Source organism: Globicephala melas, chromosome 4 (genome assembly GCF_963455315.2).
Source record: "Globicephala melas chromosome 4, mGloMel1.2, whole genome shotgun sequence".
Taxonomy (NCBI): Eukaryota; Metazoa; Chordata; class Mammalia; order Artiodactyla; family Delphinidae; genus Globicephala; species Globicephala melas.
In genome coordinates, this window is record NC_083317.1 from 99535524 (window position 1) to 99663891 (window position 128368).

Consider the following 128368-nt stretch of genomic DNA (forward strand, 5'->3'; position numbering starts at 1 on the left):
TGGACAGGACCTGTGACTTGCTTCTAATCAACAGAATTTGGCAAAAGTAGGTGATGGATGTCACTCCTGTGGTTATGCTACATTAAATAAATCTCCATCTTGCTGGATGACTTGCTCTAGAGACCCTTTGCAGGCTTTGTCACTATGAAGTACAGTGACATGTTGGGAAAGCTAACACGACTAGGAACTTTAACAGTCTCTAGGAACAGCGGCAGCCTCTAGCAGCTGAGAATGACCCCCACCTTCTAGCCAGCCAGAATCTGGGGCACTCAATCTTCCAGCTGCAAAGAAATGAATTCTGCCAAAAGCCTGAGTGAACTTGAAAACAGATTATTTCCCAGTCAAGCCTCCAGATAAGAACACAGCCCCCAGGTGACCTTTACTGTAGCTTTGTGGGACTGCTATATATATAAATATATGATATATATATATATAATTTTTAAATTTCTATTGGAGTGTAGTTGATTTCCAATGTTGTGTTACTTTCTGCTGTACAGCAAAGTGGATCAGTTATACATATACATATATCCACTATTTTAAAGATTCTTCTCCCATACAGGTCATTACAGAGTATTGAGTAGAGTTCCCTGTGCTATACAGTAGGTCCTTAATAGTCACCTACTTTATATATAGTAGTGTGTATATGTCAATCTCTATCTCCCAGTTTATCCCTCCCCTGCTTTCCCCACTGGTAACCATAAGATTGTTTTCTACATCTGTAACTCTATTTCTGTTTTGTAGATAAGTTCATTTGTACCATGTTTTTAGACTCCACATATAAGCGATATCATACAATATTTGTCCTTCTCTGTGTGACTTATTTCACTCAGTATGACAATCTCTAGATCCATCCAAGTTGCTGCAAATGGCATTGTTTTGTTCTTTTTTAACATTCCATTGTATATATGTACCACATCTTCTTTATCCAATCCTCTGTCAATGGACATTTAGGTTGCTTCCATGTCCTGGCTATTTAAATAGTGCTGTAGGGCTTCTCTGGTGGCGCAGTGGTTGAGAGTCCATCTGCCTATGCAGGGGACACGGGTTCGTGCCCCGGTCCGGGAAGATCCCACATGCCACAGAGCGGCTGGGCCCGTGAGCCATGGCCGCTGAGCCTGCGCGTCCGGAGCCTGTGCTCTGCAATGGGAGAGGCCACAACAGTGAGAGGTCCGCGTACCGCCAAAAAAATAAAAAATAAAAAAATAGTGCTGCAGTGAACCTTGGGGTGCATGTATCTTTTCAAATTATGTTTTTCTCCGGATATATGCCCAGGAGTGGGATTTTTGGATCATATGGTAGCTCTATTTTTAGAGTCTGCAATATTTAATTATTATACTATTATAAGCAAATATGGCAGCTAAACTGGGTCCAGACTCCTGACCTACAGAAACTTTGAGATAATAACTTTGTGTTATTTTAAGCCTCTAAGTTTGTAGTATTTTCCTATACAACAATAGATAACTAATAAATACACCGAATTTACAACCCTTGGTAGTTTCCCCATGCAGAAACACAAAGGATGCTGTCATGCCTACAGCCCCACCCATGATTTTTATCAAATGGAGGTATTTCCCCTACTTTCCCAGCCACATTTTCCTATGCCAGGATTGGGCAACTGCCAATTCCTAAACTAAGAGATGTTGTGACCTTGGTGATCCTGCTTGAAAATTGAATTGAGCCAATTAGATTTTGTTCATACAGTTAACACTAAGTAGTGCCCTAAATGTCTCACAAATTTGGGGAAAAGGATCAAGTTCGAGAGCATAAATGGATGTGTTTACTATAATATTCAACTCTATCAACATATACAGTATTAATATTTTATTAACATTATAATTTCAAAATAAATGGTACCTAAATGTCAAATGTAGCAGTTTACAATCAATATGAACTTACTACATTTACTCCTACCAAGTTTTGTTGATATTTCTTTTTTACGTATATTTTTTTAAAAAATCTTTGGTGATGTATCCATTTATGTTATATAACACTCTCTAATGAAAGATATTTAAATCAGAACTCTTTCTAATGGGAAGAAATAAAGACAGCATAAAGTCTCTGAATTTGGTGGAATATAAAAATGTGTTAGTAACAAATGGGTGTTTAAAAATGGTGTTAAGGGCATAGAAAAATAAATTTGCAATTTTATTATAATTATCCTTGGTAGAAATCCAAAATCAAGTTTCCTTAATACAAGTCACATAGTGTATATGATTTATTTAGTGTTTTTAAAATAACAAGTATTGGGTAATACCTGTGATAAGATATGACATGTACCCCTGATAAAGAGGTGAATAAGACACATTACCTTTCATCAAATATTTCATAACTAGAGGAATAAATATTATGTAGCCCAAATAAATTTTATTCATTCCTGATAAAAATTAACGTTGAAATCAGTAGCCACATGCTTCAACTATTAGTTAATGAGAAAACCTTAAAAGAAATTTTTATATTAAATTTTAAAATGTAACATTGGGTAGACATTACTTTTTTATTGAAGAAAGAAAAGGAACATTAACAAATATAATTGTCATAGTGAAATCTATACTTATTCTTATCAGAAAATTGAATTATATCTACTTTAGTTAATAAAATTTTCAAGGATCATCCTAAAATGTTGAAAGGTTTTCTTTCATATTTCCAGTTAGAATTCCAGTTAGAATATTTGTTGTAGAAAATAAATACTGATTCACTTAAACTTGCAAACTATGTCACAGGAGATTGGCAAGATTGAAATACACACAAGTTGCTCTGGGAATGGGGGAAGGAGCCACCAGAAAATAAGAAGAGCAGGAGATGGTTAATTTTGTTTTAGAGAATAAGCATTAGTTGAAAAGCAGAAAAGAGATGGCAGAAATAAAGACTCCTAAATACAAAAGAATAGCATATTAAGGGCTGACATGTACCTTTAATTAAAATATTTTATTGTCAAGTCTATTCAAGAAGTGTCCTTTCAACCCTTGTGATTTGTTGTGCAAATGTTTTAGTAATACTCTTACTCTAATAAGCTAAGTTTTTTTCTTTCAAAATAGATCTAGAGTTAAGATCACATATAAGTTTTATAAGCAGTGTAAAATTTCTAGACAAATGTATTATTTAGTATTTACATAACATTTTTTAACTGACTGTTTAGCTTAAATAGGCATCTTAGTTCAGTTGATAGTGACATCATATACTTATTATATATTTTAGAAACATACTTTGTAATGCAATTTCATACCAAATCCCTTAAAGAGAGGGTGATGTGTAACGAATACTTGTGAGAGGAAATACGTAAAAACCCAAACAGTTCTCCAAACATTGTTAATAGAACATTGAAGGTGCAGCATCTACAATAGTGTGATGGTTAGTTGTTATGTGTCAACTTGGTTTGGCCATGGTGCCCAGATATTTGGCCAAATATTATTCTAGAGGTTTCTGTGAAAACATTTTTTGGATTAGATTAACATATAAATCATTGGAATTGAGAAAAGCAGATTATTCTTATAATGTGAGTAAGCCTCATTCAATCAGCCGAAGACCTTAGAGGAACAAAGACTGACCTCTAAGCAAGAAGGAATTCTGTCAGCAGACAGCTTTTGAGGTCCGGTTTCAATTCTTCCCTGGGTCTCCAGCTTGCCCGCCTCTCCTGTGGATTTTAGATTTGCATTTCCACAATCATACGAACCCAGACTTTAAAATAAATTCTCTCTCTCTCTCTCTCCATATATGTGTATATCTCCTAATGGTTCTGTTTCTCTGGAAAACCTTGATAATAACAACACTCTGTCACAACGAATACTTAAACCACGCTGAATAGCAACTTTCCCAACCACAAAATGAAGGAACTGGATCACATGACTTCAAAATCCTTTGTAGCCAGGATTTCTATGAGCTACAATTTAAGGTCATTTTCTCAGAGGTATAAGAGCTTGAATGAGCTGCATTCTACTTCCATTGCTGATCACTTACAATATAATCTTTAGTAAGTACTAAGAGGAAATAGTTGTAATTATATACAAATTAATAACCATATATACACACTCTAATGAAATAAGTTTTAAGTCCATATGATACCAGCACAAATGGTGGAGAGAAAAAAAATCTAAAAACACAGATTTTTTCCCCCAAAATTACCACTTTGTCATTTTTTTCATGAACTGACCAGAACAACTAATACTTTATTATTATAGTTGAGAGGTATTGTTTGATTGAAATTATATTTATTTTCAATGGTTAGTCCATCTTTGCAATGTTATTTTGCCTTTAAAAGCTAATGATCTATGTAGAATTCACATGAATATATCATCAAAAGCATTTACATGAAGACACAAAATAATTTATTTTCTTGATCATCCATCCACATTGGCAACTATGTTTTTTAAACAGATGGCACTATGATAAATTATCTAATATGTAGGAATCATAGCATGAATCTGGAAACTTTGCACAGATGCTTATTATAAGATGTTCATCATCACATATTACTCGCACATTCAGAGAATGAGAGAGCCTTCTGTTGTAAAGACGTTTTCATGGTGAGGTTGCTTGTAGTAAAATTTAGTGATGCTGCTTTGCTTTAAGGGTGATGTATTTCCTATGAAATCAATTTATTTATTTATATTTACTAAAGGTAAAATATTTCTAAGAAAACTTTGGATGGGAAAGATTGATTTAGAGTTTATTCATTTTAATAAAAGGAGTTGAAAATACTCTGGGCTTAAATGTATTTACAGAACTAGATTTCCAGATCTAAATATCATTTTAATTTTCAACCACAGAGCTCTCCAGGCTGTCAGTAGAAAAACTTCATTTTGTTATACAGAGAAAATATTGTTTCAAGTGAAAAATTAAATGCTGATATAAAGATATATGAATTATGATGCTATATCAATTCTCCCTGAAATGCAGGTTACAGAATAGCAGGTAGGATGGACCATTTAGGAAAAAAATCTTTTATTCCAAAGGCACAAAGCTAATTAACTTGAGCTGTAAAGGACTTTAAGATGATATTAATAGGGAGCGAGTGACTTGAAATTTTGAGCGATGATTCCCAAGGAAGGTAGGTAAATCACTTGACATAATATTAATACAAATAACTGGCAGAAACATGGGTCATAACAATCTCTTTCTTGGTTCTTTAATACTGAAATATGTAAGTCTCTAAGAGTCGGATGTCTGAGTCTCAGCTCCAAACACAAATTCTGAGTTTCACTGATTTATACATGGAGAAAAACACAAGGTTCTAGCATATCCGAGGCCCTAATTCATCTATTTTTACTTTCTGTCCCATGTCTTTCTGGTTTTGTGTGTGCCTCTCTTACACACACCACCATGAACATATAAACACACTTTCTAAAAATTCAAGGAATATGCACATATAGTACTAATTATTTTAACTTCATTTTGGATTGCTTTTTCTAAATTATCCAAAAGAAATTCTCATCTATCCACATATTTATTAGATTGGCAGTCATTATTGAACTTTAAATCTATAAACCAATGATGACAAATTACAAGCCCGATTATGTGACACTTGTCTTTCACTTTTTGCCTAGGCACATTTGAGAGTTGCTTAAACAAGGTCTAAATTTGGTTGATGTACAATAAATTTTATGTTTCTATGATAAAAAATTTAAATATCATCAGGGACTTTCATTGAAACAAACTGATAGTATTAAAACTGGAACTTAGAAATTCCACAATATTTTGATTTTTCTTATGTGAACTATAGAAATTGTTATTTTCTGATTAAGAGCAATATAATAATCCCTTACTGAGTCAATAGAAAATGTGGAAGCTATTTTATTTTCTTCCTTGAGTTTATACAACAAGTTAAATACACTTTGGTTAAGAAATAAATTTTAAATATAAATAAAAATTTATGAGGGGATGAATTAAGTAGACATAAAGAGACAGATCAGTTTTTCCCTGTATTTTAAAACATTTTTCTCTCTTTACTCTTTAATTTTTCTTATGTTGAGGTGTTGTGTTTAATGGCTACAACAAAACAAGGAAACTATCAAGAAATACTCAAGCCAACAGTTTTCAAACTATGGATTAGGGATCCCTTCATTTCTATGAGTCCCTTTAGGGAGATCTGTAAAGTTAAAACTATTTTCATAACACTGAGACCTCATTTGTATTTTTCACACTCGTTATTTCACAAGCGTACAGTGGAGTTTTCCAGAGCTTACATGATATGTGATATCACAACAGATTGAATGTGGAAGCAGATATGAGAATCCAATTGTCTGCTTTTAAGAGAGACATTTAAAAGTTTTTTTTTTGTTAATGCTACTCTTCTGACTAAATTGTTTTGTGATTTTGAAAATCAAGTTATTTTGCTTAAAAATATATTTAAGTTAACATGTAGTGGGTTTATTACTATTTAAAATAAATAAATAAATAAATATTTTTTTAATTCTCTGTTTTAACTTCTAACACTGTAAATATTAATACATATAACTCATTAAAAAGCTATTTGGGGGGCTTCCCAGGTAGCGCAGTAGTTAAGAATCTGCCTGCCAATGCAGGAGACATGGGTTTGAGCCCTGGTCCAGGAAGATCCCACATGCCGTGGAGCAACTAAGCCTGTGTGCCACAACTACTGAGCCTGCACTCTAGAGCCCGGGAGCCACAACCACTGAAGACTGCATGCCTAGAGCCTGTGCTCTGCAACAAGAGAAGCCACCACAATGAGAAGCCCTCGCACCACAACGAAGAGTAGCCTGCACTCGCCACAAACTGAGAAAGCCTGCGCACAGCAACGAGGATCCAACACAGCCAATAAATAAATACATAAATACATACAATCTATTTAAAAGAAAGCTGTTTGGAATCTTCAGCAATTTTTAAGTGTGTAAAGAAACCAAAGTTTCAAAACTTTAAGATGATCTGACATAAATTAACCCACAACACCTGAGATTATGGCCAGTTTCCATATAAATGTAAAAACCTAAAGTGACCAGAATGCCCTAGTATATACACCTCCCTCTTCTGTTAACCTATTCAGCTAAAATAAACTAAGATATTTTATATTCAAATCATTGTGCTAAGCATTGTGACTAGAATGATCAATGAGCCCCTGCATCTATCACAGAAGGAGGCAGTGTTCTGGACTATCAAGTTCTTACAACTGTGAGGGTGGTATCTGCTTGGGAGATTGTACTCTGTATCTGATATGGAGCACTGTTTACCAAATACTGCTTTTTGCATTTTTATACTAATTATTATGCCTTAGCTATTCTTTATCTGCAATTATAGCAATGAATCAAGGTGCCTGTATCCTATACCTAAGGTCATGGTGCCTTTCTTACACAAGGTCCAAAGTACACCTGGGTTATGCACACTGCCACAAAACTTTTTAAGTTTATATGACGGGAATATAAAAAGAAAAAAAGAAAAATATCCTTATAATATAGGTTTTGAGAGTCTATTTTAAAGTCAAGTTTTTTGTTTTATTAAAGTTGAGCTTTGTTAAGAGACTAAAATATCCTTGAAGAGCAAAAGTTGAAGGCTCTTATAGCAGAATATAAGCTTATGTCACAACAAGAATTAGATAAATGATAGAGGAAAACATATGACTTGGCCCAAGGAAGATGCAGTTCATCTGGCATGGAATGCGGTTTAGAAGAAGATACTGAAAACTATAATCAGAGGTGAAATTTATGGAGGTGGTGTATGGAGAAGCAAACACAGCATCACAAGCCTGGCTAGCATGGGTCATACCATCACAGAGCTAAGTGGGATCCAGGCCAATGTTTGAGTCACATCAGTCCCCACATGAGCATGTGCCTCACATTGCTGGTCTGAGTAGTCATGTAGGTTATGCTTCTCATCATTTCTGGTAAAGGCCTTCCTCAACAATTTCCTATGGGTTGCTCATGAATCATCATAAAGAATGGATTCTCACCAATGTTGCAAGATTTTGCAGAGCTCCAGTCAAAATGACCAATGTGGGTGTTCCAATATTTACATCATGTCCTCTTGTAAGCCTTTTGAATAACACCAGAGAATTTACAAAATTAGAATGATACATAAGACATAGACCTTAGCTACTAGACTATAAAGGTATAAACCAGACCTGTTACTCATGGGGATTTATATCCATACCACAGAGTCATTACTAATCTTTAGAAAAATAAAATAAAATAAAATAAAGAGAAGTCTAGTCATTTGAACCAAAGGTCACAACCAACACTTTAGGGAAAAAATATCATACCAAGGAAGAAACATGTTTTTCAAAAAAAAAAAAGAAATAAAGAAAGAAGGAAGAACAGAGAAAATAACCTTTAAACTTCTTTATTGGGTTTTAAACTTTCAAAATATGGAATCTATTTTCAGGTACAGAATACAAATTTCCATAACAAAATCCCTAAATGTTGTGGCTGAGAGAATATTTGAAGATCTTGGACTTTGTAGAAAAAGACTGGTATCTATATCCAGGCCAGAAGGAAAATGTGCAGCTGGTAATGTGAACACTAAATCACTTAGGAGATGTCTTGAGCAGCCAGAAAAGGGGCTTACCATTATTGAGGGGGTGAGGACACCTGCATCTCTTTTGAATTAGATGCAGTTGTGACTTAGCTGGAGAGTGGTGCATGACTGCTCAAAGAACGATTTGCCTATGCTGGTGGCAAAGCTACTAGTGGAGGACATGAACATTCTTGGAACCACCGCAGACCTTCTGAATTGAAAACTCTGGGTGTAGTTCTTCAGCAAGCCCTTGTGGTGATTCTGATGCACAGTTATTTTGAGAATCACTATTCTAGGGTAAGACATAGTGTCCTCTAGTACTCAGATGTTGGAGAGGTGGCAAGTGACAGAAAAATCAAGTTTGAGACTATTTGGCTTTCAAATTCAAGGAAGAAATTGCATCCTTGCCTAAGAATAAGTTCTTTTTCAGGAATCAATGTTTTACTTAAGTAGGATGAAACTGAGATAATATTTTTGTGGATGAAAACAATGGACTTCTAGTTCTGATAATCTCGGCTATACGCTGGCTTCCATACCCATTGAAATAATGGTATACATTGTAACAGAGGAAGTCAAATACAGCTTAAATAAAGTATTTATTGATCAATTTTGGGTTTCAAATCAGACAATCTTTTAGTCTAATGGAAGGTAATAGACTTTTTAACATTTTTTTCTACATTTTAGAATTTTTTTTTTTTAAATATCAAGAAAAAATTTAGCAGTCTGAGCAGTTTTTTGCCAAAGCCAAGTCTAGACCAGGCATAGTATATAAATGATATGAGGACAGTTTATTGTGACTCAGAAATGAAACAAATGTGTGAGCAGTGACATGAACATAAATATAGAGAATAAAAGACTTGTTAAGATATTGAGAGAGGGCAGACAACAGAAGCAAGAAGAACTAAAATCTTGCAGCCTGTGGAATGAAAACTGCATTCACAGAAAGATAGACAAAACGAAAAGGCAGAGGACTTTGTACCAGATGAAGGAACAAGATAACTCCCCAGAGAAATGGTTAAATGAAGCAGAGATAAGCAAACTGTCAGAAAAAGAATTCAGAATAATGATAGTGAAGATGATACAGGACCATGGAAAAAGAACAGAGGCAAAGCTTGAGAAGATGCAAGAAATGTTTAACAAAGACCTGAAAAATCAAAGAACAAACACCTAGAAGAATTAAAGAATACATAAAAAGAGATGAACCATACAATAACTGAAATGAAAAATACACTAGAAGGGCAATAGCAGAATAACTGAGGCAGAAGAATGGATAAGTGCCCTAGAGGACAGAATGGTGGAATTCACTGCTGTAGAACAGAATAAAGAAAAATGAATGAAAAGAAATGAAGACAGCCTAAGAGACCTCTAGTACACTAAACACAACAACATTCGCAATATATGGGTCCCAGAAGGAGAAGAGAGAGGGAACGGACCTGAAAAAATATTTGAAGAGATTATAGACGAAAACTTCCCTAACGTGGGTGAGGAAATAGCCATCCAAGTCCAGGAAGCACAGAGAGTCTCAGGGAGGATAAACCCAAGGGGAAACAGGCCGAGACACAGAGTAATCAAACTGACAAAAATTAAAGACAAAGAAAAATTATTAAAAGCAACAAAGGAAAAATTACAAAGAACATACAAAGGAACTCCCATAAGGTTAACAGCTGATTGCTCAGCAGAAATTTTACAAGCCAGAAGAAGTGGTAGGATATATTTAAAGTGATGAAAAGGAAGAACCTACAACAAAGATGACTCTACCCAGCAAGGATCTCATGCAGATTCAACAGAGAAATCAAAAGCTTTACAGACAAGCAAAAGCTAAGAGAATTCAGCACCACCAAACCAGCTCTACAGTAAATGCTAAAGGAACTTATCTAGGTGGGAAACACAGGAGAAGAAAAGGACTTACAAAACAAACCCAAAACAATTAAGAAAATGGTAATAGGAACATATATATTGAAAATTACCTTAAACGTGAATGGAATAAATGCTCCAACCAAAAGATACAGGCTCACAGAATGGATACAAAAACAAGACATATATATATGCTGTCTACAAGATACCCACTTCAGACCTAAGGACACATACAGACTGAAAGTGAGAGGATGGAAAAAGATATTCCATGCAAATAGAAATCAAAAGAAAGCTGGAGTAGCAATACTCATGTCAGATTAAATAGACTTTAAGAAGAAGGATGTTACAAGAGACAAGGAAGGACACTACATAATGATCAAGGGATCAATCCAAGAAGAAGATATAACAATTATAAATATATATGCATCCAACATAGGAGCACCTCAATACATAAGGCAACAGCTAACAGCTATAAAAGAGGAAATTGACAGTAACACAATAATAGTGGGGGATTTTAACACCTCACTTACACCAATGGACAGATCATCCAAACAGAAAATTAATAAGGAAACACAAGCTTTAAATGACACAATAGACCATATAGATTTAATTGATATTTATATGAAATTCCATCCAAAAACAGCAGATTACACTTTCTTCTCAAATGCACATGGAACATTCTCCAGGATAGATCACATCTTGGATCACAGATCAAGCATTAGTAAATTTAAGAAAACTGAAATCACATCAATCATCTTTTCTGACCACAAAGCTATGAGATTAGAAATAAATTACGTGGAAAGAAATGTAAAAAACACAAACACATGGAGGCCAAACAATACATTACTAAATAACCAAGAGATCACTGAAGAAATCAAAGAGGAAATTAAAAAATCAAAGAGGAAATTAAAAAAGACAATGAAAACACAACCATCCAAAACTTATGGGATGCAGCAAAAGCAGTTCTAAGAGGGAAGTTTATAGCAATACAATCCTACCTCAAGAAACAAGAAAAATGTCAAATAAACAATCTAACCCTATACCTAAAGGAACTAGGGAAAGAAGAACAAACAAAACCCAAAGTTAGTAGAAGGAAAGAAATCATAAAGATCAGAGCAGAAATAAATGAAATAGAAACAAAGAAAACAATAGCAAAGATTAATAAAACTAAAAGCTGGTTCTTTGAGAAGATAAACAAAATTGATAAACCTTTAGCCAGACTCATCAAGAAAAAGTGGGAGAGGACTCAAATCAATAAAATTAGAAATGAAACAGGAGACGTTACAATGGACATCACAGAAATACAAAGCATCACAAGAGACTACTACAAGCAGATCTATGCCAATAAAATGGACAACCTGGAAGAAATGGACAAATTCTTAGAAAGGTATAACCTTCCAAGACTGAACCAGGAAGAAATAGAAAATATGAACAGACCAATCACAAGTACTGAAATTGAAACTGTGATTAAAAATGTTCCAACAAACAAAAGCCCAGGACCAGATGGCTTCACAGGTGAATTCTATCAAACCTTTAGAGAAGAGCTAACACCCATCCTTCTCAAACTCTTCCAAAACATTTCAGAAGAAGGAACACTCCTAAGCTCATTCTATGAGGCCACCATCACCCTGATAGCAAAAACAGACACAGATACTACAAAAAAAGAAAACTAAAGATATTGAGTAGCAATCTGATAAGGGACACGTTGGGGTGGGGAAAAATAAAATAATTGTAAGACAGGGGACAGAGCAAATTGAAAGAAAAGACCTGGTCTCTGAGGCACTTTATAACTACAGAAGAAGAGAAGTAGCAACTGGACATTCACAGGCAGAAGGAGAGCTGAAGATGGTGCACCGGGACCTACCTGAGAGCTTGCCTGAAGCAGACATGAGCTACAGAAGCTCTTCATCACTCTTAGAGCATGTGGCCATGCTGAGGACCTGTGACCTGCAAAGGACCGAAAGTTAGAATAAGGGAGCAACAGAATCTGGGAACCTGAGGCAGTGGGAGCAGCCAGTCATCACGAGTGAGTACCATCCTGATGGTCTAAAACCAGGCCGAACCAGGTGCTCCTGAGCCTACAACAGTTCAGGAATGACTGTCAGGGAAAAGTTCACTGAGGACAATGAACAGTGAGATGTCTATGGACAATGGCTTCCACTGAGATTAGAAAACTTCACTTTGAACCAAGGCATCAAACTGGAAAGTCATGGTAAGAACTTTTGAAGCAAATGTAGCCCTGATAATATGCTCAAACTTTATACTGACAGAGTAATTAAGTGAAAGGAGCTATTTTCAACCAGAAGATATCAAATTTAATAAACAAATGTAGAGTCCACTGTCATGTTACTACCATCAGCAGGAATATATGCTCCAAGAGACAATGAGATCAGCTATAGATAATCAAGTTATATTGTCAGAGTCAAAATATGTAACTAAACACAGAAGGAGTCAGAATCCATGGGATTCTCTTTTCCAAAACTCTTAGATCATCCAAGTAAAGCCCTCACTACAGCAAGTGAGGTGCTTTGGTAACATCTTAGATAAGTAGATCAATTTTGTGTCCAAAGAAATATTATATTGGCACTTAAGTAAATGCAAACTTTATCTGAAACAACAGTTACAGGCAATCCATGCATGTATAAAAGCAGCAATAAACTGCATTTGTTGAAGTAGGATTTTCACTATCATACAAGTATCACTTCAGATAAATTTGAGAGGAAGCTACTGCAGTCAAGAAATTTCCAGGAATATTTTTGAAAAATCAGTATGACTTATTTACCAAAAATAAGCTGAGTAAACTGGCATGTGTGTGTTTCAAATATTGGCATTCACTTCTAAGGCCAAAACAGCTTGTAGCCAAGGACTGAGTGCAAACGGTTCAAGATATGCTACATAAAATGATGCCAAATTAGATAATAAATGCCTTCTATAAAAACAAAATTACTAGGCATGAGTGGCAGCAGGTGTGAGGGCTGTACCGCTGAGATGCTGGAGCTCCTGGAAGAACCCTCGTCCTGAGGAAATGGAAGTTGGAGGCTGAGTTGGTCCCCACATTGTGACACTACTTGTGGGGGAGCAGGGCAGAGACGAGTGGCTGACAGGGTATTGGTGCTCCACCCAGGTGTTGAACCTGAGCCTCTGAGGTGGGAGAGCTGAGTCCAGGACATTGGACTGCCAGAGACCTCCCAACGCCATGTAATATCAAACAGTGAGAGCTCTCCCAGAGATCTCCACCTCAACCAAAATGCCCACCTCCACTCAATGGCCAGCAAGCTCCAGTGCTGGATGGCCATGGCAAACAGCTAGCAAGACAGGAACACAAACCAACTCATTAGCAGAGAAGCTGCCTAAAGTCATACCAAGTTCACAGACACTCCAAAATATACCACCAGATATGGCCCTGCCCACCAGAAAGACAAGATTTAGCCTCATCCACCAGAAAACAGGCACCAGTCCCCTCCACCAGGAAGCCTACACAAGCCACTGACCCAACCTCACCCACTGGGGGCAGACACCAAAAACAATGGAAACTATGAACCTGCAGCCTTCAAAAAGAAGACCCCAAACACAATAACTTAAACAAAATGAGAAGATAGAGAAAAATGCATCAGATGAAGGAGCAATGTAAAAACCCACCAGACCAAACAAATGAAGAGGAAATAGGCAGTCTAAGTGAAAACGAATTCAGGGTAATGATAGTAAAGATGATCCAAAATCTGGGAAATAGAATGGAGAAAATAGAAGAAAGGTTTAACAAGGACCTAAAAGAACTAAAGAGCAAAAAACAATGATGAACAACACAATAAATGAAATTAAAAATTCTTTTAAAGGAATCAATAGCAGAATAACTGAGGCAGAAGAATGGATAAGTGACCTGGAAGATAAAATAGTGGAAATAACTGCCACAGAGCAGAATAAAGATAAAAGAATGAAAAGAATTGAGGACAGTCTCAGAGACCCCTGGGACAACATTAAAAACACCAACATTTGAATTATAGGGGTCCCAGAATAAAAAGAGAAAAAGAAAGGTCTGAGAAAATATTTGCAGACATTGTAATTGAAAACTTCCTTAACATGGGAAAAGATATACTCAGTCAAGCCCAGGAAATGCAGAGAATCCCATACAGGATAAATCCAAGGAGAAACACACAAAGATACATATTAATCAAATTATCAAAAATTAATTACAAAGAAAAATAATAAAAGCAGCAAGGGAAAAACAACAAATTATATACAAGGGAATCCCCATAAGGTTAACAGCTCATCTTTCCGCAGATGATCTGCAAGCCAGAAGGGAGTGGTAGGACATATTTAAAGTGATGAAAGGGAGAAATCTACAACCAAGATTATTCTACCCAGCAAGTATGTCATTCAGATTACATGGAGAAATTAAAACCTTTACAGAAAAGCAAAAGTTAAGAGAATTCAGCACCACCAAACTACCTCTCTAACAAATGCTAAAGGAACTTCTCTAGGCAAGAAACACAAGAGAAGGAAAAAACCTGCAAAAACAAGCCCAGAACTATTAAGAAAATGGTAATAAAAACATACATAATGATAATTACCTTAAATGTAAATGGATTAAATGCTTCAGCCAAAAGACATAGACTGGCTGAATGGATACAAAAACAAGACCCATATATCTGCTGTTTACAAGAGACACACTTCAGACCTAGGGACACATACAGACTAATAGTGATGGGATGGAAAAAGATATTCCATGCAAACGGAAATTAAAAGAAATCTGGAGTAGCAATTCTCATATCAGACAAAATAGACATTAAACTAAAGACTGTTAAAGAGACAAAGAAGGACACTACATAATGATCAAGGGATCAATCCAAGAAGATGTAACATTGTAAATATTTATGCATACAACATAGGAGCACCTCAATACAAAAGCAAATGCTAACAGCCATACAAGGGGAAATCAACCATAACACAATAATAGTAGGGGACTTTTGAAACCCCACTTTCACCAATGGACACATCATCCAAAATGAAAATAAATAAGGAAACACAAGCTTTAAATGACACATTAGACAAGACGGACATAATTGATATTTATATGACATTCCATCCAAAAACAACACAATACACTTTCTTCTCAAGTTCTCATGGAACATTCTCTTGGATAGATCATATCTTGGGTCACAAATCAAGCCCTGTAAATTTGACAAAATTGAAATTGCATCAAGTATTTTTTCTGACCACCACACTATGAGACTAATCATCAGTTACATGAAAAGAATGTAAAAATACAATGTAAAAATACATGGAGGCTAAGCAATACACTACTAAATAACCAAGAGATCACTGAAGAAATCAAAGAGGAAATCAAAAAATACCTAGAAACAAATGACAATGAAAACATGATGACCCAAAACCTATGAAATGCAGCAAAAGCAGTCTAAACAAGGAAGCTTATAGCAATACAATCCTACCTCAAGAAACAAGAAAAGTCTCAAATAACAACCTAACCTTACACTTAAAGCAATTAGAGAAAGAACAACAACAACAACAAAACCACAATGTTAGCAGAAGGAAAGAAATCTTAAAGAACAGATCAGGAATAAATGAAAAAGAAATGAAGGAAATGATAGCAATGATCAATAAAACTAAAAGCTGGTTCTTTGAGGAAAAAAACAAAATTGATAAACCTTTAGCCAGACTCATCAAGAAAATAGTGAGAAGACTCAGATCAATAGAATTAGAAATGAAAAAGGAGAAGTAACAAATGACACTGCAGAAATACAAAGGATCATGAGAGATTACTACAAGCAGCTCTATGCCAATAAAATGGACAACTGGGAGAAATGGACAAATTCTTAGAAAAGCACAACCTTCCAAGACTGAACCAGGAAGAAAAATAAAATATGAACAGACAAATCACAAGCACTGGAATTGAAACTGTGATTAAAAATCTTCCAAAAAACAAAAGCCCAGGACCAGATGGCTTCACAGGTGAATTCTGTGAAACATTTAGAGAAGAGCTAACACCTGTCCTTCTCAAACTCTTCCAAAATATAGCAGAGGGAGGAACATTCTTAAACCCATTCTATGAGGTCACCATCACTCTGATACTAAAACCAAACAAAGATGTCACAAAAAAGGAAAACTACAGACCAATATCCCTGATGAACATAGATGCAAAAATCCTCAACAAAATAATAGCACACAGAACCAAAGAGCACATTAAAAGGATCATACACCATGATCAAGTAGGGTTTATCCCAGGAATGCAAGGATTCTTCAATATATGAAAATCAATCAATGTGATAGACCATATTGACAAACTGAAGGATGAAACCCATATGATAATCTCAATAGATGCAGAAAAATCTTTTGATAAAATTCAACTCCGATTTATGATAAAAACTCTCCAGAAAGTAGGCACAGAGGGAAACTACCTCAACATAATAAAGGCCATATATGACAAACCCACAGCCAACATCATTCTCAATGGTGAAAAACTGAAACCATTTCCTCTAAGATCAGGAGTAAGACAAGGTTGCCCACCCTCACCACTATTATTCAGCATAATTTTGGAAGTTTTAGCCATGGCAATCAGAGAAGAAAAAGAAATAAAAGGAATCCAAATTGGAAAAGAAGAAGTAAAACTGTCACTGTTTGCCAATGACGTGATACAATACATAGAGAATCCTAAATATGCTACGAGAAAACTACTAGAGCTAATCAATGAATTTGGTAAAGTAGCAGGATACAAAATTAATGCACAGAAATCTCTTGCATTTCTATACACTAATGACAAAAATTATTAAAGAGAAATTAAGGAAACACTCTCACTTACCATTGCAGCAAGAAGAATAAAATACTTAGGAATAAATCTGCCTAAGGAGACAAAAGACCTGTATGCAGAAAACTGTAAGACACTGATGAAGAAATTAAAGATGATACAAACAGATGGAGAGATTTACCATGTTCTGGACTGGAAGAATACACATTATGAAAATGATTATACTACCCAAAGCAATCTACAGATTCAATACAATCCCTATCAAACTACCATTGACATTTTTCACAGAGCTAGAACAAAAACTTCACAATTTGTATGGAAACACAAAAAACCCCGAATAGTCAAATCAATCTTGAGAAAGAACAACAGAGCTGGAGGAATGAGGCTCCCTGACCTCAGACTATACTACAAAGCTATAGTAATCAAGACACAATGGTACTGGCACAAAAACAGAAATATAGATCAATGAAACAGGATAGAAAGCCCAAGGATAAACCCACACACATATGGTAACACCTTAACTTTGATAAAGGAAGAAGAATATACAATGGAGAAAAGACAGCCTCTTCATTAAGTGATGCTGGGAGAACTGGACAGCTACATGTAAACAAATGAAATTAGAACAATTCCTAACACCATACACAAAAATCAACTCCGAATTGATTGAAGACCTAAATGTAAGGCCAGACACTTTAAAACTCTTAGAGGAAAATATAGGCAGAACACTCTATGACATAAATCACAGCAAGATCCTTTTTCGGCCCACCTCCTAGAGAAATGGAAATAAAAACAAAAATTAACATGTGGGACCTAACGAAACTTAAAAGCTTTTGCACAACAAAGGAAACCAGCAACAAGTAGAAAAGACAATCCTCAGAATGGGAGAAAATATTTGCAAACAAAGCAGCTGACAAAGGATTAATCTCAAAAATATACAAGCAGCTCATGCAGCTCAATATCAAATAAACAAACAACCTAATCCAAAAACGGGCAGAAGACCTAAATAGACATTTCTCCAAAGATTTACAGATTGCCAACAAACACATGAAAGGATGCTCAACATCACTAATCTTAGAGAAATGCACATCAAAACCACAATGATGTATCACTTCCCACCATTTAGAATGGCTATCATCAAAAAATCTACAAACAATAAATGCTGGAGAGGGTTTGGAGAAAAGGGAATCCTCTTGCACTGTTGGTGGGAATGTAAATTAATACAGCCACTATAGAGAACAGTATGGACGTTCCTTAAAAAATTAAAAATAGAAATATCATATGACCCAGCAATCTCACTGCTGGGCATATACCCTGAGAAAACCATAATTCAAAAAGAGATATGTATCACAATGTTTATTGCAGCACTATTTCAATAGCCAGGACATGGAAGCAACCTAGATGTCCATCGACAGGTGAATGGGTAAAGAAGATGTGGCACATATATACAATGGAATATTACTCAGCCATAAAGTGAAACGAAATTGAGTTATTTGTAGTGAGGTGGATGTACCTAGAGTCTCATACAAAGTGAAGCAAGTCAGAAAGAGAAAAATAAATACCATATGCTAACAAATATATGTGGAATCTAAAAATAAAAATTGTTCTGATGAACCTAGGGCAGGACACAAATAAAGACGCAGACGTAGAGAATGGACTTGAGAACATGGGGAGGGGGAAGGGTAAGCTGGGACGAAGTAAGAGAGTGGCATGGACTTATATACACTATGAAATGTAAAATAGATAGTTAGTGGGAAGCAGCTGCATAGCACAGAGAGATCAGCTTGGTGCTCTGTGACCACCTAGAGGTGTGGCATAGGGATGGTGCAAAGGAGGCACAAGAGGGAGGGGATATGTGGTTATATGTATACATATAGCTGATTCACTTTGTTATACAGCAGAAACTAACATTGTAAAGCAATTATATTCCAATGAAGATGTTAAAAAATAAAATTAAAAAAATAAAAATAATTTATTTAAAAAAACAAACAAAAAAAGTGCTCATAAAAGACATTCTTTGTGGACAGAGAACTCATGGTGACAGATTGTGAATTCCAGAATTCCTCAGGCAATTCTTCTTTGGCCATTCTCTCTGGCCTGAGTTTAAAATGTTAACTGATTATCACAAAAAGGGGACTAAGGATGCATTAAAAAAAGAGAGTTTGGTTTATTTGGATTTTCAATGGCAGACAACAAAGAGCTTTTATATGTTATATTATCTTTCTAGACAAGTTAAAAGGATGAAGAACTAAAGAACAGACTCCAGCGAAACATGCATAATTATATAATTAAGATTGTAGCCTTATCCTACAAACAAAAGCTTCCAAACAGCACACGTTTTTATTTTTATTTTATTTATTTATTTATTTATTTTTTTTTACCGTACGCGAGCCTCTCACTGTCGTGGCCTCTTCCGTTGCGGAGCACAGGCTCCGGACGCGCAGGCTCAGCGGCCATGGCTCACTGGCTCAGCCGCTCCGCGGCATGTGGGATTTTCCCGGACCGGGGCACGAACCCGTGTTCCCTGCATCGGCAGGCGGACTCTCAACCACTGCGCCACCAGGGAAGCCCCAGCACACGTTTTTAAAATGCAGCCATAAATCTATTCGAAGGGCTTCTTCATTTAGGCCTGCAAACACAGCATTGTCTTTGTCAATTTGTCTGTAGTCTGTTCTGGTAGGTGACATTGTTCTTGAGCACTAATCAATTGAAGTCTGTGTGCCATCTGGCATTCTGTTGCTAAGCACAGCAGCAACACCGTAAGGTAAAGTGTGAGTGGCAAGAAGCAGGGTTTGTGTTCATCAAGATGTCACAGTCTAGACTATACAGTCAATAAATCCTACGTATGCCAGGCTTATCCTAATGGTGAAGAAATGCCTTGGTAATGCATCGAAGGAAACAAGATGAACAGTAATTATTCCAATAAAACTTCAAAGATCTTGCTTTGTTTATAGAGGGACCTCATAAGAAAGGATACCATTCTTTAGTTGGATGGAATATATATATCATTACCAGCTATGCCAGTACATAAAATTATGTACTGAAAACTCTGAGTTAATATTTGTCCTTTATTACTTAGGTATATGTACAACGTTTCTCATGGACCCATTTTCATCTGTTAGTAGGGGCCTCTATAATTTGTCTTTAAATTTCTGAGCATAATGGCAGCACTATTAATAATCATGCAGAGAAAACAAGCATATGCCAGGAGTGTCCCAGACAAAGGAATTACAGGTCTGCAATTTGAGAAAGCTGAGTCCCATTAAATATTGTAAAATTCAAGTAAAAACTTAAGTTCCTATCAAAATGTTCTCAAAATACTGCTAATGGTTTGCTTTCAAAATATCCTAAATAATTGGCTGTCGTTAACCATGGGTGTGGTGAAATTTTACACAAATCTTCCTTGATGCAAGAATAGTAAGATGTTGATTTCAATTATAATCACTAATGCATATGAACTATAATCATGGTGTACCTATACATCCCAGGAAGTGTCTTTGTCACTGTATTTCATGACTACCACTAACATTGTAACCCACCTTAGGAATGTATGTGACTAGTTCAAGAACATCTTCCTGAATTTGATATTTCAGACCTTCTATTGTATTCCTTAGACAAAAGAGACATGTCTAACTTTCATATAAATTGCTTCATTGGGTGTATTCAGCTGGAATAGAACTGGTTCAGAAAATACCATGGGGAAAGATACTGGCAAATCCCTGTAGTAGGTAACCACCTATAATAGATGAATGGCTTCAAAAAATATCCCCAATGATAAGAAACATTTTTTCTTTTTTTAAAAAAAGTGTAGGGACTTCCCTGGTGATGCAGTGGTTAAGAATCTGCCTACCAGTGCAGGGGGCACAGGTTCGATCCCTGGTCCGGGAAGATCCCACATGCTGCGGAGCAACTAAGCCCATGCGCCGCAGCTACTGAGCCTGCGCTCTAGAGCCCGCGAACCACAACTACTGAGCCCATGCGCCGCAACTACCGAAGCCTGCATGCCTAGAGCCTGTGCTTCGCAAGGAGAGAAGCCACTGAAATGAGAAGCCCATGCACCACAATGAAGAGTAGCCCCCGCTCGCCGCAACTAGAGAAAGCCCGCACGTAGCAACAAAGACCCAACGCAGCCAAATATAAATACATTTTTTTAAAAAAAGTGTACTTCCTGTGTCTAACAATGAAACTCTTAGAGGAATAGGCACACTGTATTAATAAAATAGTACTTGAGAAAAACAATCTACATGTTTTATACATTTATTTATATATTCAAACAACTACCAAACTTATAATCTACTATGTGCCAAGCAATTTGCAAGGTGCTGTCAACACAAAGATATACAAATGATTGTCCATGTTATAAACAAATATAGGAGGGTGACACGAGAAAATTAGCCCTTAAAGAACTACAGTAAGGTATTTACTTGAAAAACACCCTCTCTCTTTTTTCTCGGTCCATTTACCCTGGCCTATTCAGTTGAATTTAACTGAAGTAATCAGAGTATAACATTCATTTAAAAATGACTATTTATTTGAGTGATGAGATCAAAAGTAGGAGAAATAGAAATAGGACTAAACATCCATCCTTTTATTTTTACATTTTTGCTTCAAAACTAATGTATTCTTGGGATATGGCCATCCTTCTTTAAGATTGTTGTGACTGCCCTTAAATGTACTTACGTTTGCTTTTATACTTTGACGTTGATGCTTTTGAAAATCCTCCACTGATAGGCTATGATAACAGACTTAGGGGCATTTCTCACTTCTCTAAGACCAAGTAAGAAAAGCTGGAGCCTGACCACTGTTGGTGATACAATTTTATTGTGCTTTGGGAAACAGAGAATGATTAGCAATAGAAATCAAAATATTTTCTGGTTATTTATATTTATAAACTATACAATAGAGCTATACAATAATATTATAATTTATTACATGCTTTTCCAGACATTATTTCATGTGATTTTCCCCCAAATTTAATGAAATATGCAAGACAAAAATACATATTCTCTCTTGAAGGCTCCTAATGTCTTTTCTGTGTCCACCTATATGGCTTACATAAGCTTATGCATCCATAATTTTAAGAATTACTGGATAAAAATAATTTAGATATGTATATCTATTTGTAGAAGAATACTTTGCAAGGTCTACAAATAGGTTGTGCTCTCAAGTCATGTTTCTTGGGATTTGTAGCACTTATCTACTTATGTCATGTTGATCTTTTAAACAGAGCCAGAAATCTGACATCAGAATGATTACACAGAGAACTAAAGTGCCATCTGATGGGTTTAAGGAGGAAATCAAAGGTAGACTCATACTTGGAGGCAGCAAATTATTTTGATATAAGTTTTCTCCTGGCCAGCAAAACAAACCTCTCCATACTTAGGAATATTCTCCGAATAAAATTCCTTTGTATGATAAAATCATTCTGTGAATATGATCACCAAATATGAACAGACTCAAAAACAATATTAAGATACAGATTATACTGACATAGCAAGATTAATTATTAGTGGCCTGATTATATTTAGTAACTGCAGTAATGCACTGGCAATCCAGTGCTTAGCTAATTAGTCAGAATATTTGGCATTACATTTCGTAATCCAGTTGCAAAACAGAGGTGAATGTCAGCAGTTCAGAGTTTCTGCCTTGTGGCTTTTGACACTATTTCTCCCTATTCTCCCTAAAAACAAGATTTGAATTTTGTCATTTGCAACATCATCCTAGAGAAATAAAGTTTCAAAGGAAAAGCAGAAAGAGAGGTATCTGGAAATATTGCAAAGGGGATAAAGGAAAAGAAGGCATAGAACAGAAGATTGTCAGGAAAAAAAAAAGATGAGATTACCTTGGGAATGAAGGCAAGACCATTCTGAGGAAGGTGCCACCTGTTGCTCTTTTTCAACTCTTGTCTCAGAGGTCGTGGATGACTCCAAAATGTGCTCTTAGAATGATCAAAATTGTTTAATAAAAAGCTTATTTTTTAACTTAAATATGTTACATGCAAATTAGGAAGGTTTTCAAATTATAGAAATAGAGGAAGAAAGCAAAATGTTACAATTTCCCACCTAACAAATATCGTAGCATAACTATTTTTTTCATATTCTATATATGTCTTCCTACTAAGTCCCAGCTAGCAAAATCTCTAGTTCTACACACACACACACACACACACACACACACACACACACACACACACACATTTGCTCTAGAACCATTAAAAAACAATGTTAGTCTCTACTAACAAATTTGAGGATTCTCAGGAGGGATTTACACCTCACCACAAATATCTACCTCCCTAAAAGTCTTTCCTATGCATGTAACTCCTCCACATTTCTACTCTTTAGGGTGGCTCCCCAACTCATTCTCTTTCCTTTATCTTGTGTCTGCCTCCCATCTTATTTACCTCATCTCAACCTAAAATCTCTTTGCTCCAGCTTCTTCAAACTGCAACTTGTCTTTTTTAATTGTCCTTAAGTTGTTTTGCCATGAAGTGTATATCATTTCAATATTATCAAATGGGGGGCTTTGACACTTCCCAATACTCTGAAACAATTAACAAAAGATAAAAATCTCATTAGATCACCTGGAAATGAAGTGCAGAGTGAACATTTTGACTGTTATTTATTTAAATTTGACTTTCTATTTTGATATATCTAAATTACGATGATAGGAACAGTACATTTGCATTACAGAAAATTGGAAAATAGAGATGAAACATTTAGAAATATTCTATACACTCACTATGCAGTAATAACCACCATTAATATTCTAATGCATACCCTTCCAAATCTTTCTCTGTGTGTGCGTGCACACACACACCACAATGGAATCGCGTTTTTCATAGTGTCCTGCTACGTACTTCTTTTAATCATGAGTTTTCACCACAGTTACTCTCATCTAATCTAATAGCCAGAAATTATTCAGATTTCCAAACTGACCCCCCAAATATCCTTTCTGATATACAAACCCATTCCTAATCTGCACCATGCACTGAATCTGATAATGTCCCTTACCTCTTGTCCAGTCTTGTATAGAAACTTTCTTCACTGTTTTGTTGAAATGACCAGGCCAGAGTGTCCCACTTTCAGGAGTTGTCTGATTACTTTTTTGTGATACAATTTATTTTGTTCATTTATTTTCTCTAGTTCACATAAAGTGTAAGTCAAATCTTAAAATTTGCTGATAAAAAATGTAATTCAATTTTAAAAATTTCAGATGGTATAGGTCCTGTTGTATGCCTAATATTCCATAGACCCCACCATACGTGATACAAATTTGACCCTCCGCTTAAGTTATGAAGTTTTGAATGTAATATGTGTGATTTCTGAGGAATATCAAATATCTAGTTCTCCATCGATCATACACTTAATGATTTTAATACCAGTTGTTCATTCTTGCCCAACCCAATTTTCATCACGGTTTGTTAAATTTTCATTTCTAAAATATTATTCCTTCTACATATATTTGTTGTCCTTCTTCTCTAAATTAGACTTATCCCTCAGTAACAGGGCTGTTAAGTTTTGTAGTCTATTTATTAGACTGCTGATTAAATTCACTTATATCTACAGCAGGTGGATTTCCATAGATCTTAAAGGAGTGGTTAGGGATACAGGAGTATGATGCCTGCAAATAACACTGAAATAACTCAGAAAAAATAATGGTCACATATATGTACATACATATATTATCATACACATTTTCATGAAGAAAGAGAACATGATATTAAAAATGGCTCAAAATATTAACATGTGGTGAATCTGGGTAAATGAGAGTTCTTTACAGTGTTTTGAAAGTTTTCCATAATTTGAAATTATATCTCAATTAAAATGTTATATTTCAGGAAAATAAACACATGAAACACATTGATCACAATAATAGCAAATGAATGAAACATAAAGTCATATTTTATCAAGCAAAATGGAAAAATAGGAAAATATATGATAGTCAACTCTCTTTTGAGTGTAAAGGAGACACATTAGATTGCCAGTGAGAATACAAATTGATAGTATTTTGTGGAAGTAGTTGGTGGTATGTGTCTTAGCTATAAAAGTGTACATAACTTTTGAACAATTCTGATTTAATTATTCCGTAAAAAAATCAGAAATGTGTAAAAATATCTACAATTGTTACACCCATTTTTGTATTGCTATTTCCATGATCAGTTTAAAGCAATCTACCTTTACAACAAAAAGAGTTAGATAAATTATAGTACATCCATAAAAACAATTAATATACAGGCAATGAAATTAAGTTGAAGAAAAGTATTTGATAGCATTAGTTATATGAAAGTAGACTACAAAATATTATATTTGATGCATTTCCAAATTAGCTAAAGTAGAGGGCATAATTGCACATGAGTAAATAGGAGAAAAAAGATAAATCATAAATATGACACGATAACAGTTTCCTGATGAGCCAGTCCCCAGGACTCTGCCTTTCAGTGTGGCCTGTTATCTTCCCAAATCAGTCTCACATAGGAGGCTAGTTTAAATATCCCACTCCAGGATTTTCTAAGAGCACCAAGATTGATTTGGTGGCATGCTAATGTAGAATTTTTTTCTGAGAGTAGAACTCCAAGATTAATCAAGTGCTTAAGAGTAAATTTAAGCTTATTCAATAAATTAGATTTTAAACAAAGAAGGACTCTTCTTCTCTGTCTCTTTTTTTTCATGTTTAAAAAATGAGTTTCTCCTTCTTTCTTTTCTCAAGCCCTGAGTTATTTAGTTTCAGAGTTTATTTCCTTACTTTGATTCTTTTGTCTTTGAAAATTGGGCTTGGTACCATATTTCCTCAGAAGCTGTAGCTTGTTATTGATTTTAATTATCTTCTTAGAGTCTAGTGATCTAGACTGTAACCAAATTGTTTGGGCTTATAAACCTCTTTCTAGAACTTTTTACACAAAATACCTATATCCTGGTCTAAATTACACAGGGCTACTTCAGACTCCCTGTCATTCACTCTCCCCTAACTCCAAGAGATCTTTGTTTTATCATTTACTGATGCTACTGCCTGCAGGCACCTCCAATATTAGGTGTTGCCATACTCTTAAAGAATTCTTTTTGCTAGCAGGGCTGGGCACTTTTAAAATTTGTCAAGAAATCTACCTTTAAATACCTCACCTGCCACATCCAGGTATGAATGTCTAGTCTCTTGGCTCCAGAGACTTGTTCAGATTTATTGCTATTAAGAACATTTTCCCTTTTGCCAGAACTGTTGGAAACCTCTTCTTATTCCACAGTCTATTGAGAACCTCATAAAATTGCAAAAACAAACAAACAAACAAATCCACATTCTACTAGTTAAGTTCAGTTATTCCACTTCTGGGAAAATAAATTAAGAAAACAAGCAAAAGTTGCAAAAATGCCAATTGCAAGTGTTTACATTTAAAAAAATAGAAAATACTTTTATTACCTGTATGATTTTTGGTAAGTTACTAAAACACTTTGTGGATACATTTCCTCAACCATAAAATAGGGATAATAATAGTACTTACTTATAAGATGGGTTTTGAGTTTTAAAAGAGCTAATGTATTCAAAGGCTTAGAACAGTGTTTACAAATAGTAGTGTATGCAAATTATTATTATCATCGTATAAGTAACAAACGATGCAACAAATTATTGTATAATTGCAGGATTTGAGAATAAGACCAACCATATGCTAGCACAGAGAACAGTGCAGTGGAGCTGTGTTGGAGAGAAGAATTTTGACATTTGGATTAAAAAAAATCACATATTAAACCAATGAACTCTCTTCCACATGGGCCACCAGAATGACTACATTTCAAACAGAAACACCATCACGTTACTATCCATTGCATGATTGTCAGTGTACCACCTTCAAAAAATCTTTTTCTCCTTTGAGATAGACCATATACTCTGTAACTTTTGTGTTGCTAGGTTGTCATTACATAAACAATATTCTAAATACAATATAAATCATTGTGATTGTGAAATTCGTTGTCTAATAAATACCTCCTAAGCAGAAATTTTCCCAGAAAAGATAATTTTAAAAGACCAAAGTGGTTATTATCTTGGAAACAGTTGACATGGAACTACATCAGACAAATCTAGGTTAAAATTCTGATTCCAACCCTACTAGTGGTAGGATATATATAGCTAAGTTTCTGATCTTCAAAAGCCTTAGTGTCCTCATCTGAAAATGTGATTAATAATATTTATTCATACACTGGAATTCATATTAATTCATATATTTTGTTGGAGTAAAATAAAATAATTTATGTAAACTGTCAATTATAATGACTGGCACAGAGTAGTGTTAATAACAAATGACAGTTCTTACATTTGCATGTTTGAAATTTTAAACATCATGTTTTAAAAATAAAAATTGGGCTTATCAACAATTACATGCCCACTGGTTAGTCCATAGTAAGCCCCAAAATGAGAGATTTAAAAGTGAAAATGATCATTTGAGGGAGATAAAGAATATAACTGCGTTGAGAAGTCAGGCATTAAGCAGTTTATAAGTTTTTTTTGTATTTTGTCTTTTCATTTTCCCAAATATCTAAGTCAAAGAAGATAAGGTTGAAAGACATAAGTACATCCTTTCCGCTGACAAATGTGTTTTTCTATAAAGTTTAGTGCTGATTGTTTATTGCATTTTATTTTCCTTGTCTCAACCAGAAAATCTGGGGCTTCTCGTTACACTTGACTGCTTGCAGGGTCCCCGATTAGGAAATTACGAACGCTGAGATCTGCATGACTTAAATGAGTGTTGGGGTGTGGGAGCTGGAAGGATGTACATATCAGAGACATTAATTCATTTATATAACTAGTCTTTTGATTTTCATAGCTTTATCTACAGAGTAATTAGTTTCCTATTTAATCTTTTACAGTCCTTTATAGCTTCATGATTGCCACGGATTGAAGGTACAAAGATTTCAATAACAGCATTTCTTTAAAGCAACATGTATATCTTTAAATCAAAACAAGCATAAGAAAAATGTATATTCCTTAAAGGAGAAAAAAAATCTTAAAAGTTCTGGTAGTGTTTAAGAAAACAAACAAAAATAACCTGTGTAGTTGCTGTTCAATTTCAGCGTCTGTTAATGAAGCTCTGTGTCTTTTTTTTCTTCACTGTTAGATGAGTGCCTGCAATCGTAAAGCATGACTCCGGTAATACCTCTGTAAATGAATCACTATTGCATTCATACAATTAGCCTCTGAACAGATGTCAGAAAGTAAAGATTGGCTGCCTCTAGATCAAGTTGCCGCTGCCAACTCTCGCGAGCTTTGTCAGTAACAGTTGATTGTAATGTCAGTGCAGTCCAATTTACAGGCTGGAGCAGAAGCTGCTTACTGCATTTCCCTGAAGTATTATATGATTTCCAATTCCTTGCAAACTTTATCATCTTCGTTGCAGTGAGTCGGGTAAGTTGCTCTGAATTTACATCTTCCTGTTAGAGATGCAAGTTACTGTGAAGCTTGTTCTGTGGGAGGAACGTGATCCCTTCACGTGTTTGCTGTGCCCCTTTGGTGCTCTGTGGGAGACAGTCATTGCAAATGGGACAGATAAAGTAAGGGAGCAGCCACATGCATCAAATCTTCCGATTGATTATTCAGGGAACGCAGACTGTGGCCATTTAACTGCTAAGGAAATAATGAATTTATTCAACTTTGTATAAAGGACCGTAGCACTTGTGGAATCACTGTAATATATGTTCCTAATGCACCCTCAAAGGGAAAACACTTTATGCTGTGTTTTACCCTTAAATGCACTGTTTAGTGAATTTTTCCTTAAAAGAGTAACAGAAGTGTTTTTTGACCAGTATTACTCTCTAGTTTTTTCTTTTTCTAAAGTGGTTTGAATTGTCTGGCTCTACAGGGTACTTAACATTTTGCCATCTGAAACTTTAACAATATCAATTGGCAAAGGAAAAGTCTAAGTTTCTTTTCTCTAAAAGGAAAAAGCTATTTCCCAGTTTGATTTACAAACTTTTGTCCCATTTGCCCTGTTTGTTCTCTTTCTTTTAATATGTGTGTTTATAGCAAAATATTTTACAATTGCTATTATTTTATTATTATGGAAATAATAAGCAAATATAGACTTTCTGCTCATCCTGTGATTTTGTAACTCTACCTTTATTTTGATATCAGTTCTTGTTTAACCAGAGGATTAAGCATTGAGTATAAAATATATGAATGATTAAAAGTAAACTGAAATGTGAGCAAAATTATTTCATTATTTATGATTTCTATTTGTAATTAAAAAAATTAAAGTTATCTCTTCCAAATTTTTATGAAGATATTGCATGATAATAAACTCAATTAGGAGTTACTGTCACTAGGCTGTGTAATGCTTCCATAATATAAGCTATCTCATATCTATGATAAATATTACATTTCACTTATATAAATAGTTACTTTGTTTAAGGATAAGCATGAGCTTTTAAAGAGTGACTTTTACTTTAAATGACATGTTTAGAATTCTCTGTGTATTTGAAATAACGTGACCTTTTGGAAGCAAATTAAATTTCTAATTGGATTTGCAAAGTTCTGTTTTATTCTCCTAGACCTGTTGTTGTTGTTCGTTTTTAATGCCCTGCTTCTTTAATTGTAAGAAAATATTTGGGATCTACTCCACATTTCAGTTTTTAGAATATAAGCTAATAATATAATATAATAATAATATATAAGCTAATAATGTCTTAGCAAATGATATCTTAGTTACAAATTTAGTTTGTGCTTTGATTTATTTCTTGGTAACAATTAATAATATATACTTAAATTGTATGCTGTCTTCATTTTAATGCTTTCATGCCAAAATCTGCTCATTCTTATCAAAACTAAACTGTTTCAAACATTGGAAAATTATAATTGGATAGATGTTAACCTAAGAACAGATTGAACTTTCAAAGAAGACCCAAGATATCTCTCTAATTTTAAATGTTCAAATTGTTCACACAATGAAAAGTTTGTGGATGTTCTTCCTGATTGAGGACAGTTACAGATCTGTTTCTCATACCTAATATAGTGTCTTCTATGTATACACATCCTTTTAGAGCCTACAGGGTATCTGAAGGATCCCTGAAAGACAGTGGTATAGTCTATTTATAAACAGACTTCCTCAGTTCCCCACTTCACTTAGCCTACAACAAAACAAGCTCTTTAGGTTTGGTATAAAGGCTCAGTTGTTTTAACTGAACTAAATACATTTTAGTGGCACTTGTTCTAGATCATATTTTCTAGATGGCTCTTTCCACACCATTTTAACAGTCTATTTTTATAGAGAAATATATATTCTAATGAAACTTTTTAAAAGACAGGAAAATTACATTCAGAGAAACTATTATCAATTTTTGCATGACCATCATTTAAAAAGTCCTTGACTGGCCAATTATTTTGAAAATTTGGTTGATATCCAATTATGGCAAATATATGGCAAATAAATAACTCTTCATATCAATAATTTGATTGCACCCATATTATATAGCATAACCTTATATATTTTAGAAATCAGTCAAGGAATTTTGATACTTTCAAAATTGAATTAAGAATGCAAAAAGAAGGAAATTATTTTTTACCTTTTTTTAATTAAAAAAATTTTTTTTAAGTTTAGAATATTTTCCCAAAATTGCCAGTAGATTTTGATATCCTGGAGCATTTGATAAACTTGGAACACTATAGTATCAATTGTCTTTCAGGTTTTTCTCTCTTCCCACTCCCATCCATTCTCTTTTGCAATTCCAAACAAAACGTCCTTCCTTTAATCAAATATTAAAGATTATTACAATAAGTTAATTGATCTAAATTCAGATATTTAGTTGTCCTTGGTATAAAACTTTACCCCGTTCTTTATGATAAACATGTTATGTGTTCTCAGAATTTAAATTATTTAATGTGCCAGTAGTCAATTTGCACCAGAAAGTATAGGAGGAAATAAATGAAATTTTATTGAATATTTTAATTATTAGTAAAGACTTAGAGATATAGAGTAATAACATTTCTTAGTCTCCTTTATTTGTCTCTCTTTTGATTGTTTAATCATGTGATAGCATATATTAAAAACATAAACATCTCTTAATGGTAAAACCACAGTGCAACATGTGAGACTAGAGAATAACAGGTTATGAAAAGAACAAAATAATGCTTACTTAAATAAAGTACTGCAGCTAAATATAAAAAAAAAACCTAGCCTATGCTAACAATGAGTATGTGAACATAAGCATATTTTCCTATTAAAACCTATATTTAATAATATGGTGTATAATACGCTACAACAGGTACCATGAAAGTGAATTGGAATTATATTGCCATTCTTGCAATAAACAAAGGCTTACAATGATTTTGTGAATGTTACTAATTACATTATTTACAATTACAAGGTGTAAGTACTTGTATTACTAATATCAAGATGATGACTCACAGATATCATTGTTGAAAAAGCAAGATTATTATTCATATAAATCATATTATATAACATTAAGTTCTACTCAGCACAAAATATAAATAAAAACATACAAGAAGTAGTAGTATAGGGCTTCCCTGGTGGCGCAGTGGTTGAGAGTCCGCCTGCCGATGCCGGGGACACAGGTTCGTGCCCCGGTCCGGGAGGATTACACATGCCAAGGAGCGGCTGGGCCTGTGAGCCATGGCTGCTGAGCCTGCGCGTCCGGAGCCTGTTGCTCCGCAACGGGAGAGGCCACAACAGTGAGAGGCCCGTGTACCGCATACACACACACACAAAAGTAGTAGTATAAATCAAACTAAATGACATGGGGATGATAGTACAACCTTTTAGATGTTATAGCAGCCTTTCATAACACATGCAATGAAAATTATTATATTTATTAATTACATACAAAACCAAAATTTTGGTAGTAATTTTATATTTGCTATGCAATAAAATTAATAAACAATAGAATGAAAGTTTGAAAATTGTCAGAAAGCAAAAATTATTAGGATTTGTTTTATGGTTTAAAAGACAAAAAAAGATTTATATAAAACCAAAAAAAAAAAATGATTGTCTTTATTAGACTCAGAAGACATTGATTGAGCTAGGCCAAAGGCAGGAATGAGTCCAACCAAAGATGCTGCAATTTATCTGTTGAAATGCAGCTTAGAATAAACCAGCTTTGTATCTTAATTCCTTTTCCTTTCTAAAGCAAGATTTTAAAAATGAAAAAAAAAAAAAATCTATCACAGCACTTTGCTTCTTCCAAATGCTCTCCTCCATTTATTTAAAAGAAATGTCTTAGGAATTAGCAGAAGGAAGAAAAAAAACCACACAACTGTGGTATGTGGTAGCAGTGTCTCTAAAACTCCTAACTCTCAGAAATATAAAATTTTATTAGTAAGTGTCAATTTTACAGGAAACTTTACATTATTATGACATTTTATTTACTTATTATTTTTAGAAGATAAATTGCATTTTGTTATGATGATAATAAAGCTAAATTTTTATAATAGTATATACATAGTGTTAAAATATTGTATACTTCAATAATATATATTTATTGGTATTAGCACAAATTCAGTTGTATCAACATTGAAAGCATAAAAATTGATCTCATGGCTTGATTTTTTTAAACCTTATAACAATCATTATGTATAAATATATATGTATATATGCATAAACATATGGACATCAGTAGAATTAGATATAAATATATAGATATAGACACAGCCATAAACAGAAAAAGATAGAGGCAGAAATAGAGGCAGAGATAGAGGTATAGATGGAGATATATCTATAAATACTAGACACTGAACAAAATAGTATACACAATGGACTAGTTTATTCAGATATTTTGGGGGATCAAAAAATACTTGTTGATCACTAGCTGTCCTATGAGCAGTGGTGAATGAGGCTGATTACAGTGAGGGTCATAGATCTGAGACACTTATTACCATAGATAGTGTCTTAATCTCTGCCTTCCAAGACAATGTAATTTAAAAAGTAGAATAAAAAGACTATTACAAATTCTCAGTGCTCACAGGATTAACTTCTTGGACATATAGGTTGGACTTATTATTACACTATCAAAACATAATAAAAATATTTTGTACATGTATGGGCCTTTGCTATTGTTATGTGGATGAGAATCAGTGTTTGTATTTGACAGTTTTAATCAGATTTTCTTTTTTCTTTCAGTTATATAAAGATGTTAGTTCTTTCAAATGATATCTGCATTACATTTTTCTGTCCCTCTTTGCCACTTGGAGTTTCAGAATCTGATTTAAATTTTTTTTTATTTAAAAGAAACTCAAGTATGCATTATGAATTTTTAATGAAAATTTGATTTCCCCAAATGTTCTCTTCATATCATTAATAAGTATTATTTAATAAAATGCCAAATAGTTATGATTTTATAGGTCTCAAAGATTACTTTTGCTTCTCCCACTTTTCCCAGTAATTTCTCAGTTTAATCCTCTTATTTCACTCATCGTGTCCACTATCAAAATACAAGTAAATCTAACCATGCTAACACATTTAACCTCCCTAGTTGCACATGCTTTAATCAATTAACAAACTAACAGGCATACGTTGAGTAATCCCTGAGTGTAAAATTTCTTCTAAGTCAGTTTCTTCTCCCACATCTAATGTTATCTCCATTGACAATATAATTCAGATAGAAAAGCCCTTCGTGGTTATTCAGTTTCAGAGGAATTGGTATATATCCAGTCTTCCCTTTCCAGTTTTTCCCGTAGGCCTTTATAGTGGTAGCAGATTTGTTAGTTTTCACAATTTGTAGGAAAAATGGCAACTACTGTATTTTTTTTGTTACTTCACATTCTGTGAATTGCTTGTCCAAATTCTCTTCTGACCACAGGGTACAATTATATAGAGGAAGAAAACACTAGGCAAAAAGGACCACAGACGGGACCATGCAAACAGAAAAAGGCAGTAATAGAAGTCTGAGGATCCTTAAAGGTTCTTAACCTACTGCCAAGAGCCAGCCAGCCATGATTAGAATTGTATATATTTCAGAGAATATATAAGCTTGTATTTCCTCTTCTAACTATGGTAGAAATTTAATCTATTATATCTATCATTAAGTAGACTACCATTTAATACCACCTTTGGTGGTGCTGTGTATGGTAAAGAAGTATATATATATATATATATATATATATATATATATATACACTAATGCCTTGGACAAATTTCCTCCTTAAAAAATGACATCTTTCTTACAGAGGTTTGAAAATGAATCTTTCCAAATTGAACTAATTTCTCCTTTTCCATTTCATTCATTTATTTCTCAATTGAAAACTGAAATATCTCCGTTTTCTATGTTTTTTTATGTGTCTTTATAGCAGTAATAGATTTATTAGTTTTCATAATTTATAGGATTGATAAGAATTACTAAATTTTAGTTAATTATCATCAATAAAATATAATACTAGATGCATGAGGCTGTTAAAACTTCCCACTTATCTCTCTTGCAGAAACCAATATGCAGAGCAAGGGTACCATCATATACATCAGATTTCTCTTGCGGTTTCTTCTGCTCTGGGTGCTCTTTGGGAAGTCACACACTGAAGAAGACGTCATAATTACCACCAAGAATGGAAAAGTCAGAGGGATGAACTTGCCAGTTCTTGGTGGCACAGTAACAGCCTTTCTTGGAATCCCCTATGCACAGCCACCTCTTGGTAGACTTCGATTCAAAAAGCCACAGTCCTTGACCAAGTGGCCCAATATTTGGAATGCCACAAAATATGCAAATTCTTGCTATCAGAACACAGATCAAAGTTTCCCAGGCTTCCTTGGATCAGAGATGTGGAACCCAAACACTGACCTCAGTGAAGACTGTTTATATCTGAATGTGTGGATTCCAGCACCTAAACCAAAAAATGCTACTGTAATGATATGGATCTATGGTGGTGGTTTTCAGACTGGGACATCATCTTTGCATGTTTATGATGGCAAGTTTCTGGCACGGACTGAAAGAGTTATTGTGGTTTCAATGAACTATAGGGTGGGTGCCCTAGGATTCTTAGCTTTACCGGGAAATCCTGAGGCGCCAGGAAACACGGGCTTATTTGATCAACAGATGGCCCTTCAGTGGGTCCAAAAAAATATAGCAGCCTTTGGTGGAAATCCTAAGAGTGTAACTCTCTTTGGAGAAAGTGCAGGAGCAGCTTCAGTTAGCCTTCATTTACTTTCTCCTAGAAGCCACCCATTGTTTACCAGAGCCATTCTGCAAAGTGGATCCTCTAATTCCCCTTGGGTAGTGACATCTCTTTATGAAGCTAGGAACAGAACATTAACTTTAGCTAAATTTATTGGTTGCTCTAGAGAAAATGAGACTGAGATCATCAAATGTCTTCGAAATAAAGATCCCCAGGAAATTCTTCTGAATGAAGTATTTGTTGTCCCTTATGGTACGCTCTTGTCAGTAAACTTTGGTCCAACTATGGATGGTGATTTTCTCACTGACATGCCAGACACACTACTCCAACTTGGACAGTTCAAAAAAACCCAGATCTTGGTGGGTGTTAACAAAGATGAAGGGACAGCATTTTTAGTATACGGTGCTCCTGGTTTCAGCAAAGATAACAATAGTATTATAACTAGAAAAGAATTTCAAGAAGGTTTAAAAATATTTTTTCCGGGATTGAGTGAATTTGGAAAGGAATCGATCCTTTTCCACTACATGGACTGGTTAGATGATCAGAGAGCCGAAAACTACCGTGAGGCCTTGGATGATGTTGTTGGGGATTATAACATCATATGCCCTGCCTTGGAGTTCACCAAAAAGTTCTCAGATATGGGAAACAATGCCTTTTTCTACTATTTTGAACACCGATCCTCCAAACTCCCTTGGCCAGAATGGATGGGAGTGATGCATGGTTATGAGATTGAATTTGTCTTCGGTTTACCTCTGGAAAGAAGAGTTAATTACACAAAAGCTGAGGAAATTTTGAGTAGATCCATTATGAAACGCTGGGCAAATTTTGCAAAATATGGGTAAGTGCCAATTTTTGTAGTTGTTCTTGTTTGGCTTTGTTTTGTTTTGCTTAACTTTTCTTGGTCTCCAGTGTAGACTTCATTAAAGGTACAGAAACATTTTGATTATTTATTCTCTTCATGCCTTAAGCTGGTTTTGTTTTTTATTATGTACTGCATTTCAGTTCCTTGCATCAGAGTGCTTAAGAGAAATAATCAAAGAACTTTTATGAAAAATATTTTCTGATTTCATTTCCAAAGTACTTCAAAGTACTTTAACAATGTTCACCAAAGTTTGTACGGAAATAGATGTTTACCTTGAGAACTAAAATTACTGTGACATGTTATTAAGCCTGAAAGTTTATAGTGTTCACAGGTTTAAGAAAGATTAGGAATCTCTCTCTTTTTCTCATGCTCTTAAGCACTAGTACATTGTTACCTGATACACAAAGAAATACATCCCTGCTCAGGAAAATCAAAGGGCAAGATGGTGATAGGGTTGTCCCTCAGATTATTCAAAATACAGAATTTGCCATTTTATCAACGTTTTTTATTCCCTAATATGTTTGTTCAGAGCTTTTAGGTAACCTGTGTTGAGCGAGAGCTACAACAAGCTACATCTTGTTCAGCTAAGCTGTTTTACACTTGAGTAGTCATATGGATGACATTACATAATCAGAGATGTTACAAAAGAACATATTTTCCCTCGTATTTTATAAATATTGTGATAGTATGTCTTCAATAATCAGAAGAAAATAATCTCTTTTAATATATATTCTATTTTTTTAATATTTTGTGTGTGTAAAAAATAAGTTGTTTTTTTTTTACTGTTTGTAACCCCAAATTGAATTTTATACATTGGAATAATTTGTATCAATGAGAATAATAAAAGAATAGAAATTTGCGCATCGCTTTTTTTGAAAAGTGCTTACAGAAACTCATAATCTGATTGATGCATTAATCCAATTTGTCATCCTGTGTTTTACAATTGAAAAGAATCTTGAGAATGATTTTGCTTTCTGCTTTTCTTCTCCATCCTCCATTTGGAATTCATTGTACTCCATGTTACTGTATGTATCTCTCTACAAAGTACTTGTATGATATAATTCATCTCAAAATTTTTGATACTTATTTACTGTGTATAAAACTAAAACTCTTCCATGTGGCATTAAGAGGCTTCTATAATCTTGTTGCAACCCGTACTCCCCAACACCTTGTTGCTTGGTAGATGAGTTATCTCATGAATACCAAAGATTTCAAGCTTAACTACACCTTAAAGCCTTGTTCTTGCTATGTGCCCTGCTTAGAACATTTACCTCTCTCCTTTTTAATGACACAAGTCCTACTATTTTGTTAAAGTTTTGACTGACTACATGTTTCATACAATGTATATTTAATTCCTAGAGTTGTAGTTCCTTCAGACTTCTTTTTCACTCTTACAGAAGCCACTGACTGTCACGTGTCTAAATCCTATCTTTCATTGTATTCTGAACCTCCTAAACTAGACTAAGAACTAACTTCTTGAAAGAGAACCTGTGGTTTTATTGGATACTCATTAAAGTACTGACATTATGGGTAAAAAATTTCTTTTTCAAGATATGTAGGCTATTATATTATCTGTTATTATATTATCTGTAGCTGTGCAATATCTTACACCTTCTCAACATCAGTCTAAATTTCTGCTTAAGAAGGATCATCTTATTTCTAGAGCTGCATTAGAATTATGTATATTTCATTCTGTTCTCTCCCTCAAGGTTCTATCCATATTAAATCATCTGAATATACTTTTAATTCTTTCTGGCAATTCTAGAGATTATAAATAATTTAAGGGGAATATTAAGGGAATTTAAGGGAAATATCAATATTTCTTCAAATTATTGATGCCTGTAAATTTTTAAAGGACTTCATACTTTGCATGTTTAAATCATCAAGAAATTTATATTTTCTTATTTCACAATTGGGAACACTGAGAACCAGATGTGGTAAAGGTCATATTTATGGTATACAGATAGCAACAGGTCAAAGAAGAGAATATTTGACAATTAATAGAATAATAGATTGTTTAATCCTAATCTCCTTCTATGATTAGCATATTTTAATGGGAAATAAATAAAGGTTGACACATTTTAATTATAATGATAAATTCATATAAACAAGATTATAAACCATAAAAATTAAACTTTTTTAAGAAGTTCAGCCATAACAAGATGTCATTTCAGTCGGTGAGTTTCTTTAGAGCCCATGTTTGCACAGTTGAACAGATAATAGCATGTGATTTGTGTTGAGATTTGACTTGATGGCAAACATAATTTTAATCTCCTGCTGTGCACTATCTGTTTTCAAAGTATACCTATGAATAAATACAGAAATTTAGAATGATTAAATAAACTCCATGGAAACAAAGTTGGTTTAAGCGTTAGGTTTGGAAATCCACCCATATTTATTTGACCACAAACATGATGTTTGATGTTCTCTTCCCAGAGAGATTCTCCCCCTTGGTTCCCCTCTACTCCCCATACCGGGGACATTTAACAATGTCTGGAGTTGGGATGCTACTAGCAAGGTAGAGGCTAGGGGTGCTGCTAAACATCTTAAAATGCACACGACAGCCCCCCACAACAGCGAATTATTCATTCCAAAGGTCAGTAATGCCAAGACTGGGAAACTGCAGGATTTTACTTCCATATAACCCCAAAATGACACATCAAGAAAGTAAAAAAGTAGAACTGAGCATTGTAATAATCATCCAGGAAAATGAGTTTTCCAGTTCGTGGTTCATAAAATGTTTCAATGAATTTTTCTCCTTAAATAGTAAGTTTAGTATATATTGTATTTCTCATTAGGATTAAGTTCAAAATAATTTTGAATTTTTCTTTGTGATATTTTATTTTGCCAGTGGGTTGTTTAGTAGTCTATTGTTTAACTTCCAGCTATTTGGGTAATTTCTAGATATCTTGTTGTGGATTTCTAATTGAATTCAGTTCTAGTAAGAGACTATACTCTATAAGATTTTTCCCTTTGAAATATATTGAGAATTATTTTATGACCCAGCGTATGATCTTTATGGGTGATTATTTTATGTGCTCTTGAAAAGAATGTGTGTTCTTCAATTATTTGGTATGGTGTGTTCTGTAAATTAATTAGTTCATGGTTGCTCAGGTCTTCTAATAGTCTTACTAATATTTTTTGCCTACTTGTTTTAAATACTGAGAGAAGGGTATTAACATCTTGGACTATAACTATGGTATTATTTATTTCTCCATTTAGTTCTGCTAATTTTCCTTATAATATTTTAAATCTATACTATTAATTCCATGTACTTTTAGGATTATGTAGTCCTGATTAATTGGCTGTTTTATCATTATGAAATGTCTCTGTCCTGTAGTTGACTTTGCCTAATATTAAGATAGATACATCAAGTTTCCCATGCTTACATTTGCATAATATATTTTGTTCCATCCTTTTACTCGAACCCAACTATTTAAAAACAAACAAAAAAAACCCCTTTCTTACAGTTGGTGTGATTAACCTATTTGATATTTAATGTAATTGTCAATATGTTTTTGTTTAAATCTACCACCTTGCTATTATTTTTTTCTTTTTTTTTGAATTTTATTTTATTTATTTTTTTATACAGCAGGTTCTTATTAGTCATCAATTTTATACTCATCAGTCTATACATGTCAATCCCAATCGCCTAATTCATCACACCACCATTCCAAACCCCCTTCTGCTTTCCCCCCTTGGTGTCCATACATTTGTTCTCAACATCTGTGTCTCAATTTCTGCCCTGCAAACTGGTTCATCTGTACCATTTTTCTAGGTTCCACATATATGCGTTAATATACGATATTGGTTTTTCTCTTTCTGACTTACTTCACTCTATATGACAGTCTCTAGATCCATCCACGTCTCAACAAATGACCCAATTTTGTTCCTTTTTATGGCCAAGTAATATTCCATTGTATATATGCACCACATCTTCTTTATCCATTCATCTGTTGATGGGCATTTAGGTTGCTTCCATGAGCTGGCTATTGTAAATAGTGCTGCAATGAACATTGGCGTGCATGTGTCTTTTTGAATTATGGTTTTCTCTGGGTATATGCCCAGTAGTGGGATTGCTGGATCATATGGTAATTCTATTAGATTTTTAAGGAAACTCCATACTGTTCTTCATAATGGCTGTATCAATTTACATTCCCACCAGCAGTGCAAGAGGGTTCCCTTTTCTCCACACCCTCTCCAGCATCTGTTGTCTGTAGATTTTCTGTTGATGCCCATTCTATCTGGTGTGAGGTGTTACCTCATTGTAGTTTTGATTTGCATTTCTCTAATAATTAGTGATGCTGAGAAGCTTTTCATGTGCTTCTTGGCAATCTGTATGTCTTCTTTGGAGAAATGTCTGTTTAGGTCTTCTGCCCATTTTTGGATTGGGTTGTTTGTTTTTTTTAAATATTGAGCTGCATGAGCTGTTTCTGTATTTTGGAGATTAATCCTTTGTCCATTGCTTCATTTGCAAATATTTTGTCCCATTCTGAGGGTTGTCTTTTCATCTTGTTTATGGTTTCCTTTGCTGTGCAAAAGCTTTGAAGTTTCATTAGGTCCCATTTGTTTATTTTGGTTTTTATTTCCATTACTCTAGGAGGTGGATCAAAAAAGTCATTGCTGTGATTTATGTCAAAGAGTGTTCTTCCTATGTTTTCCTCTAAGAGTTTGATAATGTCTGGCCTTATATTTAGGTCTCAAATCCATTTTGAGTTTATTTTTGTGTATGGTGTTAGGGAGTGTTCTAATTTCATTCTTTTATATGTAGCTGTCCAGTTTTCCCAGCACCACTTATTGAAGAGACTGTCTTTTTTCCATTGTATATCCTTGCCTCCTTTGTCATAGATTAGTTGACCATAGGTGCGTGGGTTTATCTCTGTGTTTTCTATCTTGTTGTATTGAGCTATGTTTCTGTTTTTGTGCCAGTACCATATTGTCTTGATTACTATAACTTTGTAGTATAGTCTGAAGTCAGGGAGTCTGATTCCTCCAGCTCCATTTTTCTTTCTCAAAACTGCTTTGGCTATTCCAGGTCTTTTGAGTCTCCATACAAATTTTAAGATATTTTGTTCTAGTTCCATAAAAATTGCCGTTGGTAATTTGATAGGGATTGCATTGAATCTGTAGATTGCTTTGGGTAGTATAGTCATTTTCACAATATTGATTCTTCCAATCCAAGAACATGGTATATCTCTCCATCTGTTGGTATCATCTTTAATTTCTTTCATCAGTGTCTTATAATTTTCTGCAAACAGGTCTTTTATCTCCCTAGGTAAGCTTATTCCTAGGTATTTTATTCTTTTTGTTGCAATGGTAAATGGGAATGTTTCCTTAATTTCTCTTTCAGATTTTTCATCATTAGTGTATAGGAATGTAAGAGATTTCTGTGCCTTAATTTTGTATCCTGCAACTTTACCAAATTCATTGATTAGCTCTAGTAGTTTTCTGGTACCACCTTACTATTTTTAATCCATCCTTCTTATTGCTCCTTTTCAGCTTTTTTCTGCATTATTTTAATGTTTTATTTGATTTTATTTTTAAACAGGTGTTTTAGTTTGCCTTTAATTTTTTCCCCAGTATTTGTCTTAATGCTAGCAATTGTTTCTGTAACTTATAACTATCTACTTAGAGTTAATACTGAATGACTTAACACTTTGCCATTGACATTTCCCACTTTCTAAACAATTCATGCTTCCTATTTTCCTTTTCACTCTTACTACTTCACAAATGTAAGAAACTAACAGTATAGTTTCATTTATTGTCCTCCATGTTTTTTATATTGTTGTCATATGTTTATACAATGTATAATATAAAATCCCTCATAAAATTTTATTTACCTTAAATGATCAGTTATATTAATATAAATTCATAAAAGAAAAGAAAAAAATATTCTTTTATGTTTACTCATGTATATACCTTTCCAGTGTTCTTCTCTTTCTTGTGGATTCGAGCTCTCATCTGACATCATTTCCCTTTGTGCTGAAGAACATCCTTTAGGATTTCTCATCGGCAGGTTGACTACTTACAAATTTCCTCAGCTTTTTTTAATCTGAAAATACCTTTATTTTGCTTCAATTGAAGCAAATATTTTTTAAGAAGATAGAATTCTGATTTGATCATTTATTCTTTTATCAGTTTAAAGCTGTGTTTCATTTTCTTGTTATCTCTTCAGTTCTGATGTAAAGGGAGCCTTTATTCATATGATTGTCCCCTGTATACAATTTAAAAAAATGTTTCCTTTGGTTGATTTCAAAATTTTCTTTTTATCTTTGGTTTCAATAGTTTGTTCATGATGTTTCCAAGTGTGATTTCTTTGGTGAGGAGTTTTGTTTTGTTTTGGCCTGGTGTTTACTAAGATTCTTCCTAGTGATTTTCAATGTCACATTTGAGAAATTTTGTGTCAGTATTCCATCAAATATTCTTTCTGCCCCATTCTCACTCTTATCTCCTTCAAGAACTCCAAATATACATGCACTAGACTATTGAATTTTGTTCCACAGGTCTCTAAGGTTCTGTTCCCTTTTCTTCAGTTTTGCTTCTGTTTTTCAAATTAGATACTTTTTTTTCTATTTTATTTATTTATTTTAATATATCTTTATTGGAGTATAATTGTTTCACAATACTGTGTTAGTTTCTGTTGTACAACAAAGTGAATCAACCATATACATACATATATCCCCATATCCCCTCCCTCTTGAGCCTTCCTCCCATCCTCCCTATCCCATCTCTTTAGGTCATCACAAAACATCCAGCTGATCTCCCTGTGCTATGCAGTAGCTTCCCACTAGCCATCCATTTTGCATTTGGTAGTGTATATATGTCAATGCTACCCTCTCACTTCGTCCCAGCTTCCCCTTCCCCCTACATGTCCTCAAGTCCATTCTCTATGTCTGTGTCTTTATTCCTGCCCTGCCACTAGGTTCATCAGTACCGTCTTTTTATATTCTGTATATATGCGTTAGCATATGGTATTTGCTTTTCCCTTTCTGACTTACTTCACTCTGTATCACAGACTCTAGGTCCATCCACCTCACTACAGATAACTCAGTTTCATTTCTTTTCTTGCCTTTTCTTCAGTTTTACTTCTGTTTTTCAAATTAGGTACATTTTTAAGTTGGTTTCTCTGCAAGCTCAATGACTCTTCTATCTTCTTCAATCTGTGGTTGAACTTACCCAATGATTTTTTTATTTCACTCATTAGTGTTCAGATCTATTTTTTCCCAGTAGTTTCATTATTTTTCTGAGTTCTATTTAAAGATATTATCCTTTAAGTTCTTGAACATACTTACAATAGCTGCCTTAAGATTTTGTTTGCTCATCCAATATCTGTTTCATAGGTTCATTTTCTGTTTTCCTATTTCTTTGCATGTCTAGAAATTTTCAAATTTGTACTAGACTTTGTGGATGATATGAGTAGAAATTCTATATTATTTTAGCCTCCTCTGAAGAATGTATGCTTCCATGGAATAATGTTTGTTTGTTTTTAATTTTACTAGTTCAATTAAGGGATGTGTATAGACATGAATTTTTCTCAAATGTATATAGGCTTGGTTTTATATTTTGTTAGAGTGAATCCATGAAAGGCCCAAGATATTTTATAGACCCTCTCACTTGGCAGGACTTAAACTCCAATGTCTGTTGTCACTGAGGGTATTACAGTTACTTGGTTTAAGTGTCTATTAGGATGGGGATAGACTGAGTCTCTTTACTCCCAAGTTATAACTTTCCACTCAGCTAGACTGAGTATTAATGAGGTATTAGTGAGATGAAAACAAAAGTGTTGACAACATTATAATAGTTATTCACTCTCCAGTTTTCCCATCTCTTTTCTGCTCTCAGCCCTGCAGCATCTTCTCTCTGTTTAGCCTCTCATACTCTCATCTTGTACATATTTAGCCCAAGACTCAGCCAAAGATCTGCAGGGAGACCAGTCCCACAGATTCTAATTTCTTCTGTATCCTAGAACTCTTATTTCTGTCTTTTAACCTCAGTGAACCTACTGTACTCTGCTTAGTCTCAAGCTCCCTGCATCTTGGACAATAATTTATCCTTATGTGAGTAACCACAGTAAATGTGGACTTACCTTGAACTTCCCCTTCTCTCAAACATCATAGACTTATGCTGCCTGTTATCCAGTTCCTGAAACTCATTGTCTTTTTGTTTTGGTTTGTTTGTTTTTGGTCTAGTATATAATTGTTTTTGGTAGCAGAGTTAATCCAGTTTCAATCACTCCATCATGGATGAAGATGAAAGCCCAACCTCTCTCCCATTTGTATTTTAAGAGAATCTTAACCTTACATTTCTCATTCAGTTCCATGAAATTCATTTTTTTCAGTAACTTTAAAAGATCTTGTCCATTTCCAAAATATATTAGAAAAAAAACTTTTTAATTTGACTTCTTGCAAAAGTAAAGAAAACATTATTCTGTGAAAGCACTAAATGGTATTCAAATTTAGTGTCTTTAGTTGCAGTCTTTGAGAGTCCTCATAAAGTAGAAACCACAATGCATTTATGCCTTTGCTAGTTGGAATTTCCACCCATACGTACTTTGCTTGTTTCTGCTTTTCCCTCAATCCCATCTCTAAAAATGAATGAAACCCATATCCAAATAGCAGACAGGTCCATATGTGCATTATATCCAATATCCTATAATAGAAGTTGTTGAAATATCAATATAACATATATATCCATCAATTATTCATCCAGTCAATAGCTTGATGACCAATAGATTAAATTAACCAGCACTTAATGACGTATTTTCAGCACTACCTCAGTGATACAGGAAATTGGTGAAATCAAACTTGATTTGTCAGATAGACAGAAGAGCTAAAGAAGGAACATAAGCCAAAATACAATTAGTAGCATAATGACAGATAGAGGATCATTATTCCAGGACAACTCCAGTTGCCTCCTGCTGTTGCAGAGCATCTTTTGTTTGCTATGTCCTCTCTGGGTGCTATTTTCAGAGCTCTTCCAGGGCACAACCTCAAGGAGAGCTATTCACAGTGCAGTTACACAGTCTTCCCGATCATAAGTGATAGCCCTAATGTGTCCAGTGTTAATCTTTCTACAGATCCTTTGTATATAATATAACCTTAGACAAGTTACTTAAAATTCCTTACTGTTTTTCCTTATCTGAAAAATGGGACTATAAATATACAACCCTATTGACATGTTGAAATAAACCTTATCATTGACAGGAAACTGCATTCCTCCTTTCCATTAAACAAATTCAGTTTTGCCCCTACCAGGCATAAACTACTTCAATTTATTCTCATCTAAGATTAAACTTGGCTTCCTCCCAAGAATGTACAATTGTTTAACTTCCTGACTCAACATTAATCAAGTTTTCAAACAAATAAAGGTAAACTGCAAAATTGAGGCAATTAACTTGCTTCTGTCTTTTTGGTGAGAATTCATTTATTCAGAACTGCTCTGAATTTGTTACTGTTTCCTAATACTTTTTTGCCAGAAATAAATGATATATCACAAGGCACTTTTATTTTGTCCTATTTTGATGTCATGAAACTAAAAAGTTACTTAACAAAGTATTTTTAGTAACTTCACATCAGTATACCTGCTGCTATCCTTGTGTGTTTTATTTATTTATTATTTATTCCCTTACAGTGTGAGGAACAACTTATTAGATAGGAACAAAAATGTATTACTAAACTTTCAGTCCCCTGGTTCACTAATCTTTAAAAAATAAATATGAACATTTCTTGACATTTGTACTGGAAAGTAAGTGACATTAAATGAAATGCTAAGTCATTATTCCTTAGTGCACAAGATTACTTTGAATAATTGGGAGAATTTAAAATAGGCCTGCTTCTGTGTAATTAATTATAATTGCAATAATTAGAAATTACAGATTTGCCAGATTTCTAAAATAATGAACTTTATTGCTATATTCCAGATATATATAGGATGGGTGTTTCATATGTATTGCTATAACTTCATTTTACTAGTAGGAGTGAACTTAAGAATAATGTATTTTCTAATATTTATAATGTGAAGTTTATTTAATATTTAGTGTTTAATAGCTATATTTCTATTGTGTTTACTTATATATGACAGAAGAAATAAAGTGATTGAAATAACATTTCAACCCCACTTAATTTTCAAACAAGTATATTTTCTTTGTGTGTTCTTTTCTTTTCATCTCCTGGAATCATTTTATGTTTTTAAAAGGTAATAGAAAAACTGAAGAAAAGTTAAAGAAAATATTAGTGGAGAACAGGTACCCCTTTATTCTAAATCTCTGTATAAGAACTTAGCATGTGTCTGTTCTCTTTTTATAGAGTTTGTATCCCTTCACCAAGAAATTAATTTTCAAATTACACTTGAATTTATTTTTATTATATTTTTCAACTAAAAATAAATATTCTAGGACTTAATTACAACACATCTTTTAATAAGAGATGTCTCAAATATACCAAAAGGGTAGCAGTTAAAGATAGTTTTCAAGTGAACGGTACCCTTATACTGACAAGGTATGAAGTATATGGATGCTATTATTAGAATGAAAATTTGCTGAAATGATGACACTATTTAACGTTTTCTGATGAGAAGAGTGTGGTCCATAGAAGAAAAGTGAATTGGAGCTAATAGGGGAAGAACAAAGATTAGCTATTACTCAAGGCGATTAACTTTCATTTCCTTCTATTATCCATTCTCCAGGCTGTCTTCACCATGAATTATTATGAAAGCAGTCATTAAATATGCTTAAGAAATGCATTTGGTTGCAAACTTATAATTTTAACATGTTAGCATGCTGATACCTGCCTGGTTAATGTTATAGAGGTAAGGGCAGAGCATAGACTAAAATTAGACATCGTGACATACACAGACAAATTTAAGTTTGTGAAAGACTGTCATCTGGCCATCTAGTCCAATTATTATCAGGCTTATAATTAGATTTTTTGACAGATAATAGTTCAAGTGGTTTCCAAAGAGAGGGAAAAAGTCCTTACTCTCTGATTCTATAATTATTTGTGGTACATTATCATAATTAACCTAACTGGAACATTTTGATGACTTCACAAAAGGGTTAGGGTTCAAATCCCCTGGGATTTATTTTATTGTTATCATGACCGCACCAATGCATCAATGTTCTATCGCTTCAAATTCTTTTTTCCCCCTTAGGAATTAGGTGAGGATTTAGTAAGGAATAAAATAAAAGTTGGCTGCAGTGTTCCTGTAAAATACCTTAGTTTAACAAATAGAATATAAATGTAAGTGAAAAAATATACATATGCATTAGTGTAACTTATATGAAAAAAAAGAATTATGTTACAGGACAATTTAAAATGTACATAAGATTATTTGCAAAACCATATTAGAGTGCAGCAATATTTTACCATCAGTGACAGTGGAATGAGGAGAAACCAGATTCCCCAAAAGGCTACTACCTCTATAAAGATAGCTATACTAAAATATATTTGACTAAGTGTTTTGAAATACTCTTCACAGTGAAGTAGGGGAAAACTAATGTTTTGGGGATATAAGAGAGCTCATTCAAACATAGAAAATCATATTTATAGGATCAGTTTACTTGGAAATAGCTTAATGTGATTTGTTCTCTATGTTTGCCCAAAGTTTTTTCTGTATTTGGAAAAATTATAACATCCAGTCTACTTGTAAATCTTAAGTTCAATCTGAAATTAGAATTAATTATCAATTATATTTTAAAAGTCAGCATCAAATTTTCAGGAATGTACACATAAACGCAATACTTCAAAAGACTTGTCAGATACAAAATAATAACCTCAAAATAACAAAATGCAGTAACCAAAATGTGACTTTAAATATTTTTCTGTTTAAAATACTATATTTTTCTGACTGTTCCATAATCAGATATGATTAAAATGTGGTTGGTTATATTAAGTTCCAAGAAATTGTTTTTGCTCCAATTTTCCTTCCCAGTCAATAACACTCAAGATCAGAGCTAAAAAGCATAATTCCACTCTTTTAACTTTTCTGTATGTTAATATCTCTCCTGGACATCTTCATATTAGCATGATAGGTACTATTAACCTGATGGGATAATCTATTGATTTATTATACATGAAATGTTAATATTCACTTGTCCACAGACCTCTGTTATGTAAAAGCAAGTGAATCTTTATCTTACAAATTAAATTGAATTACTTTTGGTGTATCATTCTCTAAGGATTGATATATAAATAATATTTTTATGACTAGAATTATTAATTACAAAATATATTTTATCTGATAAACCATTATAAACCAAATAATAACCCAATGATATCCCAAGTGTTAGAATTTATGTTTTTCTTAAAAGTCACAATGCCAATCAGGCTCATGCTGGTTTGATAATGTTTCTGGAAATAGGAAAAATTACACATTTTATGAAGCTCATTGTAATTAAAATTCACATCTTTTATAAAGCACTTGCTAATCACAAATTAATAATGTTTCTTTAGATGGGTCATGGAATATGATGATTTGTTTATTCATTCTTCCATTTAGTCACTCAACAAATATATTTGAAAGCCTGTATGCACCAAGTATTACTTAGGTGATGTGAATACAGTAGCTAATCAAAATATACCAAGGGAAAGAAAGAAAAAAAAATGAAAAGGAAAATGTTGGAGGGGAAAAAAAAATCCCAGAGAAAGTTTCTACCTTCAGGGGCCTTAGAATTTATAGACGGAAAAAGACAATAAACAAATGTATAATATGTCTTATAGTGATCAGAGCTCTGAAAAAATATTAAGCATATTTAGGGACATAGAGCCTGAAATGAGTGGAATGTGACACTATTTGTAGGGTTGCCATGAAAAGCCTCTCACAGAGTTATATTAGAGCAAAATGACAGAGTTAATTATGTGGATATTCAGAGAAAAATGTGTCGACATCTTGGGAAAAAGTTTTCTCAGGAGAGAAAGCAGCAAGGACGTGCCCTAAGACTGAAATATTTAGGATTTTGCAGGAACAGCAAGACAGCGAGTGTATGTGAGGGGTAAGTGGTAAAAGGCAAAGTCAGAGAAGCACAGAGGGTCAAGCTATATAAGATTTGGAGCTTAGATACGTTTTCTGGAATCTACTCTGAGTGAAACAGTAAGTCGTGGAACATTTGGGGCAATCGAGTGGCATGATTTGACTCAAACTTTATAAGCATCTCATCTCTCTGACTGGTAGGTAAATAAGAGTGAATCTGAGAAAGGAGCTAGGAGGCTACTGTAGCAATCCAGGTGGTGTCTTGAATTAGGTATAACTGGAAAGCCATGGTCAGGATATACTTTGAAAGAAGATCTGACAGGATTTGCTGATAGATTGGATGTGGGATATGAGAGAGCAAGTGGAGAAGAGGATGCACCAAGCTTTTAGACCTGAGCCACCAGAAGAACAGAGGTGCCAATTTCTGAGATAGGGATGACTATGGTAGGATAATGGTTGAGACTGTGTAATCAAAAGTGCTGATTTAAACATTTTAAATTTAAGCTGCCTATTCTGTAGACACTTGGAGCAATAAAATAGCTATTCTACTACTGAAGTCTGAAATTCAAGGGAGAGGTAGAAGCTGGAGATATAAATTTGGTATCTAACAACATGAAAATGGTATTTAAAGTCATGAGAAAGAACTATATCATTTACGGAGGCAGATGTCTGAGTTCTTCAAGGCTAGAGATTTGGAGAAGGAAGAGTAACCAGCAGAGAGAATAGAATGTTTAGCCAATGAGTTAGAAGGCCAACTAGGAGAACAAAATATCTCCCAAGACCAAATGAAGAAAGCATTTCAAGGAGGGAGTGAATATCTGTATCAAATATAGGATAAGTATAAGGAAAACTATATGAAACTGTATATAAAGTTTCGTGGGTTTGGAACTGTGCAGATTATTGGTGGCAAAGATACCTGATATTTTGATGGAGTGATAGGGACTAAAACCTTAATGGCAATTCAAAGGAGAATGAGAGGAAAATAATTAGAACTTGCAATTTGAATCGTCTTTTTCAAAGAGCTTTACTTTTAAGTGGAACAGGAGAATTGAAACAGGGGATATGGGAACAAGAGAGCAGGAGGTATTTTGATTGTTTTTGCTTTTTCATGGGAGATGTTGCAACAGGTTTATGTGCTGATGGGAATGGTACAGTGATTAATGTGACTAATAATGGTTTTGTGTCAGCATCATAATCATCTACCTAACTTTATTCATTTATTTATTTTCTTTTTAGAAAACAATGAATCTAAATACAATGCAAACCCTTTGGTTAGAAATCAGGCTGTCAGTAACTTGGATTTTGAAGAGCACAAACTAAGGGAATCAAGAGATGGGAAGCAAAGGGAAAATAAAACCACCACCCAAATATTCTGAACATCAAAAAAAGGCTGTCATGAAATATTTCTTTGATATTCATTCCACAGAAAAGGTTGTATTTCATCCTTTGGAACCTATGGACTTATAATGTGCCCTAAATTCTGAAAGAATTATTTCTCTATTTTTTAAAATGAGACACAATCAGAAGCAGCAGATTTCTGAGAGCTAGGGCAGGAAGCAAGCAACTTTACAACAAAACTGAGAGGTCACAAACTAACTGCCAGACAAGCAGCTGTGGGTGGGGGAGGGACAGTAACCTCTGATGCACAACCTCCTGTTAAGTAGTGACAAAATATTGACCCTGAGTCCACAAAACATGTTATGTAGTGCCTTCCATGTATCCTTTAAGATTCAAGGAAGTATTATGCAATATCTGTTAGGAAAATTAATTTGTTATAATAAAATAAATGCGGTTACAATAAAAATAACTGAGCCCTTAAGGAATATGCCTCACACATGACCTATATATAATAATTTAGGCTTTTGTTGTGGTCTGAATATTCTTAAGAAAGTACTGACCAAGTAGCATTTGGATTAACAATTTTAAGCCTATAGTATTGTTCATATTAATAATAACATCAGTTAGAATGTATTAACTGCTAACATGTGCTCGTTCTCTGCTCAGGACTTCACTTTCATTAGGACAGACAACTTTCTAAGGAAGTATAATCATCATCAACATGTGGTGACAAGGTTACTGAGGGTATTAAAGAACTTAAGCTGCTCAAAATTCCACATGTATTAGTAAAAACCAGAGCTCCAGCTTGAGCCCTGTGTTCTGATGGAAGAACCCAGGTACTTCTTTCCCGTACTTTGTCCCCTCTATATTAGAATTTTTGTATACCAATGGGAAAGGGAAAGAGCAAATAATTGAATCTTTTCTGCCCTTAGTTTCCTTATCTTTAATATGGGAATGCTAATACCTATCTCCTGGCTGTCATGAAAATTTGAGAAACCACATGTAAAATATCTGACATATTTCCAGACACATACTGCAAGTAGAGTTGATGGATAAAGAACAGGATACCTAGTTGATTAGTTACATATTGTTTAGGTCAGCTAAACAGATTTATTTTAGTGTAAGTATGTCTCATAAGTCTGCATGGGGCATGCTTAAACTAAAAAAATAAATCGATAAATTACTTGTTTAGCTAAAATTCACTATTAACGTGGGGTTCTGTATTGTTTTGTTTTGTTTTGTTTGTGCTAAATCTGGTAACCCTAACTGGAAGTCAGACGGCCTACAGCAAATGTGAAGTAGCCTCAAGAAACAAAGTTTGGCAAAAGCTGAAAAAGTGTCGGAGGGAAGTTCAGGGAAGGGCCTGAAGCTGAATCCAGCCTCTGTACCCCGACAACAAATTAAATCTTGGAGACAGAGTTTTGGATGAAGTAGAAAAGAATAGCTTTATTGCTTTGCCAGGGAAAGGGGGCCACAGTGGGCTAATGCCCTCAAAACCGTGTGTCCCAACTTGGAGAGGCAGTAAGAAGTTTTATAGCAATGGTTCAAAAAGGGCGTGATCAGCTCGTGGACATTCTTCTGAATGGTTGGTGGTAAAGTAAGTGGGAGTACGCATCATCAACCTCTTGGTTCCAACTGGTCTGGGGTCTACGTGCTTGTGGGCAACATACCGTTATCTTCTCCCACCTGGTGGGAGTTTCAGTATCTGCAAAACAGCTCAAAGTATACGTATGTTATGTATATCCCTTGAAGGGGAACCAGGACTTTGCCCCAAGGCTGCACCATTGTTTCTTTTGACTGTTCCTCCATTGTCTCCACATCCCGTCCCTTCCCTAATTAGCAACTGTTTGAACCTGCTCATTGGAACTCAGGGAAGGTCATAGAGTCTGAATGAAGCCTATTTCCTGTAACCAAGAAATGGGGGACACAGAAAGGCTTTTGTGCCCAAGAGCCCCACAGGGTCCTGCTCGGTATCAGGCCCACAGGTTGGTAGGAAGAAGAACAGAATAAAACAATGGACACTGAAGTGAGAACTCATTCTCACAACTGGATCAGGCCAGCAGGGATTGGAGAATGAGGCTATCAAGGTGAAACCATGCAACTGAGATTAGGACTTGAATCCACGTGCCAGGACTCGAACCCAGCCAAAACCCAGACTGGGACTTGAACCCACAGTCTTTTAATTACATTCACTCACCTGGTGTCTGGACTTACTGAGGCTCAGGTTCTTTGTGTCTCAGCACAGAAGGTATTCAATGAGAGGCAAAGTGATAGGCAAGAAGTAGATTATTTAGAGAGAAACACACTCCACAGATGGAGTATGGGACATCTCAAAAGGCAAGAGAGGAACCAGGGTATGGGGGTTGTCAGTTTTTATAGGGGTGGTTAATTTCATAGGCTAATGAGTAGGAGGAGTATTCCAGCTATTTTGGGGAAGGGGTGGGGATTTCCAAGAGTTAGGCCACTGCCCACTTTCTGACCTTTTGTGGTCAGCCTTGGAGCTGTCATGGTGCCTGTGGGTGTCATTTAGCATGCTCAAGGTCTAGTGGAAGTCAGTTGTCTGTCATCTTGGACCTAGCTGGTTCTAACCAGTTTATGTCGTGCCCTTGGGGCTGTCATTCTTTTAAATGTTGTGCCCTGCCCCATTCCCTCCAGTTTCAAAGGGACTCACTGCATTTCTACTGTCCTGGCTGCATTTCTCAAGGTTGGCTCTGGGTTTAGGCAGGACTCAGTCTGCCTATTTAGGGTTTCCATTAAGTGTTAAATGAGCTGAGGAAAGTAAAGATCAACCTCATAAGGGCAAAACTTGGTCTAAATATTAGCATTATAATAGAAATAAGGTTTCCTTCTCCCTCAGCCTAAATCTCTGAATATGCATTTGAGTTTATTTTATTGTTTATTTTTGGATTTTTGTTTTGTTTTCTTTTCTGCTTAAGAAAAGATAACCTCTGGGAAATGAATGTTTCATAAAGACTTTTGAATCATATTAGTGAACACTGAAATAAAGAATGATGGAAAAATAACATAAACCAGAAAATATGTTATTTGTAGATTCTTCAAACTAATTCTATTTATAACACTAGACTGCAATCTCAGATTTCATTTTCAAGTTATTATCCCCCCAAATTATTTATAATGTTCTATCTACTTATCAATTTGAGTTATTAGAAAATAAATTACTCAGACCTTGTAATATAAGGGGGTTTATTACAAAGTAACCATTGTGGAAGTTAAAGAAACATAACAACTATAAAAATAATTAAAATTCAAGGATGTACAAGTCCTAATCTTGTCTCCTCTATCAACTTGGGATTCAGATATTCTATTAGTTACTCGGGCTTCTAATGAACTAAGTGTAAATTAAGATAGGTTTTTTGATCTCTACCTAAATTATAATATAGAGCCACATTGGATGGTTTATATCTTTAATTAATTACATTCTTTTTCTACCATGAGTACAATGGAGATCATTTATATGTAATGAATAAGTAATTTTTAAAGTGAGAAAAATTATTAACTTCTAAATATGAAATTGAACCTCATCTTTACAATTGCCCTTTCTTATGTGGAAACTTTTACAGAAAATTTGCTTAAAGCATAAATTTATATTCATTGCTGTCAAACGACAAAAATAAAACAACTTAGTATCGAGTTTGGTGTTCTATTCAAGGGAAAACAGTCTATGGACTGGGGGAATACAGTGTTTCACAAGCAGTGTAGTGCTCTTCCTGAGGGATGTTTGGACAGGAGCGAGTTTTATAGACTTTAGAAACAGTAAGAAGAAGACAGGACAGGACTGGCTGGTGTTGCATGTGTGACCTTATTAAAGATCAAGGATAAGGAAATAAGTATAGAGCCCAGAGTTGACTTGATGTTTGGGGGTTGGCTGACTGGATGTACAGTTGACCCTTGAACAATGCTGGGATTAGGGGCACCCACCCTCCTGTGAAGTTGAAAATCCAGTATAATTTATAGTTGGCCTCCGTATACATATTCCACAGCCTCAGATTCAAACAACGGAGGATCGCGTAGTACTGTAGTATTTATTATTGAGAAAAATATGCATATAAGTGGACCTGAGTAGTTCAAACCCATGTTGTTCAAGGGTTAACTGTACTACTTTTCTGGTAAAACAGAGCATTTACAGGAGTACAAATGTTTTCAAAGTTTGGGTTTGCTGATATAGCACCTCAGGCAGGAGCAGTTCCATCATAGGCCTAGAAATTATTTCAACATTGTCTTTTAACATTTTTGTCTCCAGTTTTTGGACTAGGGAAAGATTTTGGTGTCAATAAGTGAATCTAAATGGTGGATCAATTAAGGTTTTAACAGAATATGCTCAACCAACTTTTCAACGTAGTTAAGGATCAATAACCTTTATCTTGTAAAGTAGTTTTGACTTTATAAAATATTGGTGCATCATATGTAAATTCTCCCATTGTAAACCTGCTCTAGATATAAACATAATCAGATATCCACAAGTGGAAGGTAATAAGGTGATGAAAAATCAAAATTGATCTTCAATCTTTAGTGATTTAAGAACTGAAAATTATTCAGTAAAGAAGAAAAACAAGAGAATAAAAGATGATTGTAAGAATATGAACAAAAATATTTGATAATTTAATATTGAAAATAATATAAAAATTAGTTCAACATCGAAAAGATTCCAGCTACATATTGAAGTATTTTTATTTAATTTTTTGAAGTATTTAAAAAAATTATTGGTAAATAGTCAAAGTGAACTTATCTCTTGTTTAACAAAATGACACAGAACATTGATTTATTATAATTCTGCAGTTTGTGTGGTTTAATCCACGGTAGCTTCTCTTTATACCATTTTTTCCCTGGTTAAAAAGTTTGGAACCATAATCCTGAACAACAACAACAAAAAATGTATGCAGAAGACCGTCATGGAATGAAAGTAAAGATGGTTGAGCAATTAGAGAATTGTGGAAACCCTATGACATTATGAAGGGCATACTAAACATTTTTACTAGCTTGAAATTGTAAACAACAGAGAAAGGGGTTAGAAAAAATCGGGAAGAACTAATGCCAATGTACAATGCTTTGGAGCATATTCCTTAATAACTAGAATATACATACTTCCATATTAAAGAAGGTATATTTAGTAAGTTTCCCCCTTCACACCCATACACTATCAGGGTGTATGCCTAGCCACAGTATTACATCTCTTTCTATAGAATATTATTTGAACATTTTTCACCATGGGAAGATACCACATTAAAGACGGCTCAAATAAATATTAATGACATCATTAGTAACTAGCAAAAAATATGAAAAATGTATGTAAAATATTTCATTTTCATTTAACTTCCCTGGCACTCTACAACAGTTAAGTTATAACTAGAATGCAAGAATTGAATTTAAAAATTCACAAAATTAGAAATGCCAATTTTAAGCACAGTTTAAAAATTGAACTTTCCATTTATTTGAAACCATAATACTGTAGTTTTATAGTTTTCTTATGTCTAGCATGTGAAACAAATGCTTAGGTTATCATGCCACCAAGAGCATATTTAATGCCTTAAACCTAAACATAGAGTATAAACAGTGATAAATATAATACTTTTGTCTTTTAAGTCTTGTGGTAGATCCACAAAAATATAAAAGACTTATGAGGTACAATTTTTATCCAGTTATGGATTTATATCTAAGAAAACTTTGAACAAGGATACTACAGTATATTTTTATCTCATCAAACTGTTTAACTATTGATAAAATTATGTATTTCAGAGTTAGTACCAAAGTGTTAAGAATGGATAAAGACTAAAAATATTTACTTATATAATTTTCTGTTTGTTCCTGATAGAATGAGGTGGTCCCTTATCTGTTCTTGAAAGTCTGTACTCACAGAATCTTCAGGATCCAGCCTGCAGATATTTTGAACTCTTGAACTGATCTACAGTAAAAAGAATCTCTAGAGAATGATGGATGAGAAGGAGAGAAAAGAAAGGAAAAAAATAGAAAAGAAATTTATCAAGTTTCTAGCTTTGGACTAAGTGTGTTTACATATATTAATGCATTTAATTTAATTTTGACAACAAATTTGCTTAGAAGGTATTATCTCTCCTAGTTAGATGAAGAGATAGGGTGAATAAAATTGGGGAAAATCAAAGGTTAGACATGGTTTGTAATGGGTTTCTGACCCAAGTCTTTCTGACGCCAAAGCCCATTTTTTTTCCACTAGATCACGTAGCCACCTTGCCACTCTAGATTTTACTGTTTACTATTATTTTTTAATCCCTACTATATCCAATATTTACTCACAGAAAATTCTCTGCTTAAGCTGAAACTCTATGCACTAGGAAGGTAACAATGGTTATCCACGTGCCCTACTGTCTTGTTGAGGAAACAAGAGGTCTAAATTATCAGACTAAATTGTCTTTATTTCAAATTTAGAAATTAAAATTTTAATGCTGAAAATAGAAATCCAAAAATAGAATTTTTGAAGAGCAAATCAAATTAATTTCTACTGTCAGTTGAGTTTTGTGTTTTTTGGTAGATGCAGATAATTCATTTATTCCCAGAACATTACCATTGTCTATTCATACAAAACTCCTCTCATGTTTAAAATAATTTTATTACTTTTCAATTTATCCTTCATTCTTGAATTTCTCTCCACATTTACATCCCTCTGTCAAGCACATTTGCACACAGGTGGGGCTCCTCTTCATGAATATATAGGTAGGTGTGTCTTCACTTTTATTTGACTCTTGTCCTTTGGCATTAAATGGAAATTTAGTTAGAAGAAGAACTAGACCTCCACCTGCATGTGCAGAATCATTCCTAATTTCACCTCTTCTGTGAGGTTTGTAACTGCCTCTTAAATGGAGATCTAAATCCCTCCACTTTAGATTCTTTTGCAGTTTGAGGCTTCCACTTTTGAGCCAGGTTGTTTCATTTCTCAGGTTGTCATATTCTACTGGTTAAAATTTAGCATTGCTGCTGTTTTCATGGCTGATTTAAAAAATTAAAGATTTATTGTGTCTACTTCAGCTATCTATTGTGTACTGCAGCTTCATTTTTATCATCACTGTGAAATAAACTTGGGTCAATTTAATTTATAGCTCAAGTAAAATGTAAAAAAAAAAAAAGGATAATTCATTCAACTGCATGTTTTAATTGGAGTTTTAATGTATTAATCCTGAATCAGATGTTTCTGTTTGTGCAGGAGTTTCCCCTCAGTCTTATGTTCTGATCTTGCTACAGTTTGTTCTTTGAGTTGAAAGCACCACACCAATTCTTCATTTAATGTTATACTGAAGAATAAAAATATTTAAAAGAGATAACAGCTTACCTCAAGGACTACTAAGGAAACCAATGTCAAATAACTTGCTATTAATTTCAAATGGAGGAACTTGATTCTCCAGATGGTCATCAAAGCAGAGCTGATGCACATACTTATTCCTTAATAAGCATCCTTATTCCCAGTGGCATTGTGACTAGTGGTGTTTGTCCCAATATCACAGCCTAGCCTCTGAGTGGAAAGCTGGTAACAAAATAATACACCCAAGGACAAAATAAGAACAAATGTTATAAAGTGATAAAGCTATGTAAAGTATTCAGTGAATCCCTTAAAATACATTAGTACACAAATGAAGGGAGTGTATGTCCCGGAATCTGCACTCTTCCAGGACACTATGTATAGTGTATATCAAGATATTTTGTGTGGACATAATCTTCCTAGTAGAGACAATATGGAAAACTGTCATAAACATCTTGCCTATGAATTTGAACCTGCTGCTAGAAAATCACAAATTAAACAGAAAAATATTATCCCTAGCTCATACTGAGTATAACTATAGATAACAAACCTAATTACTTTTCCCAGGTTTATTGAGAAATAATTGACATACATCACTGTGTAAGTTTAAGGTATACAGCATTATGGTTTGATTTATATATATTGTGAAATTATTACCACAATAGGTTTAGTTAACATCCATTATCTCATATAGATATAATAAAAAGAAAAGGAAAATTTCTCCTTGTAATGAGAACTCTTAGTACCTATTCTCTTAACAACTTTCCTACATATCATACAGCGGCCATCATGTTGTACATTACATCCCTTGTACTAATCTAGTTTGCTCCTTTTGACCACCTTCCTCCAATTCCCCCTCCCCACCCTCCACCTCTGCTAACCACAAATCTGTTCTCTTTTTCTATGAGTTTGGTATGTTTTTGTTTTTGGATTCCATGTATAAGAGAGATTATATACAGTATTTTTCTTTCTCTAACTTATTTCACTGAGCATAATGCCTTAAGGGTCTGTCCATATTATTGCAAATGGTAGTATTTTCTCTTATTTTATGGTTGAATAATATCCCATTGTATATATATACCACAACTTCTTTATCCATCCATCCATTAATGAATATGTATTTTTAAAAATTCAGTTAGCGGGCTTCCCTGGTGGCGCAGTGGTTGAGAGTCTGCCTGCCAATGCAGGGGACACGGGTTTGTGCCCCGGTCCGGGAAGATCCCACATGCCGTGGAGCGGCTGGGCCCGTGAGCCATGGCCACTACACCTGCGTGTCCGGAGCCTGTGCTCCGCAGCGGGAGAGGCCACAACAGTGAGAGGCCCGCGTACCAAAAAAAAAAAAAAAAAAATTCAGTTAGCAAGAATACAGCCTACCTAAAACTTGTTACTTTTGTCACCAAAATAAATCTCAAATTCTGTAATTAGTGTGAAAATAGAGAATGAATTTAAATTACCTAATACAATGTTTATCACATAGTAGGCATGATTAAGAATGGCAATTTTTAATATTACTACTAATAATAAACATTAAAAATCCTCCTAAGAATGAGTAAAACTCTACTGACCTCTATAAAATACTGAAGAAATAGGGGCATTTTCCAATAAATTATGATAATAACATAATTCTTATCTAGACAACACCGTGTTTTTGAAATTTTGGCAGTGAAGGAAATTTAATTAAGGGCCATGCTTTACTAAACATGCTAAAGTCAACTTTTACTAAATATTACAAGTTAATCATAAAAACCATGTCACTTTTCTTAGGTAACTTGTGTACATTATTATATTATGTACTCTACTTTGGAAGGTACTGTAAATATGAAAATATGCTATCCTCAGATTATAAAAATGCATAGCAATATGAGTGAGATTAGTTAGAGGGGCATATACCGAATGCAAACTTGTTTTAAGGTATCACTAATAAACTTATGCTAAATATGAGCAATGGATCTAAACAGTTACGCATGTACAATTATATAGACACATATATAACGGCAGGTAACATATTTTAATGCATCTTGAATGTCAAAAATTCTTTAAATCTACTCATTCATTCTAAATTGTTATTACATAACAATAAAATAAGAGTATCCTGTATTTAAGCTGTTATGTCACACAGGAGACCTACAAACATTCAAATTTGGCAATAGTTTGATGTCTTATCATAAAAGTTGAAAAACTCTCATAAAATTTTTAAATAGAAACCACATGGAAATTGGGTTTAGCTTTTTTTTGTACCTGAACTTCAATATTTTAATTTATATTCGCTTAATGTTATCCATCCAACCTTCAAAATAGTCCACAGAAAATAAAGGATAAACATTTTTACTGAAAATATAGAAAAATGAAAGTTCATAACAGTTTTGTCTTCCATAAGCTAAGTACTATGTAATATTATAGACACCCATTTATCATAAAAGGAAATAATTTCATAATATCTTGAGAAATACTTATGGATTGTCTATTCTTTAAATATAAAAGGTAAAAATAGTCTTTGACTTTCTTAGTGATGAAATAATATATATAAAGTCAAAAGGAATAAATAACTGTAATATACCACTCCTTAATTGATGATTTTTTTCCCTACATTTCACTTTCTTAACTTACCCACAGATAAGAATATATTCAGCATTTTTCTGTAGTATATACCTCTGTTTTGTAGATATAAATAGCATTTTGGAAGAATATTCATAACAGGCTAAATGCTTTCAAAATTGGCCTTCTTAAGTCGTAGCAGAAATAAAGTAACCACAATATAGTCATAGCCTTTAAAATTAAATATTTATTTATTATGTTTATAGAAGACAAAATTGGTATTTAATTCAAAGATATTTCCTAAAGACAATCTTATTACAGTGGATTCATTATGCAGCATTTTTTCATAAAGTATCACTGGAGTATTAGAAATTAAACATACCAAAAATTACTTTAAAAAATAGCAAACTTTTTTCATTGTTTCCTTATAATGTATGTAACTAGTATATACAAAGATTAGATATATATTTGACAAGTTCAAAAAAATTCCTAAAGATCTATTTTTCCTCAGTGTTTAGGAATTCATAAATGGTATCTGACATATCTACCATTCCTTTCCCAATAGCTGGTGTCAGAATACTTAATATTTAAAATAAGCAAGACTATACTACTCGGTGGTCAGTTTTTCTTAATGAAATCCAACTCAACAAAACCTTAATCATAAAAATTTCAATGTGAGGAAAACACTTTTTATTTTTAAGATTCTAATCAAATTTCTCTATTTTGATCTCAATCATTTTTAAAATGAGTATCTCAGTGTCCACTACAGTGTTAACTGTTATTAAAAACAACTGTAACTATTTTAAGTGTATTAAAATAATATTGTGCTCCATGTAGGGAGAATTTCAACTCTATTTTCTTTCCAATAAGGAAAGTTATTGGACAAATAAGCTTCTAAAAAATGTTACTTTACTTTGGGGCTTCCCTGGTGGCGCAGTGGTTGAGAGTCCGCCTACCTGTGCAGGGGAAACGGGTTCGTGTCCCGGTCTGGGAAGATCTCACATGCCGCGGAGCGGCTAGGCCTGTGAGCCATGGCTGCTGAGCCTGCGCGTCCGGAGCCTGTGCTCTGCAACGGGAGAGGCCACAACAGAAGTTACTTTACTTTAAAAATGGCTTTTATCATGAGAAATTGGAACAAAATTCTTTAAAAAAAAGAATCTTGTATGATGTCAGAAAGGTAGACAAACATTGTAATTCAACTAGAATTTACCTTAATCTGCAGGATTTTTGTTCTAAACTTATTTTTTCAAAGAAACAGATGCTGGAAAATTTTAATTAATGTGAGGAACCTAATATAACTTTTTTTGTTTTTCAGTAATATTTACCTCAAAAAAATATGAAGAAATGAAAATTATGTACTAGTTGACTTACTATCTCCACTCCACCAACCAAAAAAAAAAAAGTAATAACTTCTTTAGAAAAATATGATAGATCATAGTTTGTCTAAAGTTTTGATAATATCTATACTGAAAAAAGATACTAATCACATTACTACCTTTTTCAAACCTCCAAACCCCATCAACTGTTCCTTCTGAGATTCAAATCTGACCACAACAGTTTCAACTTCTGAATATTTCCTTAACTCTGACTTTAAGTGATGTATGGCTGATCCTAAAGATTCTATTTCACCTTCAGTCCATTAAACTGATGGCTGTTTTTATTTCACTATTCTTGTACCATAGATTTGTGTATATATATATATATATATATATATATATATATATATATATATTATTTATTTATTTATTTATTTATTTATTTATTTGAGTAGTGGTTACCATTTTGAAAACATTGTTCCTCCCTTCTCCCTCAGAATATTTCAGTTCACGTGAAGCAGATTGTGTCAGACTACATCAAACTATGCTATCCACTCTCCATTTTTGCTATAGTCATCTGCTTAAATCCTGGTGAATCCTATTCACTCAATGAAATGAATTTTATTGAAATTTTATAGAAATCTTTAGCATCTAGCTTACTTTTCTTCTCTCTACCATAAATCATATAAGCACTTTTAATTATTTTAGTGTTCATATTAATAATCTATCCAACGTTTTGACTTCTTTCTCTCAATCTTTATCTCTCTCTCTCTCTCTCACACACACACACACACACACACACACACCCCTTACTAATGAATTCAAGACCTTATCCTCAAGGTCTTTAATGTTGCCCAGTGTTGTGTCCCTCACCAATTCATTTCCCCAACTTTTCTAAATAACATTTATATTCTCTCTCTTCAAAACTTAAAAATTCCTCCTCCAGACACACTTTCTGTTATAAACTTTCATTTTACATTGAAAAAAAAAATCCCAGACTCAATCAGCTCACCAATCAACCTATCAAAATCCACACCTAACTACTTTACCTCCCTCCTTCTACAGTGTATATTTTGTCTCTCATCTCTAACCATGGGCGGGATTATGCAGAGTCCATGCATGACTATGCAGGAACTCAGCTTTTAAATTTATTTTTCTTTTCTCTTTCATCATCATTTTTTCCTCTCTACTGAATCATTCCCATTAGTTTACTAATATATAGTAGTACCTCTAATCTTTAAAAAAGACCATGCATTGTTCAATAGCTACTTCCTCGCGTTCCTATTCTCTTGACAACAAAACCCTCTAAATGAGTTATGCTAACAATTACTTACTTCTATCCTCTCATTCTATATTTACACTATTTCACTATCCCAGTCACCTCATGTTGATCACTCTCATAACGGTTGGCAGTTACTTCCACATTGCTAAGTCATATAATCATTTCTCAATCTTCTTATTTAACCTGTCATCAATGTTCAACATATTTTGCATCCTCTCTTCCTTGAAACATCTTCAGTTAGGTCTTGGGAACCCAGAAATCACCAGGTTTTGTCTAACTTTCCAAAACTGCTATTTTAGCCTCCTTTGGTATTTCCTCTTCTCATCTCTAAATGATTCAGTGTTCCAAAACTCAGTTCTTGGATATGTTCTATTTTCTCTACATATTTATTCCACAGGGGATCCAACCTAGTTTCACAATTTTAACTACCATCAACATGCTGATGACTTCCAAAGTTATATCTGCAGCCCAGATCTCTCCCTGAAACCCTGGACTTAATGTACACATCCACTTAGATATCTACTATCACAAACATTTATAGCCATAATTGGTTTTTAATATTTTCCTCACAGGCTTTCTTTCCCATTTCAGTTAAAAACAACTCCATTCTTCCACTTGCTTATGCTCCAAACTTCAACATCAGTGTTGTTGTCTCCCTTTTTATCATTCCTTACATCCAGTTCATCAGTAAATTCTGTCAACTTGACCTTCAAAAAAGTAACAAATCAGAATTCTCTTCAAGGAGATTGGTTCAAGATGGCAGAGTAGAAGGACATGCTCTCACTCCCTTTTGCAAGAACACCAGAATCAAAACTAACTGCTGAAAAATCATCGACAGGGAGACACTGGAACACACCAAAAAGGATACCCCACATCCAAAGACAAAGGACAAGCCATAATGAGATGGTAGGAGGGGTGCAATCACAATAAAATCAAATCACATAACTGCTGGGTGGGTGACTCACAAACTGGAGAAGCCCACCCACTGGGGTGAAGGTTCTGAGCACAATGTCAGGCTTCCCAACCTGGGGGTTCTGGCAACAGGAGGAGGAATTCCTAGAGAATCAGACTTTGAAGTCTAGTGGGATGTGATTGCAGGACTTCGACAGGACTGAGGGAAACAAAGACTCCACTCTTGGAGGGCACACACAAAGTAGTGTGCACATCAGGACCCAGGGGAAGGAGCAGTGACCCCATAGGAGACTGAACCAGACCTACCTGCTAGTGTTGGAGGGTCTCCTGCAGAGATGGGAGGTTGCTGTATCTCACCGTGAGGACAAGGACACTGGAAGCAGAAATTTTGGGAAGTACTCTTTGGCATTAGCCCTCCCAGAGTCTGATATTAGCTCCACTAAAGAGCCCGGGTAGGCTCCAGTGTTGGGTCACCTCAGGCCAAAAAACTAACAAGGAGGGAAACCAGCTGCACCCATCAGCAGACAAATGCAAAAAAGTTTTACTGAGCTCTGCCAACCACACCAGAGCAACAGCTGGCTCTACCCACCACCACTCCCTCCCATCAGGAAACTTGCTCAAGCCTCTTAGATAGCCTCATCCACCAGAGACCAGAGGATGGACAGCAAAAGCAAGAATAACTACAATCCTGCAGGCTACGAAATGAAAACCACATTCACAGAAAGACAGACAAGATGAAAAGGTAGAAAGCTATATACAAGATGAAGGAACAAGGTAAAACCCCAGAAAAACAATCAGAAAAAGTGGAGATAGGCAACCTTCCAGAAAAAGAATTCAGAATAATGATAGTGAAGATGATCCAGGACCTTGGAAAAAGAATGGAGGCATGATCGAGAAGAGGCAAGAAATGTTCAACAAAGACCAAGAAGAATTAAAGAAGAAACAAACAAAGATGAACAGTACAATAACTGAAATGAAAAATACATTAGAAGGAATCAATAGCAGAATAACTGAGGCAGAAGAATGGATAGGTGACCTGGAAGACAGAATGGTGGAATTCACTGCTGCAGAACAAAATAAAGAAAAAATAATGAAAAGAAATGAAGACAGCCTAAGAGACCTCTGGGACAACATTAAAAGTAACAATATTCACATTTTAGGGGTCTCAGAAGGAGAAGAGAACGAGAAAGGACCCAAGAAAATATTTGAAGAGATTATAGTCGAAAACTTCCTTAACATGGGAAAGGAATAGCCACCCAAGTCCAGAAAGTGCAGAGAGTCCCAGGGAGGATAAACCCAAGGAGAAACACATTGAGACACATAGTAATCAGATTGGCAAAAATTAAAGACAAAGAAAAATTACTGAAAGCAGCCAGGGAAAAATGACAAATAACATACAAGGGAACTCCCATAAGGTTAACAGCTGATTTCTCAGCAGAAACTCTACAAGCCAGAAGGGAGTAGCATGACATATTTAAAGTGATGAAAGGGAAGAACCTACAACCAACATTACTCTACCCAGCAAGAATCTCATTCAGATTTGATGGAGAAATCAAAAGCTTTACAGACAAGCAAAAGCTAAGAGAATTCAGCACGGCCAAACCAGCTCTACAACAAATGCTAAAGGAACTTCTCTAAGTGGTAAACAAAAGAGAAAAAAAAGACCTACAAAAACAAACCCAAAACGATTAAGAACATGGTCATAGGAACATACATGGCGATAAGTACCTTAAACGTGAATGCATTAAATGCTCCAAACAAAAGAAACAGGCTCGTTGAATGGATGCAAAAACAAGACCCATATATATGCTGTCTACAAGAGACCCACTTCAGACCTAGGGACACATCCATACTGAAAGGGAGGGGATGGAAAAAGATATTCCAGGCAAATGGAAATCAAAAGAAAGCTGGAGTAGCAATACTCATGTCAGATTAAATAGACTTTAAGAAGAAGGATGTTACAAGAGACAAGGAAGGACACTACATAATGATCAAGGGATCAATCCAAGAAGAAGATATAACAATTATAAATATATATGCTCCCAACATAGGAGCACCTCAATACATAAGGCAACTGCTAACAGCTATAAAAGAGGAAATCAACAGTAACACAATACTAGTGAGGGAATTTAACACCTCACTTACACCAATGGACAGATCATCCAAACAGAAAATTATTAAGGAAACACAAGCTTTAAATGACACAACAGACCAGGTAGATTTAATTGATATTTATAGGACATTCCGTCCAAAACCAGCAGATTAAACTTTCTTCTCAAGTGCACTCAGAACATTCTCCAGGATAGATCACATCTTGGGTCACAAATCAAGCCTCAGTAAATTTAAGAAAATTGAAATCATATCAAGCATCTTTTCTAACCACAATGCTATGAGATTAGAAATAAATTAAAGGGAAAAAATGTAAAAAACACAAACACATGGAGGCTAACCAATACATTACTAAATAACCAAGATATCACTGAAGAAATCAAAGAGGAAATCAAAAAATATCTAGAGACAAATGACAATGAAAACACAATGATCCAAAACCTATGTGATGCAGCAAAAGCAGTTCTAAGAGGGAAGTTTATAATAATACAAGCCTACCTTAAGAAACATGAAAACACTCAAATGAACAATTTAACCTTACACCTAAAGGAACTAGAGAAAGAAGAACAAACAAAACCCAAAGTTAGTAGAAGGAAAGAAATCATAAAGATCAGAGCAGAAATATATGAAATAGAAACAAAGAAAACAATAGCAAAGATCAATAAATCTAAAAGCTGGTTCTTTGAGATGATAAAATTGATAAACCATTAACCAGACTCATCAAGAAAAAGAGGGAGAGGACTCAAATCAATAAAACTACAAATGAAAATGGGGAAGTTACAACAGACACTGCAGAAATACCAAGCATCCTAAGAGACTACTACAAGCAACTCTATACCTATAAAATGGACAACCTGGAAGAAATAGACAAATTCTTAGAAAGGTATAAACTTCCAAGACTGAACCAGGAAGAAATAGAAAATATGAACAGACCAATCACAAGTAATGAAATTGAAACTGTGATTAAAAATCTTCCAACAAACAAAAGTCCAGGACCAGATGGCTTCACAGGTGATTTCTATCAAACATTTAGAAAAGAGCTAACACCCATCCTGCTCAAACTCTTCCAATAAATTGCAGAGGAAGGAACACTCCCCAACTCATTCTATGAGGCCACCAGCACCCTGATACCAAATCCAGATAAAGATACTACGAAAAAAGAAAATTACAGACCAATATCACTGATGAATATAGATGCAAAAATCCTCAACCAAATACTAGCAAACCGAATCCAACAACACATTAAAAGGATCACACACCATGATCAAGTGGGATTTATCACAGGGATGCAAGGATTCTTCAATATATGCAAATCAATCAATGTGATAGAGCATATTAACAAATTGAAGGCTTAAAACCATATGATCATCTCAATAGATGTAGAAAAATCTTTTGAAAAAATCCAACACCCTTTTATGATAAAAACTCTCCAGAAAGTGAGCATAGAGGGAACCTACCTCAACATAATAAAGGCCATATATGACAAACCCACAGCAAAAATCATTCTTAATGTTGAAAAACTGGAAGCATTTCCTCTAAGATCAGGAATAAGACAAGGTTGCCCACTCTCACCACTATTATGCAACATAGTTTTGGAAGTCCTAGCCATGGCAATCAGAGAAGTAAAAGTAATATAAGGAATACAAATTGGAAAAGAATAAGCAAAACTGTCACTCTTTGCAGATGACATGATGCCTATACATAGAGAATCCTAAAGATGTCACCAGAAAACTACTAGAGCTGATCAATGAATTTGGTAAAGTTGCAGGATACAAAATTAATGCACAGAAATCTCTTGCATTTCTATACACTAATGATGAAATATCTGAAAGAGAAATTAAGGAAACACTTCCATTTACCACTGCAACAAAAAGAATAAAATACTTAAGAATAACTCTACCTAGGGAGACAAAAGACCTGTATGCAAAAACTATAAGACACAGACAAAAGAAATTAAAGATGATACAAACAGATGGAGAGATATACCATGTTCTTTGATTGGAAGAATCAACATTGTGAAAATGACTATACTACCCAAAGCAATCTACATATTCAATGCAATCGCTCTGAAATTACCAATGGCACTTTTTACAGAACTACAACAAAAAAATCTTAAAATTTGTATGGAGACACAAGAGACCCCGAATAGCAAAAGCAGTCTTGAGGGAAAAAAACGGAGTTGGAGGAATCAGACTCCCTGACTTCATACTATATTACAAAGCTACAGTAATCAAGACAATATGGTACTGGCACAAAAACAGAGATATAGATCAATAGAACAGGATAGAAAGCCCAGAGGTAAACCCACGCACCTTTGGTCAACGAATCTACGACAAAGAAAGCAAGGATATACAATGGAGAAAAGACAGTCTCTTCAATAAGTTGTGCTGGGAACACTGGACAGCTACATGTAAAAGAATGAAATTAGAACACTCCCTAGCACCATACACAAAAATAAGCTCAAAATGAATTAGAAATCTAAATGTAAGACCAGACCCCATAAAACTCTTAGAGGAAAGCATAGGAAGAATACTCTTTGACATAAATCACAACAAGATCTTTTTTGATCCACCTCCTAGAGTAATGGAAATAAAAACTAAAATAAACAAATGGGACCTAATGAAACTTAAAAGCTTTTGCAAAGGAAAGGAATCTAAAAACAAGACCAAAAGACAACCCTCAGAATGGGAGAAAATATTTGCAAATGAATCAACGGACAAAGGATTAATCTCTAAAATATACAAGCAGCTCATGCAGCTCAATATCAAAAAACAAACAACCCAATCTAAAATGGGTAGAAGACCTGAATAGCCATTTCTCCAAAGAAGACATACAAATGACCAAAAAGCACATGCAAAGCTGCTCAACATCACTAATTATTAGAGAAATGCAAATCAAAACTACCATGAGGTATCACCTCACACCAGTTAGAATGGGCATCATCAGAAAATCTACAAACAATAAATGCTGGAGAGGGTGTGGAGAAAATGGAACCCTCTTGCACTGTTCATGGGAATGTAAATTGATATAGCCACTATGGAGAACAGTATGGAGGTTCCTTAAAAAACTAAAAATAGAATTGCCATATGACCCAGCAGTGCCACTACTTGGCATATACCCAGAGAAAACCATAATTCAAAAAGACGTATGCACCCCAATGTTCATTGCGGCACTATTTACAATATCCAGGTCATGGAAGCAACCTAAATGCCCATCGACTGATGAATAGATAAAGAAGATATGGTACATATATACAATAGAATATTATTCAGTCATAAGAAGGAAGGAAATTGGGTTATTTGTAGAGATGTGGATGGATCTAGAGACTGTCATACAGAGTGAAGTAAGTCAGAAAGAGAAAACCAATATCATATATTAATGCATATATGTGGAACCTAGAAAAATGGTACAGATGAACTGGTTTGTAGGAGAGAAATTGAGACACAGATGTAGAGAACAAATGTATGGACACCGAGGAAGAAAACGGCGTGGGGGGTGATGGTGTGATGAATTGGGTGATTGGGATTGACATGTATACACTGATATGTATAAAATGGATAACTAATAAGAACCTGCTGTATTAAAAAATTAAATTAAAAAAAGAAATCTCTTCAAGAATACACTTTTCTTACAATTGTTAATATTCATTATGTATCTTTTAATCTAAAATAATCATAAATATAGTCTGGGCATTAGGTGATATTAAGAAATCATTGTTTAATTTGTTAAGGATGATGTTATTTTGGATAATTAGGAATATGCCTTATTTGAGGGGAGGAAGATGCATACTGAATTCCTTAGGTGAAGAATGTGATGCCTACACTATAGCATAAAACAAACAAATAGAATAAGTTGGAAAATACCCAGAATTTAACCAGTTTTGGCCACTTCCACTGCGACTTCTTAGGTTCCAATCAACATCATCTCCCACATGTATTATTGCACTAGCCTCCTGTATGGTGTCTATTTTCTGTGTTTGTTCAACTTCCATCTGTTCTCAACACAGCAGCCAAAAGGAGCTATTAAGTTTGTCAGGTCATGTCATGTCTTTGTTAAGAAGCCTTCATTTGCTTTCATCTCACTCGGAGTAAAATGAAATCTTTTACAATGATTTATAGGCCCCTTAAACAATCTCTTCTCTGACTTCATCTCCTCTGCCTTAACCGCCTCCATTCCACACCAGCCACACTGGTTTCCCTGCTGTTTCTTGAACTTACTGGCACACTCCTATACTAAGTATAGTCAGAACTTTTGCACTGAGTCTCTTTCACTGGTTTCTTTGCCTCCTTCTCTAGATTAGTACATGAATATATCTTTCATTTTCTTCAGGTCGATCCAAAATCACCTTCTTGGTAAAGACTTTCCTGGTCACCTTATTACATTTTCAGCTTTCTACATGCTAAACATTTTCCTTCTCTGCTTCCTTTGTCCCCTAAGCATGTAGTATGTAACTGGTTGATATTATACATCGTCTCTCTCTCTCTCTCTCTCTCACCAAAATATAAGCTCCAGAAGAAAAAGCGGTTTTGTTTATTTTGTTCAGAGCTTTATTATCCAGTACCTACAACATTGTTAGGCACATAATAGAAAGTCAATGAATAATTACTCAGTAAAGTGAATAGATAAATAATTAAGTGAATTATTCTTATCTTCCCTACATCTACAGCTTTCCAGAGCTTAGGTTTTAGATCTCTTCCCTTCTGTTTTCCTATATGCTTCCCTAAGTAATCTCATCTTATTTCTATAATGTTAAACACCATATATATATTCATGAATTTTTTTATATCTCTGTAAATGTCCCCTATATTTACAAGTTTCTCAAAACCCAAATCTTTGCTTTGAATCCTTACTCCCTCCATATCATATCAGCAAATTCTAGTAGCTTAAACTTCAAAATATTTCAAAAAATAACAGATCTTACTATCCTCAGTTACAAACCTAATCTACGACAGGAAGGTATCTTCTAGTTTACTACAGTAGCCAGTCTCCCTGGTTCCACGATTGTCTCTCTGTAGTTTATTCTCCGCACTATGGTTGCAATTAATTTTTCAAAATGTAAGCCAGATCTTATCACTGCTGAGATAATAACTCTCCAGTGATTTCTTAGTTTATCTAGAATAAAATCCAAATTTTATCATTATCTAAAAGAACTTGTATGACATGTTCTTTGCCTACTTCTGTTAAAATTATCTCCCTGCTCACTATACTCCAGTCACTTTGGTCTCCTTGATACAATCGAGTAAAAATGTATGGATAAATAGTCCCTGAGAAGTTGAATAACTTCATGCAAGTTTACCCTATTTTTAGTATTAGACTCTGAGCACAAGCCCTGTGATTATAAATCAAATATCATGCATCCCTTCAGGATGTAATGTGATACTGGGAGCAGGTTGAGGGTATCCATTGAATGGGAGAACACAGAAGTGTGCACTTTTGTGGAGGTTAAATATAGTGTGGTCTCACTGAGTTGAACAGGGAAGCAGAATGGTAAACATAGGTATATATACAAGTGACTGGGATTTTATCTCTAGGGTCCAGCAAGGTGCTGTGGATAAGAATGTGGAGAGAGGCAGGCAAGTTCACCATAGACAAGAATAATTAAAACGAGAGTGGATAAGTTCATTAAAGGAGTGGAGAGAGTCACAAAGAAAATTTGAGCCTGGGGAATGAACCTTACAAAAAGTTACACCCGGGGAACCCAGAATCTGAATGGTAATTTGTTTTCTGTTTTTACTAATTACAAACCTTTGAATAACAAGGTCTTACTTGCCTTTGGAATATTGAGTCACAATGACAGTGATTTTAAAGGTAGAGAATAAGACATACATCTTCATCAAAGTTTCCAGGTAGGTATGTGCAATTTTAAAAAGTCCTGCAAATAAGTCTGGTAGACCCCTAAATGGATGTGTCTCCTAATCATCACCATTTTCTTTTACTCTTATTTCCCTTCCTATTGAGAATCACTGATTTACAGCATAGGAAGCAGAAACACCTAAAATACTTCTTTTCAAACTATAACAACAAAAAACGTTAAAAATGTAAGAGGAAATGATGATAGTAGCAAAAGAGACACAGCGTAAAATAAATATACATTTAAATTAAAAGCTATCTCATGGGCTTCCCTGGTGGCGCAGTGGTTGAGAGTCCGCCTGCCGATGCAGGGGACACGGGTTCGTGCCCCGGTCCGGGAGGATCCCACATGCCGCGGAGCGGCTAGGCCCGTGAGCCATGGCCGCTGAGCCTGCGTGTCCAGAGCCTGTGCTCCGCAATGGGAGAGGCCACAACAGTGACAGCCCTGTGTACCGCAAAAAGAAAAAAAAGCTATCTCATGTATAGCACTGTCACCATTGTATGGATAATATAAATTACTGGAACATGAATGTCCAAAAGAATGTACTTTCCAAAAAAGGGTTGGGATGATAATGTTTAGAAGTATGAACACATTTAAAAGACATAATACTTCTATTTTAATTACTTTTTAATCCTGAAAATATTGAAATAAATGATGTTAAAAGTTAAAAATCTAAACACACACTTTAGTATGGATTTCTTGGTTTTTCTTTCACCTCCACACACACACACACAAAGCCTTGCTTTTTTATTAAACTTCTAACAAACAATGATGCATCAGAAATAGCATGGCCTTTAGACAAACACATACTTGATTTTTGAAGCCCATGTTTACCACAGAGTTACCAAGATAATTAATTCTTCTGTGTCTCTATTTCCCAAATAAAATCTATCTCACATCTTTATTGGCAAACTTTGTCCAGTGAGTAATGTGGATCCTACTGTGGGAAGCAAACAGCTGCTAGAATAGCTCCAGTGATTACAGGACAGTGTTGTCACCACTATCGCTATCCTCCTCTTCATCATCATAGCTTCCATTTGTTAAATATTTTATTCATATCCAGGTATGGCTCTAAATATTCTGTATAGATATTTCATATTTAGTTTACAACCACTCTATGTAAATGCATTAATATCCCTATATTACAAATCAACTAATGATTGGAGAATTTAGGCACATTGCCCAAGATCACACAACCAATAACATTTATAACAAACTTCTTCTGCTTCATTTTATGAAATTAAAACTATTTTTAAATTATGACACCTGTAATAACACTTTAGAACCCCTCGTATCAAAAAAAAAACCAAAAATAAAACACACTTTGAAACATAAGAGGAATATGTTGTTGGCAGAAATACTCCTTATCTTCTTTAAAAATCTACCATTCTCTATGTAGAAAATAAACGTTTATCCAACCTCTCAGATTAAGGACATTTTAATATTTCTAATTCCAAAAATCATATTTATATTATATTTCATAATTTATATTTCATTTCATAATTCTATAGTCATAAAATGTTTAAAATGTATCTGATCATAACAAGATAAATATATCTATAGCCCTAATCATAAGACAGAATACAATTTAATAGAAAAGATATTAATTTTTCATTACCTCAATATTTTTGCATAAAATTCAATAGTGTCCAAGGAACACTTCTTTTAAATTCACAAGTTATTAAATCACACTTTCCAGTGTAAAATAACTATCTTTTTAGTTTTTATTATGGTTCATCTGCCTTGGACATAAGAAGTAGAGTCCTGTGACTGACTTAGCTGCAATTCGCAAGTCATTTAGAAGCCACATTCATCATTGTCACTGAAGAAGAGCCCAGAAGAAATTGTCTGGGCTGTATTTAGCATCTATGAGAACTGCAAAGTCCACTCCTTCTCGCATTTCTCTTTCTAGATAAAAGCCAGAAGGCTGTAACCAAGAACCAGTGCAGGAAGTAAGGTTCACTTTCATTATCCTTCCTTAGTTCCTCTCACAATTCCTTTCTATGACTCAATAGCCAGCTCTGAATTATCACATGTTCTTGAAAGATATTTGGTTATACTGCTTGTCTTGTCTTCATAGATAAAATAACTACCTGAATTTTTAACGATATTACTTTATTTGTTGTCTATCTCCACTCATTAAATTGATGGAAATCTGTGATCAGGGCCCTTATCAGCTCTGTCACTGCTATGTCCATTGCCCATGGAGTTCCTGGCACACACTAGGCAATAGAATTCAATAAGTGAATAACAAACAACGTCCTGAAAAAAACATAAGTTTGATATTTTATTGTGGATTAAAAAAAATTCAACAGAATCCTGGCTATCATATGATACATCTCCAAATAAAAATAACCTCATTTTCTCATGAATCAAGAGGTTATCTTTAGTCTGGTAGACAAAAAGAGGTGTTTGAGTGAGGGGGTGAGGTATCTGGCTTCAAGTAAAACAAAAATTTTGTCATAAAGAGAGTTTTAATATATTTTATGTGGGCACAAAGCAGAGAACATTTAGGTAAAATTCATAGAGAGATCATTTTAGCTTAGTATAAAAAAACTTCAAAACTATTTCTCTTTGAGAAAAAATAAACAATAACTCTAGTGCCTGGAATTCTAGAAGAGTCTTAATACAGATCTGTTTGATCAACTAGAGTGAATGATGAATAAGGTTGTCAGGAATTAGAATGACTTTGTCCAGAATGTGGCACACATCCCATTATGGAAAGTGAACAAACGAGCTAGAAGAGCTTGAAGCAGATATTCTAGAGACAATGAGAGACTGAATAGGACATTAAGCAACATTATCTCAACTTCAACTTTATTTAAAGGTCATAATATTTATCTCTGAATAAAAAAAACAAAAATTATTTAATAGAAAATCTAGGAAAAGTATCCAGAAAAAAGTTAACTGAAACAATTTAAGAATAGAAAATCTTTGACTATAAAATATATCCAACTACCTGTTAATAAAATACAATGTTTTCATGAGAAATAATTGAAGGCTTATATGGCACATCATAAAAGTTTTAAATAATGTAAAATATTATTTTTAATTTACTAGGTTTTGGTCAAATAATTAATATGATAGAAGAATTATTGAAAAAGGCATGGTATCTTATATGGCAGATAAAAAACACGTATTTGTTGTTATCTCTCCAATGTTAATATAGATTTAATATCACTGGGGCCAAAGAATTTCACTGATTAGATAAATTACACAAAATTGATCTTAAATGAAATAAGATTATTTTATGTGTATAACCATTTTCATGATAGAAATTCAATATGCTTGGGTGCTCACTTTGGAAAATTGATTAAGCATGATTTGGCGCTCTATTCTGTACATATGTGTATTGCAATAAAATTTACTTAAAATATTTGTTTCTCCAAAAATAATGTCACTGCTGTCTCTGCACCTTAATATGATATATTTGTTTCCTTCACCTTACTTTCCCTAGAATCAATGTCCTGTAAAATAAAATCAAATATACATGAATATTTTTATAATTTTAGTTTGCAATATATTCATCATATTACCTAAATCTTTTCTTTGCACATTGGAGATATATATACTTTTTTCATAAATTTACAGTCAGTTTCAGTACAATCAGTCTAATCATTTACTTACTTAAGCAAGCCCTCTGATAGGAAAAACCTTTAGCAAGCAGATTTTATTGAGCACGGACTGTGCTAGGCTACAGGAATGAACCAAACAGGCATGTTATCTACTCTCATGGAGCTTTCCAGCCTAATGGAGTTGATTATTCAAATAAAGCAACCCCCAGTGAACAGTGATATAAAGAACAATAAGTTTGAATTCAGGAAGAATTATTTGATATACTCAAACTCTCCAGTAAAGAAAAAAACTGCAATAATTAAGGTTTTTTGTAATTTTCTCAGAGCATTTGCTGTCCCAGGTCCCTTCTAATGTTCAAGTGTTCTCTTAAAATCAAGCTATTTTAAGACTTGCATATGCTACTACAAAACTAAGTTTCCAGGACTTTTTCTTGGCATTTCCTAGGCTTATTCTTGAAACTGTGGGCTTGCCGTCATCAACTTTATGGCACAGACTAGAGCAAACCGACATGAAGAAGAACAAAACTGGTAGAATTTGGAAGACTCAAAAGACAAGCCAATTTGTTTCAAGTTTGGGATTATTTTCTTATCCGTAATTAATACTAAGTCTGCACCCTTATTAAAATAAGTGCTCTGGTGTCATTATGTAAAAGTGCATTTGAACTTTCTACAGACTGTTGGGCTGTAGCCCATCTGGGATTGTTATGTTTGCATCCAAATGATAGCAACTGCTCTAGTGTCACTAGAAGACAGAAACAGGTACAAATATAATGCATTTTCACATTTAGAAATTAGGCAGGATATCTGGATGCACTTTCCAAGCTAATAAGGTAAAGTAAGAAGGAAGAAGGAAGGAAGGAAGAGAGGAAACATTTCTGCTTCTCTTTAAATCAATCAAGTATTCAGCCCAGTTCATTTTTCTAGAGAGCTGGAGGAGGCTAAACATTGCCTGGTATTCCTCTTTAACACTCCAGCTAATTAAGTCAAACCTTCTGTCCAAACAATGCACAGGAAAGAAGAAAGAATAATCTTCCAAACTATGAAAGCTTTGTTCATCCATCATACCAACCACCTAGTGCAGATCTTAGAGATCTTTTGTCTGGTAACCTTTTGCCCTTTCAGCTGATGAACAACTGAAGATGTGCAGTGCAACCTAATTGCTAAATGCAAACTGTGCCCTGGGAATCAATTTATTTGCATGATTCTATCCAACCACTTTAGTGAAGTATTTAGGAGACTGGGTTAAGTACAAAATCCTCTTTTAAATACTAATTACAATTTAAATGTTCCTACAAAATAATAGAAAATGTGCTTTAAAGTGGGTACCTGATTTTTAGTTATATATTTAGAGAAAAAAAGAAACTACATCTCAGCAAAGGTGGTAACGTGTTGGAACATTTAGATTTTGATTAAAAGGAGAAGCATCTTTGTGTGTGTTTAAAACATTTTTAACTCCTTTTTCTTTTCCCTTAAATATTATCAAGTTCAACAACACAGAAAATCTGTGCCAGTTTCTTCGCTAAGTGTTAGTAAAAAATAAAAAAGATTAGATAAGGTACTGACACCAGGGAACACTCAGGAAGTCTCACCTTATATGAAATGTTCAGCTTTACTTTTATTAATCATCCTTTAGGCCGGATTTTTTTTTCTTATTTCCCAGGCATCCATTTTCACAGCACATATCTATCTGTACTATATCATAATTGGCCTTTGCTTATTGCTAGCACTGAAACCTCATCCCATATTCTGCATGCCTCCAGTTACTACAGTTGCTAATTATTTTTAAAGTTAGAGGATGATGTGCAGCTAAATATATCTCATCTTCCTAATGGTATTTATATAACCGAAATGTAATTTGTTCCTTTTTATTTGTGCTGAGTGAAAATAAATCTTCCTCTCTTTTTTTCCTTCCCCCCAGAAAGTTTGATCCTTGATGTGTTTTGCCTTTTGATCAAATTTGGTAACAGGATTATACAATTTATGTATTTCTTTGGGAGTCTTCTCTTTAATTCTCTTCCTTCCCTTGCCTTCTCTTTTCTCTTCTTTCTCTCATAAAAGTCTGTATTCCTATTTCTCTGTGAAGTTGAGAATGTATCCCAGTCCACTAGTTAGGAATGATGAGATAATAAAAATTTAATAACCAACTTGACCATGGATCCTACTTATACAGTATATTTAGATGGAAGAAATCATTGCTAGAGAATTTCTGAATTATTGCAAACTTCTACAGTGTACTAGTACAATCCTGCCCCCCTGGGTACCTAGATTCCTGCCTAGAAAACCAAACCTGTTCCACATCTTCTTTATCCATTCATCCGATGATGGACACTTAGGTTGTTTCCATCTCTGGGCTATTGGGGCACATATATACAATGGAATATTACTCAGCCATAAAAAGAAATGAAATTGAGCTATTTGTAATGAGGTGGATAGACCTAGAGTCTGTCATACAGAGTGAAGTAAGTCAGAAAGAGAAAGACAAATACCGTATGCTAACACATATATATGGAATTTAAGAGAAAAAAAAACATGTCATGAAGAACCTAGGGGTAAGACAGGAATAAAGACACAGACCTACTAGAGAATGGACTTGAGGATATGGGGAGGGGGAAGGGTAGGCTGTGACAAAGCGAGAGAGAGGCATGGACATATATACACTACCAAACCTAAGGTAGATAGCTAGTGGGAAGCAGCCGCATAGCACAGGGAGATCAGCTCGGTGCTTTGTGACCGCCTGGAGGGGTGGGATAGGGAGGGTGGGAGGGAGGGAGAGGCAAGAGGGAAGAGATATGGGAACATATGTATATGTATAACTGATTCACTTTGTTATAAAGCAGAAACTAACACACCATTGTAAAGCAATTATACTCCAATAAAGATGTAAAAACACCTGTTGAAGTAAGGAGGAAACTTAAGCTCACGAAGCTAGGGAATTGTTCTTCAATAATTACTTCTCTCATTTCCACAGTTTGCAATGGAAATGTCAGGAGATGGGAGGAAACAAATAACAAAAGTGACCTAGGGCTTCCCTGGTGGCGCAGTGGTTGAGAGTCTGCCTGCCAATGCAGGGGACACGGGTTCGAGCCCCGGTCCGGGAAGGTCCCGCATGCCGTGGAGCGGCTGGGCCCGTGAGCCATGGCCGCTGAGCCTGCGCGTCCGGAGCCTGTGCTCTGCAACGGGAGAGGCCACAATGGTGAGAGGCCCGCGTACTGCAAAAAAAAAAAAAAAAAGTGACCTAGATTTAGACGTTTGCATTACATATAAGCTAAATTGCAAATAATCCACCTATAAAAATTTTTCTATGCACAACTACATTATTATTGCTTTAGTAACTGATTTTTTTGCCCTTATTACATCCAGGGGGAAAATAGTACAGTCATAAAAAACTTCCTAAAGATATACAGTCCATCTAGATGGAGGACACAAGCCTTGGAAAAGAGTTGAGATTCAATTTGTGAACACTTTTAAGAGAAACTAATGCACATTGTGACCCTCCATCAGCTCATATAGGACTTTGAAGTCAAATATATTATTGCTTTAGGCACTTGAAGAATCAATGTGCGTTTTCAAGATTTTAATCTTAGAAGAGTAATATTTACCAGACTTTTTTTTTTTTAACATCTTTATTGGGGTATAATTGCTTTACAATGGTGTGTTAGTTTCTGCTTTATAACAAAGTGAATCAGTTATACATATACATATGTTCCCATATCTCTTCCCTCTTGCCTCTCCCTCCCTCCCACCCTCCCTATCCCACCCCTCCAGGCGGTCACAAAGCACCGAGCCGATATCCCTGTGCCATGCGGCTGCTTCCCACTAGCTATCTACCTTACGTTTGTTAGTGTGTATATGTCCATGACTCTCTCTCGCCCTGTCACAGCTCACCCTTCCCCCTCCCCATATCCTCAAGTCCGTTCTCCAGTAGGTCTGTGTCTTTATTCCTGTCTTACCACTAGGTTCTTCATGACATTTTTTTCCCTTAAATTCCATATATATGTGTTAGCATACGGTATTTGTCTTTCTCTTTCTGACTTACTTCACTCTGTATGACAGACTCTAGGTCTTTCCACCTCATTACAAATAGCTCAATTTCGTTTCTTTTTATGGCTGAGTAATATTCCATTGTATATATGTGCCACATCTTCTTTATCCATTCATCCGATGATGGGCACTTAGGTTGTTTCCATCTCTGGGCTATTGTAAATAGAGCTGCAATGAACATTTTGGTACATGACTCTTTTTGAATTTTGGTTTTCTCAGGGTATATGCCCAGTAGTGGGATTGCTGGGTCATATGGTAGTTCTATTTGTAGTTTTTAAAGGAAGCTCCATACTGTTCTCCATAGTGGCTGAACCAATTCACACCAGCAGTGCAAGAGTGTTCCCTTTTCTCCACACCCTCTCCAGCATTTATTGTTTCTAGATTTTTTGATGATGACCATTCTGACTGGTGTGAGATGATATCTCATTGTAGTTTTGATTTGCATTTCTCTAATGATTAATGATGTTGAGCATTCTTTCATGTGTTTGTTGGCAGTCTGTATATCTTCTTTGGAGAAATGTCTATTTAGGTCTTCTGTCCATTTTTGGGTTGGGTTGTTTGTTTTTTTCTTATTGAGCTGCATGAGCTGCTTGTAAATTCTGGAGATTAATCCTTTGTCAGTTGCTTCATTTGCAAATATTTTCTCCCATTCTGAGGGTTGTCTTTTGGTCTTGTTTATGGTTTCCTTTGCTGTGCAAAAGCTTTGAAGTTTCATTAGGTCCCATTTGTTTATTTTTGTTTTGATTTCCGTTACTCTAGGAGGTGAGTCAGAAAGGATCTTGCTGTGATTTATGTCATAGAGTGTTCTGACTATGTTTTCCTCTAAGAGTTTGATAGTTTCTGGCCTTACATTTAGGTCTTTAATCCATTTTGAGCTTATTTTTGTGTATGGTGTTAGGGAGTGAACTAATCTCATACTTTTACAAGTATCTGTCCAGTTTTCCCAACACCACTTATTGAAGAGGCTGTCCTTTCTCCACTGTACATTCCTGCCACCTTTATCAAAGATAAGGTGTCCATATGTGCGTGGGTTTATCTCTGGGCTTTCTATCCTGTTCCATTGATCTATCTTTCTGTTTTTGTGCCAGTACCATACTGTCTTGATTACTGTAGCTTTGTAGTATAGTCTGAAGTCAGGGAACCTGATTCCTCCAGCTCCTTTCTTCATTCTCAAGATTGCTTTGGCTATTCGAGGTCTTTTGTCTTTCCATACAAATTGCGAAATTTTTTGTTCTAATTCTGTGAAAAATGCCAGTGGTAGTTTGATAGGGATTGCATTGAATCTATAGATTGCTTTGGGTAGTAGAGTCATTTTCACAATGTTGATTCTTCCAATCCAAGAACATGGTATATCTCTCCATCTATTTGTATCATCTTTAATTTCTTTCATCAGTGTCTTATAATTTTCTGCATACACGTCATTAGGTAGGTTTATTCCTAGATATTTTATTCTTTTTGTTGCAATGGTAAATGGGAGTGTTTCCTTCATTTCTCTTTCAGATTTTTCATCATTAGTATATAGGAATGCAAGAGATTTCTGTGCATTAATTTTGTATCCGGCTACTTTACCAAATTCATTGATTAGCTCTAGTAGTTTTCTGGTCGCATATTTAGGATTCTCTATGTATAGTATCATGTCATCTGCAAACAGTGACAGCTTTACTTCTTCTTTTCCGATTTGTATTCCTTTTATTTCCTTTTCTTCTCTGATTGCTGTGGCTAAAACTTCCAAAACTATGTTGAATAAGAGTGGTGAGAGTGGGCAACCTTGTCTTGTTCCTGATCTTAGTGGAAATGCTTTCAGTTTTTCACCATTGAGGATGATGTTGGCTGTGGGCTTGTCATATATGGCCTTTATTATGTTGAGGGAAGTTCCCTCTATGCCTACTTTCTGCAGGGTTTTTATCATAAATCAGTGTTGAATTTTGTCAAAAGCTTTCTCTGCATCTATTGAGATGATTATATGCTTTTTCTCCTTCAATTTGTTAATATGGTTTATCACATTTATAGATTTGTGTATATTGAAGAATCCTTGCATTCCTGGAATAAACCTCACTTGATCATGGTGTATGATCCTTTTAATGTGCTGTTGGATTCTGTTTGCTAGTGTTTTGTTGAAGATTTTTGCATCTATGTTAATCGGTGATATTAGCCTGTAGTTTTCTTTCTTTGTGATATCCTTGTCTGGTTTTGGTATCAAGGTGATGGTGGCCTCGTAGAAGGAATTTGGGAGTGTTCCTCCCTCTGCTATATTTTGGAAGAGTTTGAGAAGGATAGGTGTTAGCTCTTCTCTAAATGTTTTATAGAATTCGCCTGTGAAGCCATATGGTCCTGGGCTTTTTTTTGTTGGAAGATTTTTAATCACAGTTTCAATTTCAGTGCTTGTGATTGGTCTGTTCATATTTTCTATTTCTTCCTGATTCAGTCTTGGCAGGTTGTACATTTCTAAGAATTTGTCCATTTCTTCCAGATTGTCCTTTTTATTGGCATAGAGTTGCTTGTAGTAATCTCTCATGATCTTTTTTATTTCTGCAGTGTCAGTTGTTACTTCTCCTTTTTCATTTCTAATTCTATTGATTTGAGTCTTCTCCCTTTTTTGCTTGATGAGTCTGGCTAGTGGTTTATTTTGTTTATCTTCTCAAAGAATCAGCTTTTAGTTTTATTGATCTTTGCTATCATTTCCTTCGTTTCTTTTTTATTTATTTCTGATCTGATTTTTATGATTTCTTTCCTTCTGCTAGCTTTGAGTTTTTTTTGTTCTCTTTCTCGAATTGCTTGAGGTGCAAGGTTAGGTTGTTTATTCGAGATGTTTCCTGCTTCTTAAGGTGGGCTTGTATTGCTATAAACTTCCCCCTTAGAACTGCTTTTGCTGCATCCCACAGGTTTTGGGTCGTTGTGTCTCCATTGTCATTTGTTTCTAGGTATTTTTTTATTTCCTCTTTGATTTCTTCAGTGATCACTTCATTATTAAGTAGTGTATTGTTTAGCCTCCATGTGTTTGTATTTTTTACAGATCTTTTCCTGTAATTGATATCTAGTCTCATAGCGCTGTGGTCGGAAAAGATACTTGATACAATTTCAATTTTCTTAAATTTACCAAGGCTTGATTTGTGACCCAAGATATGATCTATCCTGGAGAATGTTCCATGGGCACTTGAGAAAAATGTGTATTCTGTTGTTTTTGGATGGAATGTCCTATAAATATCAATTAAGTCCATCTTGTTTAATGTATCATTTAAAGCTTGTGTTTCCTTATTTACTTTCATTTTGGGTGATCTGTCCATGGGTGAAAGTGGGGTGTTAAAGTCCCCTACTATGAATGTGTTACTGTCGATTTCCCCTTTTATGGCTGTTAGTATTTGCCTTATGTGTTGAGGTGCTCCTATGTTGGGTGCATAAACATTTACAATTGTTATATCTTCTTCTTGGATCGATCCCTTGATCATTATGTAGTGTCCTTCTTTGTCTCTTCTAATAGTCCTTATTTTAAAGTCTATTTTGTCTGATATGAGAATTGCCAGTCCAGATTTCTTTTGGTTTCCATTTGCATGGAATATCTTTTTCCATCCCCTTACTTTCAGTCTGTATGTGTTTCTAGGTCTGAAGTGGGTCTCTTGTAGACAGCATATATAAGGGTCTTCTTTTGTATCCATTCAGCCAATCTGTGTCTTTTGGTGGGAGCATTTAGTCCATTTACATTTAAGGTAATTATCGATATGTATGTTCCTATTCCCATTTTCTAAATTGTTTTGGGTTCATTATTATAGGTCTTTTCCTTCTCTTGTGTTTCTTGTCTAGAGAAGTTCCTTTAGCATTTGTTGTAAAGCTGGTTTGGTGGTGCTGAACTCTCTCAGCTTTTGCTTGTCTGTAAAGGTTTTAATTTCTTCATCAAATCTGAATGAGATCCTTGCTGGGTAGAGTAGTCTTGGTTGCAAGTTTTTCTCCTTCATCACTTTCAGTATGTCCTGCCACTCCCTTCTGGCTTGTAGGGTTTCTGCTGAGAGATCAGCTGTTAACCTTATGAGGATTCCCTTGTGTGTTATTTGTTGTTTTTCCCTTGCTGCTTTTAATATGCTTTCTTTGTATATAATTTTTGACAGTTTGATTAATATGTGTCTTGGCGTATTTCTCCTTTGATTTATCCTGTATGGGACTCTCTGTGCTTCCTGGACTTGATTAGCTATTTCCTTTCCCATATTAGGGAAGTTTTCAACTATAATCTCTTCAAGTATTTTCTCAGTCCCTTTCTTTTTCTCTTCTTCTTCTGGAGCCCCTATAATTCGAATGTTGGTGCGTTTAATGTTGTCCCAGAGGTCTCTGAGACTGTCTTCAGTTCTTTTCATTCTTTTTTGTTTATTCTGCTCTGCAGTAGTTATTTCCACTATTTTATCTTCCAGGTCACTTATCCATTCTTCTGCCTCAGTTATTCTGCTATTGATCCCATCTAGAGTACTTTTAATTTCATTTATTGTGTTGTTCATCATTGCTTTTTTCATCTTTATTTCTTCTAGGTTCTTGTTAACTGTTTCTTGCATTTTGTCCATTCTGTTTCCAAGATATTGGATCATCCTTACTATCGTTATTCTGAATTCTTTTTCAGGTAGACTGCCTATTTCCTCTTCATTTGTTAGGTCTGGTGCATTTTTATCTTGCTCCTTTATCTGCTGTTTGTTTTTCTGTCTTCTCATTTTGCTTATCTTACTGTGTTTGGGGTCTCCTTTTTGCAGGCTGCAGGTTCGTAGTTCCTGCTGTTTTTGATGTCTGTCTCCAGTGGCTAAGGTTGGTTCAGTGGGTTTGTAGGCTTCCTGGTGGAGGGGACTAGTGCCTGTGTTGTGGTGGATGAGGCTGGATCTTGGCTCTCTAGTGGGCAGGTTCACGTCTGGTGGTGTGTTTTGTGGTGTCTGTGGCCTTATTATGATTTTCGGCAGCCTCTCTGCTAATGGGTGGGGTTGTGTTCCTGTTTTGCTAGTTGTTTGGCATAGGTTGTCCAGCACTGTAGGTTGCTGGTCGTTGAGTGAAGCTGGGTGCTGGTGTTAAGATGGAGGTCTCTGGGAGATTTTCATCGTTTGATATTAAGTGGAGCTGGGAGGTCTCTTGTTGACCAGTGTCCTGAAGTTGGCTCTCCCACCTCAGAGGCAGAGCCGTGACTCCTGGCTGGCCACCAAGAGCCTTTCATCCACACGGCTCAGAATAAAAGGGAGAAAAAGGAGAGAGAATTAGTAGAAGTATGAAGAAAGAAAGAAAGAAAGAAAGGAGGGAAGGAAGGAAGGAAGGAAGAAAGAAGCAAAGAAGGCAAGAAGGAAAGAAAGGAGGGAGGGAGGGAGGGAGGAAGGAAGGAAGGAGGGAAGGAAGGAAAAAAGACAGAAAGAAAGAATATACAGTAAAATAAAATAAAGTATAATAAAGTTATTGAATTAAAAAATAATTATTTAGAAGAAAAAAAAGAGACGGATATAACCTTAGGACAAGTGTTGGAAGCAAAGCTATACAGACAAAATCTTACACAGAAGCATACACATACACACTCACAAAAACAGGTAAAGGGGAAAAAATCATAAATCTTGCTCTCAGAGACCACCTCAATTTGGGATGATTTGTTGTCTAAAGGAGGGAAGGAAGGAAAGAAAGAAAGAAAGAAAGAAAGAAAGAAAGAAAGAAAGAAAGAAAGAAAGAAAGAAAGAAAGAAAGAAAGAAAGTATAATAAAGTTATTAAAATTAATTATTAAGAAAAAAAATTTTAAAAAAGCCATGGACGGATAGAACCCTAGGACAAATGGTGGAAGCAAAACTATACAGACAAGATCTCACACAGAAGCATACACATACACATTCACAAAAAGAGGAAAAGGGGAAAAAATCATAGATCTTGCTCTCGAAGCCCACCTCCTCAATTTGGGATGAATCGTTGTCTATTCATGTATTCCACAGATGCAGGGTACATCAAGTTGATTGTGGAGCTTTAATCCGCTGTTTCTGAGGCTGCTGGGAGAGATTTCCCTTTCTCTTCTTTGTTCTCACAGCTCACAGGGGCTCAGCTTTGGATTTGGCCCTGCCTCTGCGTGTAGGTCGCTGGAGGGCGTCTGTTTTATGCTCAGACAGGACGGGGTTAAAGAAGCCGCTGATTCGGGGGCTCTGGCGCACTCAGGCCGCGGGGGAGGGAAGGGCACTGCGTGCGGGGCAGGCCTGCGGTGGCAGAGGCCGGCGTGACGTTGCACCAGCCTGAGGCCCGCCGTGCGTTCTCCCGGGGGAGTTGTCCCTGGATCCCGGGAACCTGGCGGTGGCGGGCTGCACAGGCTCCGCGGAAGAGGGGTGTGGATAGTGACCTGTGCTCGCACACAGGTCCCTTGGTGGCGGCAGCAGCAGCCTTAGCGTCTCCCGCCCGTCCCTGGGGTCCGTGCTTGGCTCGCGCCCGTCTCTGGGGTCCGCGCTTTTAGCCACGGCTCGCGCCCGTCTCTGGGGTCCGCGCTTTTAGCCACGGCTCGCGCCCGTCTCTGGGGTCCGCGCTTTTAGCCACGGCTCGCGCCCGTCTCTGGGGTTCCCGCTTTTAGCCGCGGCTCGCGCCCGTCTCTGGAGTTCCTTTAAGCAGCGCTCTTAAACCCCTCTCCTCGCGCACCAGGAAACAAAGAGGGAAGAAAAAGTCTCTTGCCTCTTCGGCAGGTGCAGACATTTCCCCGGACTCCCTCCCGGCTAGCCGTGGTGCACTAACCCCTTCGGGCTGTGTTCACGCTCCCAGCGCTCAGACCGAAGCCCGAGCCTCAGCTCCCAGCCCCGCCCGCCCCGGCGGGTGAGCAGTCAGGCCTCTCGGGCTGGTGAGTGCCGGTCGGCACCGATCCTCTATGCGGGAATCTCCCCGCTTTGCCCTCCGCACCCCTGTTGCTGTGCACTCCTGCGCGTCTTCGAAGCTCCCCCCTCCTACCAGACATTTTAATTCACCTTAACACATGAGAAAAAAGGGAATTACTCTTTTCTTGTACTACTGTGAAAAATATTTTATAACTGATACTGAATTAATTCATAATATATCCAAAGTTCTGAAGGCTATTCACTTAGTTCTCATTTCAACAAGCATTTACTGAGCATATACTTTCTGCTCAGGCTTATGACAGGTACTGAACATGCAAAAATAAATAAGGTGATGTGTTCCAAATCTCAAAACATCATTGTTATTTATATAATTTGGCACTGTTACAGTGTATTGCAATAGTATGATGTTATGATATAGATTAAATTTTTATGTGAATGATATTTGCTTAATTGTTTTTGGTATCCCTAATATTTAAGTTGTGTAATACACACACACACACACACACATGTATATAGATAATATACAGGAGTCAGGAGCCAGATAAACAGGAATGTATGCATTTGTGTGTATATATTTGTGAAGAAAAATTATTTAATCATTCCATTCATTGTTGAAGATTCATCTCGGAAGCTTGTAGAAAACCATGAGGTTCAGTATAAGAAGTTTTATAAAACTAATCAGCCTAGGATATAGCCTTATAGATGAAAATGGAACCAGTATCATTGAATTACTGGTATGAATTTATGAATTAATACTCAGTTATTTTAATAGAGTTCAGTGGGTATTAAACTCATTTTATTTTGCTATATAATTAAGAATAAATTTTATAATTTACTTATTTAATTTTAAAAAAGCTATCTTTGAGTTGGTTTTAAAGACTGTTCAGATTTTAGAACACAAACATAATTAGTAATGGAACTTGATCAATTTTATAAATATATTAACTAACACCACATTGTAAATCAACTATACTCCAATAAATTTTTTTAATTAAAAAATATACAAATATATTACAGTCTTCTAGAAGGAATCCAAAACTACTTCAAAATATATTTAATGCCCATATTTATCCTAAGAAGTTTCCTGTATGCAAGACAAAGCAGAGAGTATGATCTTGGGAGAAACAAGATTGTATTTATCCTTTGCTGTTTATTGTCCTTTGCTGTTTCACCTGTGTCTCCGTATTTTTCTAAAACAGATTCTGTTAGGAATTCATGTTCATCTTTATATGCTTAAATGTGAAGAGTAAATTTGTTCACTCTATGAAAATTGCTTTGTCTGTTCTTCATGTAAATATGTCAAAGTAATAGAAGCAACGTGTGAAATGTTTCATTTGATGCTCCCACTAGTAATTGTGATATTAACTAAATGTCTCCTTTGTGTTTTCTTTTTCTCAGTTTTGCTCAGTTTGTTTCTGGCTTTTTCTAAGGGTACTAAACCTGCACATCTCATTTCTAAAATGTGGATGCTTTAGGAACAGGCTATATGCTATGTTATCAATTATTTTTATTTAAATGTTGAACTATCATGGTAAAAAATAGTTTACATGTAAGGCACATGTTAAAACTGCCCCATGGTGTCTTATAGTCATAGTAAAAATTTATTTGATGCAGAGTTTCACATTATTTAGCTCAGAGCATTAATTTTTCTGAAATTAGAGTAATTACCATCTGTGAAATATAATTTTCTATGTAGTGGTAATTTTTAAATGTGAAAATTTTCTATAGTTGAAGGAAGGCCTATCTGAGGAGACGGTAGAACAAACATGGGACAAGGATCTGGGAGAGGGCAGGTGCTTTATCTCCTATGAATTAATTTATTGTAATATATATACTTTAAAATATCATTTATGTATTGAAATTTGTAAATTTAGTCACATTTTTAGTGCTCCTGGGGGAACACTACATTAAAGAGTTTGTGAATCCATTTGAAATGCAGAGTTACCCTCAGTAAAATAAAGACTAACCACTAAATTCCAACTGCTTACTTACCATTTCCCTTTGGATCTCAAATTTAACTTGTGAAATGATAAGAAATATATATATATATGTTGGTCGCTGTGCCTGTTTCCTGGCACAGACATCCTAACACCTTATAAATTCCTAGGTGGTAAGAACATTAGGAGAATCTCTGGTTCTATTATTTTGTCTTTAGCCCTGTCCCTAACACAAGGCTCCTAAAACCCTTGTAAATTCTTAAGTGGTAAGAGCACCAGGAGCATCTTTTTTTCTGATGAGGTGACTCTGGATGGGCTTCTGGATGCGGACTGGTCACCAGAAAGAACAAGCCATGAGTAGAAGCTTAGAATTTTCAGCTCTACCCCTCATCCTCCAGAGAGGGGAGAGGGGCTAGAAAGAAAGTTAATAATTGATCATGAATGCCTGAGGAAGCCTTCATAAAATCCCAGAAGTGTGGGGTTGGAGAGCTTCTCAGCTGGAGAACACATCCACACTGGAAGGGTGACACACCCCAACTCCATGTGGACAGAAGCTCCTGTGTTCTGGACCCTCCCAGAGCTCACTCCATGTATGTCTTCATCAGGCTGTTCATCTGTATCCTTTATCATATCCTTTAATAAACTGGTAATTATAAATAAGTGTTTCTCTGAGTTCTGTGAACTGTTCTTGCAAATTAATCAAACCTGAGAAAGGGGTCCTTGGAACCTCCAGTCTATAGTTGGTTGGTCAGAAGCACAGGTGATAACCTGAACTTTCTACTGGCATCTAAAGTGTGTCAAGAGGGTGAGGCAGTCTTGTGGGACTGAGTCCTTTCCTGTGAGATCTGATGCTCTGTCGAGGTAGATAGTGTCAGAATTTAGTTAAATTGTAGGACACCAAGCTGATGTCAAAGACTTGCTTATTGTTGTGAGAAAAGCCTTCACACAGTTGATGACCAGAAGTGTCAGAAGTGAAGTGTTCTATGTGATAGGAAAGGAGACACACAGGGAAGAAATACACAGTAGGGAAGAAATGAGGATTTCCCTGAATAGGAAGAAAAAAGCTGACGTTTTTCCTAAAGACATTGGAAGAGCTGACTCGTGATATTTTCCTCCAAATATGCTCTTCTTGCAGCATTTCATATCTGAATAATGGCAACTCCGTTAATCCTCCCAATTCCTCAGGCCAGAATCCTTGGAGTCATCTTTGACTGCTCTCCTTCTCTCCACATCTAATCCATTGGCCAATTGCAAGAGCTCTACCTTCTAAATATTGCAAGCTCTGAGCACTTCTCTCATTTTCTGCTACTACTTCCCTGCATCAAGCAATCATCATCTCTCACCTAAATTATTCCTGTGGTCTCCTTACTAATCGCCCTGCTTCTGCTCTTGGATTCTCTGCAGTCAATTCTCAGAGATAATATTTTTAAAAATACAATTGAGATCTTATCCTTTCTTTGTGCAAACCCTCCAATTGCTTATTTTCTCAATCAGAGTAGATGTAAAAAATCATAAAGGACACAGGTCACTAAATAATGTCAACTCTCAATCCTCCCTCCCTGGCTGGCTTCACCCGAGCCACACTCTCCTACTTGTTATTCTTGGAAAACTCCAGGCACACATCTGTCTCACCAGCCTTTGTTTCCTCCTTTTTCTTTTTGTTCTTTTAACATCTTTATTGGAGTATAATTGCTTTACAGTGTTGTGTTAGTTTCTGCTGTATAATAAAGTGAACAAGCTATATGTATACATATACCCCATATCCCCTCCCTCTTGCATATCCTCCCACCCTCCCTATCCCACACCTCTAGGTGGTTACAAAGCAAAGAGCTGATTTCCCTGTGCTATGTAGCTGCTTCCAACTATCTATTTTACATTTGATAATGCATATATGTCAATGTTACTGTCTCATTTCATCTCATCTTATCCTTCCCCATCCATGTGTCCTCAAGTCCATTCTCCATGTCTGTGTCTTTATTTCTGTCCTGACCCTAGATTCAACAGAATCACTTTTTTTAGATTCCATATATATGTATTAGCATACAGTATTTGTTTTTGTCTTTCTGACTTACCTCACTCCGTATGACAGACTCAAGGTCCAGCCACCTGCCTACAAATAACTCAGTTTCATTTCTTTTTATGGCCAAATAATATTCCATTGTATATATGTGCCACAGCTTCTTTATCCATTCATCTGTCGATGGACACTTAGGTTGCTTCCATGTCGTGGATATTGTAAATAGTGATGCAATGAATATGGTGGTACATGTCTCTCTCTCTTTTTTTAAATAAATTTATTTATTTATTTATTTATTTTGGCTGTGTTGATTCTTCATTGCTGTGCTCATGCTTTCTCTAGTTGCGGCGAGCAGGGCTACTATTTGTTGTGGTGTGTGGGCTTCTCATTGTGGTGGCTTCTCTTTGTTGCAGAGCACAGGCTCTAGGCATGCAGGCTGCAGCAGTTGTGGCATGCGGGTTCAGTAGTTGTGGTATGCGGTCTCAGTAGTTGTGGCACACGGGCTTAGTTGCTCCATGGCATGTGGGATCTTCCTGGACCAGGGCTGGAACCTGTGTGCCCTGCATTGGCTGGCGGATTCTTAACCACTGGCCACCAGGGAAGTCCCACATGTCTATTTTTGAATTATGGTTTTCTCAGGGTATATGCCCATTAGTGAGCTTGCTGGGTCATATGGTAGTTTTATTTTTAGTATTATAAGGAACCTCCATACTGTTCTCCATAGTGGCTGTATCAATTTACATTCCCACCAATAGTGTAAAAGGGTTCCCTTTTCTCCACACCCTCTCCAGCATTTATTGTTTCTAGAGTTTTTGATGATGGCCATTCTAAACAGTGTGATGTGATAGCTCATTGTCGTTTTGATTTGCATTTCTCTAATGATTAGTGATGTTGAGCATCCTTTCATGTGTTTTTTGGCAATCTGTATATCTTCTTTGGAGAAGTGTCTATTTAGGTCTTCTGTGCATTTATGGATTGGGTTGTTTGTTTTCTTTATATTGAGCTGCATGAGCTGCTTGTATATTTTGGATATTAATCCTTTGTTGCTTCATTTGCAAATATTTTCTCCCATTCTGAGGATTGTCTTTTCATCTTGTTTATGGTTTCCTTTACTGTACAGTAGCTTTTAAAAAGCTTTTAAGATTCATTAGGTCCCATTTATGTTTATTTTTATTAACATTACTCTAGGAGGGGGTCAAAAATGATCTTGCTGTGATTTATGGCAAAGAGTGTTCTGGCTAATATTTCCTCTAAGAGTCTTCTAGTGTCTAGCCTTACATTTAGGTCTTTAATCCATTTTGAGTTTATTTTTGTGAATGGTGTTAGGAAGTGTTCTAATTTCATTCTTTTACATGTAACTATCCAGTTTTCCCAGCACCACTTATTGAAGAGGCTCTCTTTTCGCCTTTGTATATTCTTGGTCCTTTATCAAAGATAAGGTGACCAGAGGTGGGTGGGCTTATCTCTGGGCTTTCTATCCTGTTCCATTGATATATAGTTCTGTTTTTGTGCCAGTACCATAGTGTCTTGATTACTGTAGCTTTGCAGTATAGACTGAACTCAGGGAGCCTAATTCCTCCAGCTCCATTTTTCTTCCTCAAGACTGCTTTGGCTATACAGGGTGTTTTGTGTTTCCATACAAATTGTGAAATTTTTTGTTCTAGTTCTGTGAAAAATGCCATTGGTAGTTTGATAGGCATTGCACTGAATCTTTAGATTGCTTTGGATAGTATATTCATTTTCACAATGTTCATTCTTCCAATTAAAGAAAATAGTATATCTCTCCATCTGTTTGTATCTTCTTTAATTTCTTTCATCAGTGTCTTATAGTTTTCTGAATACAGGACTTTTGTCTCCTTAAGAAGATTGATTCCTAGGTAATTTATTCTTTTTGTTGCAGTGGTAAGTGGGAGTGTTTCCTTAATTTCACTTTCAGATTTTTTGTTGTTAGTGTATAGGAATGCAAAAGATTTTTGTGCATTAATTTTGTATCCTACTACTTTACCAAATTCAATGATTAGCTCTAGTATTTTTCTGGTGTCATCTTTAGGATTCTCTATGTATAATATCATGTCATCTGCAAACAGTGACAGTTTTACTTCTTTTCCAATGTGGATTCCTTTTATATCTTTTTCTTCTCTGATTGCCTTGGCTAAAACTTCCAAAACTATGTTGAATAATAGTGGTAAGAGTGGGCAACCTTGTCTTGTTCCTGTTCTTAGTGGAAATGCTTTCAGTCTTTCACCATTGAGAATGATGTTGACTGTGGGTTTGTCATATACGGCTTTTATAATGTTGAGGTAGGTTCCCTCTGTGCCCACTTTCTGGAGAGTCTTTGTCATAAATGGGTGTTGAATTTTGTCAAAAGATTTTTCTGCATCTATTGAGATTATCGTATGGTTTTTATTCTTCAATTTGTTAATATGGTGTATCACATTGATTGATTTGCATATATTGAAGAATCCTTGCATTCCTAGGATAAACCTCACTTGATCATGGTGTATAATCCTTTAAATGTGCTATTGGTTCTGTTTGCTAGTATTTTGATGAGGATTTTTGCATCTATGTTCATCGGTGATATTGGCCTGTAGTTTTCGTTTTTTGTGACATCTTTGTCTGGTTTTGGTATCAGGGTGATGGTGGCCTCGTAGAATGAGTATAGGAGTTTTCTTCCCTCTGCTATATTTGGAAGAGTTTGAGAAGGATAGGTGTTAGCGCTTTTCTAAATGTTTGATAGAATTCACCTGTGAAGCCATCTGGTCCTGGACTTTTGTTTGTTGGAAAATTTTTATCACAGTTTCAACTTCAGTGCTTGTGATTTGTCTGTTCATATTTTCTGTTTCTTCCTGGTTCTGTCTTGGAAGGTTGTACTTTTCTAAGAATTTGTCCATTTCTTCCAGATTGTCCATTTTATTGGCATATTGTTTCTTGTAGTAGTCGCTCATGATCCTTTGTATTTCTACAGTGTCAGTTGTTACTTCTCCTTTTTCATTTCTAATTCTACTGATATGAGTCTTCTCCTTTTTTTTCTTGGTGAGTCTGCCTAATGGTTTATCGATTTTGTTTATCTTCTCAAAGAACCATCTTTTAGTTTTATTGATCATTGTTATTGTTTCCTTCATTTCTTTTTCATTTTTTTCTGATCTGATCTTTATGATTTCTTTCCTTCTGCTAACTTTGGGGATTTTTTTGTTTTTCTTTCTCTAATTGCTTTAGATGTAACATTAGGTTGTTTATTTGAGACTTTTCTTGTTTCTTGAGGTAAGATTGTATTGCTGTCAACTTTTCTCTTAAGACTGCTTTTGCTGCATTTCATAGGTTTTGGGTCATCATGTTTTCATTGTCATTTGTTTCTAGGTATTTTTTGATTTCCTTTTTGATTTTTTCAGTGATCTCTTGGTTATTTAGTAGCGTACTGTTTAGCCTCCATGTGTTTGTATTTTTCAGTTTTTTTCCTGTAATTGATATCTTGTCTCATAGCATTGTGGTTGGAAAGGATACTTGATATGATGTCAATTTTCTTAAATGTATCAAGGCTTAATTTGTGATCCAAGATATGGTCTATGCTTGAGAATGTTCCATGAGTACTTGAGAAGAAAGTGTATGCTGTTGTTTTTGGATGGAATGTCCTATAACTATCAATTAAGTCTATCTGTTCTAATGTGTCATTTAAAGCTTGTGTTTCCTTATTTATTTTCATTTTGGATTATCTGTCTGTTGGTGAAAGTGGAGTGTTAACGTTCCCTACTATTATTGTGTTACTGTCGATTTCCCCTGTTATAGCTGTTAGCATTTTCCTTATGTTTTGATGTGCTCCTATGTTGGGTGCCTAAATATTTGCAATTGTTATATCTTCTTCTTGGAATGATCATTTGATCATTATGTAGTGTCCTTCTTTATCTCTTGTAATAGTCTTTATTTTAAAGTCCACTTTATCTTATATGAGAATTGCTACTCCAGTTTTCTTTTGATTTCCATTTGCATGGAATACCTTTTCTTATTCCCTCACTTTCAGTCTGTATGTGTTCCTAGGTCTGAAGTGAGTCTCTTGAAGACACCATACATATGGGTCTTGTCTTTGTATCCATTCAACCAGTCTATGTCTTTTGGTTGAAGCATTTAATCCATTTATATTTAAGGTAATTATCGATATGTATTTTCCTATTACCATTTTCATAATTGTTTTGGGTTTGTTATTGTACATCTTTTCCTTCTCTTGTGTTTCCTGCCTAGAGAAGTTCCTTTAGCATTTGTTGTAAAGCTGGTTTGGTGGTGCTGAAATCTCTTAACTTTTACTCATCTGTAAAGCTCTTAATTTCTCTGTTGAATCTGAACGAAATCCTTGCTGGGTAGAGTAATCTTGGTTGTAGTTTCTTCCCTTTCATCACTTTAAATATGTCTTGCCACTACTTTCTGCAGAGTTCAGCTTTTAACCTTATGGGATTTCCCATTAATGTTATTTGTTGATTTTCCCTTGCTGCTTTTAATATTTTTTCTTTGAATTTAATTTTTGATAGTTTGATTAATATATGTCTGGGTGTGTCTCCTTGGATTTCTCCTGTATGGGACTCCCTGCACTTCCTAGAGTTGATTGACTATTTCCTTTCCCACTTTAGGGAAGTTTTCAACTATAATCTCTTCAAATATTTTCTCAGACCCTTTCTTTTTCTCTTCTTCTTCTGGGATCCCGATAATTCGAATATTGGTGCATTTAATGTTGTCCCAGAGGTCTCTGAGACTGTCCTCAATTCTTTTCATTCATTTTTCTTTATTCTGCTCTGTGGCAGTTATTTCCACTATTTTATCTTCCAGGTCACTTACCCATACTTCTGCATCAGTTTTTCTGCTCTTGATTCCTTCTAGAGTATTTTTAATTTCATTTATTGTGTAGTCCATCATTGTTTGTTTGCTCTTTAGTTCTTCTAGCTCCCTGTTAAAAGTTTCTTGTATTTTCTCCATTCTATTTCTGAGATTTTGTATATCTTTACTATCATTATTATGAATTATTTTTCAGGTAGACTGCTGTTTCCTCTTCCTTTTTTTGGGCTGGTCAGTTTTTACCTTCCTCCTTCATCTGCTGCATATTTCTCTGTCTTCTCATTTTGTTTAACTTACTGTGTTTGCGATCTCCTTTTCACAGTTTGCAGGTTCATAGTTTCTTTTATTTTTGGTGTCTGCTCCCAGTGGGTGAGATTGGTTCAGTGGCTTGTGTAGACTTCCTGGTGGAAGGGTTGGTGCCTTTGTTCTGGTGGGTGGGGCTGTACCTTGTCCTACTAGTGGGCACGGTTGTGTCTGGTGGTGTGTTTTGGAGTGTCTGTGAACATAGTATGACTTTAGGCAGCTGTCTGCTAATGAGTGGGTTTGTGCTCCTGTCTTGCTAATTGTTTGGCATGAGGCATCCAGCACTGGAGCTTGCTGGCCATTGGCTGGAGCTGGGTTTTAATGTTGAAACAAATATCTCTCGCAGAGCTCTCGCCAACTGATATTACGTGGGGCAGGGAGGTTTCTGGTGGTCCAATGTCCTGGACTCGGCCCTCCCACCTCAGAGGCTCAGGCCCTACACCTGTTCAGAGCACCAAGACCCTGCCACCCATGTGGTTCAGAAGTAAAGGAAGAAAGAAAGAAAGAAAAAAGCAAACAGACCAAACACTAGGACAAATGGTAAAAACAAACCTAAACAGACAAAATCACACAAAGAAGCATATGTATACACACTAAAACAAAATGGGAAAAAGAAAAAAAAAAAAGGAAGAGAGCAACCAAACCAATAAACAAATCTACCGATGATAATAAGCACTAAAAACTAAACTAAGATAAACATAAAACCAGAAAGAAATTAGACTCAGAAAGCAAACCCCAAGTCTACAGTTGATCCCAAATTCCACTGCCTCAATTTTGTTAACATTCATTGTCAATTGAGGTATTCTTCAGATGCAGAGTTTATCAAGTTGATTGTGTGGATTTTTTCTGCTGCTCCTGAGGCTGCAAGGACAAATTTCCCTTTCTCTTCTTTGTTTGCACAGCTCACAAAGGGGTTCAGCTTTGGTTTTGGCCCTACCTCTGTGTGCTGGCCTCCCTCAGGAGTCTGTTCTCCACCCAGACAGGAGCGGGTCAGCAGCTGATTAGGGCTCTCTTGCTCATTCAGGTTGGGGAGAAGTAGGGGTATGGTAGTCATAATTAGAATGTGGGGTGATCCTGCAGCAACAGAAGCTGGCATGTCATTGCAACAGCCTGAGGCACACCATTTGTTCTCCTGGGGAAATTGTCCCTATATAATGGGACCCTGGCAGTGTGTGCTGCACAGGCTCCCAGTGTGTGTGGGGGTGTTGGGGTAGTTACCTGCACTTTCACATAGGGTTCTGAGGTTATAGTGGCAGCAGCATTAGCAGTTCATGCCCATCTCTGTGGTCCGAGCTGATAGCCACGGCTCGTGCCTGTATCTGGAGCTCACTTAGGTTGTGTTCTGCTTCTGTGGGCACACAGGGAAGGAATCCCTTCTCTCGTGCACCCTGGAATAATGGTCTCTTGTCTCTTTGGCAGGTCCAGACTTTTTCCTGGACTCCTTCCCAGCTAGCTGTGGTGCACTAACCCCCTTCAGACAGTCTTCATATCACCAGCCCCAGTCCTCTCCCTGGGGTCTTACCTCTAAAGCCATAACCTCAGCTTCCAGCCCCCACTCACCCCAGCGGGTGAGCAGACAAGCCTCTCAGGTTGGTGAGCGCTTGGCAGCATAGATCCTTTGTGCAGGAATCTCTCCGCTTTGCCGTCTGCACCCCTGTTGCTGTGCTCTCCTTCATGGCTCCAAAGATTCCCCTCATGCACCCCCAATCCCCACCAATAAAGGGGCCCTCTAGTGTGTGGAAACTTTTCCTCCTTCACAGCTCCCTCCCAGAGGTACAGGTCTCATCCCTATTCTTTTTTTTCTTTTGATCTACCCATTTACGTGGGGATTTTCTTGCCTTTTGGGAAGTCTGAGGTCCACCAGCATTCAGTAGGTGTTACATAGGAGTTGTTCCACAAGAATGTGTTTTTGATGTATTTATGGGGAGGAAGCTGATCTCCATGTCTTACTCCTCTGTCATCTTGAAGGTCTCCTCTTGCTCTTGTTAAAATATTCTTCCCTCAAAAAAATTGGATGGCATACTCTTGTCCTCTGTCAACTCTTCACTTAAAAGTTTATTTCCTATCAAATATTGCAGAGTTTCACTACCCAGAGGTAGCCAAAGTCAAGGTGAAGACACAGCCTTCAGACTGTCAAGTTGGCCCAAGATTTCTGACAACACTTGCAAGTTCAGAGTCCCCACTGATGCCCTCAGATTTGATAATTCACTAGAATGATTCACTGAACTGAGAACAATGCTATAATTACAATGAACAGTTTTAATATAGCAAAAAGATATAGTTCAGAATGAACGTAAGAGATACATAGAGCAAAATCTACGACTGACAATGTTCCAAACAGAAACTTTCAATGTCCTCAGTGATATATTACCTTCATGGTATCAATTGTGGCAGTGTGCAACAAGCCTCTTAGATAGCCACATCCACCAGAGGGCAGACAGCAGAAGCAAGAAGAATTACAATTCTGCAGCCTGTGGAAGGAAAACCACATTCACAGACAGCTAGACAAAATAAAAAGGCAGAGTACTTTGTACTAGATGAAGGAATAAGATAAAACCCCAGAAAAACAACTAAATGAAGTGGAAATAGGCAACATTCCAGAAAAAGAATTCAGAAAAATGATGGTGAAGATGATCCAGGACCTCGGAAAATGAATGGAGGCAAAGATTGAGAAGATGCAAGAAATGATTAACAAAGACCTAGAACAATTAAAGAACAAACAAAAAGAGATGAACAATACAATAACTGAAATAAAAAATACACTAGAAGGAATCAATAGCAGAATAACTGAGGCAGAAGAACGGATAAATGACCTGGAAGACAGAATGGTGGAATTCACTGCTGTGGAACAGAATAAAGAAAAAAGAATGAAAAGAAATGAAGACAGCCTAAGAGATCTCTGGGACAACATTAAACACAACAACATTAGCACTATAGTGGTCCCAGAAGGAGAAGAGAAAGAGAAAGGACCCGAGAAAATGTTTGAAGAAATTATAGTTGAAAACTTCCCTAACATGGGAAAGGAAATAGCCACCCAAGTCAGGGAATTGCAGAGTTCCAAGCAGGAGAAACACGCTGAGACACATAGTAATCAAACTGACAAAAGTTAAAGACAAAGAAAAATTATTGAAAGCAACAAGGGAAAAATGACAAATAACATACAAGAGAACTCCCATAAGGTTAACACCTGATTTCTCAGCAGAAACTCTACAAACCAGAAAAGAGTGGAACAATATATTTAAAGTAATGATAGGGAATAAACTACAACCAAGATTACTCTACCCAGCAAGAATCTCATTTATATTCTATGGAGAAATCAAAAGCTTTACAGACAAGCAAAAGCTAAGAGAATTCAGCACCACCAAACCAGCTGTACAACAAATGCTAAAGGAACTTCTCTAAGTGGGAAACACAAGGGAAGAAAAGGACCTACAAAAACAAACCCATAACAATTAAGAAAATGGTAATAGGAACATACATATCAATAATTACCTTAAACATGAATGGATTAAATGCTCCAACCAAAAGACACAGACTCAGTGAATGGATACAAAAACAAGACCAATATATATGCTATCTACAAGAGACCCACTTCAGACTTAAGGACACATACAGACTGAAAGTGAGGGAATGGAAAAATGTATTCCATGAAAATGGAAATCAAAAGAAAACTGGAGTAGCAATACTCATATCAGATGAAATAGACTTTAAAATGAATAATGTTACAAGAGACAAGGAAGGACACTACATAATGATCAAGGGATCAATCCAAGAAGAAGATATAACAATTATAAATATATATACACCCAACATAGGAGCACCTCAATACATAAGGCAACTGCTAACAGCTACAAAAGAGGAAATCGACAGTAACACAGTAATAGTGGGGGACTTTAACACCTCACTTACACCAATGGACAGATCATCCAGACAGAAAATTAATAAGGAAACACAAGCTTTAAATGACACAATAGACCAGATAGATTTAATTGATATTTATAGGACATTCCATCCAAAAACAGCAGATTGCACTTTATTCTCAAGTGCACACAGAACATTCTCCAGGATACTTCACATCTTGGGTCACAAATCAAGCCTTGGTAAATTTAGGAATATTGAAATCATATCAAGCATCATTTCTGACCACAACGCTATGAGATGAGAAATCAGTTACAGGGAAAAAAACTGAAAAAACACAAACACATGGAGGCTAAACAATACGTTAATACGTAACCAAGAGCTCACTGAAGAAATCAAAGAGGAAATCAAAAACTATCTAGAGACAATTACAACAAATCATGACAGCTCAAAACTTATGGGATGCAGCAAAATCAGTTCTAAGAGGGAAGTATATAGGAATACAATCCTACCTCAAGAGACAACAAAAATCTCAAATAAACTATCTAACCTTACACCTAAGGGAACTAGAAAAAGAAGGACAAACAAAACCCAAAGTTAGTAGAAGAAAAGAAATCATAAAAATCATGGCAGAAATAAATGAAATAGAAACAAAGAAAGCAATAGCAAAGATCAATAAAACTAAAAGTTGTTTTTTTGAGAAGATAAAATTGATAAAATGGAAAAGGACCTACAAAAACAAAGCCATAACAATTAAGAAAATGGTAATAGGAGCATACATATGGATAATTACCTTAAACATGAATGGATTAAACTTACCAGCCAGACTCATCAAGAAAAACAGGCTAAAGACACAAATTAATTGAATTAGAAATGGAAAAAGGAGAAGTTACAACAAACACTGAAGAAATACAAAGCATCATAAGAGACTACTATAGTAACTCTATGCCAATAAAATGGACAACCAGGAAGAAATGGAGAAATTGTTAGAATGTTTACCTTTCCAAGACTGAACCAGAAAGAAATATAAAATATGAACAGATGATTACAAGCACTGAAATTGAACCTGTGATTAAAAAACTTCCAACAAACAAAAGTCCAAAAGATGGCTTCACAGGTGAATTCTATCAAATATTTAGAGAAGAGCTAACACCCATCCTTTTCAAACTCTTCCAAAATTTGCAGAGGAAAGAACACTGCCAAACTCATTCTATGAGGCCACCAGCACCCTGATACCAAAACCAGACAAAGCTACTACAAAAAAGGGAAATTGCAGACCAATATCACTGATGAATATAGATGCAAAAATCCTCAACCAAATACTAGCAAACAGAATTCAACAACACATTAAAAGGATCATACACCAAGATCAAGTGGGAATTTTCACATGGATGCAAGGATTCTTTAATATATGCAAATCAATCAATATGATACACCATATTAACAAACTGAAGAATAAAAACCATATGATCATCTCAATAAATGCAGAAAAAACTTTGGACAAAATTCAACACCCATTTATGATAAAAACTCTCCAGAAAGTGGGCATAGAGGGAACCTACCTCAACATAATAAAGGCCATGTACGAAAAACCCACAGCAAACATCATTCTCAATGGTGAAAAACTGAAAGCATTTCCTCTAAGTTCAGGAACAAGACAAGAATGTCCACTCTTACCACTATTATTTAACATAGTTTTGGAAGTCCTTGCCATTGCAGAGAAGAAAATGATATAAAAGGAATACAAATTGGAAAAGAAGAAGTGAAGCTGTCACTGTTTGCAGATGACATGATAGTATACATAGAGAATCCTAAAGATGCCACCAGAAAACTACTAGAGCTAATCAATGAATTTGGTACAGTTGCAGGGTACATAATTAATGCACAGAAATCTCTTTCATTTCTATACACTAAAAACGAAATATCAGAAAGAGAAATTATGGAAAAAATCCCATTCACCACTGCAACAAAAATGATAAAAACCTAGGAATAAACCTACATAATGAAGTAAAGAACTGTACTCAGAAAACTATAAGACACTGATGAAAGAAATCAAAGGTGACACAGATGGAAAGATATACCATGTTCTTGGATTGGAAGAATCAATATTATGAAAATGACTATGCTACCCAAAGCAATCTACAGATTTAATGCAATCCCTATCAAATTACCTGTGGCATTTTTTACAGAACTAGAACAAAAACTCTTAAAATTTATAAGGAGACCAGAAAAGACCCTGAATAGCAAAAGTAGTCTTGAGGTAAAAAAAAACAGAGCTTGGAACCAGATTCCCTGACTTCAGACTATACTACAAAGCTATAGTAATGTAGACAATATGGTACTGGTACAAAAACAGAAATATAGATCAATGGAATAGGATAGAAAGCTGAGAGATAAACCCACACACGTTTGGTCAACTAATCTATGACAAAGGAGGCAAGGATATACAGTGGAGAAAAGACAGCCTCTTCAATAAGTGGTGCTGGGAGAAATGGACAGCTACATGTAAAGGAATGAAATTAGAATACTCCGTAACACCATACACAAAAATAAACTCAAAATGGATTAAAGACCTAAATGTAAGACCGGACACTATAAAACTCTTAGAGGAAAACATAGGAAAAACACTCTTTAACATAAATCACAGCAAGATCTTTTTTGATCACCTCCTAGAATAATGGAAATTAAAACAAAAATAAATGAATAGGACCTAGTGAAACTGAAAAGCTTTTGCAAAGCAAAGGAAACTACAAACAAGATGAAAAGGCAACCCTCAGAATGTGAGAAAATATTTGCAAACGAATCAATGGACCAAGGATTAATCTGCAAAATATATAAACAGCACATGCCGCTCAATATTAAAAAAAAACAAAGAGTCCAATCAAAAAATGGACAGAAGACCTAAATAAACATTTCTCCAAAGAAGACATACATATGGCCAAGAAGCACATGAAAAGTTGCTCAATATCACTAATTATTACAGAAATACAAATCAAAACTACAATGAGGTATCACCTCACAGCAATTAAAATGGGCATCATCAGAAAATCTACAAACAAATGCTGGAGAGGGTGTGGAGAAAAGGGAACACTTTTGCACTGTTGGTGGGAATGTAAATTGATACAGCCACTATGGAGAACAGTATGGAGGTTCCTTAAAAAACTAAAAATAGAATTGCCATATGACCCAGCAGTCCCACTACTTGGCATATACCCAGAGCAAACTATAATTCAACAAGACACATACACCCCAATGTTCATTGCATCACTATTTACAACAGCCAGGTCATGGAAGCAACCTACATGCCCATTGACAGATGAATGGATAAAGAAGATGTGGTACATATATACAATTGAATATTACTCAGCCATAAAAACGAAGGAAATTGGGTCATTTGTAGAGACATGTATGGATCTAGAGAGTGTCATACAGAGTGAAGTAAGTTAGAAAGAGAAAAACAAATATCGTATATTAACGCATATATGTGGAACATAGAAAAATGGTACAGATGAACTGGTCTGCAGGGCAGAAATTGAGACACAGATGTAGAGAACAAACGTATGGACACCAAGGGGGGGAAAGCGGTGGGGGTTGTGTGTGTGTGATGAATTGGGTGATTGGGATTGACATGTATACACTGATGTGTATAAAATTGATGACTAATAAGAACCTGCTGTATAAAAAATAAAATAAAATTCAAAAATTCACACAATAAAACATAGATCTTATCCTTTCACTTAACGCTCTTAAACATTTTGAAATATTCTGATGGCATGTAAAATAAAATCCAGTTTCTTTATCATAAAAAAAAAATTGTGGCAATATGCACATGAAGAATTGCCAACCCAGGAAGCTCACCTGAACTTGAGGTTCACAGTTTTACTGGTGTTTCATCATAAAGGCATGTTTGATTGTATTATTGGCCAAGTGGTAAAACTCAATCTTCAGGCTCCTCTCCTTCCTGGAGATCAGGATGATATTACTTGGTGCAAAGTCCCAACCCTTTAATCACATGGTTAGCCTTTCTGGTGAGGATACTTCTTTCCCTAAAATTATCGGTATGAGCAGCCTCACCCTGAGTCATGGCATTAGCAAAAGCCATCATGTGCACAACATGAGTCACCTTGTTAGCATAAAGTATCAGGTACACTGAAAAATTCCAAAGACTTAGGGGTTATCTCACAAGGAAATGTGGACAAAGGCCAATAAAATTCATTATTATACTGTCCCTCACCACTGCTCCTTCACACACACACACACACACACACACACACACACACACACAAAATAATATATACTCATTTCCTATCATCCCCACTCTCCACTTTATTATTATTTCTAGCAGCTATTACTGTTTAACATACTATACATTTTCCTTTATTTTCATCTTTATCATCTATCTTTCTCATAGAATGAAAACTGTAAGAGGCAGGAATTTCTGTCTTTTTTGTTTTTGTTGAATCTTCAGTGATTCAAACAAGCCTGACATAATGAAACAGGAGGGAAGGGGGCAGGGCACAACTTTAAAAGAATGACATAGCCTGAGGATACAACATAAACTGATTAGAACCAAATAGGTCCTAGATGGCAGACTTCCACTAGACCTTGAGCCTCAGTATACTCATTGTAACACATCAGCATGCTAAATGACACACCCACAGGTGCCATGACAGTTCCAAGAGTGACCATAAAGTTCAAAAAGTGGGTGGTGGGCCAATTTCTGGAAATTCCTACACCTTCCCCAAAATAGCTGGAATACTCTCACTCATTAGCCTATGAAATTACCCAGCCCTATAAAAACTGACAACCCCATACCCTGGTGCCTCTCGCCTTCTGAGGTTGCCCACACTCCATGTGTGGAGTGTATTTCTCTCTAAATAAATCCACTTCTTACCTATCACTTTGTCTCTCACTGAATACTTTCTGTGATGAGACATCAAGAACCTGAGCTTCACTAAGTCCTGCGACCAGGTGTGTGATCTCAGTTAAAAGAATGTGGGTTCAATTCCCAATCTGAGTTGCACAGTTTCAATGCTATACTCTCAGTTAATATTTGTTTAATGAAAGAATGGATTTAATCTCTAAATTCAGATTCTCCTATAACCCCTCTATTCTTTAAGTTAAAGTACTGTTTGTGGACACATAGTTTTTGAAGGCAAAATCCCACTGTGTCCCCCTTTGCCCGGCAAAGTAATAAAACTATCCTTTTCTACCTCACACACCCCCCAAAAAATACAGTTTTATTTAAGCATGACATGACATGGAATATAAATCCACGAATATGTGCATATTTAAGAAATTATCCAATATATACTGTATCCCTTTAGCACTCTTATGATTGTGGAATATTTCAGGTGGCCTTTCAATTTACAACTACTAATCATGGCTTCATTTTACTAGACTGTAAAGCATTCTAAAATATATTCACTTTAAAATCACTGTATATCTTAGTTAGAAATAACTGTCTCTGGCTCCCTGCTGGTTGTTTGGCCTGGGGCAACCCGGCACTGGAGCCTACGCAGGCTCTTTGGTGGGGCTGATGGCGGACTCTGGGGGCGCTTACACCAGGGAGTGCTTCCCAAAGCTTCTGCTGCCAGTGTCCTTGTCCTCACAGTGGGACATAGCCACCCCTAGCCTCTGCAGAAGACCCTCCAACACTAGCAGGAATCTGCTAAGGCAGATACGTGGACACTGAGGTGTCTGGCAGAGGCCCCCAGGCTGTGTGGAAGGGGGCATGGGCCTGATGCTCCCCTCTGAAACCTGTTCCAGTGGCCAGGATCACAGAACAGAGGCTCTGAAGGGGACCCCTAACAGCTACTGCAATCACAAGGCACCTCCCTGTCACCCCTGAGCCCCCCCAGGACACAGGGTCGTCCTGTGTGTGGGTTCCCACTTAAGGTCTACGTTTCTGACAGATGATGACACTGAAGAAGAAGAGATTTGCTTTGGTTAAATGTGACTCGAGTTGCAAGGAAAAACCCACGATCCATAAACTCAGTGAATCACTGGGCCACCCTGCCCTGAAGCTGGGGATCAAGAATCTTACTAAAGTTAGATGTAGTCACACATCCTAAAAACTAGTTGCAGGGCTTCCCTGGTGTTGCAGTGGTTGAGAGTCCGCCTGCCAATGCAGGGGACACGGGTTCGTGCCCCGGTCTGGGAAGATCCCACATACCGCGGAACGGCTGGGCCCGTGAGCCATGGCCGCTGAGCCTGCACGTCCGGAGCCTGTGCTCCGCAACAGGAGAGGCCACAACAGTGAGAGGCTCGCGTACCGCAAAAAAAAGAAAAAAAAAACTAGTTGCAGAGATTGATAACTGAACCAATACAGAAAGGAATACAGTAAGGACACCCAGAATTCCTGAAGCCACTCAAGGACCCCGGACACACTGAGAATGACCAAGTGGGAAGAGGGGAAGGCCTGGATCCTGGGTAACAAATGCTTGTAAGTCACTGACCCGACCAAACTGGAAATTGTCCTCCTTTTGTCCTTTTAGTGTCAGGAAAAAAAAAAAACTTTATTTTTAAGCACTGTTTGTTGAGGTTTTTGTTTGCAGAAGCCCAAGCAACCAAATGCTACAGTTCTCATGGCCCTGCTCCTTACCAGACAGCCCAGGATGCCTGTTTAAAGGAAATCAGGGAAGAAAAGAGGATTAAGTGGGATTTACTGACAGCTCTGGACTAAAGGAGCCTCCAAAATAACAGGACAAGTGAATACATAGTCAAAATAGCTGAAAATGCCCACCTAGAAGAGGTGGTTCACCTGCTCCCACGGAACACACACAGCGCCAGGCCCCATCTCAGGGTCCAGACGAGGAAACCGAGGCACATGAAATGAAGTTCCTTATCTGACGTCACAGCAGAGCTTGCCTGCACTGCCTAAGTGTCAGGGTACGTTACCAGGTTACACCAACATAAGGACACAGTGTTTGCTTCCCCAGGACTTCCTAGCAGGACAGGAGATGTCACCTCATGGGATGGGAAACGAGAGCCGGACAGGCTTCCCAGAGGCGGCATGTGATCTGGAGCTGGGAGACAGACACAGGTGTCTAACAGAGGAGATCAAAACCACTTTAATCATTCATAAAGCCTACTGGACACCTGGGCCTTAGACCTGCGGTGCGGCAATCGGCCCCAGGGAAACGCTTAGCTCTGGAGGACACATCTCAAAGTAGAAGAAGGTAGACCCAAAGGCAACTGTTTGGAAACACAAAATATAGTTAGAAGTTTCACCTTCTAAAAATGTCAGTGCTGGGCTTCCCTGGGGGCCCAGTGGTTAAGAATCCGCCGGCTAATGAAGGGGACACGGGTTCAAGCCCTGGTCTGGGAAGATCCCACATGCTGCAGAGCAACTAAGCCCGTGCACCAAAACTACTGAGCCTGTGCTCTAGAGCCCATGAGCCACAACTACTGAGCCCACGTGCCACAATTACTGAAGCCTGCCAGCCTAGAGCCCATGCTCTGCAACAAGAGAAGCTGCCGCAATGAGAAGCCCACGCATAGCAACAAAGAGTAACCCCCAGTTGCCGTAACTAGAGAAAGCCCGTGCGCAGCAACGAAGACCCAATGCAGCCAAAAATAAATAAATAAATAAAATTGTCAGTGCCTACGCTTGACCACATTAGAGGGACTGAATAGATGACAGGTGAAGTGAGCTGCCTGTGCCAGAAAGAAAGAACAAATGATGTCTGTGGTCCTGGGAAATTTTTAAAAAGCTAAAGAAACAAATGGAACACACCTTTAACAATTCTGATATTTGCTTAAATCCCGTAAAAATAAAGACAAGTTCTTCAAATGAGAAAAAAAAAAAAAAAGAGAAATAACTGTCCCTGAATTCTTAAAGGGAACCTTAAGTCCTGTGTTAGGATTGGGTAGGCAATATTGGAATTTGTAATTCAAAGAAAACTTGATGCATGAAGTTGAGTGCATCCTACTTCTTCATACCTGGCATCCTGAGTAAATTAATGTCTTTTTAAAGAATTTCTTCATAAAATGAATTATCAAATCTGTGCTCAAATACCAATGACAAGCAGGTAATTTCCTGTAATACAGTTTGAAAGGTACTCTGCTTTTTTAGTTAAATAAGCCATGTGTTAAAATTTTTCTATCCTACATCAGAGGAAAAGTGAAATGGATGACTGTTAGACCACTTTTGTATACCACAAATTGGGAAAAGAACCTGGTAACAAAAAGAGAAGAGATTTCTTTATCTCATGGAAAGTGTTAAGTATTATCACTTTGAGGTCTTTATTTTATAACCAGAATAGAAAATATTTTTGAAAAATAATAAACTCAAGATGTTTAAATTTATCTTATAATTTTGGAATTAAAATTATATAGTGTTTCAGAATTCTGTATCTGGGAATTATACTGTATTTCACAAAGTGTTTAATTGATACAAATAGGAAGAGAATTATGTCTCTGGTTAAGTTTTAGAGTCTTTGGAGGTTTCTGCAATTGTAGAGTAAAATGCTTCATCACTTCAAGAGCTATTTCAATCACTTTTTGAAAACTATATCTGCATCCATAGGCAAAGGAATTTTATTATCTCTGAATTACAATTTGGAATCTCATGAGTTATTTCATAGGACAAAGTTTGTTAAATGAACACTGGCAGTGCCATTAGTGTTTCGCTCTTGAACTCAAGTACAAGTCAGCTCTATTTAAGTCACCATTTGCAGAAGCCAGAAATAAATGTGCAGTTAAAATGGTGCCATAAGTTAATTAGAATGGAATTAGAAGGAAAGTGGGCAATTTAGGAACATAAGGATTGCTGTACCGAATCAGACCAATGGTTCTCCTGGTTTAATATCCAGCCTCCAGCAGCTGTACTTGTTCATTTCTAAAGCTTTAACAGAAAAGAAAAAGACTACATAATTCACCTAGACAAGTGTGCCATCTGTGATCTGGAGAAATTTTCTTCCTGACCTCTTTCAAATAATACCCTAAAGCAAGCGGTTTCAATCCTGTTATGATATTGGCTTAGCTTGAATAGCTCTGGTTATTAATAATTCTTATTAAATCATCCAACTCCTACATAAAATCAACTAGTTCATCAAGAAGCTGTTTATCTCTACAGCCCCTGAATCATGGTTGAATATTTGTGCATCTGTGATAAATTAGGAATTTATGGTACTTATTCAACACAAGCTCTTGTTGGCAAAATCTGCCTCTAGTTAACCAAGCTGGATGAATGCCTGCTTCGCTTTCCAAATTCTAGGGGTTCACAGGCTTTCGGCCAAAAAAAAAAAAAAAGTGTATCTGCTATCACTACTCCCAACTTCCTATCCATTAATAATATACAGAAGGTATTTGAATGATGAAGAATTCTGTGTGCTAAACTTTTAGAAAAGTTCAACTGGAGTTTTTCTTATATGACTTTGCTTAAGTTAGACGAATCTAAGAGAAAGGAATGAATTACTTATCCCTATCACTTTAGTCTTCCTTTTATGATACAAGTATCTGTGACTAGTTTCTAAGTTTCTTGATTATTCTAGATACCACCTCCGGGTCAATATTTCTAAAATGTTATGTACACAATAAACCATCTAGCAAAGAATCCCTCAAGAATTGTAAATGCCTACAAGCTAAAGTCTGAACCGTTTTCCTAGGCTGTCAGATCTTACTGCTATAACACTTATATCCTAAAGCTATAATTCTAAAAGGATCTCCTCTATCTTAGAATCCAAGAAAACTAGTTTTTTCATTGCTATTTGGACTAAGAGAACACTTATTATTTATACTATGTTAATTCTGTTCCCTTTCTCTAGCACTCCAAACTTCTCTTTCTGGTTCAATTCCTTATTTTTTCTCCTTACTTCAGCTAAAATTGCCCTTTAGGTAATTCCCTCTTCTGACAATTTTTGTCCCTTTGTTTATGCTTGATTTAGTCTACCATATATTGTTGGTTCTTTGTTTTCATGGATGTCCTTGATTGTAAATTCCCTGAGGGAAACTATGTTTTCCATATTTATTTGTGTTTCTAGAGCCCAGGCAGGGTCTGACTCATAATAATAGCATACAAATATATTAAAGAAAAATCTTTAGAATCACCAGTGACTATCTAAACAGAGTCACTTCCAGAATGTTTACTCTTTGAGTTTCTGTTTGTGTGACCTAGGCAATAATATATTATTGAGTCCTACAAGGTACAAAAGAACCAAAAATCATAAATTTCTGAAAAATAGAGCCAAGTGTTACTGATTTAAAAATCACAAAGATATGGGAAACATCAACACAAAAAAGAGAATCTGAAGGTTCTAGACTCCTGATGTTAGAAAATGAAGGAATTCCAAGCACAAGTAATAGCTAGGCAAAGACAGGAGGTAAAATAGAGGAGGGAATCACTAAGGAACTGTCCCTAATTCCTGTTGGTTGGCCCATGAAGAGAATACCTGAAAGTAATTTTGGAAATGTGGGTGGCAGCATGTTCACTAACCTTTATTGAACTAACTCACTGGGGAATTATTGAAAGATTTTTAATCAGTGAACAGATCTGTAAGAATGTAAGATCAACTTAAAAATGAGACTGAGGGCAGTTCCCTAGGGTAACGAGGTTATTACATACTAAGGAAATGTGTAATCAGTCCCAAATTTAAACACATGTTTAAGTGTGAAGAAAATATAAGCATTCTAGAATAGAATATATTTTTCTCCCTGTATGTTAAGCAGAAATGTGTGTAATAAGTTCTTCTTTAAATTTTAATTCCTACAATTTTAACTAACATAGTGCTTCAAGGTGCTGAAAATATTCAACCCAGTTCATTTACGCTTGACGTCATCAAACAAATCCACAATTTTTCTTTTTCCACAATTTTCCTGACTTTTTAAAAGCTCTTATTGTTTTTTGAGAACTATATATATATATATATATATATTTAATCTATCATTGATTTCAGTAGAATTATAATGTCTCTCTTTAATTTTTTAGAAATCCAAATGGGACCCAAAACAATAGTACAAGATGGCCTGTCTTCAAAAGCAATGAACAAAAATATTTAACCTTGAATACAGAGTCACCAAGAGTATACACTAAACTACGTGCTCAACAGTGCCGATTCTGGACACTATTTTTTCCCAAAGTCTTGGAAATGACAGGTGTGTGTTGTTTTTTGTTTTGTTTTGTTTTGTTTTAGTATTTGGTTAAATAATTGGTTATGGATTATGTAAAAGGGGGAAAAGGTAGACTATTCATGGCACAGTGATAATGTTCATCTGTGACTTTACAATTAATTGATTCCAATGTGTACATTATTTTAACAACCTTCTTCCAACAAGTTTAGATATGTTTTGAGGGCTTACTATATAAGCAGCACCTTAGCAGTTAAATAAAGAAAGCAAAACTAGGAATTTTTCCCTAGAGGAACAGGAAACCTAGCAGTGGAACTAAAATAGGGCACTCTCGCTATTCAGCCAATTTTTGTGGAATTAACTAATGGATAAATGAAAAAATAAATATATAAAATAAATAATATATAATTGTTTATTTTATATATTTATACTCAAAAAGAGGCAAAACAAATTTAGTGATACAGATGTAGAGAACAAACGTATGGGGGAAAGTGACGGGGGTGGTGGTGGTGGTGAGATGAATTGGGAGGCTGGGATTGACATATATACACTAATATGTATGGAATAGATAACTCATAAGAAAAACAATAGTGATAAATAGTAAAACCCTTGATTTCTAAGGGGGAAAAATATCTAAAATTTACATATCTAAAAACACAATCCAAATATTTCTAAATATTCTAAGCTTGGAGATATTTAAGACCACCTACATACATTACATAATACAATAAAATAGTAGTAATTTAGTTAACTACTCTTCAGGAAGTGATTACTTAGATTTGTATAAGGAAATACTAGGAAAATTGTTCAGATTATCCTACTATTTCAGAATTCATTGGTAAGAAGATATTTGGCTAAACTTGAATGACCAACATGAATGATCACATTTTCTGTGAGAAAAATGACATACATATACAATTCACTGCCTGTTTTTTTCTTTTTTAAATGTCAGCTATTTATAACTGATGTGGCTCCTCAGGTCTATTTTCCATATTTTTCAAATAAAAGTAATTGACTTTCAATCACCAGACACATCGCTAACTAGTTCCTTTATACTTTACCATTCTGTTCATCAGAACATTCTGCAATTTTCAGGCTACATACTAGATATCACAATACAGTAGATGTTTTTAGTTTCTTCTTTAGAGCGGTTAGGAGTTACTTTCAGGCAAATATGGACATCTCAGAGTTGTATTTGATTGTTTAATATGCCTTTTGATTCTCAGATTTTACTCACCAAAATTATAATTATGGACTCATCTGTTTGGGAAACATTATTGATAGACCAGTTCTCTGTGCATCACTAAATGCTGAGTGGCACAATATATATCAGAGATGGGCTCCTGCATCCCTTGGCAGAACTACAGTGCTGCCCTTGTGTCCTCTGGGTGTGAATAACAATGAGGTAACACATTTAATCTGCCAAGAGACCAGAAGAGGTAGCATTTAACAAATCACAGACTACATATTCTCAATTGTTACTTAAAATATTTTTAAATGAGAGGGTCATAAGGGAAATAAGGGAAATAAGGTGGGGTAGGAGCAAATTTTAAATGACTAATTTATTATAAACCAAACTGAGTCATTCTGGTTCAAGCTAATGTGGTCTACTGTGATGTATTTGTTGGTAAAATAAAATTTCAATCTCAGTAATTTTTGAAAATGTACTTCAAAATCTCTATCTCTAAATACTCAACTACTATAAAGCAGGTTGAATAAACAAACTCCTAAATTTTTAGCTAGATGCTGCTCCATCCTACACAAGTCTGAACAACTTTCTAGTGTAAGCAACACTGAGCTGTATGGAAATACCATACCTTGCTCTGGGATATTTCCAGTGTGTCTTGAAAACATAACTTTATATTTTAGCAGTATTTTTTTCAGATAATTCCCCCAAAGGAGTTATATGAAATATATTTAATAAAATTTAAAGTAAATGCATGATATAATTGTTATAACATCAACAATGTATTCATTAATAATAAAAATGTTTACATTTAAACAAACAGAACCACTTTGAAATGCCATGTTTTTAGGTTTTATAAACATAAAGGGACTAAAAGATTAAGAAATATAAAGGGACTAAAAGATTAAGAAAATATGTTCTTACCATACCTTATAGTTTTCAAGTCACAAAACTTCAAACATTCTAATTTTCAATGTTCTGAAAATTGGAGTTATTCAGATGACCTGGGCTGAAGTTTTTATGGAAATATTACTTTTAAAAAAAGATAACTTTACAAGCAAAGGAAAATTTCAAAAAATAACTAGTGACTGGATTTCTTAAAAGGAGAAATGTTTACCTCACTCACGATGGAAGCCCAATAGTCTTTATAAGTACCATTTGAGCAGTTGTTTACATCTGAGCAATAAATATTCTCAAATAAAATGATCCTTAAGACTTGTTTAAACACACAAATTCTAGCACTTAACTTTCAGACTATACTTCAGCACACAGCTAGGCTGTTATTGCAAACACCTGCAAGAAATAAAATACAATATTTGTTTCAACTGTTATCAAATTCAGATTTTTCACTAAGAATATAACTCCACAATATCTCATAATCATTTGAAAAAGGAAAAGGAAATAGAGAAATGAGGCATTCAATGTCAATAAAATATCAATATTTTTCATTAAAATTGAGAAAGTAAATTTATTTAAAGGAAAAAATATTTAATCTTCACATCTTCCCAGTAAAAAAAAGTATCAGATCCAGTGGTTCCTCCTTTGACCTTTGAATACATCATGAATCAAAGCGTTGAATAAATCATGAACCAAAGTGTTATTTAGTTGTTGCTTGCTACAACTAAAGAAGACCACATATAAATTTAAAAGCTGAGATACCACTTGGATTGGTCACTTTGGAACCTCATATACTGCTATTTGCTAATTATTTAGCAAGAATGGCAAACAAAAATGAGATAGTGCAAAGGTGGTTTGAAGAAAAAAAATCAAGCTAGTTTTGCTGGTTGCATATTTGAGTTTTCCATTCTTTGTTAAAAGCAAAACAAAATGAACAAATACACAAAGACTTTGGGTAACTTGATAATCAAATTAAATGATCTATTTGTTTCACTGTAAAAGTACATGAAGTCTTCAGAAAGCCCAGCCTGAGTTTATCGTAGTTCATTCTACTGTCTCACCATACACCAAAAATTATAAAAGGACAACTAGTAAGTTTGTGATCTACTCCATAAAGAATTATGAAATCCTTTGCAATTTTAATAACTAGTTGACAAACAGGAAAATAAGCAAGTAAAGAGAACAGAAGATATTTTTAATGAACTCTCAGAGTACAGGAAATATGTTATTTTTTAATCAAAATGTTCAGCACCATTAAATATCAATGTAATGTCATCTAACTTCATCTCCAATAACTATTTGGGGTTGACTTACCTCTCTTATGTTCTGTCCTAACTCCTCAGACTTGGCTAAATAGACTCAGCTCTGGTGAAATATTGCTCACCCTTTTTTAATTGACAAGACAAAAAAACAGTTTCATTACTATCCCTCTTTCTGTAGGGAAGAGAGCCTGATTTTCCCCCAAATGAGACACAATGTGGGCAAAATGAAGGTCACCAAAGTCCTGAAAAAGTTGTGTCAATATGTTCATGAACTACTGGTATTGATCTAGCTATACACTGATTCAATAAAGAGCAAAGTTAGGAATAAATTTTTATAACAAGGGCAGTAAATTCATTTCCAGAGCTCCCCGTAGATGCATATAACTTGATTTCACAATGTAAGTACCATCTCATTTATCCCTCATGGCAACATTGCAAAATAGGGATTACCAACTCCATTTACATTTGGAAAACTAATTTGAAAGTTAAGAATTTTTTTTTATGTCACTAATACCATAATTGATCAAGCTGGAATTTCAACCCATGTCACTCCAAAGCCTATACTGATATTCTTTTCTTTATTTCACACTGCAGCACCCTGTTAACTACAAAACAAATAGATCTACATCTCACCGATGATGATAAATCTATAGCCACTTAAGTAGTGTTCCAGTTTTGGAGGAAGAAAAGAAGGAGAGGGAGGAGAAAAACTTCTAATTTTGGTTTTGACTTATGACAAAGGACTCAGGTTTTTTATTGTCTTTTTATTATGGTATATTCAGTTCCTTTGGATACTGTTAGAAAATAATTAAATGTTTTGAACTTTATTGTCTCAATCAATGTCCAGTACTTCTAAAGTAAAAATGTACTCAGGTTTACAGAGCATTTGTGCACTAAAAAGTAAACTATTTTAATAACTAAATTGTATAGATATTTGATTATGACACATAAGGAAATAAATTTATATTTATATGAATCAATGGATTTGGTATCATTCCATGAAGAGGAAATGAAAATCAGATATAAGACCTTTTCTCTAAATATTAAAATTCATGGTCTAAATGCTAAATTACCAGTCATTTATTTGTTATATTAAAAATTTTGTTTTTTCAGAATTTTAGAGTCCTTATTTTGTGTAAATAACATTTAAAACAGCATTTAATTATCATAAAAAAGAACATAAAAGTGGATAATTTGGTATGATATTTAACATCTTTCTTCCACATTTAATGGTTTTGACTCTTCAGAAAAATTCTTTTATTCACAAAAAATTATAGCCATTGACTTTTAAAAGGCATTTTACATAAAAATAGGACATTTTTGTATAAATTCTTAAATATTTATCCAATGTCCAAGCATTGTGAACATTTGAGACCTAAATATATCTTAAATTACAGGGGATCTCTTAATGGCTGTACAAATGTTTTAAATATTTTGATTTTCATATAAACTAAAAACAAATCACTGAATGTGCTCCATTGTGATAACATGAGTGAAGGCACTTTTTCATATACATTATAATGTAGTATGAGATCACATGAACTTTCTTCTCCAAATTAACATCCTACAAATTTATAATTTTAGAAAATTCCTAACTGAAAAGTATACATTAAAAAATTGTCAGTTCCCGGGCTTCCCTGGTGGCGCAGTGGTTGAGAATTTGCCTGCTAATGCAGGGGACACAGGTTCGAGCCCTGGTCTGGGAGGATCCCACATGCCACGTAGCAACAAGGCCCGTGAGCCACAACTACTGAGCTTGCGCGTCTGGAGCCTGTGCTCCGCAACAAGAGAGGCCGCAATAGTGAGAGACCCGCACACCACGATGAAGAGTGGCCCCTGCTTGCCACAACTAGACAAAGCCCTCGCACAGAAACGAAGACACAACACAGCAAAAATAAATAAATTAATTAATAAACTACTACCCCCAACATCTTCTTAAAAAAAAAAAAAATTGTCAGTTCTTATTTTCACAATAGTTGAAATCACTTAAAATTTTGTTTTTAATTCAATGACTATAGCTCAGCATCCTAAAAGTTTAAAAAGTAAAAGAACTACAAATGTATAAAATACCTATAGATTTAAATAAACTACCTTCTAGCTTTATTATATCTATTTATATTAGGAACATAAATATACGGTTTTAAAAGTTTGTAATTTAAGATTTTCTGTTGTTCACAGACTTTATTCTTTAATATAATACACTTTCAAATAAATCAAGATTTCAAGGTTTTTGTAGTACATAAACCCTTTTCGATTCATTGTCTCACATTATTTCTGGTATAAACACTCCTCTCCCCTGACACATACATATACTTTGCAAATTGCTGGAGATTTTCTTAATCATCCTTCTAATTTGCAAAGCAATTAATAAACTTCTATCATATAGTACAATAGTTTCAATAAGTTGCTTTCAATGACCAGGCATTGTTTGGAGTTAAAATATATTGATATATGATGAGTGTAGAATCTATACAGAATGCCGATTACAAAGTTCTCCTTATGCATTAATAAATATTCATATATAAACATTTAAATCAGAAATAATACTCCACTATATAATTATATATGTAAATGAGATGCATTAAATGAGATTTTTGCTATGCCTAGGAGAGTGAAGAGAAGAATAATATTTATGCATCTTCTCAGAAACTAAAGCAAATATATGTAATGTAACATAATTTGACATAATACATGAACGGATTTTTTTGCATTTATGTTATATATATTTTGTACCTATATATTATTTGCATTTTCATATAATATATAAAAATTCAATTAAAATCTGTTCAGGTAGTGAGAGAAGTTGATAATAAATAATGAATAAAACATCGCTGTAGGGTTTCCCTGGTGGCGCAGTGGTTGAGAGTCCGCCTGCCAATGCAGGGGAGGCGGGTTCGTGCCCGGTCCGGGAAGATCCCACATGCCGCGGAGCGGTGGGCCCGTGAGCCATGGCCGCTGAGCCTGCGCGTCCGGAGCCTGTGCTCCACAATGGGAGACGCCGCAGCAGTGAGAGGCCCGCAGACCGCAAAAAAACAAAAACAAAAAATAAACATCGCTGTGCCGTTGGAGAAAACGGCATCTGCAATCAAAATTATTTTTCAATGAACGTAAACAGAGATTAAAATTTAGATTAATACAACTCATTCCATGTTTTACAGGAAATATTGATGAAGCAGAACGAGAATGGAAAGCAGGATTCCATCGGTGGAACAATTACATGATGGACTGGAAAAATCAATTTAATGACTACACTAGCAAGAAAGAAAGCTGTGCAGGTCTCTAATTAATAGATTTACCCTTTATAGAACATTCTTCTTCCTGTAGATCAAGGCAAAAATATCTGTGGCTCTCTTACACACCTGGTAAGAAAGCTACTATATAGCTGAAACAAAAATGCCAGAAGGATAATATCGATTTCTCACATCTTTCACTTATTATTATACCTAACATTTCAAAACCTAAATGGCTAGAACAAGTTTAATTAAATTTCACATTATAAAGTTTCACAATTAATTATATGCATATTAAAACAATTTGCAGCTTCAAACTCTCTTTCCTGAATAACTTTAAGATGTTTTTTTTTTCCCTAAGAAGTATCTGTGTTCTTTTTCCAGTCTCAACTTTATTTTTATTACCACTCATAAAAGGTATCTTTTAAAAATGGATAAGGTCTTGAAACATTAGATACTATAATTTACAATATTTCTTCCTTTAATTAATTTATGCATTTAATGTTAATATGATATATTAAAACAAACAGAAAATAATTGGCTGCTTTGATTTTTTTTATATAAAGGCAAGAGAATTTATATATTTAAGAGAATCTTAAAATAACAGACTTGGTCACTTGGAAACACCTTATGATAGAAACAAAATGTTACTACCAAGAGACAAAATGTAAAAGAATATAATTATTTATATTTTGTATTTTTAAAAATATGTATGCTTGGAGTCCTCAAATTATATTCCTCATTCTTTCAACTCTTTTTTTCCTCACCTCCCCACTCCCCAACTCTCCTCAAACATGCCCACATGTAAATTACTCTTCCGGTAACTCAAAAATTAAAAAATGTGGATGAGCAGAAGTCTAAATGAACAATTTCAGAAGTCATGTACCATCTGGAATAAGGGAACCCTTGGCTGGACCCAGGAATGTCAGGATTTTAGTAGAGAAGTTGTTCAATTCCAAAAAAGAAATGATTACACTTTCTGCAGACCAACTATATTGTTTTAATAATTTAAAAAATTACAAAGTTACATTTACTAACTTGAATGGCAAGAGAACACATCCCATGAATAAATTCACTGTCTTTCACTAAAGGGGAGAAGTCAGGGGATTCTAAATCCCAGGAAAGGGCAATACTATTGATTATGCTAATTAAACATTGAAAACTAGCACTCAGGATAGGATAAAGTGAATCTATTGGTCTGTAGACTGTTGGTTAACGCAGTTTCATTATTCATTGGTCATAAATATGTCTATAGTTAGATCCAACATAGGTCTGCCATCCTCATCAAATTGTCACTCAAAGATCATGGCATTTTATCAAATTCAGCTGATTAAAGAGAGTTGTTATACAAGCCAAGTTAGTTCATTTCAGTGCTGCTGTAAACGGACATTTCGCTTTATATTTCTTCCTTCATCCTGAGATGAAGAAAAAAACCACACAGGATAGACAAATTATCTGGCTTTCCATTCTACACCACCATCTTCATTTCAGGTACCATTCTCATAGGATCTATTATGTTTTCTGAATCACTTGAGCCTCCTTTTTATGTAGAACCCTCTTACATATGAAATAACTGGATGATGCCTGTTCAACAGCATTAAAGACCCTTTAAAAGTTCTCTTAATGAGAGCAATAATGAGGAAAACATAACTAATGTTTGTAGAATACCTGTAACCTCCCTCATATGACAAATCCAGTCATATGAAAAGATCCCATGGACCACTTTGTCCTACCTTGGACAACCAATTGCTTCATTCTTGAATTTTAACTAGAACACCTCTTGACTTACTCTGAAGCTTTTAACCATGAGTTTATTTTGCTTTACTCTGTCTTTATCCCTAGTCTGAAATCTCATCATTAGAGCTACCAATTGATGAGACGATAATAAAGCAGTAGGAGTGACAGTGATTTTAGAAGTGAATGCTAACACAAATAACCATGCACACACAACACAAAAACTCAGTTATCTCGCCAAAAAAAAAAAAAAAAAAACAAAGGCTGTTTTCTTCTCCAGACATTGCCCATTTTCTTGGCCTGGTTTAATCCTTTATAGTTACTGTGAAAAGTGAAAAAACCCAAATTTCCAAGGCAGTTAATTGTCAGTGCCTTGATATTGTGAGATTCATCTCTAGATTCGCAGCTGGGAACTACTTGCAAAGTGCCATCACACTGTGTAGGTGCTTGTTGAGTGAATGGATGGGAGGATGAGATACAGCCAAGTTCAGTTCCTTTGTGTAGCAGGAAAATTGCACTGTGAATCCTCAGAGAGCCAGGAAGAAGAATTAAAAAAGTAGAAGAAGGGCTTCCCTGGTGGCGCAGTGGTTGAGAGTCCACCTGCCGATGCAGGGAACACGGGTTCGTGGCCCAGTCTGGGAAGATCCCACATGCCGCGGAGCTGCTGGGCCCGTGAGCCATGGCCGCTGAGCCTGCACGTCCGGAGCCTGTGCTCCGCAACAGGAGAGGCCATAACAGTGAGAGGCCCGCATACCGCAAAAACAAACAAACAAACAATACAAACAAACAAAAACCTTGCAGTTTGGCAGGAGAAAGAAATGTACTTGATATCTGAGGACCTAATTGTTTTTCTCTGAACAAGGAACTGTAACAGATATTACTGAATGTGTAAAATAAATTTGGCATGCACACTTGTTTTCTATGACCTCCACACCAGAAAGTTATCTTTTCAGGATGTCATTTTTACCATAAATATATGCTTTGAGAGGTATGTTTGAAAAATTAGAAAGAGTACATGAAATACATACAATATTTTACAGTGTTTTATGTAACTGCAGTTATTACGGAAGATCATCATTTGGTTTGAGCGAAACCAGAATTTTTTCACTTGACAATAATTAATAATAGTAATTCAGATTCAAGATAGGAATCAGAACTTTAATTCCCATTTTCCATTGCACTTTTCATGTAAAGAGTATCGACTGTCTTGTGCACTCTCAAAAATATGGATAAATAATCATTCTTGCCAGGCTCAAAAAGAGATGTTGTTAGGGATTAATTACTTAATGATTATTAAACTAGGTAGGTGAGTACTAAGAGTTTTTTTTTTCTCCTCAGAAGAATTTGCAGAAGTCTTTTGCTTGAGGTAATTACTGTATTACCTTGTTTTTCTGAAGTGAGACCTTCCATTCTGTTTTAATTGTTTTTGATTTCTTTCAATGGTTCAGGGAGAAAAGGGGAGGAAACTTAACAAAGAAGTCTCTGGATAATAAACTATAAAAATGTATGTAACAGTGTTAAGCATTCTATAATCCTTGAAGTGAATATATGAAGAGAATGATCTATCATCTATCTATCTATCATCTATCTATCTATCTATCTATCATCTATCATCTGTCTGTCTATCTATCATCTATCTAGGATAGCCACTCCCAATTTTAACCAAAGGGAGGGTTACTAGTATACTTAATACAACCTGGAATATAAATTCAAAGCCATTGCCTTGACCAAGATAGCCTTACTTTTCCCCTCAGCTTGACTAACTTTTAGACAGATTTCTTCCCAGCTGTGGGCCTCTGACTTCCAGTTTCTTAGAGAATTTGCTTCAGAAATATTGCAATTGTAAATTCTTTCTCTGTCCCTTTGAAATGTATATAAATCTCCCAGCCTCTTGACCTCTTGCCAGTTTTACTACCCAGGAAATGTCTTTCTCAAGGATCTGGGAACTATTTATTACTTTGCAATTAAACATTATAAGAGATAGTGCCTCCATCTCTCAGTCTTGATGGGAAGGTAGGAGCCTAACTATTTTGGGAGCCAGTTACCAGCCACAGATGGCTTAATCCCAGAAGAAAACATTTCAAACTGTAGGATAACTCTACAAGCTTGACACATCCCACTGGTCAACCCTCCCCCAAAGTCCTCCAGTACTTTTTTACTAGCTCACCTCAAAACTTAGAAACATTCACATCTTTTATTTCAGGGGAGTTGAGTTCAGTCTCTCTCCCCTATTGCAGTAGTCTTATATAAAGTCTTTCTTGACTGTTGAACTTTGTTCAGTGCAATATTTGCTTTCATAGCCTAAACCAAAATTCAACACTTCTTAAAGTGCCTAGGGCACATTCACATTTATATTAATATTCTACTATCAATATCATATCAGGAAAATACAAATGTTTTCTTGCAGCAGATATTCCTCTGAAAGAGTGATTCCCTAGTGAAGAGGGCAGTAAAACTTGAATTTATGAGGTGTTGACTATCTATTTTTTAGTATTTTTTCTAATATCTTTTACACTTTAAGCAGATGGTAATTTTCATTCTCGTGTTAATCTCAAGTTTTTGGAATTTTTCATTTTTAGCATTTCTTAATGTTCCATAGTATTTTTTTTCTTCCCTTCCACATCAAATTTAAATTTTCATGGGCATACTCTTTTCCTGATAGAATGGCTGTAAACAAATGGATTCCCCCATTTTATGTGTAGGATGTTTTTTCTTTTTTTCTCTTCTTTCCTCTCCTCTTTTCTTTTTCATGAATGCAAAAAAAAAAAAAAGAAAAGAAAAAATAAATTAGATACAGATTCTTGTACAGTGGTCTAGGAGTCACTGGTGATATAAAAGATTGCCTATACATCTATAATGCAAATTTCATTATGCTGTTAGGCCTTTGGGAACAAAAAATAGCATTTTCTCAGAAAAAAATTTATCATGAAGAATAGCTTAAACTTCAGGAATCCTACTTGCAAGGACCCCTTTGAAGGCACTCTAGGTAATTTTATATTATTTTTCTGAAAGACAGTTTCCACAGGAGGAACAAAACTTGGTTTAGTTGTTATTTTTCACCACACCAGTGGAAATGAGTCTTTAGTCTATAGCCCCAGGCACAAAACAAGAGGACTTTCTAGTTTTAGTCTAAGAGGACTCTTCCTCCCCCCACTGCCTTTAAAGATATTCTACTGGTTTTCTTTAGTTGAAATGTGCTATCATTGTATTACAACATTGTAATATGCTAATTTTGAAGTTACTATCTTTGTGCAAGGTAATAAGTGAGTGAAAAACACAAATGCTAACATCTGCTGTGGCATTTCAATTTTAAACCAAATATGTGTATGATATTCTCTTTGGTAAGTGAATTAACAGTTTCACATAACCATGAAAGATAAAATTTTAATAATCTCCTTTGGAGTTGTCTCTTTGAAGTCATGTGCAAAATATTAAGTGAGAATTCTAACAGAACACTAGTCCTTCTTTTAAGATTTTTGAAGTTTTCAAAGACAGAGAGTGAATACCATGTCCTTCCTCTCAGGTCATCTGGTGTTACAGCCAGTTAGAGGCAGCAATTTTCTTATCTTAGAGTAGATTGAAGGCTACAAAGGAATGCCTCGAATTCCAGAGCACCTAAGGTTCTTGATCATTCGTTGGCACTGCTATATGGAATTCTACTTTTTCATGTATATTTTTCAATGCCTGAAAAACATTCTTTTTCTAGGGTGTCTTTCAATCATCTTTTCAACCTCTTTTTGACTCACTATCCCTTGGAAGAACAAAAATTCCAACTATCCTATGCTAATGTCTTAATGAAAAGTATTTGATTTATCACATTACATTATCCCTCCAAGGATGTCAGTTTTAGTAAATTGAGTCTGGCTTGGATCCTACCTAAAGAAATTGAATAGTGGAATGTTTGGGGACACTGTCCCACTTAAGTTCAGGCAGAGGGAACAAATGAGAAGGCCCTGGGGAGATCTTCTCACTTACTGTGTTTAGGGAACAGGCAAGAGATCTAAACTACTGGAGGAAATAGAGTAAGGTGGTAGGAAATGGGGCGGGAAGTGAGGAGAAGGGCAGATAGGAAGCCATCACAGGGCTTTGAGCAGATGAGTAACATAATCACGATCATCCTTTATTTTAGCAGGAACACTCTAGTTCCTTGGAGGCTAGACTATACAAAGGCAAGAATGGGCATAAAAAAGCTGTTTAATTATTCCAGGCAAGAGAAAAGAATGGCTGGAGCTTAGTTAGTACCTGTCGAGAAGTAAGAGGTATTATATTTATTATATTTCTAAGCCATAGCCAACAAGATTTGCCAAAAGATAGAGAGGAGTAAACAATGATTTTTACAAGATTTTCTGCTTAAATAACTGGTTGAATGGATTTATCATGCTCTGAGACAGGGAAAGCTGTAGGTCTAAATAGAGAAACAGATCTAAACAGAGAAACAAGAGTTTGGTTCAGGGCATGCTAAGTTTCAGATGCCTATGTGGTCTCTAAGAAAGAAACCAAGGAAACACTTTGTTAAATGAGAGTAGAGTAGTAGGGAGATGTCTAAATTAGAGATATGAATTAAGTTGTTTACAGCATAAAGATGGTATATAAAGTCATAGGACTGAAAATTACCTAGAGATTGTGTGTAAATCTGGACTGAGCCAAGCCAGCACTCCAGCCCTGAGACTTCATTTGACGTTTAAGTCTGTCAATTTTATAAAGGTCTGTGCTTATTGCCAGACCTTTATAAAATGACTTCCCTATCCTTAAGTTTCTAACCTTGATTCGTCTCCCATTCATCTGTAATTCAACACAATTTTTTCCTCAGGAGAAGTAAACCAAGCCTTTTTATAGTTGAGAAAATCTTTTGGTGTCCTCACAAGTAAATGATTATTTCATTGAATTTATAATATCACGATTTAAATATATTTTTCTCAACTCCATAGAATTCTCTACAGAATGAAAGTCTAAGAGCAACTAGAGTTTTGATTTTATGCATATAATCTATATCTTTTGTTTGGGTGTTTGCTAGATTTACACGTACATGCAAGCATACTTATAACTCACAGACTAAATAATGGAAGCCCAAAAGACAGCCATTTTCTAATCCTTGGAACTTGTAACAATTGCCTTATATTGCATAAAATAATTTTGTATAAGTGAGTAAGTTGAAGATCTTGAGAGAAGTAGATAATATTGGATTATCTAGGTGAGCAGTAAATGCAATAACATGTATCCTTATAAGAGAGAGGCAGAGGGAGATTTGACACACAGAAGAGAAGGCGATGTAACCACAGAGGCAGAGTTTAAAGTGATGCAGCCACAAGCCAAGGAATGCCAGCGGCCACCAAAAGTAGAAGAGACAAAGAACAAATTCTTCCCTGGAGCCTATGGAGGGAAGGTGGCCCTGCTGACATCTTGGTTTTGACACAATGAAACCGATTTCAAATTTCTAATCTCCAGAACTGTGAAAGAATAAATTTCCATTGTTTAAACCTTAAGTTTGTGTTACTGTATTACAGCAGCCATAAGAAACTAATATATAAAATAAAATTTCACCAAGATATACCTAAGTATTATTTATCTAACATAATTTTTCCTAGGATTTCAAAGCTACTTTCAATCTGCCAGCTAATATACACCTTAATTTAGTGAAAGTTTTCATGTGTATATCTTTCTGTTATTTCTGCTCTGTCTGCTCTGTTCTTGCCTCCCATAGTCCTATCATACATGAGTCAAATTACCTTAATCTGTCCCCCTTTACCCTCACTTTAATTTTTCTTTATTCCTTTCCTTAGAAATACTCTGATTTGGGAAAATTTCCTTCTGGTGTTTGCTCTTGCTTCCAGATTTGTCTTCTGTAACTAATCCATTATTTTTATTACCACAATTATTTTTATTAAATTTTATAATTTTTTGCATCTCATATAGTTTTTCTTATTTCAACTTATTCTCTCTTTATAATTCATTGTTACAATTTCATAAGTATAAAAATTCCTTTGATCTTTCAAAAATAAATTTTTATATGTTTATAAATACTCTAAAATTTTCTTTTATTTCTGCACTAGCAGAATTTCAAAAGCAGGCTAGCTTTACCTATGGAAAGATAATTCATCCTTTCAGATGAATTATCTTTCCATAGGTCTAACACAGTGTTATGTGAAATAAATGTTGAAATAAATTTTGGCAGAAATAGGTGGGGATTGCTGATCTAGTTCTCCAGATACAGGCAAAGGAAGAGGAGAAAGATTATATTTAATATAATTTTAATTTATCAGTGGGGAAATCCAATATCTGGTAGGTTCTAAGAGGTAATTCTAGGGGAGGGCCCTTCCACAGAAGGGATATTTATCTGGATTCCACTCCAATATAGGTGTGATAGACAGAAAACTGCCTTAGCAATGCCCTATTTCAGTTTATTATTCGTTTTTCCTGTTGGCTTTATTTTACATTTTTTCAGCCTTGCTTGGTAATGGGATACACCAGTATTCACCTTCAGAGGTCCGTTTGGTCTTTGTCTGGCTCAGTCTTCAGTACTAGAAATATGATTAGTTAAAATGTTAGAGTCTAAATGCTGCTGACCTGAATTTTTGTTTGTTTGTTTGTGTGTTTTTTATTGCGGTATGCGAGCCTCTCACTATTGTGGCCTCTCCCGTTGCGGAGCACAGGCTCCGGACGCGCAGGCTCAGTGGCCATGGCTCACGGGCCCAGCCGCTCCACGGCATGTGGGATCTTCCCGGACCGGGGCACGAACCCGTGTCCCCTGCATCGGCAGGTGGACTCTCAACCACTGCGCCACCAGGGAAGCCCTGACCTGAATTAAAAAAAAATTTTTTTTTAATTCTAAAAAAGTAAAGGGGTATAGGTTGGAATTATGTGTGACATCTGTGCAGAAATTTCTATGCTGGAAAAAGAAAAAAAAAATGACAACCTCAAAACGTGTAAATCAGTGTGTCAGAAATCTTACATCAGAAACTCAAAGAGATATATCACTCAAGAAGAAATAGCTCAGCTATGGTGATATCAACTGATGATCACACTATTGGTATTCATTGTCCTGTAGAAAAGACTACTGAAAATGTTTCAAATAATAGTCACAAGAACTGTAAAATTATTTTTACTGGATCACAGCACTAGTTTTCATTTTGAGTAGCACTTCCACCAGTAATTTTATTTTTGTTGTAATAGAAGCTCAATAACTGTCAGATATACCTTATATAGTATGCCTATATGTTCAGCAGCATTTAAAGACTCCTTCATTTTTCACTGAGATGTTTTTTTCGATTAAGTCAAGAGGCATGGTGCCGGTAACTCTGAGATGGAATAAATCAACTCGTGGCTCGGGCATAGTAAATTCACCAAATGCTGCTTCTTTTTATTGTTTTAAAATAGCATTCAAGGGCTTCCCTGGTGGCGTAGTGGTTAAGAATCCACCTGCCAATGCAGGGGACACGGGTTCAAGCCCTGGTCCGGGAAGATCCCACAGTGGATCTGTTGCTTAGTTGCTCCACAGTGGAGCAACTAAGTCCGTGCACCACAATTACTGAGCCTGCACTCTAGAGCCTGTGAGCCACAACTACTGAGCCCACGTGCCACAACTACTGAAGCCTGCATGCCTCTTGTGCTCCGCAACAAAAGAAGCCACAGCAATGAGAGGCCTGCGCACCACAATGAAGAGTAGCCCCTGCTCGCCACAACTAGAGAAAGCCCGCACGCAGCAACGAAGACCCAACGCAGCCAAAAATTAATTAATTAATTAAAAAAATAGCACTCAAGATGAACAAGTGGGAACCACTAAGCTAAGAGATTGTAGATGCCATAATTAAATATCAAAATGTATTTTAAATATGATAATATTTTTCAGTAATAAACTAAGGAAATAATGACCTAATTCAGTAAGTTCTAAGAAAAATTCTTGCCTCATGCAAAATTTCTGCAAATTCTTGGTCCCAAAACTGAACTCATTGAAATTACGAAACTGAGGCAGGAGATAGATGGGCCCTAGGCTGAGCAGCTGGAGTTTGTCCCCTGTGGACAGATACTCCAAAATAGCAGGAGGGAGGAGAAGCTGAGCCCTGCCCAGATCAGAGACCACATATATCTCATTCTTGAAGTCAAGGAGACCTTCTCGACTCTACATTCACAGAAAGGCTTGTTGGAGGTCAAAAGGGAGTGATGTCAACCTACCCATAGGCCTCTTCACTATAATCCGTCTTGGCTAAGAGATGCGCATGCACACAGGGAAGGACCCTGAGATATACCAAATACGGACTCAGAACCAGGCAAAGCAAGATGATCGGCCAAAGGAAACCCAGAAGAAATGCCCCATATAAGTGATTCAAACTACCATGAGAGCGAGACCTCTCTCTGAGCTCACCCCGTGTGCTTCTTGACATGTACTCTTTTTCCTCTTAATAAACACTTTACTTGTTTCACTACTTTCCGTCTTTGTGGGAATTCATTTCTACAAAGATGCAGGGCCAGGGCCTTGTCACTAGCCAGTAGTCTAGTGCCATGGCCCGACTTCAATCTCTGGCTGGGAACCAACATCCTGCTTCAAGCCAATACAGGCCAAGGCCACCCAAGATCAAAACCAGCACAGGATTTACAGGAAAATGCTAGAATCAAAAGAAAAAAAAATCAGGAAAATAAAGGATGGACAAAAAACACCCACTATGAAAAAAACAATTCTTGGAGCAGATAAAAATTGTGACCAAATATATTGTCATTAAACTAAAAAATCTTAATAAGTAATTATATAACAAATAGTTCAAAGCAGAGATAAAAGAATTCAGGAAAGACATCATAAGTAACAGAGATACAACACATGAGTCAGCAAAGCACAAGACAGAAGGAGGAAAAAATAAAATCTCAGGTAGGAAGCCCACATTAAGAACGTCATAAAAGAGAACGATCCTGGCTGAAAACACACTGACAATATGACAGGATTGAAAAATAAACAAAATAAGATAAAAGGAAAGCAGGAGTAAAAAAAGACAAAGATGAATAGGAACGATTGAAGAAGGAGATACAACACAATCAGCTTGCTAACTGTGAAAACTGAAACAGGAGGACAAAAAGAATTGATGATGTAATTCAGGGAAAAAAGTATGTTAAATACAAACTTTTTGCCTATAAATTGAATAAGGGCACTATTTCTCAGGGAGAAAAAAATGTTAGAGTAGTACAGTATCCTAGGACTTCTCCAAGACTTTAAAAAACTTCTTCTTTGTGAGAAAGATTAGGAAACAACATAAATGTCCACTAATAGGAAGGTGTTAAAGCTAATTTGGTTTATTCAGAAAATGGAATACCATGCAGCAGTTGGAATAGGTAATTGACTCCTTATGTGTTGATATGAAAAAATCTCGAAGATTCTTTTAATTGAAAGATATCAATGTGAATAATATTAAAGATGTGTTATTGAAACAGAGCAGGACCCTATGGCCCTTGCCCTCCCCCCCCATGTCCTCAGCCTGCCTTTTTTCTGTGGAAAAACTTTATCCAAAGAATAAGTTTAATCAGACAAGTGAGAAAATGCAGAAACAAAGGAAAACAGTCAGAGACCAAATAATAATAGTTTAGTCATTGAGCATAGTCAAGGACCTTTAGTTCCTCCTCAAGGGCTACAGATAATATTCTGAGCCATATCCTGTGAGCCATCTTATAGATACTAAAACCCCCAGCAGGTGGAAGAAGTCAACTATGTGATGACCAGGCTGTAGCCATGACATAAGCTGCCACAATTCTGAGAACTGGCCTCAAAGAAATTGGAACAAACCAACCCTGGAACTGAAGATTAACTGTACTTAAAACAATCAAATTGACACTGGTCAGACCACTGATGACCAATTTCAAGATGACTGTCAGAGCTGACTGTATTGTTTCTGCCTGTAGCCCCCTTCTTTTGTCTATAAAAGCTCTTGCCCACTGATTGTCGGGGGAGGGGAGGAGATGGCCTCTGGACAGGTGTCCACCCTCCCCCTGGTTGCTGGCATCCAAAATAAAGAAAACTTTCCTTTCCACCAACCTGG

At 35.5% G+C, this 128368-nt stretch overlaps 1 protein-coding gene across 1 annotated transcript; it reads left to right on the plus strand.

The window, feature by feature from the left end:
- Positions 1-28330: 28330 nt before the first annotated feature.
- Positions 28331-116996, plus strand: BCHE (butyrylcholinesterase). The gene is made up of 4 exons (XM_030864276.2): positions 28331-28456; positions 34478-36002; positions 109904-110070; positions 116547-116996. Exons 2-4 carry the CDS (start codon positions 34486-34488, stop codon positions 116669-116671), a joined length of 1809 nt encoding a protein of 602 aa, XP_030720136.1. The 5' UTR covers positions 28331-28456; positions 34478-34485; the 3' UTR covers positions 116672-116996.
- The last annotated feature ends 11372 nt before the right edge of the window (positions 116997-128368 follow it).

Coding starts and splice junctions, on each gene's coding strand:
- BCHE (XM_030864276.2), top strand. CDS start 34,486: ATGCAGAGCAAGGGTACCATCATATACATCAGATTTCTCTTGCGGTTT. Junction 36,003..109,903: donor GCAAATTTTGCAAAATATGG/GTAAGTGCCAAT, acceptor TTAATTTTTTAG/AAATCCAAATGGGACCCAAA. Junction 110,071..116,546: donor CAAAGTCTTGGAAATGACAG/GTGTGTGTTGTT, acceptor CATGTTTTACAG/GAAATATTGATGAAGCAGAA.